This window comes from Erinaceus europaeus, chromosome 3 (genome assembly GCF_950295315.1).
Source record: "Erinaceus europaeus chromosome 3, mEriEur2.1, whole genome shotgun sequence".
NCBI classification, from domain to species: Eukaryota; Metazoa; Chordata; class Mammalia; order Eulipotyphla; family Erinaceidae; genus Erinaceus; species Erinaceus europaeus.
In genome coordinates, this window is record NC_080164.1 from 96,170,271 (window position 1) to 96,314,449 (window position 144,179).

At 39.9% G+C, this 144,179-nt stretch overlaps 1 protein-coding gene across 3 annotated transcripts; it reads right to left on the reverse strand.

Moving 5' to 3' along the window:
• Positions 1 to 14,443: 14,443 nt before the first annotated feature.
• FOXN2 (forkhead box N2) lies at positions 14,444 to 71,327 on the reverse strand. Of its 3 annotated transcripts, XR_009548980.1 has the most exons (7): positions 71,189 to 71,327; positions 51,385 to 51,933; positions 32,832 to 32,941; positions 28,126 to 28,190; positions 26,703 to 26,813; positions 20,834 to 20,902; positions 18,713 to 18,780 (listed from the first exon to the last, which is right to left on the reverse strand). XR_009548980.1 is itself a non-coding variant. In XM_007531605.3 (6 exons), the coding sequence occupies exons 2-6, from the start codon at positions 51,919 to 51,921 to the stop codon at positions 18,254 to 18,256; spliced, it is 1,308 nt and encodes a 435-aa protein (XP_007531667.1). In that variant the 5' UTR covers positions 51,922 to 51,933; positions 71,189 to 71,327; the 3' UTR covers positions 14,444 to 18,253. The 3 variants fall into 3 exon arrangements, 2 of the variants coding, with proteins under 2 accessions (XP_007531667.1, XP_060043685.1); XM_007531605.3 differs by lacking the exon at positions 26,703 to 26,813 and having other exon boundaries at positions 14,444 to 18,780; XM_060187702.1 differs by lacking the exons at positions 26,703 to 26,813; positions 71,189 to 71,327 and adding an exon at positions 70,989 to 71,114 and having other exon boundaries at positions 14,444 to 18,780.
• Positions 71,328 to 144,179: the final 72,852 nt, after the last annotated feature.

The following is a 144,179-nucleotide window of genomic DNA, read 5'->3' on the forward strand; positions in this document are numbered from 1 at the left end:
ACAAACAAACAAAAAAAAAAAAACAAGCAGAGATACCTCCTACAATTTAGATAACTGGATGACTTCTAAAATTTACACCACGTTTGCACTGCTTTAAAAATCAAGACTGCTAATGCTAAGTCTTTGATGTATAGTTTTGCCCTGACTTGAGTTGCATCTACACTCTTAAATTTTTAGCCATTGAAGATATTGGCTGTGTTATTAGAGTCTTGGCTGCAGAAGGTTTTGTTTGTTTTTTTGCCATATTAAATCATCCGCTAAATGCTTTCTTGGTAAATATTCAGTATACAGCATAGTCACAACTGGTGTAATTGAGTAATTGCTCTCAATTAGTGCTCTATTTCTAAAGCAGCAACTCATATAAAGCTTATAGTTGAGGGGTCCAGGCGGTGGCACATCAGGTTAACCGCACATAGTACGAAGTAAAGAGACCAAAGTGAAGAGACTGGTTCAAGGACTAATCGGTTAGAGACTCCACCCCCACTCTCTCCAACATCCCCTCCCTGTCTTTAGGGAGGTCACTTCACCAAAGGTGAAGCAGATTGTCAGGTGTCTCTTTCTTTCTCTCTCCCTCTATATATCCCCTTCTCTCTCAATTTCTCTCTGTCCTATCCAGTAAAATGGAAAAAATGAAGACACTGATTGTCAGAGAAATGCAAATAAAATACAACAATGAGACACCACTTCACTCCTGTGAGAATGTCATACATCAGAAAAGGTAGCAGCAACAAGTGCTGGAGAGGTTGTGGAATCAAAGGAACCCTCCTGCGCTGCTAGTGGGAATGTCAATTGGTCCAACCCCTGTGAAGAGCAGTCTGGAGAACTCTCAGAAGGCTAGAAATGGACCTACCCTATGATCCTGCAGTTCTTCTCCTGGGGATATATCCTAAGGAACCAAACTTACCTACCCAAAAAGATTTGTGTACACCTATATTAATAGCAGCACAATTTGTGATAGCCAAAACCTGGAAGCAAGCCAGGTGTCCAACAACAGATGAGTGGCTGAGCAATTTGTGGTCTATATACACAATGAAAGACTACTCAGCTGTTAAAATAGTGATTTCACTGTTTTCAGCCTGTCTTGAATGGAGCTTGAAGGAACATGTTAAGTGAGATAAGTCAGAAACGGATGGATATGGGATGATCTCACTCTCAGGCAGAAGTTGAAAAACAAGATCAGAAGAAAAAACACTAAACTAAGCAAAACTTGTACTGGAGTTGGTGTATTGCACCAAAGTCAAAGACTCTGGGGTGGGTGGGGGAGGGTTCAAGTCCTGAAACATGATGGCAGAGATTTAATGCTATAAACAAGATTTTAAGAGACTGTTTGAGCCAGGTCCCCCACTGCATTGAAGGAAGCTTCAGTGCTGTGTGGTCTCTCTCTCCCTCCCTCCCTCTCTTGGTTTAAATTATTTATGTATTTATGAGAGGGAAAAGATAGAGCTAGAGAGTGGTTCAGGAGGTGGTAGAGTGGGTAAAGCATTGGATTCTCAAGCATGAGGTCTGGAGTTAAATTCCCAGCAGCACATGTACAAGAGTTGTGTCTGGTTCTTTCTCTCTCCTATCTTCTTTATGAATAAATACATAAAATATTATAAAAAGAGACAGAGATAGAGCTAGAGACAGAGTCAGAGCTTCACTCCACCACATGATCGCAGGTATTGAACTTCTGTATAACCCTTGGGGCCACTCCCTGTTCACTATTCAAAATAGCATGGCTACCTGGTCTCTCTCTTTCTTACCTTATATTCCTCCAAAGTATGTATCACTTCTACCACTTAACGTCAGAACTTTTCCAGCTTTCTTCCACTAGATTGTAAACTCCATAAAGACTTCATGGAGTCTCTGTTTTGTTCATTGCCGTGATCAGCATATAATAAATGCTCACTAGAGATTTGATGACTATGAGCAATCAGACATTCTTGTGCCTGAACATCCCTATAACTCAAAGGCAACATTACCTGCCATTTATGATCCAAATATAAGAATCAGAATTGTTTTTACACTATTTACTAGCTAGTGGAAACATGGGTAATTTAAGTTCCTTAGGTGTCTCTTAGATTCGACAACATTTAGCTCACTAACCCCAGAGAGATGATATGGAGATTAAATGAAATAACAGACAATATCTAAGATCTTGCCATGATTAGCAAATACTCAAAGGGGCCAGGCAGTGACACACTTCATTAATTGCACTCTACAGTGTACAAGAATGCAAGTTCAAGTTCCTGAGGGAAAGCTTCATGAGTGGTGAAGCAAGTATGCAGGTATCTCTCTGTCTCTTTCCTTCTCTATCTCCCCTTCTCTTCTCAACTTGTCTCTATCCAGTAATACATAAAATAAAATTTAAAAATATGTAGAATAGCTGGGGAAGATAGCAGAAAGGTTCTGCAGGGGACTTTCATGCCTAAGGTTGCAAAAATATGTAGAATAAAAAATAGAAAATACTCAGAAGTTATAGCATTCGAGGTAATACCCACCACAGATGACTAAATCAGATTTTTAAAATTTCTTTATTGGGGAATTAATGTTTTACATTCAACAGTAAATACATGCATAACATTCCCCAGTTTCCCATATACCAATACAACCCCCACTAGGTCCTCTATCATCCTTCATGGACCTGTATTCTCCCCACCCACCCACCCCAGAGTCTTTTACTTTGGTGTGATACGTCAATTCCATTTCAGGTTCTACTTGTGTTTTCTTTTCTGATCTTGTTTTTCAACTTCTGCCTGAGAGTGAGATCATCCCATATTCATCCTTCTGTTTCTGACTTATTTCACTTAACATGAATTTTTCAAGGTCCATCCAAGATCAGCTGAAAATGGTGAAGTCACCACTTTTTACAGCTGAGTAGTATATATATATATACTATATATATATATATACTGAGTAGTATATATATATACTATATATGTATATATATATACATGTATATACATATGTATATACATGTATATATACCACAACTTGCTCAGCCACTTATCTGTTGTTGGACACCTGGGTTGCTTCCAGGTTTTGGCTATCACAAATTGTGCTGCCAAGAACATATGTGTACACAGATCTTTTTGGATGGATGTGTTGGGTTCCTTAGGATATATCCCCAGGAGGGTAATTGCAGGATCATAGGGTAGGTCCACTTCTAGCTTTCTGAGAGTTCTCCAGACTGTTCTCCACAGAGGTTGGACCAATTGACATTCCCACCAACAGTGCAAGAGTGTTCCTTTGACCCCACACCCTCTCCAGCATTTGCTGCTATTACCTTTTCTGATGTATGACATTCTCACAGGAGTGAAGTGGTATCTCATTGTTGTCTTTATTTGCATTTCTCTGACAATCAGAGACTTGGAGCATTTTTTCATGTGTTTCTCGGCCTGTTGGATCTCTTCTGTGGTGACTATTCTGTCCATGTCCTCCCCCCATTTTTGGATGGGGTTATTTGTTGTCTTGTTGTTGAGTTTGGCAAGCTCTTTATATATGTTGTTTATTAGCCTCTTGTCTGATGTATGGCATGTAAAGATCTTCTCCCATTCTGTGAGGGGTCTCTTGGTTTGGGTAGTGGTTTCTTTTGCTGTACAGAAGCTTTTTAATTTGATGTAGTCCCATGGGTTTATACTTGCCTTAGTCTTCTTTGTAATTGGATTCGTTTCATTGACGATGTCTTTAAAATTTATGTGGAAAAGAGTTCTGCCAATATTTTCCTCTAAGTATCTGATAGTTTGTGGTCTAACATCCAAGTCCTTGATCCACTTGGAATTTACTTTTGTATTTGATGAAATACAGTGGTTCAGTTTCACTCTTCTGCATGTTTCAACTGATTGTTTCCAACACCATTTGTTGAAGATACTCTGCTTTCCCCATTTAATAGTTTGGGCCCCTTTGTCAAAGATTAGATGTCCATAGGTGTGGGGGTCCCTCTTGTTTTCTTTCTTGCCACCAGAGTTATCTCTGGGGCTCAGTGCATGCACAAATAATACACTGCTACCAACAGTCCTTCTTTCCTTTCTCTCTCCTTCCCTTCTTCCTTCCTTTATTTATTTTTTATTAAGACAGACAGAAACTGGGGGAGGGGCAAATGGTGGCACACTTGATTGAGTGCACATGTTACATTGTGAGAGGACCTGGGTTTGAGCTCCCAGTCCCCATCTGTAGGGGAAAAGCTTCAGAGTGGTGAAGCATTACTACAGGTCTCTCTCTCTCTCTCTCTCTCTGTCCCCCCTTCCCTCTCAATTTCTGTCTGTCTCTATCAAGTAAATAAAGATAATAATCCAACAGTATCATAAGCCAGAGCTGAATAGTGATCTGGTAAAATAAATATTATCAATCGCCTTAATTTTATATATTCGATTTGATATGTAGTAGTACCTCATTGTGGTTTTTGTATGTATTTCTCTCTCTTTTCTTTATTTATTGGATACAGATAGCCAGAAATTGGGGGCCAGGGGGTAGTGCAGTGGGTTAAGCACACATGGCACAAAACGCAAGGACTGTGGTAAGGACCTTGGTTCCAGCTCCCAGCTCTCCACCAGTTTTACAGGTGTGTATCTTCCTCTCCCTCACTCTGTCTTCCCCTCCTCTCTCAATTTCTCTCTGTCCTATCCAACAACAATGACTACAACAAGGGTAACAACAACAACAACAAATGGGAAAAAGTGGCTTCCAGAAGCTGTGGATTTATAGTGCAGGTATCGAGCCCCAAGGATAACCCTGGAGGCAAAGGAAAAAAAAAAGAGAGAGAAAGAGAGAGATAGCCAGAAACTGAGAGGCAAGAGAGTGATAGAGAGAGGGTAAAAGACAGAGAGACACTTGTAACACTGCTTCACTACTCGCAAAGCTTCCCCCTGCAGCTGGGAACCAAGGACTTGAAGCCAGGTCCTTGCACTCAACCAGGTCTGTTACCACCAGACCTCTTCTATCTATCTCTCTCACTTTAAAGATTTTATTTATTTATTAGTGAGAAAGATTGGAGGAAAGAGAAAGAATCAGACATCACTCTGGTACATGTATTGCTGGGGACTGAACACAGGATCTCATGCTTGAGAGGTCTATGCTTTATCCACTCTGTCACCTCCGGGACCACTGTATTTCTTCATGATGTTGAGCATCTTTTCATGGTTTTATTATCTATTCATAGTCACTTTGGCTAGTGGGCAATTCAATTCAGATTTTACACCTGTTTACTGGACTTATTATCTCCTTAGTATCAGGTTGTAGACTCTCTAAGACTTTATGAGAACAATGGAGGCTATTTTAATGAGGGTGGGACACAGAACTTGGTGATGGATGTGCTGTGAAACTATATCTAACTTTATAATTTTTTTATTGACATCAGCATTATCACTGGGGCTCAATGCCTGCATGATGAATCCATCACTCCTGCAGGCCAGTTTTTCCTATTTATTTATTTATTTTGCCAGAGCACTGCTCAACTTTGGTGGTGTTGGGGATTGAATCTGGGACTTTGGAACCTCAGGCAGGAGAGTCTCTTTGCGTAACCATTATGCTAATTATCCCCACACTTTTGTTTTTCCTTTGATAGGATAGAGAGAAAGAGGGTAGAGGGAGTTAGAAAGACAGAGAGAGGCCTCCATAAGACCTTGCCCTCAACTTGGATCAACAATGGTAGAGAATGTTCCAAACTCAGAAGGGAGACTGGACAACATACCCTATGCTACACCTGAGGAAGATGGGTCCTGATATTGGGGCAGCTTGGAGCATTCCTACTTATGACCACAGAATATGAGCTAAGATTTACAGGGATGCAGAGGTCACATAGGCTCCTAAACTGAATATGGGCCCCAGATCAGATCAAATCGATGGGGTTTACAATCAACAATATACACCTTTCCCATATTTGGGAGCTACTCTCTTCCCTGATTCAGCTTTCTGGTCCTTTTTCCAGCCATGACATCATCTCCCCAGACAATAATTAGGATCCACCCGCATATCATATTTCAGGCTTAGGCAAAACAAATAAACAAAAAAACACTAGTATAGCCACAGGCCCTTTGGAATATAACTAAAATATGCCTACTAGCTATCTATAAAATGGAGACACCCCCCCCCCCCAACTCTTCATCTACACTATTCCAGCATTTAGGTTCATGATTGGTCAACAATTTGGCTTTGTATTTTAACTTTCTTTTCAAAAGCCAGGTTGCAGATGCTAGCAGGATGCTGAGTAGACTTCCTGGACAGACAACCCCATCAATGTGTCCTGGAGCCTCACTTCCCCATAGCCCTTCCCCACTAGGGAAAGAGACAGGCTGGGAGTATGGATCAACCTGTCAATGCCCATGTTCAGCAGGGAAGCAATTACAGAAGCCAGACCTTCAACCTTCTGCATTCCAAAATGACCTTGGGTCCATATTCCCAGAGGGTTAAAGAATAGGAAAGCTAGCAGGGGAGGGGATGGGATACAGAGTTCTGTTTGGTGGGAATTGTGTGGAGTTTATCCCTCTTATCCTATGGTTTAGCCAATGTTTCCTTTTTATAAATAAAAAATTAAAAGGAAAAAAAAAGAACAAGAAAGACAGAGAGACACCTTAAGTACTTGCTTCAATGCTCATGAAATTTCCCCCTCCCCCACATATGGGGGCAGGGATTTGAACTTGAGTCCTTATGCATGGTGACATGTGCATTAAACCAGGTGCTCTACTACCTGGCCCTCTAGTTTATAATTTTGTAAACCACTACTAAGTCACTAATAAAAACTAATAAAAAATGAAGCAATTCTGAGGAGGAGGAGCAGAAGAGTATATTGAGAGAATTTACTGCAGAAAACTTCCCACATTTGGATATTGGTCAAAAGATATAGTAGAAGCTGAAAGGAAGCCAAAGCTACCGAAGCCTAAAAAAAAAAAAAAAAAAAAAAAATCATAGTAACATTGTCTAAAAGTATGGAGAAGGAAGAAATATGGCAAGATGGAAGGGGAAAAAAAGAAGTTGAGATACAGAGGCAGAGTCATCAGGCTCTTGCTAGATTTCTCAACACTAACCTGGGAAGCAAGAAGGAAATGGAATGACATTTTTACAATATTAAGAGATAATAGTTATCAACCACATGTACTGTATCCTACCAAATTATCCTTAAGTCTGAGGAGAAATCAAAAGCTTCCCAAACATACTGAAACTGAAGAAATTCACCAACAACAACCCTACCTTGCAAGAACTATTGAAAGGAGTATTACAAGAAAATAAGTAAAGAAACTCTAGCTACAAATGAAGTAACTTGTGGTAGAATAAAAATGGAAACTCAAATAACAACCACAAAAGGAGCAAATATACAGAAAAAGGGAAGGCAGAAAGGACAGTGATATGATCAATGTTGGTGAACCAAGGCCAATCATCAAAAAAAAAAAAAAAAAGCAGCAGAACAGAAACTGTTTTCTCCAGGATTATCTCTGGGGTCTCCTGTAGTCATTTCCCCCCTCCCCATTGGAGAGAGATGAGTGAGAGGGGAGAAGTTGAAAGGGGAGGAGAAGATAAGAGAGGGGCAGAGAAAGATACCTGCAGACCTACTTCACTGTGAAGCAACCCGCAGGCAGGCAGGGAGCCCGGGGCTGGAACCTGAATTCTTGTGTGGGTCCTTGCCCTTAGTATATGTGTGCTTAACCCAGTGTGCCATCGCCTGACCCCCACAGAACAGAAACTCCTAAATCTCCATCTTTGCTTCACCTTTACTGGAAACAGAAGGAAAAGTGTTGGGTGGGATAAGCCAAGTAAGGAAGGATCAATACAGGATAACTTCATATGTATGTGGAACTTGGGAAACAGAGTTAGGAAGTGGGGAATATTGGAGATGAAACTTGTACAGGGGGAGGGGTATTACACCAAAGCAAGGAACTCTGGTAGGGTAAGGAATAGGAGCCTGGGGGAAGAAGGATTTGGGGGCGTTTGATGGGGAGCAGGTCTGAGGTAAAAGGATGCAGCAGACATCTGTTATGCACATGTGTAAACAGATGTACTATAATTCAAACAAAATTTTTAAAAATTGGGTAAGCCCTGGGTTCAATCCCTGGCATCAAAAAACAAACACTGAGTTGTAGGATTTTTTTTTTCTTTCCCCACCAGAGTTATCCCTGGGGTTTGTTACAGACACTACTAATCCACTGCTCCTGGTGGCCATTTTTTCCATTTTGTTGGGTAGGACAGAGAGAAATTGAGAGAGGAGGGGAGATAGAAAGGTAAAGAAAGAAGGTATTTCAGACCTACTGCACCGCTTGTGAAGCAAACCCCCCCTGCATGTGGGGAGCCGGGGGCTTGAACAGGGATCCTTGTGTGGGTCCTTGCGTTTCGTATATGTGCACTTAACCCGGTGCGCCATTGCCTGTCAACCCAGTGCACCATTGCCTGTGCCACCCCCGCCCCACAGAAATTATTTTTTTAGTCCAGATACAAGCTTGTCAGATATACAAAGTGTAAATATTTTCGCCCAGGGTATAGTTTTCCTTTTCATCTTACTAATGGTGTATTTTGGGCTTTTAGTTAATATTAAATTTATTTACTTATTTATAGGATAGAAACAGAAATCAAGAAGAAAGGGGGAGACAGAGAGGGAGAGAGAAAGAGAGACACCTGCAGCACTGCTTCACTGCTTGTGAAAATTTCCCCCTATATGTGGTGGCTGGGAATTTGAACCTGGGCCCTTGTGTATGGTAATATGTGCACTCTACTGAGTGAACCACCTAGCCCCTATAATAGTGTCTTTTGAAGTGCACTTTTTTTTTATGATGAAAACATTATACATTCTTTTTTTTTTCTCTTATGGTTTGTGTTTTCTGTATTCTAGCTCAGAAATCTTACCCTGATCTGAGATTAAAACAAACAAACAACAACAACAAAACAAGTGGGTTGAGTGGTGGCACATCTGGTTGAGCATCTGGTTGAACACACATGTTCCAGTGCTCAAGGACCCACTTGCAGGGTGGAAGATTTGTGAATGGTGAAGCAGGTCTGCAGGTGTCATTCTTTCTGCCTATTTCCACATACCCTCTCAATTTCTCTCTCCAATCAATCAGTCAAAGTTCTAATGCCTTTTTACAGACTCCTTAAGATTATTCAGATACACAACCATGTTATCTGTAAACAAAGGTGATTCAGGTGATGACCTTCCTTTCCAAGCAATATGCCCTTTAGTTATCTTCCTGATCTTTTATTTTCGTTTTCCTTACTGCACTGGCAAGAATGCTTAGTGCAATGCTGAATAGCAATGATGAATGTACATTTTTGGCTTCGTAATGGGGGGGGGTAAGTTTTGCACCATTCAGCATGATGTTAGCTATAGATTTTTCATAGATGCTTTTTATCAGGCAGAAGAAAGTCAAGAACTTTGAAGGCTGTGAGCTTTGGTAGTACTTTCATGTGAACACACTAGCTTCTTACACCGTCACTGATATTGTTAGGAAACATGAGATTCCTAATATGTCCTGATCTTCCCTCTTTCTCTCTACCTTCTTTATCTTTATCTGTAAGAATGCATATATCTGAAATAGTAGTACCATATGATACAGCAATTCTTCTAGGTATATACCCAACAGAAGTGAAAACAAGGACTCAGACAGAAACTTGTATGTTCATGTTTGTAACATTGTTAGTCACAAATGCTGAAAGATGGAAATAACACAAATGTTCATCAGCAGATGAATGGATAAACAAAATATGGTATATACATACAATATATGTATGCATGCTTAGTTATATTTATATATACACAAACATTTACACACATTTACAATATATTTTCAAACTTAAAAAGGAATGAATCTCAGAGCTGGGTGGTGGCTCACCTGGTTGAGCACACATGCAAGGACCCAGGTTCAAGCTCTCCCAGTCCTCCTCACCTAAACAGAGGAAGCAGTGCTACAGATCTCTGTCTCTCTCCCTCTCTGTCTCAACCCAATAAATAAATAAATAATTTATAAAAGAATGATATTTGCTTCAGATTCCTAAGTCTTGAATAAATTATTTTCTATAATCTTTCTATTTCAAAATTTCCTCTTTTATTAAAACTTCCACAAGAGACTGATGTACATATAAGTATTTATTTAAGTCAACATCTCAAGATTTCGGTAGTTTTATCCATTTACATTAAATATTTTTCTAAGAATCACTTTCACTTAAGGAAGGATTGTTGTGACCCGGGAAGTGGTGCAATGGATAAGAGAGCTGAACTTGCTAGCATGAAGCCCTGTGTTCAGTTCCTGCCATTACATATGCCAGAGTTATGATGTTTCTTTTTAATTTTTTATATTTATTTATTTTCTTTTTTGTCGACCTTGTTTTTTATTGTTGTAATTATTGTTGTCGTCTTTGTTAGATGATAGGACAGACAGAAATGGAGAGAGGAGGTGAAGACAGAAAGGGGGAGAGAAAGATAGACACCTGCAGACCTGCTTCACCGCTTATGAAACGACTCCCTTGCAGGTGGGGAGCCAGGTGCTCCAACCGAGATCCTTACGCCAGATCTTGCGCTTCGTGCCATGTCCAGTTAACCTGCTGCTCTACTGCCCAACTGCCATTTCTCTTTTAATAAATCTTAAAAAGAAAACACACACACACACACACACACACACACACACACACACACACACACACACACAGAGAGAGTGCACTGGGTGGTGGCGTTCCTGGTTAAGCGCACATAGTACTAAGTGCAAGGACCCATCTAAGGACCCAGGTGAGACCCCACTCCCCACTTGCAGAGGGGATGTTTCACAAGCATTGAAGCAGGTGGACAGGTGTCTCTCTCACTCCCTGTCTTCCCCTTCTCTCTCAATTTCTCTCTGTCCTATTTGGAAAAAAAAATATTACCGTCTATCTTGATACTATATTTAAAAAGGCTTTATGATCCACTGGAAAATACTTCTGCTTTGGGGCTTGGTGGTGGCACATACCATGGAGCACACACATTACCTTGCGAGGACCCTGGCTCAAGCTGCCTGACCCTACCTAATGGGAGGAAGCTTCATAATTGGTAAAGCAGTGTCTCTCTTGCTTCCTCTCTACCTTCCACTTCCCTCTCAATGTCTGAGTCTCCACCCAATAAATATGTAAAATAAATAAATAAATATTTTTTAAAAAGGAAATGCCCATTTTCCAACAAAATATTTGCAAACAAATTTTTGGAAACACACTTACTGTTAAGTATGTCATATTCTCTGAGTAGCATGTAGGTATTTAATTTTCATTTGAAAGCTTCTAAACATTTCTCTAAATTTTCACTTCATAATGATACTATCACAAGATTATCTTATTAAAAACTTCAGCACTCTTAAATTTAAATCACTGCAGTTTTTGTTAGTGTTATTAACAATAAACAACTATTAGCAAGGGATATATACACCAGATTTGCATGCTTGAGGTCTGGAAGCTCCAGGTTCAATCCCTAGCACCACCATAAAACAGATCTGAGTATACTCTGGATATATATTTCTTATTTTTAACTTAATCACTGATCCGCTCTGGGTTATGGTGGTTTGGGGAACTGAACCTGGGGCTTTGGAGCCTAGGCAAGAGAGTCTCTTTGCATAACCATTATGCTATCTACCCTGCCCAAAATAAATATTTTAAAAACAACATAGATGTCTCATATGACTTACTTTAAATACCTTATGTAGATAATACTATTTAAATTCCCAGCCCAGAACTTCAAAGGGAGATAAGGACTTAAAAAGCATGTTGTAGGTCTACGTTTCCATCTTGACCTCTCTAGGCAGATGACCTGGCCAATGTGTCCTGGAAGCTCACTTCTCCAGAGCCCTACCCCACTAGGGATAAAGACAGGCTAGGCAGGGTATGGATTGACCAGCCAATATCCATGTCCAGCTGAGAAGCAATTATGGAAGCTAGAATCCTTCCTTCTGCACCCCACAAGGAATTTTGGCCCATAGTCCCAGAGAGGGGAAATGTTAAGATGATCAGAGGACTCTGAACTCCAATTCTACTGGGACTTGGAATGTTTGTCACCAGGAATCTATTTTTATGCTATAAACTGAGCCAGTTTCTGGTGGATGGAGAAGTATGGGGGGGGGGGGCAGCAGAACTCTGGTGATGGAAAGTGTGCTATCTTATAATTTCATAAATCACTAATAAAACAAACAAAAAGATGCTGTAGTTGGTTTTATTTTATCATGGTGGTCCCCTTTTTTAATTTTTAAACTTTATTGCCACTAGAATTATTGCTAGGCTTCAGTGCAGCCACTATAAATCCACTACTCCTAGTGGCCATTTCTCCCTCTATTTTACTTGATAGGAACAAAGAGAAATTGGGGGTGGGGGCAAGGTGAGAGGCATCCCCCTTGTAGGGTGGAGCAGGGGGATCCAACCCAGACCCTTAAGCATAGTAGTACTATGTGTGCTTAACCAGGTGTACCATCACCTGACCCCCATTTATTTATTTACTTAATTTTTTGCCTCCAGGGTTATGGCTGGGGCTCTGTGCCTACACTGCTCCTGGCAGCCATTTTATTGAACAGAAATTGAGGGGGGTAAAGAGTGAGAAAGAAAGACACCTGCAGATCTGCTTTACAGCTTGTGAGGCGACCCCCTGCAGGTGGGAAGCCAGAGTCTCAAACCATGGCCTTTGCATGGGTCCTTGCGCTTAGTACTGTGTGCTTAACTCCACCCCTTATTTTTTGCCAGAACACTGCTCAGCTCTGGCTTATGGTAGTGTAGAGATTGAACCTGGTAATTTGGAGCCTCAGGCATGGGAGTTTCTTTACACAATCATTATGCTTTCTTTTTCAATGGATGCCCCAATTTTTTAAGATTTATTTTACTCATTATTTATTTTTAAGGGGGCGTTTTTTTTAAAACAAGATTTTATTAATGACAAAGATAGGAGAGAGAAAGAAGCAGACATCACTCTGGCACATGTGCTGCCGGGGACTGAACTCGGGATCTCATGCTTGAGAGTCCAGTGCCTTAGCCACTGTGCCACCTCCCAGAACACAAGGATGGCACAATTTTTAAGATGTTATTACCAATATTTTTGAATACTCTATCTAGAAAATCTTAAGTTTTATTTATTTTTTAAATAGCCTCCACTGATCCTGGAGGCTATTTTTTCCCTTTTAGTTGCTGTTGTGATTGTTTTTGTCATTGCTGTCATTGTTGCTGGACAGGACAGAAACAGAGAAGACTGAGAGGGGGAGAGAAAGACAGACATCTATAGACCTGCTTCACTGCTTTTGAAGCGACCCCTCTGCAGTGCGGAGCTGGGGGGGGGGGGCGCGCTCCAACTCGGATCCTTATGCCAGTCCTTAGACTTCCCGCCACCTGCTGCGCTACCACCCAGCCCCCAAGTCTTAAGTTTTATATCTTACTTTTCTTAGTTGTGTTTCAAAATATCTCAGATGCAATATTAACAGGGAAAATAACTAACCATATTATAGTTTTCAATGACTCACACGTAAATGCCAGTAAAAATAGTACTTAAAAAACACTTTTGAAGCTGGGGAGATGGCATAGTGGTTATGTTGAGGCCCATGGGGCAGGGAGATCCTGGAGAGCACAGTTACTTTGTGTTTACTGAGTTTGCACATGCGGAATTGGGGTACAAGGACGTTGCACAAGCACATGGGAAACGAGAAGCAGGGAATACAAGAAAGTTCTTTGCATTGCACATAGTGGGAGTTTTAAGCAAGGTAATCACACCTTTGGGCCACTAAAATACTGGCTCAGGTGTGATGTGTTTTAAGAGTCTGAGAAGGGGAATTTTGGATCCTTTCCAGGGCGATCAGGAAAATCTGTCCCCAATCTTTATCTTCTCTTAAATTTCATGTCTGCATGAATTCTGCCTCTCAGAACTTTAAAAAGGATGAAATCTCGTACCTATCATGATGTTCTCCTGTAATTATTTAGAGCAAATTTCTGTGTAGGACCCAAGGAAAGAAACTTAGCTCTTCCTTTACCTCTTACAGCAAAAAGACTTTCATGGCTGAGGCCCCCGAAGGTCCCAGGTTCAATCTCCAGCACCGCCATAAACCAGAGCTTAGCAATGCTCTGGTAAATAAATAAATAAATAATTCCATCCTTAAAAAAAAAAAAAAAAGGATGAGTTTTGGCTGGTCTCTCACCACAGTGGAGTAATCTTCAGTTGTCTTTTCCTTCCTCTGTCTCTTTCTGTCTGAAAAAAGTTACCCAAGAGCACTGAAGCTCCTTAGTCAAAAAGAAAGACTTTAAGGTGGCTCAGTAGGAGTGCCTGCCTGCTATGTATGTGGCCCTGGATTGAATCCAGGTATCACACAGTAAGACAAACTCTAAGAGCACCATAAATTGTTCTCTATCAGTGACAAATGTTCTGAAACTGAAACTATTTTTCACCTGTATAATTCCAACTGTCATACTGAATGGAGTATGCACATGTGTGTGTGTCTGTGTATGAAGAAGCCACCTACATCTATGTTGCCCACCACAACAGAATAGAGAAAACAGAACATGTTATAAAACAAAGTTTATTCTGCAATACTTCATCATAATGAACATCTCTTTGGTAAAAATAAATTTTATAACGTTTTAATAATTAGAGATTAGATACAAAAACTAAACATTTGTTAACTTTTTAAATTATTATTAGTAAAGACTGGCAACTGAGAAGTGGTTCACCTGTGACTGGTCATGTACTGGCAGTTATAACTCAAACTCAGGGCAACTTTTATGCTACATCGGAAAAGAAAATAAGGAAATGGTTAAAAGGAAACTCAAATTTCTTAAGTCAGAAATTATTCTTATACTTTCATTTAAAAATAAATAATAGGTACAATGACTTGGTAATTATACATTTTATACACCATGTGATGGCAACAATATTTTAAAATTAAGCACTTAGTTTAATAATAAATGTACAACAATTAAAAAAGTTGATAATGGCACTGGCAGTTAGATGCAAAAAATGTGCTTTAAGAAAAAAATGGCAAGAAAACATTAAGATAATCTACAGTCTTTCAATAAATATCTTTACTGCATTATTAGCATACTTAAGTGAACTTTGCTTCAATCAAATCTGACACATTAGCAAAAATAAAAAAGAAAAATATATGTAAACTAGAAAGCCTCAAAGTTTCATTAAATACTATGTTCTTCACAAAGGTCAATTTACTGTAGGATTTAAGACAATATAGTCTTTACAGCTTTGTGAAGTATTCATATCCAGTTACTTGCTGAGAAAAGCCTCCTACTCTACCAACACACATATATTCCCTCAACACTTCCTCTAGCTTTGAATTAGTGCTACCATAACTTTAACTGATCATCTAGCATGAATCCTTTATACTGATATAATGCCTCAGAACGTAGTGAAAAAAAATACATTATTTTAGACTTTGCTATAAACAAAGAAATCTAAGAGAAGTCATGCTGCCTATATAGACACTCCCCACCCACCCAAAAGGGCTCAAAGTTGGAAACAAGGAGGCAATCCACCAAAAAAAATCAGCATTCCCATGAATACAAATAACATTCTGTGTGAATTTTCAAAGCAAAATATTAAGTAATTTAGCAATATATTGCACAAATAACTTTCAAGAACACTGATTCTATTTGGGATATGAAAGATAAAGATTAATTGCACTGAGTCAAAACTTTCACTGTAGCTGTATTAAAATCTGGAATCAGTAAGTAACATGATTTTTATATTTTGATGTAACACAAATTATTATTAAGTTTAAACCAGTTTTAAAATTTGTTGGAAAATACAGTCTCTTTGGCACTGCCAAATTGCTTTATTATGGAAAAATGTTACTAACATATTGTTGAAAGTAAAATTTCTGTTTCTTAGGATGAGAAATTACTTTAGTTGGGTGATGATTAACCATGCTTTTATCTTAACACACTTGAGGAGGGGAATCATGGTATTATGGGATCAATAATGAGGGACCATAACTTAAAAAAGGTTCTTCCCCTTAAAAATAACTATTTTGTTCTACTAGCAAATGGAGAGTAACACTGAATTTGGTTCAATAACGATGTGTAAAATGTTGTCTAATTTATTTCTGTTATTTTTCAGTGCAAAAGTATTTATGGTTTTGCTAGAGATTCAGTTTTAAAGTTGTGGGAACAACAGAAGAGGAGGGAGAGAAAACTCAAGTTGAAAGAGGCTCTTGTTGCTTATATCAAGACAAGACTTTGAAGATTCCTGTTATAATTACAAACAATTCTACTACTACTTAGCTTGGATTATTTTCTTTTACTTACAAAGAGAACATTTGAGGTATTGAATTTCAGTGGGAAATACTAATTATAGCCAGATCACTGAGACACTATTGCCTAGGTCTATTCAGAATGGCACTGTATATAGCTTAGCAATACTATGTTATCAAAATGTTTTTCATAATCACTTTACTGTAGTCAAAGCCATCACACTTGGATAACTTGTCATTATCAACAGTGAGAAAAAAAAAATTAAAACAAAGCAACACCCCCCCACACACACACCTATTTTAAGAGCACCAGTTTAATGTGGCTACCCAGGTTCAATTACATTGCTAACATAACAACAGGACAGATAATAATAAATCATCCCTGGGTTATAGTACTGCCAAATGAAAAGATATTTTCATGATATTTTTGTCCAAATAAATTTGGAAATTAAAAAAGTATACATCTTAAAATATCCATATACAAATTATAGCCATAGAAACAGCTGAAAATAATAAGCAAAAATCATGGTTCTATGATTATGTATGCATATACAAGTATGGAATCATATAAAGTAAAAACAAAGTTTATGAACCAGAATTAGCATGAGCTAGAGATAGAACTGAAGTTTTGGAAAGCTGTGTCCATATTATTTAAAAATATATGACTAAATTTAGTTCTATTAATTTCCTCTGAATAATATAGTAAAACTATACACATGATAACAAAGTCTTCAAGTAGTTTTGTTGAAATACTTAAAATGTCTTCGTCAAGGAATGCCTGGGACTATAATAGAAAATATTTTCTCATGGAATAATGGCATACAATAGGTATTACACTGATTCTCCTAAAGGATGTGCTGTACAAGATCTAACTTAATATGAATTTTTAAATTAAAATCTTTTTAAATTTAATTAGATACACATACAAACAAAGTTCATGTAAAACCTGAACAGATATTTTTTCCTAAATTACCTACCTTCATTTATGGTGCTATAAGAGGTTTGTTAGTTTATTCTCCATTCCTATTACAAGATTCTCAGACTACAGTACATTTAACAAGCAAAGGAAAGATTCTTATTGCAAAAAATGTGTCAAAGTGAGTGTTTCCCCTAACACATTTTATGGCTATAGCATCCCATTGGATCTTTTCTTTTCTTTTTTTTTTCTTTCTTTTCTTTTAAAGAATTTACTTATTTATTCATGAGAATGATAGGAGAAAAAGAACCAGATATCACTCTGGTACATGTGCTGCCAGGGATTGAACTCAGGACCTCATGGTTGAGAATCCAATGCTTTATCCACTGTGTCACCTCCCAGACCACCCATTCAATATTTTCTACTCAATAAAAACAGAAACTAAAATTTAAACTGGCCATATGGTAAAGAAAAAAAAAAAAAAAAGGATAAAAACCTTGCAATATTCAAGAAGTGAAACAAAATTTAAAATATTGCAATAGGAATTGGAGTGTTCTTAGAAGAAATGATATCACAAATTACTTTCTCTAAACCTTAGAATTCTTTTTTGTATTCTCTCCCTATGAAATAAAAATGAACCTTCTGAGCATCTATACATTTCCCAACTTACCTTCAACTTTGTTCATGATTCAACAAAAAAGTAATTAAAAACAAAAATTAAGGCAAAAATAATAAAATCTCATATTGGATTATATGTCAGGAGAGTAGATAAATTAAGCATTTATCCAGTAATTGGCTGTATAGTTAATTACAGACTAGGAAGGAAAATTAAAAAAAAAATCAACAGCTGCTAATTCTTGCATTTTGCAATATTGATAAAATCTTTTCCTACAAATTTTAAAGACAGAAACTAGGTGTTTTTTCATATATATGTATATTTTTTTAAACAAATGTTGGAGCTACTTATGACAAAAATTACTCTCTTAGGACTTCGCATCATAGTATGGTTGGGCATGATGTTAACAGCAATTTTTAAAATAAAAATTAAAAAATGAATTGAAAGAAATAAGTAATTCGGACCCCACCTCTAACCCTGAAACAAAAGAAGTCCATTATGGCTTTGATATCCCCTGTAAAGAATTCATTAGAAGAGTATTGCCACATTTAAAAATGATTTTATACTAATTAAGTATTTCTATTTTTTTCGCTGCTTCTGACTTTGTGTCTTTGCAGTACTTATTAGGGAAGTTAGACATGTACGAATTCCAGCAAGGTGGAGCAGAGATCCAGCTGCCTCCTTAAGCTCATCATCTATTTCCTGACATAACTGTTTTTGAATCTTTTTGCCAGGCTGCACTTTTTCAGAGGTATTGTTTGCACAAGCTTGTGATGCATAGCCACTGTCTCCAAGAGGATCATCTTCAAAATCTCCATCTGTATCTTCTTCACTATGAAATCCTTCACTGCCATCACTTCCAACATGGCTGCTCTTTGGGATAAGCTCAAATACTTCATCCATAGAAGACAAGGAAGAGACACTAGACCTGAATGCACAGCGCTGTGCTGCTATGGTATTGGCACTGTAGTTGTGGTCTTCTTTTGGATCAATGCTGGTGGCTAAAGAATTACTCTCTTGTAACCGCACAGTATTGGTGTGATTAAATGCATTACTATAACTTCTTTTCTTCTGCATTGCTGATTTAAGAGGAAGGGTCTTCTCACCTATAGGAAATAAAACATCATTAGATCAAGTGTACTTGACTGCAAAAAACAGATCATTTAAAGCTGCTAAGTACTCCTCCTGTGTAAAAAGTGTTTTAGATCACCAGTGTTTTTTTTTGTTTGTTTTTTTTAAACCGGAGCACTGTTCAGCTCCGGTTTATGGTGGTGCGGGATTTAAGCTGGGACTTTAGGGCCTCAGGCATGAGAGTCTGTTTGCATAACCATTATGCTATCTACCCTCTGCCCTCACCAGTGTTTTTGTAAGAGTTTTCTTTATGCCACTATGCTAATAATCTGAAATATTTTAAGACACTAAATGAAATGACTTAGCCTTTCCATATATATCACTATTTTGAACTACTTGCATAGATTGTCTCAATACAAATATACCACTAGTTAACTAATTATTTCTTTGTTGATATTTAGGTTGTTTCACATTTTTCTTTTACTAGTACAAATAACATTACAATTAAAATCCTTCTAAATGTCACCTCTCACACAAATGCAAATATTTTTCTAGGTGAGATACCAAGAAATAGAAGTACATATTTAAAATTATAATAGCATTTATTATATTAACTTACAAACTATTTCTACAATAGTATTAGCTCTTAAGCTAATATATTAATAATAATTTATTTTTATATATAATATCATAGAAAAATGAATTGTCTCTTTACAGTGTTTCATTCTTCAATTTACTTGTTTCTGCAAAAGTTTCAGAGCTTTTCAAATGTGTGCACTGCATATGTATTTTCTTTTTAAAAATGTTCTTTTTTGTTGCCCTTGTTTTATTGTTATAGTTATTATTGTTGTTATTGATGTTGTTGGATAGGACAGAGAGAAATGGAGAGAGGAGGGGAAGACAGAGAGGGGGACAGAAAGATAGACACATGCAGACGCGCTTCACTGCTTGTGAAGGGACTCCTTTGCAGGTAGGGAACTGGGGCCTCGAACCTGTATCCTTATGCCGGTCCTTGCGCTTTGCGCCTCCTGCGCTTCTATTTTTAAATAAGACCTTTAAACTTAATTTCTAAGTATGCTATTTCCTAGTTGGTGTAAAAAGATCTAACAGAGAAATAACTTCAGGGAGCCCGCAATAGTGCAGCAGGTTAAGAGCACATGGCGCAAAGCGCAAGTACCAGCATAAGGATACCTGCAGGGAGGTCACTTCACAGGTGGTGAACCAGGTCTACAGGTGTCTGTCTTTCTCTCCCCCTCTGTCTTCCCCTCCTCTCTTGATTTCTCTTTGTCTTATCCAACAATGACAACAACAATAACAACAACAATAAACAATAAGGACAAGAAAAGGGGAAAGATAGCCTCCAGGAACAGTGGATTTGTAGTATAGGCACCGAGCCCCAGTAATAACCCTGGATACAATAAATAAATAAATAAATTTTAAAAAGTATCTTCAATCTCACAATTGCTAACAAAAATTAATGGAAATATGGGACTAAGCAGTGGTGCAACAGGTGGAGTGCACACATTACCATGTGAAAGGATCTGGGTGCAAACCCCAAGCCCAGAGAGGCAACCTGTAAAGGGTACTTTTTCTCTTTTTTCTTTTGTCTCTAGGTTTATTGCTGGGGCTCAGTGCCTGCACTATGAATCCACTGCTCCTGGTGGCCATTTTTTAGAACAGAGAGAAATTGAGAGGGGTGGGGAGGGTTAAGTGGGGGAGAGATAGTAGACACCTGCAGACCTGCTTCAGCGCTTGTGAAGTGACCCCGCCCCCTCCAGTGGGGAGCCAGGGGCTTGAACTGGGATCCCTGTGCAGACCCTTGCACGTACTGTATGCATTTAACCAGCACCTAGCCAGCCCCCTTTCTATCTCCCCTTTTCATCTCAATTTCTGTTTCTAACAACAACAACAAAAAATAGTTAAAAAAAAAACTAATGGAAATATAAAACAGAAACTAATTCATTCAGATAAAAACCTAATTTAGTTGGAAAGAAATAAATTTTTCTGTAACATTTAAATATTTCACATGATGTTACATTTGAATGGACATTCACAGAATTGTTTAATAAGGAAAACGTGATTGCTTACATTCTAAAATTTCTTGTTCTATAGAAGTGTTTAAAAGCATCATTGCAGTGGCAGCATCAATGTCAGACTCTGGAAAAGCAAAATCATGATATTATTATTATATATATTAACCAAAGTGAGGCTATTTGAGTACACACAAAGGTAAGTAAGCAACTTTAAGATTTCTGCATATACTTTTCAGTTAAAAATATACATGGAAGCACATAACAAAATGAAAAACAGATTATCTTGCAACAATCTTTAGTTCATTTAAAATTAGTCTTGAGATTTTCAAGATGGCACCAGGGAAGGCACTCCATAGGAACCACTACTGTGGCCACCTCTTCTAGTTTTTTCTTGGCAACGATAGGGCCAAAGTTAAAGAAAACAAGTAAATATATGACCTGCCATAAGCAGTACCAAATTAAAAAAAAAAAAAAAGTTTTGAGAGCATCACAGAAACTTGAGAAAAGTGGATTGAGGGTGCGTTGTGGTGCACCTGGCCTAGAGTGCACATAACAGCATGAAAACCTAGGTGCCCACCTTGTAAGGAAGAAGCCTCACAACCAGTGGAACAATGCTGCCTGCATCTAGCCTTCTCTCTCTCTCATCTTCTATCAACAACAAAAAAAAATAAGAAAGGAACACAGGTAAGAAATAACTGAGAAAAGCAGTTAAAAAAAAAAAAGGTGGACAAAATCTAGGAAAAAACCCAGGAGTTCCAAATGGTTCTCTTATTAAAGCTCTTCTTGGGGGGGGGGGGGTCAGGCAGTGCAGCTTGAGGTACAGGACATGTGTTACAGTGCTCAAGGACCTGGTTCAAGTTCCTGGTCCCCACTTGTAGAGAACCTTCATGAGCAGTGAAGCATCACTGCAGATGTCTCTCTTCTTCTCTATCTCTCCTTTCTGTCTCTATTAAATAAAATATTTAATATTTTCAAGAAGATATGTAAAACAAGAGGAAAGAAAGCTCTTCTTCAGGAAGCTGACTAAGGAAATGGGCTTGAACTAAAACTGTAATAGCTTGACAGGCAGAAGGGAAAGAAACCTTCACAGGAAACCTAGTATTAAGCCAATGCATGTGGAACTTCTGAAGGAAAAAGTAGGGCAAATAACTTAAGAACAAACTAAATCAGTCTAACAAAATCCAAAGAAGTCAAGAATTTTAAAAGGTGTCAATGCCAGAGACCCTCTACGTTGCAGGTATCCCCTGAGAGAAGAAGCCATTATCCAGGGTGGACAGAAAAAACTGGCAATTGCATTAAATAAACCAGATTTGGAGGCTGAGAACACAACAAAAACAGTAATTGCCGGAGGAGTCTCAAACAGATGAGCAACCTGCACAACCTACTGTCTTAGATAAAATGAGTGAAGAGGAGAAAGATGATGCTTATTATTTCAGTACATTCTATGTATATAAGAATGTGTCCTTTTTTTCCTTTATCAGAGCACTGCTCAGACTTTAGTCATTCTGACATGTGAAAATTTACTACATGACAAACTGTAAATTTTGTGAATACTGTGATACATTCACTTAGACAAAAATAAAGTGAGCAAAATGAAATAAAGTTAAAATTGACTGTTATTGTTATAAGACAATTGAGATGGAACTGAGGAAAAAAATTCTCCTTTAATGTCGTCCGGAAGGTGGTGCAGTGGTAAAGCTTTGGAGTATCAAGCATGAGGTCATGAGTTCGATCCACGGCAGCACATGTGCAAGAGTGATGTCTGGTTCTTTCTTTCTCCACCTATCTTTGTCATAAATAAATCAAATCTTAAAAAAAAAAAAAAACTCCTTTAATGATTAAAAATGTAAATAAAATCTTGAACTTCATTTCAATAAGGCTTTCTTTTCCTTTAAATTAGCTGAAGACCACACACTGAAGCACTAATACTTTCTAGCATTCAAAAATTTCCTTGCCATCTCTGGCAAGATAGCTCTTGGATAGTGCACTGCTTTGCCATGTCCATGACTCAGGTTCAGCTTGATTCCCACCACATGGGAGGAAGTTATGGTGCTGGGTTCTCTGGTACGCTCTCTCTGCCTCTTTATGATGATTTTAAAAAAGTAGGGATATATATATGTAGACTGTGCATATCTACATTAATGAAAAACTGTATTAATTATATTTTGGTTATAGGAGATAAAAATACATATAATCAGTCTAATCATGAATTTACAAAAACTAGTAATGTCTCTAGTCCTAATTATTTATAAACCTGTAAATACTACAAATCTATAGGGGCTGAGTGGTGGCATACCTGGTTGAGTACACATGTTACAAATTCATATAATACTGTTATTTACATAATTGTGAAGTCTATAAAAAAGATGTACTTCAAAAAGTTGATAAAGGGGCCAGGTGGTAGCACACCTGGTAAAACATACATAACTGTTCAAATCCTATTACCAGAGTCTAAGCCCCCAAGTTCCAATTGCAGGAGGGAAGCTTCACAAGCAGTAAAATAGCTCCTGTTTCTATCTAAATGAAACCAATAAATAAAATATTTTAAAAATAAAGTCAATAAAATCTGGGTTGGGGAAATAACATAATGATTGTGTTAAAAGGCATTTATGCCCAGGGTGCCAGGTTTAAGCCCCAGCACTGCTCTGGCTTAAAAAGAAGGAAGAGAAAGGTAAGGGGGAGAGAAAAGTTAATAAAATAAGATCATATGCTTTTATAAAAGTTCCTCTCCAGCTTAGTGATGTCTTAGTCCAAAAAAACTTACAGAATAAAAGTGAAATAAAAATGAAAATGATAAAACTAAGTGTGAAAGTAAAGTTAGAAAATATGTATATAAAAGTGAAAAAAACAAAATTAAAAGGTAACAACAAAATATGTATGTGTACACTTTATAAGTTTAAAATGACACATATGAAAAACTTCTCATTTTTATTTCAAAGCTATTTCTTGAAGTTTTTAAATTTTACATTCAATATCTAATTAAAGAGTTATTTACAGGACAGGGGAGATAGCATAATGATTATGCAAAAAGATTTTCATGCCAGAGGAACCACAGGTCCCCAGTTCAATCTCCAGCACCATCATAAGCTAGAGCTGAACAATGCTCTACTGTGGAAAGAAGGAAGGTAGGTAGATTGTTTACATAATACATTCATGAAAATATTTACTTGTTTTTCTCCACAACTTTACCATAAAACTGTGTGGAGGCAGAAAATGTTACTAACGCTAATAAAAAGTTTTAATTCAGTGAACAAGAGAAAGTTGCTGTCAGGAAGCACAGAGGTCAGGTGGTACGCCTCACTTGGTAGAGTACAGACACGTTAATATGCTTGAGCATACCAGGTTTAAGCTCTCAATTCCTGTCTGCAGGGGAGAAGCTTCACAAGCAGTGGGGCAGTGCTGTTGGTGCCTCTCCTCTATGTCTCTCCCTCTCTTTCTGTCTCTTACCCTCTATTAAAACACACACACACACACACACACACACACACGAAGTCTACATGAACATCTTCCCAATTTTATAATGTCAACTTATGTACAAATTATGCCTTATCCTCTACATTCCATTATCCCTAGAACAATTGATAAATTTTTAAGAATAATCTATTGTAGATGCTGGGTGATGGTGCACCTTGTTGAGCCCACATGTTACAGTGTGCAAGGACCTGGGCTTAAGCCCCTGGTCCCCACCTTTTGGGGGAAAGCTTCCCAAGTGGTGAAGCAGGGCTGCAGGTGTCTCTCTGCTTCTCTCCCCCATCTCCTCCCCTCCTCTAAATTTCTGGATGTCTCTATCCAATAAATCAATAAAGAAAAAAATTAAAAAACGGGGCTGGACGGTAGTGTAGTGGGTTAAGCACACATGGCACAAAGTGCAAGGATCCCAGTTTGAGCCCTGGGGGGGTTGCTTTGCAAGTGAAGCAGGTCTGCAGGTGTCTATCTTTCTCTCGCCCTCTGTCTTCCCCTCCTCTCTCCATTTCTCTCTGTCCTATACAACAACAACAACAAAGGCAACCAAAAAGGGGGAAGAAATGGCCTCCAGGAAGAGTAGATTTATAGTGCAGCCACTGAGCCCTAGTGATAAGCCTGGAGGCAAAAAAAAAAAAAGAAAAGAAAAAAAAAGAAAGATAGACAGTGGCATACCTACTTCACTGCTCATGAAGATTTCCTGCTGTAGGTGGGAAGTGGAGCTCAAACTAAGACCTTGTACATGGTAATGTGTGCTTAAACATGTATGCTACTGCCTGCCCCATTTACTTTCTTTTTTCTATTTTAATACCATTTTATTGAAGAAATTTTGAGCTACATGATTCTTAGTGTCATAGGGGTACAGTTCCATATTTTCCCAAGACAAATGTTAGTACATCATTCTTTCTCCACCACAGGGCATTAGATGTCAATTCTTTGAAAGAAATTTACAGATTCAATGCAGTACCTATCAAAATGCATTCATTAAAAAAAAAAAAAGGCATTCTTCAAGGAAACTGAGCAAACAATCCCAAAACTTGTGTGGAACCATAAAAGGCCACAAATAGCCAAAGCAATTCTTAGAGACAGGGAAAAAGGAAAAGGAAAAAAGAAAGAGAAAAAGAAGAAAGGAAGAAAGAAAGGCATCACATTCTCTGGCTTCAAAGTATACTTACTACAATATGACAGTGACCAAAACAGTGTGCTTTTAGAAGAAAAAGAGGAACCCAGACCAATGGAACAGAGCCCAGAAATACATACACATACACACACACACACACACACACACACACGAATATCTAATAAAAGACAAGAGTCAAGAATATCTAGTAAAAGAGTCAAAACTATTTAATGTGGGGAAAAAAATTTCAACAAATGGTGCGGGGGAAATATGTCAGTCACATACAAAAATGAAACTAAACATCACCTAACACCATATATCAAAATTAACACAAAATGGGTTAAAGACTTGGGTATTAGACCTGAAATTATAGAATATATATGAAAATAGGTACAACACTTCAGGACCATAAAACAACAGCTTCACCCCCATGGGCAAGGAAAATGAAGGCAGGAATAAACAAACTGACTATATCAGCTTAAAAAGTTTCTTCACACAATTAAGAGGTAAAAGACAGATACCAGATGGTCCCAGAACTCTGGTGGTGAGTGTGATGTAGTTTTATAATTTTTTATTTTATTTTATTTTTTTAGTTTTATAATTTTGTAAACCACTAATCCTATATGTTTTTGGGAAAAAACAAACAAACAAAAAACCCCTAAAAGAAACTTGATCCAAATACAAGTTTTATTAAACTTTGTGCAATCTTAAAACTCACGAGAATTTTATATTCTATTAGAGGAGACCTGTATTTGTTTTATCCTAGAACCTCACACCCAGTCAAATTAATTATTACTAGAGGAATTAGGCCTAAAATTCATTAGTACAAAGCTGGAGATAAGTAAACTGTTAATAGCATTAGAGAGATAATGCATAATCTGGGTAAGTCTTTAGATGGAGAAGTACTGAAGTTTGGCAGGGGGTAGATAGCATAATGGTTATGCAAAGTGACTCTCTTGCCTGAGGCTCCATAAAGTCCCAGGTTCAATCCCCGCATATAAACCACAGCTGATCAGTGTTCTGGTAAAATAATAATAATCAATGTTAAAAAGAGAAGTACTGATGTTCTAGTTATGAAAAAAAAAATGTGGCTGAAGCTAGCAGTCTATCCCTCTTTCCCCCAAAAAAGAATCTCAACAAAGAACAGTTTTTAAATAAACCCTTAAATTTATACTGAAAACTGTGCATATGAAGTGTGCTTAAAGGATTAAAGATACACATGTTTTGAGGTAATAGAAAGATAAAGGAAGTTTTAGCAGTCTCCCAAGAGAGACCACATGTACTCATGTAGGTGTGGCAGGAAAATGGAGTATTATTTGATTCTGACTCACAATCTGCTTACCTTCATGACAGTTTTCTTAAGCTTTTTTATTTCCTTCCCTATTTTTATAGATCATTATCACACTGCTTCCTAGGCTCTGGTTAGTATAATTCCAAACAGTAACATGTCTCTCTGTTAAACAGAAAGGATTTTAGTTTGAGAATTTCTATTAAAAAAAAAAAAAAAAAACCATAGAAACATCTCTAGATTGCAAGCAAAGATGTTAAAAACCTATGTGAATATATCAGTAATATATAAGTCTAATAATAAAAGAGTAAGGAAAAACACTAATTCAGAAGTTTGCTAGACTTTTAAAAAGTCTACAAATTCACTTAACTGACTTCTGAAAATTATTTACACTTAATACACAGAAAATATACTCAACTGTAGTCTAATCCAGGGGTTGGCAAACTTCTGTAAATACTTAAGGCTTTGAGGATAAAGGATTTTCATATGTCTCAGACATTTTTATTTTTCAATCATTTACAAATATAAAACTATTTCTAAATCACACAGCAAACAAAAACAGGTGACAGATCAGATATGGTCTATAAGCCATAGCTTGTCAACCTCTATTCTAGTCTAAGACCTATAATGACTCCACTGATGATATTAAGAAATAGTTTTCCTATCTATAAGGAAAGATAAATAAAATAGAACTTAAAAGGAATATAAAACAGTATACACAGTATGAGACCAGTATTTGGATATTGTGTATGTGTGTGTGTGTGTGTGCAAGCAAACATACCTATCTATTTATACATAGGGTATTTAAAGGGCTAAAGTAATTATATCAACTTGTCAATAATAGAATAAAGGGAATTTTTGGTTTCTTTCTTTCTTTTTTTTTTTGCCAGAGGACTGCTCAACTCTGGTTTATGGTGGTTGGGGGACTGAACCTGGAAACTTAGAGCCTCAGGCATGAGAGTCTCTTTGCATAACCATTTGCCTGGTTTCTTTTCTATAAATATTTTTATTTTCTGAGACTTTTACAATAAACAGAGATATTTTATAACTAGACATGAAAATACTGACTTTTAGCCTTGCATACAAGAGAGGTTCAAGGTTTGACTCTATCACCACCAATAGACAGAGCTGAGAGGCACTCTGGTTAAGCGCACACGTTACAATGTTCGAGGACCCAGGTTCAAACCCCGAGGCCCCACCTGCAGAGGGAAAGCTTCACAAGTGATGAAGTAGTGCTGCAGGTCTCTCTCTCTCTCTTACTCTCTTTATCTCCTCTTCCTCTCAACTTCTGGCTATCTCTATCCAATAAATAAATAAAGATAATAAAAAAAAGTATGTGGGGTGGGAAGGTGATACTAAGTACAATTTAAAACTACCGATCTTAAATTTAGGTGGTAGATATAGTGTGGAACTATATTTTGTTATCTTACAATCTTGTAAAGTACTACTAATAGCAAAATACTGGTCTTATACATACCTTTGAGGGTTCGCACCTGGCTCTGATTGAGTATAGAACTTAAGTAGTGAGGTGATAAAGAATCACTGAAAAATAAAGATAAACATGATTGCTTATAAATATTTGCTTTTTATACAACTTAGTTACAAAGTTTGTACAATTTAAAAAAAACAAAGTATTTTTACCTTGTTTTCTTTGCTAATACTATTCAGTTTAGGAAGAATCTGCCAAAGCAGAAAGATTAAATCACTACTATTTGGCAAAAACCCAAGGGGAAAAAAAAAAAAAAACCCACAAAACTTTTAGTTTCTTCATTGCTAAAGTAGGAACAATAATTATTTTTGTATAGCAATTATATTTATTTTATTTTTATTTAATATATTTATAAAATGAAAAAGAGAAAATATTGACAAATCCATAGGACAAGGGGGGTAAAATTCCATACATTTTCCAGGGTTCCATATCCCATCTTCTCCACTGGAAGCTTTCAGAATAGGAATAATTAAACCTTGCAGAGTTACTGGGATAATTAAATGAGAATAATCCACTGACTATTCTTAAAGCAATAGATAATATTTAATGCATAAGTCACTATTTGGTTTTGTATTGGATGCTTAAGTTTGATATGATATAAATACAGGTGTTATCATGTATATGATAGCACTTATAAAACAAACATCAATAACTATGGGAATGATACAAAACTGGTAGTTTTCTGATTTTTATCAATAAATATCAATGTCAAGTTAAACTCTATGTTCATGAAATCAGCAGGTTTTAAATTCTAAGAGTTAAAAAAAACATTTTTTTAGATGTGTTCAAAGTTTATTACTGTCTTACAGGAAAAGATTTAGCTTAATTGTTATTTCATATTAAGATGTTATGGTTGAATGACCAGAGTTGTTTGAATAATATCTATTCAAAATTAACCAGGACAGGAAAAATTGTTAACCTGGATAGTTCACCTGCTTTGCCTGAGGTTTAAGCCTGCCCCCTTCATATAGAAAGAAGTGGTACTGTGGTATGTATGTATGTATGTACCTACCTACCTACCTGAAAAAGTTGGCCCAGGCCCAGAATAGAGAAGCTCCAGTGATGACCAAGAATAAACAAATGAACAATCAACCAATAGCAAAAACACCTAACCTAACACGCATATGCAAACATAAAAAAATAATAAATGTATTATAAAGAAAAAAAAGGGGAGTCGGGCGGTAGCGCAGTGGGTTAAGCAATGTAGTGCAAAGTGCAAGCACCAGCATAAGGATCCCAGTTGGAGACCCTGGCTCCACACCTGAGTCACTTCACAGGCAGTGAAGCAGATCTGCAGGTGTCTTTCTCTCCCCCCTGTATTCCCTGCCTCTCTCCATTTCTCTCTGTCCTATCTAATGATGACATTAATAAATACAACAATAAGCAATAAGGGCAAAAAAGGGGAAAATAAATAAAATTAAATTTAAAAAAGATGTTAGCTGACAAAGAACCCAAAAGCGGCTAGAAATTTGAAATTGATTGGTTCCTTTTGTTTTTCAAAGTTCTTGGACTAGTTGTGTAACTCTTAATACTAGAACTCAATTTAGGAAATCCCTGTCCAACTGTTGTTGAAAGTAAAGTGAAAGAAAATTTGAACCTCTTATTCTTGACCCTTAGAACCATGCTCAAAGTTCCCATTATAATATGAAACAATTCTCTACGTGAATTGTTCTCATTGTTAGATGTTAAAACTTTTTTTTTTTTTACATTACTTCTGTTCTTTGGAGTTTGTGGTAGTATCAAAACTGCTTTTTTCTAAGTAAATTAAAAATCTATTTCCTATTGTTAGTTTTACATGGACTATTTTTCATTTGTTACTTCAGATTTTATGATATGAAAGGTATGTCTGATGGAGCTAAATGTACTTTTTGTAAACAATGAAAAAGAAAAAAATGTTTCTAAAGTGTTAATGTTTTACAGCCAAGGGTTAAACGAAACTTTGATGTTATCTACCTGTTTAAGCCATAAATAATCTTAACATACACATATGATGGAACTAAAAATATAAACATGAAAATGCAACATATGATTTGTTGGAACTGGTGTCAAGTCTACGATTCAGTCAATAAAAAATTAACACAGGGAGCCACGTGGGGGAGTGCCTGGTTAAGTGCACACATTACAGTGCACAAGGATGCAGGTTCAAGTCCCTGGTCCCTCCCTACCTGTAGGGGGAAGGCTTCACAAGGGGTGAAGCAGTACTGCAGGTATCTCACACACTCTATCTCCTCCTCCCCTCTCAATCTCTCTCTGTCTCTATCCAATAATAAACAAATAAAAATATTTCTGAAAAAAATTAACACAGTTAAATAAAACAATTTTTGCAGTAAAATGACAATTGGCAGTTTCCCATTAGCTTCTTAAAAAATGAGGGAGTCTGGGGCTCTTGCGGTAGCGCAGTGGGTTAAGCACACATGGCGCGAAGCGCAAAGACCAGCGCAATTATCCCGGTTCGAGCCCCTGACTCCCCACCTGCAGGGGAGTCGCTTCACAGGCGACTCTTCATTTCTCTCTGTCCTATCCAAAAACAACTACATAAATAGCAACGATAATAACCACAACAATGATAAAAACAACCAGGGTAACAAAAGAGAAAAAGTGGCCTCCAGGAGCAGTGGGTTCGTGCCGCACCGAGCCCCAGCAATAACCCTGGAGGCAAAAAAAAAAAAAAAAAGCGGGAGTCGAGTGGTAGCGCAGCGGGTTAAGCGCATTTGGCTCAAAGAGCAAGGACCAGTGTAAGAATCCCAGTTGGAGGCTCCGACACCCCACCTGCAGGAGAGTCGCTTCACAAGCGGTGAAGGAGGTCTGCAGGTGTCTTTGTGTGTCGTCATCCATCCTCCCCCCCCCCCCCCCCCCCGTCTTCCCTCCTCTCTCCATTTCTATCCAATAATGACAACAACAATAATAACTACAGCAATAAAAAGGATAACAAGGGCAACAAAAAGGAATAAATATTTTTAAAAAAATGCTATATGTGAAAGTTTCACATGAGACGGAGTAAGAGGGAAAGAAAGCAGAGCACCACTCTGGTACATGTGGCATGAGGGACTGAACTGGGAACCTCAAGTATGGAAGACTGATGTTCTGCCAGTTGACTCACTTCCCCAGCCCCCACTAATTTCTAAGTTTTTTTTTTTAAAACTAAAAAAGCACTGGATCTAAAAACAGGAGGCCCTGAGTTCTGATCCTAGCATTGCATATGCTGGAATGATGGCCTGGTGTGTTTTCTCTCCCTCAAAGAAATCTCTCAGTAGTCCTTACTACAATAATCCTTTTAAATATACCAATATGGCAAACAAGTTTAGAACCATATGTACACTGTAAACTATTAATTCCCCCAATAAAGAAATTAAAAATATCATACATACATATATGCACTTCAACTTTAAGGCAGGGGTAGATAGCCTAATGGTTATGCAAAGAGACTCATGCCTGAGGTTCCAACATCCCTGATTCAATTCCCCGTAACACCATAAACCAGAGCTGTTAGGTGCTCTGGTATTTATTTTTTTTTAATTACATCTATATAAAATGCTGACATTTTTTTGAAGCTGGGAGTTCATTGTAATCATGTCTACTTTCATGCATATTTGAAAACATCTTTATTATTTTATTAAAAGCTTCTATTTTTTAATAAAACAATAATATTTCCTTATAAGTATCTTGAAAAAATATGACATTTTAATTTTGGATGTACATAAAGGAAAAGCAAGCAAAACCTATTATTTTTTATATTTATTTATTTTTCCTTTTGTTGCCTTTGTTTTTTATTGTTGAAGTTATTATTGTTGTTGTTGATGTCATCGTTGTTGGATAGGACAGAGAGAAATGGAGAGAGGAGGGGGAAAACAGAGAGGGGAGAGAAAGGTAGACACCTGCAGACCTGCTTCACCGCCTATGAAATGAAGCCACTGCAGGCGGGTAGCTGGGGGCTCTAAGCAGGATCCTTATGCTCGTCCTTGGCGCTATGCGCCATGTGCGCTTAACCCGCTGTGCCTGACTCCCAAAATCTATTATTTTTTAAACTTGAACTAGGAAAGTGATAAGGCCAATGGGAGTCACTAGTTTGAAAATAAACATAGAGGAGGGAGTCAGGCGGTAGCGTAGCGGGTTAAGCGCACATGGCGCAAAGCACAAGGACTGCTTGGTTTGAGCACCTCGCACCCACCTGCAGGGGGGTCGCTTCACAAGCAGTGAAGCAGGTCTGCTGGTATCTATCTTTCTATCCCCCTCTGTCTTCCTCTCTTCTCTCCATTTCTCTGTCCTATCCAACAACAATGACATCAACAACAACAACTACAACAACAAAACAACAATGGCAACAAAAGGGAATAAATAAGTAAATAAACATTAAAACAGAGCTGAATAGTGCTCTGGTTAAAAAAGAAAACATATAAAAATGCAAAAACACCAAACAGAAAAAGTGTTTAGCCTTTCTATACCTGAAATATTATAATCTCATTTAGATTTTAATTTTAATTTAACTTTTCAGAATTTATGTTCTCACATATACAATTTCTTGCTTTGAAGTCAGACAAGTCATACTACAAACAAAAATATCTTCAGCTAATGTATAGTAAGAACACCAAAAAATACAAAGCCAATAAAAATCTCTATAACTATTAAAGAGTCCTCCTTCTAATACAATGAAATGTTATAAATCACCACTGACACTTATGTAGAAGATCCTGTACCTTTGTGGAGATGCAGGAGGGGTATAAAAATAAGACTGTTTCTTCAGTGCTTGCATGAGGTTGGGTTTATATTCTGGATCGACACACCATAAGGAACCTTTTCCATTAACCTAGAATAAAATACTATACAGTTAATAGCTTGGAATTTTAAAGCATACATAATTAGTCTTTGAATATTTTAAATAAATGAATAAATAAATAGAGAAAACACCCTATATTGAGTACCCAAAAAAGGGTATACACTTGTGATCCCTGCACTATTAGATTAAAAGCTCTATAAGAATATTGAATGGGGGTTCAGGTGGTAGTGCAGTGGGTTAAGTGCACATGGTGTGAAGCCAAGAACTGGAGCGTAGATCCTGGTTCAAGCCCCGGCTCCCACCTGCAGGGGGCTAGAGGGGTGGTGATGTCGCTTTCCAAAAGGTGAAGCAGGTCTGCAGGTGTCTTTCTCCCCCTCTCTATCCCACTTCTCTCCATTTCTCTCTGTCCTATCCAACAACAACGATATGAATAATAACAACATTAAAAACAACAAGGGCAACAAAAGGGGAAAAAAATAGCCTCCTGGAGCAGCGGATTTGTGGTGGTGCATGCACTGAGCCCCAGAAATAACCCTGGAAGCAAAGAAAAAAAAAATGTATGGGGGGAGGCAGGCAGTAGTGAACCTGGTTAAACGCACACATTACAGTGCACAAGGACCCAGGTTCAAGCTCCTGGTCTCCACCAGCAGATGAAAAGTTTCACGAGTGGTGAAGCAGGTCTGCTGAGTCTGTCTCTTTCCTTTCCATCTTTTATTATTTGAGACAGAGAGAAACTGAGAGGGGGTGGAGATAGAGAGGAAGAGAGACAGACAGAGAGACACCTGCAGCCTTGCTTTACCACTTGTGAAGCTTTCTCCCTGCAGGTGGGGTCCAGGGGCTTGAGCAGAATAATGAGTGCATTCAAGCAGGTGCACCACTGTACAGCCCCTTCTCTATTTCTCTATCTCTGCCTCCCCTCTCAATTTCTGTCTCAATCCAATAATAAATATATGTATTTTAAAAAAGGGCAGGGGTAGATAGCACAATGGTTATGCAAAGAGACTCTCTTGTCTGAGGCTCTTAAGTCCCAGACTCAATCCCCAGCATCACCAAAAAACAGAGCAGAGTTGAGCAGCACTCTGGTAAAAAACAAACAAACAAACAAACAAACAAAAAACACACTGTGGGCAAAGGGTAGATAGCACCAGGTTCAAGCTCTGGCACCACTATAAGCCAGAGCTGAAGAGTGCTCTGGGTAAAAAACAAAAGAAAACTGTATGGGTTCATATTTATAGCTTTTGCACTTATCTGTCACGTGACCTAAGGAAAGTTAATCTCTATTCTCTTTGGGATATTATTACTCATTTGCAAGGTAGAGATAATAACAGTACCTATTTCATGGATGATTATGTGGATTAAATTATGCATACTCTGTACAGATCCTGGCACACAGGGTCATCAAATGACTGTATAACTCGAGGACATGACCTTTATGTAGTATGTAAGAAAGGTACAATCCCACGTTTACTGATGTGATCCACCACATCAATAAAAGACCAAAAACCACATGGTCATATCAACAGATACAGAGAAAGCCTTTGACAAAATCCAACATCCCTTTATGATCAAAACACTACAAAAAATGGGAATACATGGAAAATTCCTCAGTATAGTGGAGTCTCTGTACAGCAAACCTACAGCCAACATCATACCTAATGGTGAAAAACTGGAAGCTTTTCCCCTCAGATCAGGTACTAGACAGGGCTGCCCACTATCACCATTACTAGTCAACATAGTGTTGGAAGTTCTTGCCATAGCAATCAGGCAGGAGCAAGGAATAAAGGGGATACAGATTGGAAGAGAAGAAGTCAAACTCTCCTTATTGGCAGATGACACGATAGTTAGTAAACATAGAAAAACCTAAGGAATCCAGCAAGAAGCTTTTGGAAATCATCAGGAAATACAGTAAGGTGTCAGGCTACAAAATTAACATTCAAAAGTCAGTGGCATTCCTCTATGCAACACTAAGTTAGAAGAAGTTACAGATCCAAGAAAGATGACAGAGGACCTAGTGGGTCCTAGTGGGTTGTAATGTTATATGGAAAACTGGGAAAAACTGGGAAATGTTATGCATGTACAAACTATTGTATTTACTGTCGAACACATTAATTCCCCAATAAAGAAATTAAAAAAACAACAACTTCAAATGGATAAAGGACCTGGATGTCAGACCAGAAACTCTCAAATACTTAGAGGAAAACATTGGTGGAACACTTTCCCATCTAAACCTCAAGGATATCTTTGATGATACAAACCCAACTAAAATCAAAACTAAAGCAGAAACAAACCAATGAGACTACACCAAATTGAAAAGTATTATGGAATTCCACAGGTTGTAGAACAATGCACTGGTCTCACCCCATGGCAAAGGAATAATAATAATAATAACAACAACAATAATAATAATAAATGTGGTGGGCTAGAGAAATAGCATAACGGTTATACAAAAGACTTGCATGCTTAAGGCACTGGGGTCCCAGGCTCAACTCCCAGCACCATCATAAGCCAGAGCTGAGCAGTGTTCTGGTCTCTGACTCTATCACTAAACAAACAAACAAACTAAAACCATTAATATTCAAGCCCCCAGTTCCCATCTGTGGGCAAAGCTTTATGAGCAGTGAAGCAGGACTGTAGCCCTCTCTTGTTTTCTCTCCTCTTGCCTTTCCCTATCCATTTTTTTCTCTACTGCTATCCAATAAATACATGAGTAAATTTAAAAAAATTAATGAGAAACTGCTTTAAATTATCATGTGTAAGTAAAGCCTTTAGTTCACTGTTTGGAATCAAACAGAAACAAAAAAAATGAGGGGCAGAAAAATAGCTCACCAGCAGAATTTACACTTAAAAAATTATTTTTATTTGTTTTCACTTTATTTTACTTGATAAGACAGTGAGAAATTTAGAGGGAAGTGGGAAATTGGGATGGAGAGAGGGCTTAAACCCAGGTCCTTTCACACTGTGATGTGTGCTCTTAACCAGGTGTGCCACCACCCGACCTCTGTAGAAATGCACACATTACCACTCATGAGGACATGGGTTTAAGCTTCTAACCACCTGCACACAGGGAAGCTTCAGAAGCAGTGGAGCAGTGCCATGGTATTTTTTTTTTTCTTCTCTGACTCTCCCTCTATTTGAGGGAAAAATAGTTTGCTGGAAGTGGTGAAAATATGCAGGTAAATTCTTGGTGCATAAAGAAAAAAAGTAAAAAGAAATAAAATCCTAGTGGGTGGTGCCTGAAAAGAAAATATGATCCATAGTCCCCTGCTACACAGGAAAGCTTATCAAGAAGGTAAGTATACAGAATAACTGAAGACACTCACTCATATTATCTAACATGCAGAGCAAAAGCCAGGCTAGAAGCAAACGTTTTCAAAGAGATTTGAAAAGTGCTGGATATTTTACTTCTGTCTTCTAGATGTCAGTAAATTTAGGGATCTAAAGAATTTTGCTATGTGGTCCAGGAGGTGGTACAGGGGGTAAAGTGTTGGACTCTCAAGCATGAGGTCCCTAGTTCTATTCCCGGCAGCACATGTGCCAGAGTGATGTCTGGTTCTTTCTTTCCTCCTATCCCTCTCATTAATAAATACATAAAATATTTAAAAAAGGGAGAATTTTGCTATTATTCCACCTATTCAACTGGATTCCCATATTCAATTGACACAAAATCAGGTAGCATTCAAGAGTCACTGTTTTATGGAAAAGGATAAGAAAAACATATCATCAATTAATTCACACAGAAAACTATTAATGGAAAAAATGTAAATATTGATTGGATCATGGTGGGCTGTCGAGAAAACATAGTAGTTATGCAAAAGATGTTCATGCCTGAGGATTCAAAATCCCAAATTCAATCCCCAGCACCACCGTAAGTCAGAGCTGAGTAGTGTTCTGGTAGATTAAAAAGAATGAAAGGGAGAGGGAGAGGGAGAGGGAGAGGGGGAAGGAAAAGGGGAAGGGGAGGGGGGAGAAAAGGGGAGGGGGAGGGGGAGAGGAAAAAAGAAAAAGAGAGAAAAGGAAAGAATAGAAAAGGCTCCTTTTAAAGATCGCAATTTTCAACAAGGGCAACAAAAAGGAAAAAAATGACCTTCAGGAGCAGGCGCCAAGCCCCAGCAATAACCCTGGAGGCAAAATAAGTAAATAATCACAATTTTAAATTGTGGTATAAAAAGAAAAAAGTCAGCAACAATATTCTTTGACCATTTGGAAATTTAAAAATACTTAAGAGATTAAGATATCCAAACTACAACTACAATCTAATGAGTAGAGGACATACAGAAGCAGAGTTCTATCAAAAAGTAAAGTGTGGCTCAAGTTCTAATTAAAGGCAAGTTTACAGTCTTTTTTTTTTTTTTTCAATTGAGAGAGACACCAGAGCACCAATACACTATTTATAATGTATAAATAGCACTTTTCATTCTGTCATTTGTCTGTTACACTGTTTGTGTGTGTGGGATTAAGCTCAAGGCTTCACATGTGTAAGATATATACTCTACCACTGCATCACCCTCTGGGGCCCTCACCTTCATTCTTTTTTTTTTTTTTTAAGATCTTATTTATTTATTGATAACAAAGATAGGAGGAGAGAGAGAAAGAACCAGACATCAATCTGGTACATGTCACCTTTGTTCTTTCATGAGAATCTGAAATAATCTTTTATCATCCCTTAGAAGAAAAAAAGAATATCAAGCTATTGTACAACATAAATACAGCATATTAAATTATATAAAAGTAAAATGAGTATAGCAATCACTCAGAGATGAGGGAAAATGGAACTGATAAATAAATGTAATGTTCTAAAAGAAAGATATATGACAGACACTAGTTGAACAAGTTGAATGAAACATCTGGGGGCAGAATAGCTCTAGGAGCTATGATACCTACCAACTCTTCCTTCAGGGATTTTCTTCCCTCCCTTGGGTAAACATATCTAGCTGCATATTCTGAACAGTTCTGTTCTGTAAGCATATCCATACAACAGCCACTCACAAAATTCCAGTGATACACAGAGAAGGTCCAACTGCACTATCACCTCGCTTCTCCATGACTAACTAATACACACACAATAGTTTAAGAGTGACCTTGGGGCCAGGTTGGCACTTGGTTGAGGGCTCACATTATAGTGCACAAGGGCCTGGGTTCAAGCCCTCAGTCCTCACCTGCAGAGGAAAAACTTCATGAGTTAAGAAACAGGTGTGAAGGGAGTTGTTCGGTAGCACAGTGGGTTCCTACGCCTACACTGAACTTCTCTGTTCCAGACTCTTGGAAACAGAGTTGGCAGTCAGCTGAGGTAAAGAACAAACACCTCATCACAGACCCCTGCAAGCAGTCAACCCAGCTCGTTATGATTGGGCCCTTCTCAATCGCTATCGAACAGGCCATGGCCGGTGCGCCGCTATGTTCCATCGCTGGGGAGCCAGAGACGACCCGAACTGCCCCTGCAGCTACAGACAGACTATGACCCACATAGTCAACGACTGCCACCTCTCCAGATTCAAAGGAAGTCTCGAAACTTTACATCAGGCTCAACCTGACGCTGCTGACTGGCTACGGAAGAAGGGCAAACGCTAGAAGAAGAAGAAGAAGAAGAAGAAGAAGAAGAAGAAGAAGAAGAAGAAGAAGAAGAAGAAGAAGAAGAGTGGGTTAAGCACATGTGGCGTGAAGTGCAAGGACTGGCATGAAGCACAAGAACCAGCGTAAGGATCCCAGTTCAAGCGAAGCAGGTCTGCAGGTGTCTTTCTCTCCCCCTCTGCCCTCCCCTCCTCTCTCCATTTCTCTCTGTCCTACACAACAATAATAGTAACTACAACAACAATTAAAAACTAGGGCAACAAAAGGGAAAATAAAAAAATTAAAAAAAAAGACTTTCGTTTTTTAAATTTATTTTATTTATTTATTCCCTTTTGTTGCCCTTGTTGTTTTTTATTGTTATAGTTATTATTATTATTATTGTTGTTGTCGTTGTTGGATAGGACAGAGAGAAATGGAGAGAGGAGGGGAAGACAGAGAGGAGGAGAGAAAGATAGATACCTGCAGACCTGCTTCACCGCCTGTGAAGCGACTCCCCTGCAGGTGGGGAGCCGGGGTTCGAACCGGGATCCTTATGCCGGTCCTTGTGCTTTGCGCCACATGCGCTTAACCCGCTGCGCTACAGCCCGACTCCCCCCCAAAAAAAAGACTTTCATGAATACTTCTACGTCCCAGGTTCAATATACCACTTCCGTGCACATACACACCACCATAAACTACAGATAAGCAGTGCTCTGGTAAAACACAGATACAATTTTTGTGTTTTCTGACCCCTTGATCTCTTCTGCAACTATAAATGTAGTCCTCTATGATGCAAATTGTGATGGCAAGAAACTTAGTTTCATGAATCCCAGAGTAGCATTTCCCAAATTCTTCCCAAGGCACTTATTTGTCTATTATTGAGGCTCTTTAATTTCTATCATGTCATAATTATTATACCAGAATGATATAAGGAAAGAACACAGTTTCATAGATTTAAATACTGCTACTGAGTGGCTATAATATTGGACAAAGCAATTAATCTAAAAGTCAGACCTCTTATTTATATTTTATCTATAAAATAAATATGGGTGGGGGTAGACAGCATAATGATTATGCAAAGAGACTCTCAGGCCTGAGGATCCAAAGTCCCAGGTTCAGTCCACAGAGATGATCAGTGCTCTGGTAATTAAAATAAAATAAAATAAATGCCACTTCAACTTGTGATAAATTTCAAATAAGGCAATTCACATGGAAGTGGGAAAGAGCTGCAAAATAAGTGAAAACTAAGGGGTTACTCTGACACAAGCATAATATGAAAGTTTCTATGTCTTAATTAAAGCATATTCTTACTACTTCTGAAGCAACTCTTTAAAAAGCAACAATAAGTCTCCTCTCCAGGGTCAACTAGGAATACCAAAGGAAACTACCTGGGACCACAACAAGACAAGACTGGAACAACTTCAGGAACCCACCAAATCACCAGTGAGTGCAAACACTTGTGGCTTGTGGACAGAGGAGCCTAAGAGAGATTAAGTGGCTGATAACAGTCTAGCAGTTTACTATTTGGGACACCACTTCCAGTCTGTTTCACCAACAAGAAGACGGCTGAAGGGAGGAGAGGACTCCCCTAAGTCTCACCAAATGCAACTGTGAGTCTCCATTGCTACTGCCCTCAGATTCTGGAGCAGTGGGGGGGTGGTGGTGGTGGTGGTGGAAAGAGGCCCTGTGATGACAGGGGACAGAGAACTAACAAGGAAATTCAGGAGAAGATCTATACCCTCAGTGACCTAGCGATGGGGCTGTGAGAGTCTCTTTGCATAACCAGTGGATTATCTCTGCCACACCCTGCTTTATCTCTTGGTCAGGAGTCAGTGATTAAGCTAAGAAGCCTACTTATAGTTTAAAAGCCCTCAGGCTCCCATAGCCTACAGGGAAGAAAAAGAACAAAATAGGCTTTTAAGGTACTGTGCTCCAACTCAGGGATTAAAATAATATTGAAACTATCGATTTCCACAACTGTGAACTCTTTCAGTATCTTACTTAGACACAAGTCAATCAAGGCAAGAGTGATCAGTAATTTGAAAAGTACTGAGAGAGGGACCTCATAACATAATATATAAAATGGTTAAACCAGCAAGAAGAAATATTGGAGAAATGGACCAGGACAAGAGTCCAGAAAAAAGCCACCCAAAGGGTGAAGCACAAAATAATGAGGTCAACATCCAAATACTAGTTTAGGAAATAATCACAGGAGTGAGTAAAGATTTTGAAAGAATTACCACCAGAAATGCAAAAACAACAAATGAGACTCTGGAAGAAAACACTAATTATCTCAAGGTTATTAGAGAGCTGAAAGCTGAAATAGCTGAGTTAAGAACACAGCTAGCTGAAGAAGCTAGAACAGTATCAGAATAGGGTAACAAAATAGATGAACTCCAGAAAACAGTAGAGGGGAGAGAGAATAGAATACATGAGACTGAAGACAGAATTAGAAAGATCGAAGATGAATTAGAGATAACTAAAAAGAAGAGATTTCAAGAAGAGATTAAGAGATGCTGAAAACAACAACAGAGACTTATGGGATGACTTCAAAAGAAATAATATATGCATTATTGGCTTACCAGAGGAAGAAATAGAGGGAGGGGAAGAAAGCATTCTTCAGGCAATTATAGCTGAAAACTTCTCTAGTCTAGACAACATCAAAGACAAAAAGGTTCAAGAAGCCCAGAGGTCCCAAACAGAATTAACCCAGACTAAAAGACACCAAGACACATCCTATTTAGAATGGAAAGGAATAAGGATACTGAAGGCTGCAAGAGAAAAACAAAGAGTCACCTACAGAGGAAAACCTGTAAGGTTAGCAGCCGATTTCTCCACACAAACACTACAGACCAGAAGAGAATGGTAAGAGTGCTCAATGAGAAAGGCTTTCAACCAAGACCACTGTATCCTGCTACACTGTCATTCAGACTAGATGGAGGCATAAAAACCTTATTAAACAAGCAACAGTTGAAAGAATCTATGCACCCAAAGAGAAGCCATCTAAATACATCAAACTTCTACTGAAAGAGCTACAGCAATATATTAACAGCAACACACTCATAGTAGGGGACTTCAACACCCCACTCTCTCAACTTGACAGATCATCCAGGCAGAAAATCGATAAAAACATGAGGGAGTTAAATGAGATAGATAAACTAGAACTACTGGACATTTTCAGAGTCACTCATCCCAAAAAACTGGCATACACAATGTACTCAAGTCCACATGGGTCATTCTCAAGGAAAGACCATATGTTAGGCCACAAAGACAACATCAGCAAATTCAAGAGCATTGAAATCATCCCAAGCATCTTCTCAGACCACAGTGGAATTAAACTAACACTTAACAATCAACAAAAGATTATTAATAGTCTCAAAATGTGGAAGCTCAATAGTACACTTCTTAACAACTACTGGGTCAAAGGAAATAAAGGAAGAAATCAAAATGTTTCGAGGGTTCAATGAAAATGAAGACATGTGGTCTGGAAGGTGGCGCAGTGGATAAGGCATTGGATTCTCAAGCATGGTGTCCTGGTTTCAATCCCCGGCAGCACATGTACCAGAGTGATGTCTGGTTCTCTCTCTCTATCATTTCTCATGAATCAACAAATAAAATCTTAAAAAAAAAAAAAATGAAGACACAAGCTATCAAAATATTTGGGACACAACTAAGGCATTACTGAGAGGAAGTTCATAGCCATACAAGCACACACAAGGAAACAAGAAAAAGCACAAATAAACAACCTGATTGCACATGTTAAAGACCTAGAAGAATAACAACAAAGGAACCCTAAAGCAACCAGAAGGACAGAAATAACTAAAGTGAGGGCAGAAACAAATAACATTGAAAATAAGAAAACCATACAAAAGATCAACGAAAGTACATGTTGGTTCTTCGAAAGAGTGAACAAAATCGACATTTACCCAGACTCACAAAACAAAAAATAGAAAAGACCCAAATAAATGGGATCATAAATGAAAGAAGAGATATCACAACTGACACTGCAGAAATTTAGCATACCATATGAGACTTCTATGAACAACTATATGCCACCAAGCTAGAGAACCTGGAAGAAATGGATAATTTCCTAGATACCTACGAACTTCCAAAACTAAGTAAAGAGGAACTAGGTAACATGAACAGGCCCATCACAGCTAATGAAATTGAAAGTTATAAAAACCTTCCCAAAAATAAAAGTCCTGGACTAGATGGTTTTACAAATGAATTCTACAAACCCTTCAAAGAAGAACTAATACCTCTACTTTTAAAAGTCTTCCAGAAGATTGAAGACCTTGGAATACTCCCTCCAGCTTCTATGAAGCCAACATCACTTTGATACCAAAAGCAGACAGGGACACAACCAAAAAAGAAAACTACACACCAATATCTCTGATGAACATAGATGCTAAAATATTGAACAAAATTCTAGCCAATAAAATACAGTAGTATATTAAAAAGATTATTCATTATGACCAAGTGCGGTTTATCCCAGGCATGCAAGGTTGGTTTAATATAGGTAAATCAATCAACATGATCCACCACATCAATAAAAGCAAGACCAAAAACCACATGGTCATATCAATAGATGTAGAGAAAACCTTTGACAAAATCCAACATCCCTTTATGATCAAAACACTACAAAAAATGGGAATACATGGAAAATTCCTCAGGATAGTGGAGTCTCTATATAGCAAACCTACAGCCAACATCATACTCAATGGTGAAAAACTGGAAGCTTTCTCCCTCAGATCAGGTACTAGACAGTGCTTCCCACTCATCACCATTACTAGTCAACATAGTGTTGGAGGTTCTTGCCATAGCAATCAGGCAGGAGCAAGGAATTACAGGGATACAGACGGGAAGAGAAGAAATCAAACTCTCCCTATTTGCAGATGACATGATAGTATACATAGAAAAATCTAAGGAATCCAGCAAAAAGCTTTTGGAAATCATCAGGAAATACAGTAAGGTGTCAGGCTATAAAATTAACATTCAAAAGTCAGTGGCATTCCTCTATGCAAACACTAAGCTAGAAGAAACTGAAATCCAGAAATTAATTCTTTTTACTATAGCAACAAAAACAAAAATATCTAGGAATAAACCTAACCAAAGAAGTGAAAGACTTGTATACTGAAAATTATGAGTCACTACTCACGGAAATTGAAAAAAGACATAAAGAAGTGGAAAGATATTCCATGTTTACGGGTTGGAAGAATTAACATCATCAGAATGAATATACTACCCAGAGCCACCTACAAATTTAATGCTATCCCCATCAAGATCCCAACCACATTTTTTAGGAGAATAGAACACATACTACAAATATTTATTTGGAACCAGAAACGACCTAGAATTGCCAAAACAATCTTGAGAAAAAAGAACCAAACTGGAGGCATCACACTCCCAGATCTTAAACTGTATTATAGGACCATTTGTCGTCAAAATTGCTTGGTACTAAAACATGAATAGACAAACTGATCAGTGGAATAAAATTGAGAGCCCAGAAGTAAGCCCCCACACATATATACACCTATTTGACAAAGGGGCTCAGACTATTAAATGGGGAATCAGAGTTTCTGCAACAAATGGTATTGGAAAAAATGAGTTGAAACATGTAGAAGAACGAAACATATATTTCACCAAGTACAAAAGTAAATTCCAAGTGGATCAATAATTTGAATGTTAGAACAGAAACTATCAGATACTTAGAGAAAAATATTGGCAGAACTCTTTTCCACATACATTTTAAAGGCATCTTCAATGAAACAAATCCAATTACAAAGAAGACTAAGGCAAGCATAATTCTATGGGACTACATCAAATTAAAATGTTTCTGCACAGCTAAAGAAACTACTACCCAAACCAAGAGACCCCTCACAGAATGGGAGATCTTTACATGCCATACATCAGACAAGAGGCTAATGACCAGAATATATAAAGATCTTGCAAATCTCAACAATAAGAAAACAAATAACCCCATCCAAAAATGGGGAGAGGACATGGACAGAATATTCATCAGAGAAGAGATCCAACAGGCCGAGAAACACATGAAAAAATGCTCTAAGTCTCTGATTGTCAGAGAAATGCAAATCAAGACAACAATGAGATATCACTTCACTCCTGTGAGAATGTCATACGTCAGAAAAGGTAACAGCAGCAAATGCTGGAAAGGGTGTGGGGTCAAAGGAACCCTCCTGCACTGCTGGTGGGAATGTCAATTGGTCCAACCTCTGTGGAGAACAGTCTGGAGAACTCTCAGAAGGCTAGAAATGGACCTACCCTATGACCCTGCAATTCCTCTCCTGGGGATATATCCTAAGGAACCCAACACATCCATCCAAAAAGATCTGTGTACACATATGTTCTTGGCAGCACAATTTGTAATAGCCAAAGCCTGGAAGCAACCCAGGTGTCCAATAACTGATGAGTGGCTGAGCAAGTTGTGGTATATATATACAATGGAATACTACTCAGCTATAAAAAATGGTGACTTCACCGTTTTCAGCCAATCTTGGATGGACCTTGAAAAAATCATGTTGAGTGAAATAAGTCAGAAACAGAAGGATGAATATGGGATGATCTCACTCTTAGGCCGAAGTTGAAAAACAAGACCAGAAAAGAAAACACAAGTCGAACCTGAAATGGAATTGGAGTATTACACTAAAGTAAAAGACTCTGGGGTGGGTGGGTGGGGAGAATACAGGACCATGAAAAATGATGAATGAAATAGTGGGGGTTGTATTGTATTGTTAAATGGGAATCTGGGGGATGTTATGCATGTTCAAACTATTGTATTTACTGTTGAATGTAAAGCATTAATTCCCCAATAAAGAAATAAATTATTTAAAAAAAAAAAAAAAGAAAAGAAAACACAAGTCGAACCTGAAATGGAATTGGAGTATTACACCAAAATAAAAGACTCTGGGGTGGGTGGGTGGGTGGGGAGAATACAGGTCCATGAAAGATAATGAATGACATAGTGGGGGTTGTATTGTTAAATGGGAATCTGGGGAATGTTATGCATGTACAAACTATTGTATTTACTGTTGAATGTTAAAACATTAATTCCCCAATAAAGAAATAAATTATAAAAAAAAATGCTCTAAGTATTTGATTGTCAGAGAAATGCAAATAAAGACACAATGAGATACCACTTCACTCCTGTGAGAATGTCATACATCAGAAAAGGTAGCAGCAACAAATGCTGGAGAGGTTGTGGGGTCAAAAGAACCTTCCTACACTGCTGGTGGGAATGTCAATTGGTCCAACCTCTGTGGAGAGTAGTTTGGAGAACTCTTGGCAGGCTAGAAATGGACCTACCCTATGATCCTGCAGTTCCTCTCCTGGGGATTTATCCTAAGGAACCCAATACACCCATCCAAAAAGACCTGTGTACACATGTTCTTGGCAGCAAATTTGTGATAGCCAAAACCTGGAAGCAACACAGGTGTCCAACAACAGATGAGTGGCTGAGCAATTTGTGGTATATATATACAATGAATACTACTCAGCTACAAAAAAATGGTGACTTCATTGTTTGTAGCTGATCTTGGATGGAATGAAAAATTCATGTTAAGTGAAATAAGTCAGAAACAGAAGGATGAATATAGGATGATTTCATTCTCAGGCAGAAGTTGAAAAACAAGATCAGAAAAGAAAATACAAGTAGAACCTGAACTGGAATTGGCATACTGCACCAAAGTAAAAGACTCTGGATTGGGTGGGTAGGTGGGGAGAATACAGATCCAAGAAGGATGACAGAGGGCCTAGTGGGGATTGTATTGTTATATGGAAAACTGGGAAATGTTACACATGTAAAAACTATTGTATTTACTGTAGAATGTAAAGCATTAATTCCCCAATAAAGCTAAAAAAAAAGCAATAATAAAATACTAGTTCTGAATAAGAAACATAAATTAATATTATCGAACAAGCAATAGGCTAAATTTAGAAGGAATAAACCTTTAATCTCAGGAAATAGTATGGTCATTGAACACAAGGCAGTTTTTAACATTATAACAGCTGAAATATAAAATAAAACACTGTGAATCACAATATAATGTAGAAAGAAACATACCATATATTCAGTAACTTTTTTTTTTCTGGCCTTTAGTAGCAAGATGTCACATAAACTACCATAACAAGTATTTGAAATTATGATTTTTTTCTCCAAAAAGAAGTTACTATAGGAGACAAGTGGTGACACACCTAATTAAGCACACACATTAAGTGCACAAAGATCCAGGTTCAAGCCCCTGGTCCCCACCTGCAGGGAAAGGTTTATGAGTGGTGATACAGGTCTGTCTTTCCCTCTCTATCTTCCCTTCCTCTCTCAATTACTCTCTGTCTTTGTCTAGTAACAAACATCAAATAGCAAGTTACTATATACTTTTTGATTAAGTGATTAAATTTACTGAATTAGGTATATATTAAGTTTCTTGGTCCAAACAGTAAATTTTTTAATGACAGAGAAATGAAATTTGAAAATGTCTACATCAGGGACTGGGTGGTGGTACACCCAGATGAATGCACACAATACAGTGCTCAAGGACTGGGGTTCAAACCCTTGGTCCCCACCTGCAGGTAGAAGTTTCATGATCAGTAAAGCAGTACTGCAAATCTCAATCTCTCGCTCTCTTCTCTCTCTCTATCAAAAAGGAAAAAACGAAGAGAAAAGGAAAGATAAGAAAAGAAAACAAAAAGAATAGGCCACCAACAGTGGTGGATCTGTTGTGCTGACACTTAGCCCCAGCAATAACCCTGGTGGTCAATAAATAAATAAATAAATAAATAAATAAATAAATGGCAATATTCAAGTATGAGGACTTGGGTTCAAACCCAGGTCCCCTCCCCACCTGCAGAAGGAAAGCTCTATTGAGACATGGAGCTGCAGGTGTCTCTCTTTCTCCTTCTCTCTGCCCCTCACTTTCTCTCTCATGAAGAAATAAAAAAGGGGAAAGGGGATGACCACTGGGAAAGGTAGACTCATAGTGTAGGTACCTAATCCCAGAAATAACCCTGGTGGTGAAAAGGAAAAACAAAAACAAAAAAGGGAAAAAGAAAAGCATAAATTATTTTTCATATTTTGATTATGGTAATTGTTTAAATTTTTCTAGACCTATTCTGTCTTGGTATATTCAAGATTACACATATAGAAACTGTATCATTCAAGTCTACTCTTTATATTCAGTTGTGAAAAAACTGGAAACTGTAGTAGATCATAGTAGAGTTGCTATTTTAGCAAATTGGAAAAAACGAGTACTGAAAATGTAGTTTGGGGGCAGTTATGTGTCTTAAGTAAGGTCTCCAAATAACAGTCTGGTTTATGTTACCATGGCAGCACTTCCTCTCACTGGGTCTGCTCACAAACTATCCCTAACAAGAGATAAAACAATGTATTTGCTAATCTGCATTTAGAGTCTGTAGCAAAAAGGAACTTATTTAATTCTCACTTAAAACTTTGCCTTTTTTTTGTACTTAGATGACAGGACACACAAAAAGTCTTAAGAGATTCAGTATTATTTTAAACTAAAATTTGATAATAATAAGATAAATCTTTTGTGTAGTGAAAAAAGGTTGGTAATGTTCATTCTCTCCAGTTATTTTGCACTTTGGAATACTAAGGTTTCTGGATTTATTTAGTAGAGAACTACTGAAGGTTTTGAACAAGTAAGAAATATACTAAGAACTGATACTCAAAAAGATCTATCTTAATGAAAGCTGAAGAAAACACAAACTGGGGGGCCAGGTGGTGGCACACCTGGTTGAGTGCACCTGTTACAGTGCACAAGGACCTAGGTTTGAGCCTAGGTCCCCACCTGTAGGGGGGAAACTCTGCGAGTGGTGAAACAGTGTTCTAGGTGTCTCTCTGTCTCTCTCCTCTATCACCCCCTTCCCTCTCAATTTCTGGCTGTCTCTATCCAATAAATAAATAAATAAAGATAATACAGAAAAGTAGACTGGGAAAGGTGGTAACAATAATATTCCTGAAATATTTCTATGTACTTACAGTGTACATTTTAATAGTTTTCCCCCTTATGTACTTTTTCAAGCAAGGGTCTTGAAAAAAGTAATAATTAGAGAGGGAAAAAAAAAAAAAAAGGAAGTTTCACTGTGATATATGCTGTGCTGGGTGTGTCAAACTCAGGAGTTTCTGAATCCTGCACTGCATTGCAATGTCACCTCCCCAGCCACTTGACATTTTTAGTATCACTGAATTAAAAGAATTAAGTAGTTTTAAAAGACAGCCAAGGGGGCAAGGTGGAGGCACACCTGGCATGTGTTACAACACTCAAGGTTAAAGCCTCTGTTCCCTCCTGTAGGTGGGTGGTTCAAACAGGGCTGCAGGTGTCTCTTGCTCTTCTCTAACCCTCCCCCTCATTTCTCCCTCTTTCCAGTAAACATATAGATTTAGTTGAGTACACGTTACAACGTGCAAGGACCTGGGTTCAAGCTCCCCAGCTGCAGGGGGAGTTTTGCGAGTAGAGAACAGTGCTGGAGGTGTCTCTGTTTCTCTCCCTCTCTACCTCCCCGTTACCTCTTGATTTCTGACTGTCTCTGTCCAACAAATAAAGGTAATTGAAAAAAAAGCAATTCATTTAAAAATAAATCAATAAATAAGGACATAAATAAGGACATCCATCTTTCATGCTTATAGTATAAATTTTTGCAGTAGTTAATATGACTTCTTTTTCTACTAGTTAGCTACTGAAGCAAATCATTACTATATAAATGTGCAAACTAAAACTATACTTTTCAAAGCAAAAATTCAAACTTTATTGGGCTGTTGAAAGGTCATCATATATTTTTGTTTTTCTATGCAAAGATGAGTAATGACTTTTCCAACACAAAGTTTCCTAGCTAAAATCTCACAGTATAATGCTTTAGTTTAACTTTATTTATTTATTCATTTTTTTATTTATTTATTACCAGAGCACTGCTCAGCTCTGGCTTATGGTGATGCAGGGAATTGAACCTGGGACTTCGGAGCCTCAGGCATGAGTCTGTTTGCATAACCATTATGCTATCTACCCCTGCTAGTTTAACTTTATAAAAATCTAGAAATGTGGACTTGGAGGCATGAGGTTTTAAATTTGGTCTGCAGCATCACATATGCCAGAGTGATGCTCTAGCTCTCTAAGTATCTTTTAAATAGTCCGAAAAGTAGTATATGAGTAGCTAATTTTTTTTTTCTTCTAGGGTTATCACTGGGGCTTGATGCCAGCACTACAAATCCACAGCTCCTGGTGGCCATTTTTTCCATTTTACTGGACAGGACAGAGAGAAACTGAGAGAGGAGGGGGAGATAGAGAGGGAGAAAGAAAGATAGACACCTGAAGACCTGTTTCGTTGCTTATTAAGCTTACTCCCTGCAGGTGAAGAGTGGAGGCTTGAGCCTGGATCCTGGTGCTTCATACTATGTGCATTTAACCAGGTGTGCCACCGCCTGGGTCCCAGTAGCTAATGTTTAAACCATTAAAGAAAAAAAAAAAAAAAAGGCAGACAGAAAACTCACTGTGCCCAATTTTAGTTTCATTTATTTTTTAATTTTATGTGGTTCAAGGGATAGAGCACAAGACCTCAAGCATGTGTAATGTATATGCTCCACTGCTAAACCTCCTGCCTTTTGCAATTTCTGAATCCTGAGCCAGATACACCAAGCTAAGATTCTGGGTCCTATTTTTGAAAATAGGTATGACATGGATAATAGGAAAATAGCTATACCAACTGTTTGAGTGTCATTACCACTTTGTAGTTTGAGCTCGCCATCTTGCCTTCTATTAATTAATACTGATAAACTCTAAATTAAACCTTTAATCCCATCACAGCCATCTCTATACTACACTTCTAAATACCAAGTTGACAAGTTCCCCTTTTATGTCCCACCATAAGTCTATACGGTAGAAAGGAAAAAAAACCTATTATCTCTTGGAAAGCATATATCCCAAATCTCTTAACACTTTCTGGTCACTATGAGGAAAGTTTGATGGGGGTTCATTTGCTTTTTAAGACTGTTTACTGATATGGCTAGTAACAAGAATATTATATTGAGACCTTGACAGGAACAATACAGACAACTAAAAATGTAACATTAAATAAAATGTGCTGTCAGAAGCTCAACTGGATAGTTTGCTGCTTTGCCTTGTGCGCCAGCCAGGTTCAAGCATGGTCCCCACTGCAGTGAAGGAAGCTTCAGCTCTCTGTCTTTCACTTTCTCTCTGTCTTTCTGTCTCTTAGTCCCCGGTAAATAGATAGATAGATAGATAGATAGATAGATAGATAGATAGATAGATAGATAGGAAGAATATCTACAGGTGACTAAACATAATTCTGCTAGATTTATTATCAATAAGAAATTTTAGAAGCAGGCAAGGGTAGACAGCATAATAGTGATGCAAAGAGACTTTCATGCCTCAGGCTTCAAAGCCCCAGGTTCAATCCCCTGCACTACTATAAGCTACAGCTGAGCAGTGCTCTGGTTAAATAAAATAAAAAATAAATAAATTTGTGGGGTCCGATAGGTGGCACATTGGATAAATCATTGGATTCTCAACCGTGAGGTCCCGAGTTCAACCCCTGGCAGCACATGTTCCAGAGTGGTGTCTGGTTATTTCTCTCTCTCTCTCTCTCTTCCTTTCTCATGAATTAATAAATTCTTTAAAAAAAAAATTAGAAGCTGGAGTTGTAGCTCAGCTACTTGTATAGTGTATTATTTGAGTGTGGTTTGGTTCTGAGACCAAATACAAAATACAAATAGAAGACACATTAAACTATGGAGTGGTGGTCAAGACAAGTGATGAATATCAAGTTATTTTATTTATTTATTTATTTATTTTTGGTTTTTGATTCCTCTATAGTTGAAGGTCTCCACACTGATTCCTTCCTACCTCTCCCCAAAAAAAGCAATGTTCATAAGCACTGACCTTGCCATGGCTTCGTTCTACTTTCTGAAAACATTTATTCAGGGACAGATTATGTCGAACAGAATTCTTCCAGCCTGTCGGTGCAGTGGCAAAATATGGGAATCGGTCCAATATCCAGCTATAAATTTCTTTGACAGGCAAGCATTTATTTGGAGAGTGTTCAATAGCCATATATATGAGAAGACTAAAGGAAAATGGGGGCTTTGAAGTTGCTGATTTTTTTTCTGTTGTCTGGTAGCAAGATGGTCCAAAGGACGGAGCATCATCTCCCTCTATGTCATACAGTGGGCTAACAAATGGAAGGCCCTCGTTTCCAAAGCTGAAATTTGTTAGAAGGTTAGTATTTTCATGAAGCCAGTTCAAGTTTGTAAGCTCATCATCTGCTGATTCACTGTCCACTAGAGTGGCCTTAGGTCTGGCAGCATCAACAGCTTCAGGCAAGCTTCCCATTTTGTAAATCTGGCTTAATCCTGCAACTTTTTCAGCTCCTGGAGTTTCAGCTCTCTTTTCTGGAGTCATTCCAATTACTGGACCCATTTACTCAAAATTCTGCAACAAAACAAACAATTATTAGTCAATAAAAGCTGGGGAAGATAGCATAATGGTTATACAAAAAGACTCTTATGTCCGAGGCTCCACAGTCCCAGGTTCAAGACCCCACACCACTATAAACCAGAGCTGAGCAGTGTCTGGTAAAAAAGAAATACATACAAATACCCTCATACTAGAGAACTTTTGCTGTCAACTATTCCACATAATATTGGAGCACAGTATTTGTATAGTAAAGACAACAAAAATTGCAAGAAATAGAACTTATTTCATATTATTTGACAATGGCTGTACAGAAGATGCAATACTACAGTACCACATGGAGGAGACACTAACAAAATTGTAAAAGTTCTTAGCCCAGTACCTGAGTGATAAGTAATGGATACCATTATTAAAAACAGAAGACTACTTTTTGGATTGCAAGGTTACAACCTACATACCTTAAAGGTCTATGACTTTGCTATAAGCTAGGTATATGGTTATTTGAAATATTGCTTAAACAATAGTTCCAAATAAATCTTGGAATGACAAACCACTTGTACTGTTTCATATCACATCATACTAAGAAGACACATTTATCATTTTCTATCAACAGTTACTTAATGAATTTATTATTTCTTACCACCAGTGACATTGAAAGGACATAATCTCTTTTTAAAATATTTATATTTATTTACTACTGGGTAGAGACAGAAATTGAGCGGGGAGGAACAGATAGAGAGGGATAGAAACAAATAGATACTGCAGCCCTTCATGAAGCTTTTCATGAAGCCATTCATGAAGCTTTTCCCCTATAGGTAGGAACCAGTGGCTTTGAACCTGACTCTTTATGAGCTGTAATGTGTGCACTTAACCAGGTGTGCTACCACCTGGCCCTGACAACAATCTCTTTGAAGTTTCAATTATCAATGTATTCTCAAGGCAAAGGGTAAAACAGTTTCTATGATACCCTCTTTAGCTCTATTTTCTTAGATAACTTTAATTTTAAAATACACTTCAACTTAAAAGTTTTAAAAATATGGGAGCCAGGACTTAGTTCAATGAGTAAAGCATTGGATTCTCAAGCATGAAGCACCAAATTTGATGACCAGTATCTCATGTGCCAGAGTGATATTCTGGTTCTCCCCACTCTCAAATAAATAAATATAAAAATTAAAAATACATTTAAAAAATTAATAAAGTTTAGAAAACTTTTCATAGGAGAATAACTGGCCCAAAAATAAAGCAACAGAATTCATGTGCTGACAATAATACGCAATACAAGCATATCACTTACAAATACCAAGGACCAAACCCTATCTATCACTTAAAATCTTACCAGTGCTCTCTCTGTATCTGGTTCCTATCTCTCTCACAGGCACTTGACACACCAAAAAAGGAAAAGATGAAACTAACAAATTTGGTTTCTATTTCTATCAACTATGAAACTTGCATATACATAAACATGTGCACAATATATTTCAAAGATGATAGCCTGCCCTGTGCAGTAGATCAGATCACTCGATTTATGACCAAAGTTCTCTCTACCCACAAATAATTTTTAATGTGATAAATGAGAATCAGATGAGGAAAGCCCTGCTTTTAAAAAAAAAAAAAATTCTTGGGGTGCGGGGCTGGGAGAGAGCCTCCCCAGTAGAACACTTTACAGTGCAAGAGGGCTGGGTGTTTTTTTTTTTTTTCCTTTAATGGGGGATCAATGGCTTACAGTCAACAGTAAAGTACAACAGTTTGTACATGTATAACATTTTCACACAACAATACAACTCCCACTAGGTCCTCCTCTGTCATCATGTTCCAAGAACTGAACCCTGCCCCACTACCCCAGAGTTCTTTACTTTGTGGCAGTATACCAGATCCAATCCAAGTTCTGTTTCATGTTTATTGTTCAACTTTTTTTTTTTTTTTGGTAACTGGATTTTTTTCATTGAAGATGCCTTCAAAATTTAGATGAAAAAGAGTTCTGCCAATATTTTCCTCTAAGTATTTGATAGTTTCTGGTCCAAGAGGTGTTGAAATCCCCTAGTAATTACTGTGTTGCTTTTAATATACTGCTGTAGCCCCTTTCCATAGATGTTTGGTGTATTTAGATGGCCTCTCATTGGGTGCATATCAGTTTTAAGTACCTCCTCACCCCTCCACCCGCAAACACACACATCTCACATGGGAAGCTTCACCAGCAGGAATGCCATACTGAGGTTATTATCTCTCCTCCCTCCTCCTTCTGCCCCTTGCCCTAGTAGGAATCCTGGTGTGTATCAGCAGGGCTCTGATTTGTTTAAAGTTAAAAGAAAAAAAAAAAAAAGGTTGGGTTCCATGACTTGTTTCAACTTGATGACAGAAATCAAACTCTATACTGGTAAATGTATTAAGAGAAGCAGCCCATTATGTCTAGAATCCCTCACCGTATGAATTTGCACTTACTATACGGAGAAAAAAAAATACAGTCTAACCTGGTCCTATCTGGGGAGTCCTGGAATTCCCACACAGACATGATGGGCCCAGACCTCGAATATATCCCTCTCTCCAATGTTACTGTCATCTCCATCAGGAACAACACAATGGACCCCTCTGTGGGTCCCCATAAGACCTTGCTCTCAGTGTAGATCACCAATGGTAGAGACTGTTCCATCTTCCAAAGGGAGGTTGAATAGCATACTCTACCTACCACCTGAGGGTCCTGAAAGTAGTGCAACCTGGAACGTTCCTACTCATGATCACATAATGGAAGCTCAGAACTACAGAGATGCATAGGTTACATAGGATCCTATGCTAAATATGGGCCCCAGATCAAATAGATGGGGTTTATAGTTAACAATATTTATATACTTTTCCCATATGTGGGAGCTACTCTCTCCCCTGATCCAGCTTTCTAGCCTTTTTCCAGTCATGACATCATCTTCCCCAGACAGTAACTTGGATCTACCTGCATACCAGATGTCAGGCTCAGGCAAAAACCAGTGAAGTCATGGGCCTCTTAGAATATACTTAAAATAGACCTACTAGCTTTTTCCAAAACAGAGACCCCAAATCTTCATCTGTAATATTCCAGCCTTTAGGTTCATGATTAGTCAACAGTTTGTTGACTAACTCTTTTTTAGCCACCAGGTTCCAGAGACTATCATGATGCCAACCTGATTTCCCTGGGCAGACAACCCCACCAATGTGTCCTGGAGCCCCCCTTCCCCAAAGCCCCACCCCACTAGGGAAAGAGAGACAGGCTGGGAGTACGAATTGACCTGTCAACACCATGGTCTGAGGGAAGCAATTACAGAAGCCAGACCTTCCATCTTCTGCACTCCATAATGACCCTGGGTTCAGATAAAGAATAGGAAAGCTATCAGGGAAGGGGATGGGATACAGAGTTCTGGTGGTGTGGAATTGTTTGGAATTGTACCTCTCTTACCCATTTTATAAATAAAAATTATAAAAAAAAAAAAATACAGCCTAACACATACACACACAACTTCAAGGAATACTGAAAAGTACTAAGCAAAATAGAAGGGAAAATATCACCTTCAAAGTGATGCAAAGTGCTAATACTTAGTTTCTTCTTCCTGACTGATTTTCTTAAAGAGTTCTTTTACTTTTGTGTTTTTAGTGAATAATAATAAAGGATTAGGGATAAATAGTCACTCAAATCATAGTCATTTAAAAAGATTTAGTGATACCAGAGAACCCATAAGAACAAGCAGTGCTGGGGAATGACTAACCTATGCAAGCCCTGCACTCCACTTGCTGAATAACATTCTGCCATTCAAGTCATAATTATTGCAAACTTACATAATTTCTTATTTTACTGATTCCTTTATTGTGATATTTCCCTAATGGTTTGTAAACTTACAAAAAAATCCACTAATTTCTATTAAGAAAAGTGGCCAATTTGCAAAAAAGAAATCACATATTTAATCCAGGCACCACATATTCCAGATTGATAATTGATTCTCTCCCTCATTCTCATCAATAAATACTTTTTAAGAAATCACAATTTCAAGGGGGGCTGGGTGGTGGCATACCTAGTTAAAGCTACACATTACAGTGCACTAGTACTGGGGCTCACACCCGACCCCTACCTGCAGTAGGAAAGCTTTACATGTGGTGAAATAGGGCTACAGGTATCTCCTTCTGTATCTCCTCCCCTCTCAATTTCTCTGTCTCTATCAAAATAATAAAGATAAAAAAGAATAAGAAAATTATAGGGGGAGGGGGTGGGATATGGAGATTGGGCGGTGGGAATTGTGTGGAGTTGTACCCCTCCTACCCTATGGTTTTGTTAATTAATCCTTTCTTTAATAAAAAAAAAATTAAAAAAAAAAAAAGAAAATTATAATTTGAAGTATCAATGACACCCACTGGCAGCCAGCTGAAATTAGGACTTTCTCAGAAAAGTGTTGCAAGAGTAGTTTCATCATTTTCTTTGTTCTGCATTTACTTCCTTACACTATTTGTTCTTATGCATTTACTTATGATATGCCAATAATTTGCTAATCATGCTGCATGACAGAAGAGTTCTTCAAATCTATAGTTTAAATAATCTAAAAGAACTTTGAAGTAAACTTTCAGAATATTTTAGTATTTTACTATTAATAATCCCCCCCAGTCTAAGTCACTTTGTAAACAGCTGTGCCTCCTCCCAATATTCTCATTAAAACAAAACAAAACAAAACAAAACAAAACAAAAAAAACATAAGAAAACAACAGCCGGAAAGATGGCACAGTGGATACACTGTCCTGAGTTCAATCCTGGGCATCACATATGCCAGAAGAGTGCTCTGGTGTTCTGTTTCCCTCTCATAAACAAATAAATCTTGGGGCCAGGCAGTGGTACACCTGGTCAAGCACACATGCTACAATGTTCAAGGACCTAGGTTCAAGCCCCTACTCCCCAACTGTAGGAGGGGAGCCTCACAAACAGTGAAACAAGTACTGCAGGTGTCTTTTTGTCTCTCCCTATCTATCTCCCCCTTTATTTCTCTCTGTTGTATCAAATAAATTAAATAGTGTTAAAAATAAATCTTAAGGAAAAAATAATCATACTACTCAGAAATAAAAGACAGTGAGTATTATTAGCAATGAAATCCTCAAGAACAAAAAGACATAGTAGGAAAGTACGTTATAATTGAAATAGGACAGGCCTATAAAAATCTACATATAGGGTGGGAGATAGCACAGTGGTCATGCAAAAGACTTTTAGGTTTGAGGCTCCAAGGTCCCAGGTTAATCTCTGGCACCATCATGAGCCATAATTGAATAGTAGTCTATATTTATCTCAGAATCTACTATCCTATTACAGAATTCTTATCAAGTTAAAATCTTTCTAAAAAAGATTTTTATTATGAGCAGGAGAGATATCAAACCAACATATGACTATAGTACATGTAGTGTCAGGTACAGAACTAGAACCTAAAGCATGTACATTTTAGTACATGTAATTTGAAATAATTGCAATTAACTCAGTTCTATCTCATTTTGTGTTTAGTACTTTTAGATGACCCAGAACCTTGTATATGTGTGATTTCACCATTCCCAGGTCACCTTTCAAAGAAAAGAAAGACCCAGAGCTGCCTCCAACACCATAGCATCTCTCATGTGGTACTGAAGCTTGCAGCTGGGTTGTGTGCATGCCAAGGCACACCCTCTACTTGATGAGCTATCTCTCAACCCTATTTAATACTTCTAAGAGTGGTCTGGGAGGTGGCACAGTAGATAAAGCATCGGACTCTCAAGCATGAGGTCCCCAGCAACACATGTACCAGGGTGATGCCTGGTTCTTTCTCTCTCCTCCTGTGCTTCTCATTAATAAATAAATATTTTTAAAAAATACTCGTAAGAAATGCTTTCAAATTCTCTTACTTCCTCCGTGCTACATTTATTTCAATTTTTAATTAAGTTTTTATTTTCCTTATACTGCTTAAAGCCCTATGTCTCTGTCAATCTCCCTCTCTCCCTCCTCCTCCCCTCTCAACTTCTCACTGTCTGTCCAATAATAAATAAATAGAAAGAAAATCTGTTTTGTTGCTTTTTCATCCATTAATTTTTACTATGTGTGCTCAACTAGGTGTGCCACCACCCAGCCACCATCATCCATTAATTTTTAAACTAAAAAAAAAAAACAAAAAAAAAACCAACCCTGATTTGCCAGGCTAGCTTTGCAGGAGAGAGACCAGGAACTGGTGGTGGCCTGGTCATACAATTCTTTATTCGTGTGGGAGCTCCAGAGTAGGGTGTGAGCACAGCAGGTTAAGCTACATGGTACCAAACCACAATGGCCCGCCTCCCACTCTGTGCACCAGGCCTTCTCCAGGTTGGGATGCGGGAGAGAAAAGAGGAAAACCAGAAACAGAAGTGGGCTTTACAGGGTAAAAGCGGAAGTGGAAAGTCTAAACGGAGATGGTGTAAAGGGGGTGGAGAAAAAGAGCAGGAAGGTAGAAAGCTTCCGTAGCAACGGTTGCTAGGGTTTAAACTGGCGGAATTAATGTACCCTGCAGGCAGGGCAGGTCTGGAGGTAGAAAGAAGATAGATCAAAGGTGGGATCTTTCAGGCAAAACAATGATTATGTAAATAGACCATAGTATCAGCAATGGAGGATGAAGCAGAGCAGGGGGGAGGGGCTGGCTTAAGGCCCCACACTGATTTAGGCTAAGACAACCCTGGCAGAGGGAAACAGGCATTCACTTAATTCAGATCATCAGACAGTGCTTTTCAGTGGGCAAGCTAACACAGCACAAAGATCTAAGCTTCTGCACATTTTATTAGTTGTTTGGCAAGTACTTTATTTTTATTATTATTTTTTGCCTCCAGGGTTATCGCTGGGGCTAGGTGCCTCCACTAGGAATCCATTGCTCCTGGAGACTATTTCCCCCCCTTTGTTGCCCTTGTTGTTTATCGTTGTTATTATTATTGCTGTCAGATAGGACAAAGAGAAATCGAGCGGAGGGAAAGATACAGTGGGGAAGAGAAAGATAGACACCTGCAGACCTGCTTTACCACTCATGAGGCGACCCCCCCTGCAGGCGAAGAGCCGGAGGCTCTAACTGGGATCTGTAGGCCAGTCCTTGAGCATTGTGCCATGTGCACTTAACCCACTGCACTACTGCCCAGCCCCCAGTATCTTAATTCATTTTTTAAATATTTTAATTTTATTGGGGATTAATGTTTTACAGTCGACAGTAAATACAACAGTTCGTACATTACATTTCTCGGTTTTCCACATAACAATACAGCCTCCACTAGGCCCTCTGTCATCCTTTTTGGACCTATACTCTGCCCCCACCCACCCCATAGTCTTTTACTTTGCCACAATACACCAAAGTACCTTAATTCTTGACAACAATTTAAGCTTTTTCTCTGATTATGATGCACTGTTAATCCATGAAAATTTCTTCTTTTCATCATATCCATTTCCTTGCAAAAGAATCATTTTATTAGTTATAGCAAGACAGCCATAATACTACATTTCCCAGCTTTATTCAGTAGCTTAAAGCAAGCTTGACATAAATGTTTTTTTAAGTTTATAGATACCAATTGCTTTATAAGTTTTAAGTACCCCATTAAGCAAAAAGAAAAGAAAAGAAAAAGAGCCACAACAATAGTGGCCCAGGAAATGGCACAGCAAGAAGGATAATGGACTTTAGTGAATAAGGTCTCAATTTCAATTCCTGGCATGGCATACACAAGATGATACTCTGGTTCTCCCCCTCATGTTATTAAATAAATCTTTAAAATGCAAAACAATTTTTCTTGCATGTGACTAAAATAAAATCTAACATTTACTGAACACAAACTATTTGAAAGTCACTCTGAACACATCTAACTGAAGCCAGAACTTTAAAGAATATTCCATTAAAACATACCTACAAACTTTGGCAAGACATAGGAAGGAAATCATAACCTTCCCTATTAACAATGCATCTTTGTTTTGAACAAAACTCTACTACAAGGACTAGGAGATGGCAAAGTGGTTTGATTTGTACACCAAGACTTTCATGTCTGAGGCCCCAGGTTCAACCCCCAGCACCAGAGTAATGCTCTGGTCTCTCACTCTTTCTCATTAAAACAAAAAAACTTAAAAAATTCATTATAAATACTATTCACCCCATAAAAATAAACCTTGAGATGAGGGTAGATTCAAATCCCAAAATGTATTGCAAAAGATGCATCTTTGGTTATAATGCTACATGATGTTATATATCCAGGACAACTGAAGCATTATGGTCTCTTAGGGATAAAACTGCCTCTTGGTCATAATTTAGGTGACACAGCATGTGAGCCATTGTCTTTAAACAAAAAATGTGTGCAGCTGTGTTTCCTGGTCTGGGGGGATGGGTGGGTGGGGTGCTATGAATACAAAAGGGTCAAAGATTTGTCTCATAGGGAAACAGCTTCTCAAATAGGGGTTAAAATAATTGAGCCATGAAAATCTCCAGCTCCAGCAAAAGCTGAAAATAATAAAAAGTGGGTGGTGGTGGTGGGGAAAGGACTCTTCTGGCAACCTTCCCTCCTCTGGCAAGCTTCCACATAATTCACTTTCTCCTATCCTAACTTACCTAGATACAATATAAACAATGCCATTTCTATCAAAATAACTTTGTTATTTCAACACAGTACATAGTTTCTCTATATACTGTGTTGCAACATTTGTTTCAAAAAAAAAATTGTTCATCAATTTCTTGAGGAAGTTGTTCATCAATTTCTTGAGGAAGTGCAAAGAAGCAATGTCATTATAAATTTTTTTTTTTAAAGCAACCTGACAGTTTTGTAATACATGTGCTCAACCAGGTGCAGCACCACCTGGCCCCCAACCTGACAGTTTTGTAAGCTTTTTACAATGAATCCCTGTCACATACAATCATGCCTTTCACATAGAGATACACTGTTTCCAGGAAGCCATACCACAAAATATCTAAATTAAGTGAAAACTGTTTCTAAGGAAAATTACTATTTCTAGTGTTGAAACTGATGATGGTGGTCCGACAGGTGGTGCAGTGGATAAAGCATTGGACTCTCAAGCATGAGGTCCTGAGTTCAATCCCCTGCAGCACATGTACCAGAGTGATATCTGGTTCTTTCTCTCTCCTCCTATCTTTCTCATGAATAAATAAAATATTTTTAAAAAACCAAACTGATGACAAAGTAATGCATAGACCCCTATTATCTAAAATATAGCATTAACTTGTAAGTTGTTAATTGTAATAGCAAAGAAGCTTTACTAGCTCAGTCAATCTAGCTTTTTTTTTTTTTTTAGTTGTTACTGTTTTGTCATAGATGTTGTTAGATAGGACAGAGAGAAATCGAGAAAGGAGGGGAAGACAGAAAGGGGGAGAGAAAGACACCTGCAGACCTGCTTCACTGGTTGCGAAGCGACACCCTGCAAGTGGGGAGCTGGGGGCTCCAACAGGGACCCTTACTCTGATCCTTGCACTTTTCGCCTTGTGCGCTTAACCCGCTGCACTACCACCCAGCTCCTTAAATCTAGCTTTTAAAAGTCTATCTTCTCAACCTTTGGAAGTGTAATAGATATTATATTCAAACAAAAATATGTTAAAAGATTGGAAAAAAAATAAAACATAACACCTGACAGTAGTGAAATCAATAACAACAGCCACTACTGAAGGAAAATACCCTTACCATCTAGAGTTAAAAGTAACATTAGCAATGTTGTAAGTCATACAGTAAGTAACCAGTTAAGTAACTAACAATTTATTTTGACAGCCTTGTACTTGAAAAGTAACCTTGAGGGAGCTGGGTGGTAGTGCAGAGGGTTAAGCACACATGGCGCAAAGCACAAGGGTTGGAGTAAGGATCCCGGTTCGAGCCACCAACTCCCTACCTGCGCGGGGGGAGGGTCGCTTCACAGGTGGTGAAGTAGGTTTGCAGGTGTCTTTCTCTCCCCCCCTGTCTTCCCCTCTCTTGATTTCTCTCTATTCTGTCCAACAACAACAACAACTACAACAAGCACAACAAACAATAACAACTACAACAAGTGTAACGAGGGCAACAAAATGGGGAAAATGGCCTCCAGGAGCAGTGGATTCATAGTGGAGGCACCAAGCCCCAGTGATAACCCTGGAGGCAAAAAAAATTAAAAAATAAAATAAATAAATAAAACTTTTAAAAAAGTAACCTTGAAAGGAACAAAGAGATAGAAACCTCAAGGTCAATAGAATTAATGTTCAAGGGCAAAGGTATATGGGCAAATTCTACTTGCATGAGATACAAACAGGTGGTGCTTTTTTCTCATCAAATTTTATTTTATTTATTTTGATAAGACTGAGAAATCGAGAAGGAAGGAGATTAGAGAGGAAGAGATGCCTGTATACCTGTTTCACTGCTTGTGAAGCTTCCCCCTAGAGATGGGGGGTTTGGGGGCTTAAATCCAAGTACTTATGCATGGTAACATGAACACTTAATCAGGTGTGCCACTGCCCAGCCCCAAAATTTATTTTTGAAATATTTTCAGTGATTTAAATATAACAAACCATAGTCAGTAAGCCATGCAGTAAATTTCCTAGTTAAGTGATCACTGAAAATAAGCATCTTTTAAAAGTACACTCAGGATCATAAGCAAGTTTAATAAAGGCAACAATCAACATTTCACAATTACCACTTGGTGTCAAATTTGTAACACAAAAGTAAAACTTAGCACTCTGTAATGGAGGATTTAGTACACTTATTTTTGTATGTATTTTTCTTTCCCCATTTCTTTCTTCTTTTTTAAAAATTTATTTTATTTAAAAGGACAAAGACATTGAGAGGGGAAGGGGAGATGAGAGAAAGACACCAGCAGCACTGCCTCACCACTTCTGAAGCTTCCTGTCTGCAGGTGGCAGTTGGGGACTTAAAACCTGGTCCTTAAGCATGGCAGCATGTGGCTCAATGTGGGGACCAATGCCCCACCTCCCTCTACTTTCCTTTTCTCTCTTCCTAAGATGAGGGAGGTGAGGAGAGAGGGGGAAGAGGAAAGAATGAGGTAGGGGGAGAGAGAGAAGGAGGGGGAGGGAGAGAGTGAAGAAGTAAGGGGGGAGAGGGAGAGGGAGAGGGAGAGGGAAAGAAAGGGAGAGAGGAGAGGGGGAGGGTATGTGATGTACACCCAGTGCCTCCCATATACCAGGCAAGTACCTCCTCCATTCAGTCACCTGGCTGGTCCTAATGGAATATCCAGAAAGGAGTACTCTTTTGCTGTTGTATGTTTTAAATGTCTGTGAGATATAACCAAGTAGGCCAGGCATGTGGGATACACACAATCTATAGTTGAGGAGGTAAGTATAATTTACAGATAAGATTTTGGAGCCATTAATTCTGAAGTATCTCTGAGTTGTGGCCATCTCTCTCCATCTCTGTTGTCACCACTATAGTGCAGGTGAACCTCACAAGCTCTCACCTCAGTCACTCCAGTGGCCACCTGCAAAGTATCTCTCTCATTGTGCTCTGCACAACAAACCAGCGGCTCTGACAATATTTTCCCAATAGTAGGGTAATGCTAGTATTTTCCACGTGTATATGTATAAATTATGTAGACACATTCACATGGAGTAACACACCTTGTGCTTTCTTTTTTCAAAAAAAAATTACTTATGATAGAGAATCAGAGCATCACTCTGGCACATGCGATGTGAGACTGAACTTAGTGCCCCATGCTTGTGAATCTGCTGCTCTAGCCACTGTGCTACTTCCTGGACCACAGCTAGTGCTTTCTTCTTCTTATTTTTTTTTTTTAAATCAATACCAGGTATCTTGAAAGTGCTTTAGTAGTATGGCTCACATGTTTCACCCTTAAACTAGTTGTTGTTCTGTCTAGATCACTTCAAAAGTACAAAAGAATGAAAATAAAAAACATACGCTCATCAATGTGTGTGACACAGTATCTGCATTTTCAAGCTAATGTGCTTCTAATGCAACTTCATTAACATACATATTAAGTCTAGTACAATACTCCTGTGTATTTTCTTTTTTAAAAAAATTTATTTATTAATGAGAAAGATAGGAGGAGAGAAAGAACCAGGCATCACGCTGGTACATGTGCCGTTAGGGATCGAACTTGGGACCTGCTGCTTGAGAGTCCAATGCTTTATTCACTGCACCAAATCCTGGACCACTTCCTGTGTATTTTCTTTCTATCTGCTTGCTCCCACTATCTGCATTGCCTACATCCTCTACCACTGTTCAGCCTAAGCTGTAATATTTAAGGCCTAATTTAATGACAACTTCTCCACTTAATTCCCACCTGAACATTTTACATAGTTTTTAAATCCCCTACCACATTCTATTTATGTTTATTTGTACTCTCTTTTGCTGTACTAATTTACATCAATAATTCAAAAGAAGTAGACACAAAATTATTTCATAAACACTTTATCTTTTGAGACTAGTGGACAGCTCAACCAGTAGAGTGTACATTTGGCTAAGTGCAGGGGCCCAGCCCCAAGCTTTCAGCTACCACATGGGAGTTGCCATCAAAAAAGAAGTTTCATGGGGCCAAGCCAAGGATACAGAGAACATGTCGCAATGCACTAAGACAGTGGTGCAAGGCCCAGTCCCCATCTGCAGGGTGGGGAGGAACTTAAGGAGCATGAAGCAATGCTGCATCTCACTTTCTTTCCCTATCTTCCCCATCTCTCTTGATTTCTCTGTCTCTATTCAATAAATAAATAAAGTATTTGAAAAAAGGTGTAGGGAAAATCTTCACCATTGATGGAGTGATGGTGTGGAGTCTTCTCTGTCTCTCTCCTTCTATCTTCCATACTGGAAAGGATGGAGAGGGAGCAGTCTACCAGGAACAGTGCAACTGTATAGCCATGAAGCCCCAGCAAAAGAAGCCTTGGAGGTAAAAATTTTATACATTGTAAAGTTAATTAATCAGACTAAATAAAAAACATTAAAAAACAATTGGCACAGGACTCTTAAAGACAAGTACTTTATTTTAAAAAAAAAAATTAATGTCATTCTTACTGATCTTTTTTTTTTTTTAAGATTTTATTTATTTGTTAATGAGAAACACATAAGAGAAAGAACCAGATATCACTCTGGTACATGGCTACCGGGAATTGAACTTGGGACCTCATGCTTGAGAGTCTAATGTTTTATTCACTGTGTCATCTCCCAGAATACCCTACTGATATTTTATAAGACCAAATATATATTTTTTTCTATTTTATTTGATAGACATAAGTTAAGAGGTGGGAGGGAGGGAGGGAGAGAGAAAGAGAGACACCTACAGACCTGCTTCACTGCTAGTGAAGGTCCCCACCTTATAGGTGGGGAGTGAGGGCTGAAACCTGGGTCCTTGTGCATGGTAAATGGTGGGTGTGCTCAGCCAGTGCACCACTGCCCAGCCCTCTAAAGACAAGTACCACATGGGGGTGTGATGGCATTTTGGACAGCTCTAGTGCTGACACTTCTCGCCATCTCTCTATATCTTTTTGAATGAGAAAGCAACCTGGGAGTGGTGAAATTGTGTATGTGTGAGGTCCAGTTATTTTTAAAAAGGAGAAAAATATTAGTATTTTAATACTAAAGTAGTAATTGAAAATCCTTTTGTATGAAGTACTACTAATAAAAAAAAGAATCACAAAATAGGTAAGTTTAGTTTTGAAAGTATTGATGTGCCAGTAATAAAAACCCCCAATAAAATGTCAAAAAATATCAAGAGAACTTATTGCCTTTTTTGATTCTTTTGTATTTCTAAATTATTATCTTAGTGTAAGTGGAATTCTACAATCATGTCCTCAAATCTCTAACAAATCAATATTAAGTTCTTAAGCCCAATTTTTCTTAATTTAAAAATAGTGCTAAGTGAATATAATGCAGGTTAACTTTCAAATATTGGAAAAAATTAAAGGGGGCCAGGATGTGGGACACTTGGTTAAGTGCACGTGTTAACATATGAAAGGGCCTGGACTTGAGCCCCCGGTCCCCATCTGCAAGGGGAAAGCTTTGCGAGTGGTGAAGCAGTGCTGCAGGTGTTTCTCTCCCAATCAGCCCCTTCCATTTCTATTTCTGGCTGTCTCTAACATATATATATATATTTTTTTCTTTTGCCTCCAGGGTTATCACTGGGGCTCGGTACCTGCACTACAAATCCACTGCTCCTGGAGGCCATTTTTCCCATTTTGTTGCTTGTTGTAGCTATTACTGTTATGGTTGTCATAGCTGTTATTGTTGGACAGGACAGAGAGAAATGGAGAGAGGAGGGGAAGACAGAGAGGAGGAAAGATAGATACCTACAGACCTGCTTCACCGCTTGTGAAGCAACCCCCCACACACAGGTGGGAAGCTGGGGGCTTGAAGTGGGATCCTTACGCCAGCCCTGGTGCTTTGCGCCATGTGTGCTTAACCCATTACTGCCCAGCTCCCTATATATTTTAATAAGGAAAGAGTTAGAGATTAAAATGCAAGGGGACTCTCATGCCTGAGGCTTCAAAATCTCAGGTTCAATCACTGAACTACCAAAAGCTAGAGCTGAGCAGTGCTTTGGTTATAAAAAAGATGTCAAGTGCACTGACACTTGTGTATTTGCAAAAGAAACATAATCCCATGACCCTTTTACAATTCCCCCAAGGATCTTTAATAGATTCTTAAATGTTCTCTCAATTAAGTAGAAATAATCATTATGGGATGATCTCACTCTCAGGCCGAAGTTGAAAAACAAGATTAGAAAAGAAAACACAAGTCGAACCTGAAATGGAATTGGAGTATTACACGAAAGTAAAAGACTCTGGGGTGGGTGGGTGGGTGGGTGGGGAGAATACAGGTCCATGAAAGATGATGAATGACATAGTGGGGGTTGTATTGTTAAATGGGAATCTGGGGAATGTTATGCATGTACAAACTATTGTATTTACAGTTGAATGTACAACATTAATTCCCCAATAAAGAAATAAATTATTTTTAAAAAAAAGAAATAATCAGGATAAAACAGGCTCAGAGCTGTGTCAAAACCGGTAGACAACATTAAGTGGCAATAATTTCAGAGAAATGAAAGATTTTTAAAGAGAAATCTGGGGGAACCAGAGAGCCTACTGGGTACAGCACATGCCTTGCCATACATGAGGTCCAGGTTAGATTCCAGTAAAGTTTTGCTTCTTCACGAATCTTCATGTTGCAAGAGTATAAGCTTTAAGACAATCATTATAATACACATTTTCTGTGGTTTTCTGCACCTACAATTTATTTCACATTAAATTCCTTTAAAAAGGAATTTAAGGGTGGGAGAGATACTATATGGTTATGCAAACTCTCATGCCTAAGGCCAAACACTCTTACCACCATAAGCCAGAGATGAGCAGTGCTCTGGAAAAATAAAAACAGAAGCTAAATGCAAAAAAGGACTATAGGCTTAGAAGGAAAAAAAAAGGAGGTGGGGGAAGAGGCTGGCAAAATCAGTCACTTGGATGATGCACTGCTTTGACCCAGGGTTGAAGCTGGTACCTATCATATTGAAAGAAGGTTGGGTACTATGATTCTTCCCTACCACCACCACATCTCTATCTTTATCTGAATAATAATAATAAAGTCAGCCTGGAGTGATAAAGACTTAGAAACTTCAAGGGGAAGAAAATGAGATGTCTCAACAAAAATCAATGAAAATTCCTCTACTACATTAAAGCAGTAAATAATGGACAATTCCTTTAGCTTACTGAAGACCAGATGGAAGACTACAAGCAAAAATTTTGAGAAGAAACTGGTATGCTTCTTTGATATACAGGTTTTAGCCACTAGTGATATTAAGCACAGAAAGACTACCAGGAGTAAGGGTTTAAAAAGCAAGAACCTTGGGCCGGGTAAATAACATAAAGGTTATGCAAACAGACTTTCATGCCTGAGGCTCCAAAGTCCCAGATTCAATCCCCACCACACCACCATAAACCAGAGCTGAGCAGAGCTCTGGTGTTTCTCTCTCTCTGCATCAAGCCTTCCAGAAGTCTTCCTTCTTTACTCAAATCCTGTTTCCGTCTCCTCTCAACTGCATCATACAACTTAACTAGTAACTAGCTCAGACACTGTAAACTTTTTTTATGTGTGTTAGCCTAGCTGCTTCAGATTCAAATAGATTCAACCCTCTTCCCTAAGTAATCAATAAAACATTGAGCCATACCACTTTATAGCTGGAGGTACATTTTGCATTTCTGCATAACCCAGTTAATAGAATGAGAACCATGTGATCCAGAGAAACAGCTTAGTGGGTAAGGTGTGCACCCTGCCATGTGTGAGCCCAGGCTGGAGTCTCAGCACCATATGGGTAGTAGTCTTTGGAGGAAACTCCAGTACTGTCATGTCTGTCTTCCATCTCTGCCTTTCTGTGTATCTGAATGCAAAGGCTGTGGGGTTGTGAAATCACACATGGGTGTGGCCCTGGCTATGCTAAATAAATAAATTTGGGGAAATGTGGAAATGTACCCTTGTAACAACAATCCTGTAAATCAACATTTCAACAAAGTGATGCTGGAGTTGGCAAGTAAATAAATAAAACACAATGAGATGCAAAGCTACCAGAACAATGCGAAGTCCTTCTTGGATAGCACTTTCTAAAGTTTCATTTGATAGTAGGAGCTCCTAACTAAGGAATGTACATGTCATGTACAGCAAATGGTTTCAGTGCATTGTCTTGTAAGTATGCCTTCACCTCATTTACTTAACTGAGCATTGTTCTCAGTAGTCAGCGGCACACACACACACACACACACACACACACACACACACACACACACAATTCTCAATGCCTTCTCCACACTTGAGTCTTTCCAATCTTTTTAATCTATTAATTTCACTTAGTAAGAATTACTGTGGGTGGGGGAGATAGCATAATAGTTATGCAAACAGACTCTCATGTCTGAGGTTCCTAAATACCAGGTTCAATCCCCCGTACCACCATAAGCCAGAGCTGAGCAGTGCTCTGGTGTTTCTCTGTGTGTGTGTGTCTCTCTGCATTTCTCTCAGAAATAAAATAAATAAAATATTAAAAAAAAAGAATTACTGTTATGGCATAATTCAAATCCTAATAAAGGATGCAGCTATAATGTTCTCTACACAATTATTTTACACATGATAAATGTTTCCTGTGGTTTAGTACTCTTCAAGTAAAACTGATTCAAACACGAACAAATGTTACAGAAAATAATTCAAATCCACAAAAGTATTCACAAATTGAAAAAGATGATGCATTAGTCAAACAGGAATTGTACTTTAAAGTCTTCAATTTCCAAACTTTTTAAAAGCTTAGACTTCTTTTTTATCTGCAATACTTTGGTCCAATGAGAGAGAATGGGGGGGGGGTATAGAGAGACAGATACTAATGATAGGGATAATGGGAACCAGAACCTATTATTTTTCAGGGACAGAGCACAGGATTTGCTTGCCTGAGGGGCACAAGTTCAATTCCTAGCACCACCATAAGTCAGAGAAGAGCAGTGGTCTGGACTCATATAAAAATAAGCAAGGCTTTTTTTTATCCTCCCCCCCTTCCCTCTTCAACCAGCTTTGGGTTCTGGTAGTGCCTGGGCAGGCTAAATTTGGACCTTAGGCCAAATAATCTCTCTGCATAACCACTGGCTAATCTCCAGGTCCAAAAAAGTTTCAGAAAGTATTTTTACTGATAACATATTTACATCTTAGTTCACAATTCTTATGTAAAAGAGTAAGGGGAAAAAAGGGGGTAGGACTTTAAATAGAATTACCATAATAAACTTCAGAATGTGACCATTTCAAGTTACATTCAAACCTCTCATTCATGTTTTCGACATCCAGCTGAACCTCCCCCCCAACCCGGAAAACTTCATCATGTACTATTTTGTTTTCCATTACTCCATAGGGTACTTGATTCGGGTGAGAATTTGGAAATGAATCATGAAAGGCAGGAAGACCAATGCCAAGGACTGTCAGGAAACAGAGATCAGTCATAAAAGGATGGAGCTGTTCGAACGCGCCGGCTCAGCTTTTTGGGCTCCCTCCTGGCAGAAAACAGCGCGGCTGGTTACAAAGCTAAGGGCGGGCGGCCCCTCAACACACTCGGCCGGCCACGTGGCTGTCACAGTCAGCAGACGGACAGACTGGACACCCTGCCACGAGCAACTTGGACAGCAATAACTGCCCTCCCCCACCCCCACCTCGGAGGCCGGGTACAATAAAGTCTGAGGGGCGGGGAGATAGCTTAATGGTTATGCAGAGAGACTCATGCCTAAGGCGCCAAAGTCCCAGGCTCAGTCTCCTGCACCACCGTCTGCCAGAGCTGAGCAGTGCTCTGGTTTAAAAAAAAAAAAAAAAAGTCTGGGGCGGTGGGAGAGCATAATGGTTCTGCAAAGAGACTCTCATACCTGAGGCTGAAGTCCTAGGTTCAGTCCCCTGCATCACCAGTCAGAACTAAGCAGTGCTCTGGTTTAAATCAAAAAAGAAAAAGAGGGAGTCCGGCGGTAGCAGAGCCGGTTAAGCGCAGGTGGCAAAAAGAAAAAAGAAAGTCTGTCATTTTTTTTCATGCCAAGACTTAAAAAAAAAAAATTCCTGGAAGATGACACGGAAGCGCAGGGGCCATCAGAAAGAGCTCTGAAAGCAGAAACCATGCCCAGGAAGACCCTGAGAGTGCGCTCCCCCAAAGAATGAGCCGAGGGCGTGGGGCCCAGGCGGAGGCCGAGGAGCATGGCCGCCCCCGCGCAGCCGCGCTGCCCGGCCCGACCCGGCCCGGCCCGGCCCGGAGAGACTGCCGACAGGAAGTGTCCATATTGCAGCCCAGAGACGCCACGGCCCGTCCCGCCGTGACTGCGACCAGCGCCGAGGGAGGGGCCGCCTCCCCCACCTCGGGGCCCCACCCGGCCCGGCCTGGCCCGGGACTTCACGCGATGCACGTCGCGCTCCGCTCCAGGCGGGGGAGGGGCGCCGCGCATTCGGGGCTCTGCGCTGCCCGTCGCCCGGAATCAGCTTCCCCTAAGTGTCTGCGGAGCCGTCCCGGGCAGCCCACAGTCGTCGCCCAGCTGCCGGCCGCAAGACAGCCGCTCCCGGGGCGGCCACTGCCCCTCAAGAGAAACTCCCAAGTCCTCCGGCGCCCCCGCGCACAGCGAGCGCCCACTCACGCCCTGAGCCGCGGCGGCGTCCAGTCCTCGCCAGACAGGTGTCCCGGCGCGTCACGGGACGGCTGCCCTCGCGCCGCCGGGGCTCCGCCGCACGCGCTGCCTCTGTTCCGGGAGCGGCCCCGCCGACTACCCGGCCGGGGAACCCCGCGCACACAGCGGCAGCGCCAGCCCGGGACGACGCCGCTCTGCCCGGGACTCACCGTCAGCTCGGCCGCTGCAACGGGGAGGCGAGGGACCGACTGAAGAAGACACAATATGGCAGAGCCCCCAGCTGCTCTCGGCGGCTTCCAGCAGCCGCCTCCGGGAAGACGCGGCAACGAGCAGGCAGCAGCAGCTGCGGTGGCGGCCGCGGCAGCGCCACATCCTCCCCCCTCTTCCTCCCCCCCTGCTGCCATGGCAACGAGGCGCCAGCGCTTGGCCCTGCCCCTCGCTCCCGGCCCCGCCCCCTAGGCCCCTGAGGAGGGGCCGGACGCGCCCCTCGGCGCTCGCTTCCACCTAGTAGCCGGGGGGGGGGCGGGGGGCCGGGCCCAACGCAGCGGCGGCGGGGAACGGTGGGTGTGTGGAAGCGGTTGGCGGCGGGGAAATGCGGGGTCCGGAAGGGCGGGGCGCGCACGGAAGGCGGGAAAATGCACCCGCCTGGCCGCCCCGGGAAGAGCCAGAGGAGCGCGGGCGGCCGGGGGGGGGAGCCCCGGGGCTCCCCCCCCCGACGCCCCTCACCCTGCACATACAGGGGCCCGGCCCCCTTGGGGGCTTTAAGATGGAGCCGAAGCTGGGTTCCCTGCTCCTCAGGGGGACTTGGTATGGAAACAGCCCCGGGGGGCTGAGGAGATAACACAATGGCCATGCAAAAAGGCTTCCGTGCCAGGTTCAGTTCCCAGCACCACCATAAGCCCAGCACCACCAGAGCTAAGCAGAGCTCTGGTAAATTGAAGAGAGAGAGAGGGAGGGGAAGTGGGAAGGGGAGGGGGGAGAGAGAGAGAGAGAGGAAAGAGAAGAAAAGAAAAAAACTGATGGTGTATGGCACCAAAGTAAAAGATTCGGGGGTGGATGGGAGGGGGGGAGAGTACAGGTCCTGGAAAAGGATGACAGAAGACCTAGTGGGGGTTGTATTGTTATGTGGAAAACTGAGAAATGTTATGCATGCGCAAACTGTTGTATTTACTGGCAATTGTAAAATATTAATCCTCCAATAAAATTTTTTTAAAAACTGAGCTCCCACACAGTAACGGTAAAATAAGGGGGGGGAGGGTGTAGAGTACACAGGTTATTACTCTGCCAAAGGACCCAGGTTCAAGCCTCCCCCCCCCCAGTTGCCACCTGCACGGAAGAAGCTGAATAGTGGAGCAGTGCTGCAGATGTCACCTTGTCTGTCAGGGAGACCACCATGGAGGGTGGAGTCAGGGTCAGGCAGGCTGCAAAGCCCAATGGCAGCCTTTGTGGATATATAGATAGATCAGCCTTCAGATTTAATAAATGTGGGGTGATGGGTTACACCTTTACAGGCTTTGTCATAGCCATATTGCAAAAATAGGTTTACGGGTCGGGGAGTGAGTGGCACAGTGAATAAAGCAATGGACTCTCAAGCCTGAAGTCCTGAGTTCAATCCCCAGCAGCACATGTGCCAGAGTGATGTCTGGGTCTTTCCTTTGGCTCGCTTCCTATCTTCTTCATGAATAAATTAAATCTGTGAAAAAAAAAAGGTTTGCCAGGGGCAGGGGTGGATAGCATAATGGTTAGGCAGAGACTTTCATGCCTGAGGCTCCAAAGCCCCAGGTTCAATCCCCTGCACCACTATAAACCAGAGCTGAGCTGTGCTCTGATTAAAAAAAAAAGAAGGGGGGGTTGCCAAATAAAATCCAGAAGAGCCCAATTAAATCAATTCCAGATAAGTGTAAACTATTTTTTTAATAATTTCTTTATTTTTTTATAGTGACAGAGAAATTGAGAGGGGAAGGGAAGTAGGGAAAGAGACAGACACCTGCAGTCTTTATCATTCCTGAAGCATTCCCCCTACAGGTGGGGAGCAGGGGCTTAAACCCGGATCCTCTCACACTATAGTGTGTGTGCTTAATCAGGTACACCACTGCCTGACCCCCTTGTAAACTAATTTTAACTTAAAAAAAAAAAACTCGAGGGGTTAATGGATTACAGTTCTGTTGGACACATGGGCGCAATTTCTTATCTCCCCATGATAGCTGTCTACAAACACACTCCACACTCTGCCCTAGGTCCTTTTCCATTATCATGAACCAGGACCCCACACACACCTCAACCCCACTCCATTCTTCCCAGAGACCTTTGCTTTAGTGTAATATTAACAGTTTTTAACATATTTATTTTAGACCAAGAGCAGAGAGACTGCTTCAAAATGGCACAGGCAGTGCTGGGGACTGAACCCAGGGGCTTCATATATACTAGTCCTGCACTCTACCGTCTATCCATCTCCCTGTCCCATAACCTACTTTTTATGTAAGTACAGTATCTCTGTCCCCCTCCCCCTCCCCCTGTCATCCTCTTCCCCTTCCCTTCCTCTTTCACCCTCTCCATTAAACAAATATATTTTTCAAAATAAATAATTCCAGGAGATGACTTAGTGGGTAGAGCATAGGGCTTGCATGTGTATGGTCAGGCATTTGATCCCTGGCAAACTATATGTTGTAGAGTAATACTCTGGTTCTCTTTTTTTTAGTCGGTAAACTAAAAAAACCCTTTTACAGATGTTCCATTTGGGATGCAGTGACTGGCTTGTTTTACTTGTCAAGCCTGACAAATCTATGATAATTCATGATTTCCCACTTTACAAGAAAGGAAAATGAGGCTTGGGGGAAAAAATCCTGTCAAATATAAGGTAAATGAGAGAACTAAATTTCTATTTTTACTGTCTTTGCTATCTGATTTAAGTCTGAATCTCTATATCCACATCTTCTAACACTGGAATAGGGATACCTATTTCACAGATGTGTTCATGGATTAAAATAAAAGATGAGTGAAAGAGACCTGGACAGTGACTGATAAATATTACATGCATATAGATATACATTTGCTTCATGAATATGAATATTAGCAGGGTATTCAGAATACTACAGAATGTGAGTATAAAATGAGCTGAGTAAAAAGCAAAATGCTTACTGCTGTCTGGAGGTAATACAGTGCATAAATCATTGAACATGAGGTCAATGAGGTCCTGAGTTTGATCCCCAGTATGCATATACCAGAGTGACATTCTGGTTCTTTCCTATTCTCTCTCACATAAATTAATAAATAAACGTTAAAGAAAATGGGGGGCTGGGCGGTGGCACATTTGGTTAAGCACAAGGACCTCAATCTAAACCCCCATTCCCCACCTGCCTGTTCGATAGCGATTGAGGAGGGCCCAATCATAACGTGCTAGGTCAAAGCCGGGTTGACGCTTGCAGGGGTCTGTGATGAGGTGTTTGTTCTTTACCTCAGCTGACTGCCAACTCTGTTTCCAAGAGTCTGGAACAGAGAAGTTCAGTGTAGGCGTAGGAGACCAGATTGGATGACGAGATGTCAAGCGTTGGACAGGGTGGGCGAAGATATCCGCGTATATTGGCAGGTCCGGTCGAGCGTAGACGTGGGAAATGAACTTCAATGATGCCGCATCCCAACGAATATTTGGCAGGGCGATGTTGCTAAGAACTGGCAGCCATGGAACCGGGGTGGAATGGATGGTTCCAGAAATTATCCTCATGGAGGAATATAATTTGGAATCGACCAAGTGGACATGGGGGCTACGGAACCATACTGGGGCACAGTATTCTGCAGTGGAATAGCATAATGTCAGGGCCTGTACTGAGCCACATCGATACCCCTGGAGGCAAAAGATAAGAAAAAAAAAAAGAACAAGAAAAAAAATAATAAGTTACTAATAAAACAAGTCAGCCTTAGAGGACAACAGAGATACAGAAAAATTACAGACAACAGAATACATAAAAAAAGAAGTGAAAGTATCTGATCCTCATTCCACAGATGAGAAGGTTGCATAAAACACTATTTGTTCTTCATTATCATTCCTAAAAAGGCCTCATAGCTACATTTAGAATAAGATACCATAAGATAAATGTACTATGAACTTCAGTTGAAGTAAAAATTTCTCCCTTCAAAGCAACTACTAGGCTGGGGAGAAAGTTCAGTGGTAGAATATGGAACTTTCTAGGGAGTAGGACACTTGGTAAAATATGCACACACTATTGTACATGAGAACCCAGGTTCAAGCACTTGGTCTCTACCTGCAGGAGGAAAACTTCATAAGTAGTGAAGCAATTCTGTAGCTTTCTCTTCTGCTTGGTCTCACCTTGTTTCTGTCTCTCTCAGCATCAGAAAGAAAAAAAAAGAGACTGAGAATACTGTAGGCACAATAAACACTAGTGGGGGGAGGGGGAGAAAAAGAAAAATGAAGAGGGAAAGAATGGAAAAAAAGGGGGAGTGGTTGGAGAGAGAGCATAATGGTTATATAAAAGACTTTCATGCCCGAGCCTTTGAAGTCCCAGGTTCAATCTCCAGTACTACTGTAAACCAGAGCTGAACAGGGCTCTGATAAAGAGGAAGAATTAAAAAATTAAATAAATTAGGGCAGGGGTAGATAGCGTAATGGTTACGCAAAAAGACTTTCATGCCTGAGGCTCCAAAGTCCCAGGTTCACTTCCCCGTATCACCACAAGCCAGAGCTGAGAAGTGTTCTGGTAAAAAAAAAAAAAAAAAAATTAAATTAATTGAACTTGCATGCATAATGTTCCTGGTTTGGTTTTCAGCATAGAAGTGTTTTGTCTGTCTCTCTCTTTCTTTCTCATAAAAATGAAACAGTAACAACAAAGGAACCCTTGTTGCCTTCTCCTGTGGACAAACTTAAGGAAGTTGGAGGAAGGGTGTGGTAGCAGTGGAGCAGAGGAGGGGCCCAGACAGTGGCAGATGATCCAAGGATGAGGGTTGGAGCCCTCACTCCCCATCTGCAGGTGTGTGTGGTGGGGGGTGTGTGCTTCACGAATGGTGAAGCAGGTCTGCAGGTGGCTGTCATTCTCTTCCCCTCTCAGACTCCCCTCCCTTCTCAATTTCTCTGCCCTATCAAATAAAATAGGAAAAAGTAGCTGGTTATGAGAGGGTGAGAGTCATAGTGCTGGCAGTGGGCCCCAGGAATAACCCTGGTAGGGAAAAAAAAAAAAAAAAAGGAAGAAAGGGAAAGGAAAGAAAAAAGATAGAAAGAAAGTGGCTTCTGGAGATCCATAGTTTTCTCACAGTTAAGTCTTGTTTAATCTCTGCTGATAATTGTCAGGGTTAGCAACTTACATAATAAAGGCCTTCAGCTCTTTACAGGTTATTGTACTCATATTTTATTTGATGTATTATACTATACATTCTATTTTTTTCTTTCTTTTTTAAAGTATTTATTTATTCATGAGAAAGATAGGAGGAGAGAAAGAACCAGCCATCACTCTGGTACATGTGCTGCCGGGGATCGAACTCAGGACCTCATAGTTGAGAATCTAATGTTTTATCCACTGCACCACCTCCCGGACCACCTATTTTTCTTTTTTAAATATTTGTTTATTTCCTTTTGTTGCCCTTTTTTATTGTTGTAGTTATTATTGTTGTTGCTATTAATGTCGTTGTTGTTAGATAGGACAGAGAGAAATGAAGAGAGGAGGGGAAGACAGAGGGGGGTGAGAAAGAGAGACACCTGCAGACCTGCTTTACTGCCTGTGAAGCGACTCCCCTGCAGGTGGGGATCCTTACTCCAGTCCTTGTGCTTTGCACCACCTGTGCTTAACCCGCTGTGCTACCGCCTGACTCCCCATTCTGTTTTTCTTAACTATTTTAAAGTCAGATGCACAAACAGAAGAATCACAGAATATGACAGCTGGGGATTGTATATTCTTTCTTTCTTTATGTATATTCTTTCTTAAGGATTGACTTACTTATTAGTTATTGAGTTTCATGGGGAAAGGAGGCCCAGTAATCTTTCTCCCATAGTATCTGGGTCGTCACAGGCTGCTCCTCAATGCATTCTGAACACCGTGGTCTTAAGCATTATAAATTTTATTCAGGAAGATGAAAGCACATGTATAGAGAAATATGAGTGGGAGCAGGTGGTGATTCACCTGGTTTGATGTACATAGTACTATGTGCAAGGATACACACAAGGACCTTGATTTGAGCCCCAGCTCCCCCCCTGCAGTGGGGAGGCTTCATGAGTGGTGAGACAGGTCTGCTGTAGGTGCATTTCTTTCTCTTCTCTCCCTCTGTCTCCTCCCTTTTCAATTTCTCTCTGTCCTATCGAATGAAGATTTTTTAAAAAAAAGGTCACCAGAAGCAGTAGATTTTGAAGGGCTAGCATCAAGCCCCAGCAACAGGAAGCAAAAAAAAAAAGAAAAGAAAAAAGAAAAAGGAAAGAAAAAGAGGGCAGGGGTAGATAGTGTAATGGTTATGCAAAGAGACTCTCATGTCTGAGGCTCCAAAGTCCCAGGTTCAATCCCTTGCACCACCATAAACCAGAGCTGAGCAATGCTCTGGTAAACAAAATAAAATAAATAAAACATATTAAAAAGGGAGAGAGAGAAACATGACTCATTCAGACAAAGTGGCATGTGTTGACTCTAGTATACATTATTATTTTTTTCTTTTAAATAAGACAGAAATTGAGAGGGGAGGGGGAGATAGAGAGGGAGAATTGTATGCACTTTCTTTTTTCTTTTTTAAATTTTTTATTTATAAAAAGGAAACATTGACTAAGCCATAGGATAAGAGGAGTACAACTTCACACAGTTCCCACCACCAGAACTCTGTATCCCATCCCCTCCCCTGATAGCTTTTCTATTCTTTAACCCTTTGGGAGTATGGACCTAAGGTCATTGTGAGATGCAGAAAGAAGGTGGAAGGTCTGACTTCTGTAATTGCATTTCCACTGAACACAGGCATTGGCAGGTGGATCCATACCCCTAGCCTATTTCTATCTTTCCCTTGTGGGGAAAGGCTCTGGGAAAGCGGAGCTCCAGGACACATTGGTGGGGTTGTCTGTCTAGGGAAGTCTGGTTGGCACTGTGCTAGCATCTGGAATCTGGTGGTTGAAAAGAGAGTTAACATACGAAGCCAAACAAATTGTTGACCAATCATGGACCTAAGGCTGAAATAGTGCAGAAGAAGAGTTGGGGGAGTCTCTGTTTTGTAGATGGCTAGTAGGCATATTTTAGTTATATTCCAAAGGGCCTGTGGCTATACTAGTGTTTTGTTTGCCTGAGCCTGAAATCTAATATGCAGGTGGATCCTAATTATTGTCTGGGGAGATGATGTCATGGCTGGCAAAAGGACCAGAAAGCTGGATCAGGGTTGTATGAACTTTTTTTTTTTTAATTTCTTTATTGGGGAATTAATGTTTCACATTCAACAGTAAATACAATAGTTTGTACATGCATAACATTCCCCAGTTTCCCATATAACAATACAAGCCCCACTAGGTCCTCTGTCATCCTTCTTGCCCCCACCCACCCACCCCCACCCCAGAGTCTTTTACTTTGGTGCAATACGCCAATTCCAGTTCAGGTTCTACTTCTGTGTGTGTGTTTTTTTCTGGTCTTGTTTTTCAACTTCTGCCTGTGAGTGAGGTAATGCCATATTCATCCTTCTGTTTCTGACTTATTTCACTTAACATGAATTTTTTAAGGTCCATCCAAGATTGGCTGAAAATGGTGAAGTCACCATTTTTTACAGCTGAGTAGTATTCCATTGTGTATATATACCACAGCTTGCTCAGCCACTCATCTGTTATTGGACACCTGGGTTGTTTCCAGGTTTTGGCTATTACAAATTGTGCTGCCAAGAACATATGTGTACACAGATCTTTTTGGATGGATATGTTGGGTTCCTTAGGATATATCCACAGGAGAGGAATTCCAGGATCATAGGGCAGGTCCATTTCTAGCCTTCTGAGAGTTCTCCAGACTGTTCTCCACAGAAGTTGGACCAATTGACATTCCCACCAGCAGTTCAGGAGGGTTCCTTTGACCCCACACCCTCTCCAGCATTTGCTGCTGTTACCTTTTCTGATGTAGGACATTCTCACAGGAGTGAAGTGATATCTCGTTGTTGTCTTTATTTGCATTTGTCTGACAATCAGAGACTTGGAGCATTTTTTCATGTGTTTCTCGGCTTTTTGTATCTCTTCTGTGGTGAATATTCTGTCCATGTCCTCCCCCCATTTTTGAATGGGGTTATTTGTTGTCTTGTTGTTGAGTTTGGCAAGCTCTTTATATATGTTATTAGCCTCTTGTCTGATGTATGGCATGTAAAGATCTCCCATTCTGTGAGGGGTCTCTTGGTTTGGGTAGTGGTTTCTTTTGCTGTGAAGAAGCTTTTCAATTTGATGTAGTCCCATAGGTTTATACTTGCCTTAGTCTTCTTTGTAATTTGATTTGTTTCATTGAAGATGTCTTTAAAATTTATGTGGAAAAGAGTTCTGCCAATATTTTCCTCTAAGTATCTGATAGTTTGTGGTCTAACATCCAAGTCCTTGATCCACTTGGAATTTACTTTTGTGTTTTGTTAAATCTAGTGGTTCAGTTTCATTCTTCTGCATGTTTCAACCCATTGTTTCCAATACCATTTGTTGTAGAGACTCTGCTTTCCCCATTTAATAGTTTGGGCCCCTTTGTCAAAGATTAGATGTCCATAGGTGTGGGGGCTGTATGCACTTTCTAAGGTCTCATCTTCTCTTCCTTTCTAAGCCAAACCTTAGAATATTACGACTTAAGGTGTTCTTCCCTTACCTCTAGGTAAGGGAAACAAAGACCAAGACTTCCTGCTAAGATGTTTTCTTTTTTTAAAATATGTTTTATTTATTTTATTTTGTTTACCAGAGCACTGCTCAGCTCTGGTTTATGGTGGTGCAGGAGATTGAACCTGGGATTTTGGAGCCTCAGGCATGAGAGATTCTTTACATAACCACTATACTATCTACCCCTGCCCCTGAGATGTTTCTAAATTATCTTCCCTCTCAGTGATAGAGCTAAAAACAAAGGATCTTGGTCACAAAAGTCCTGGGTCCTTATCTTCCCCTAACAGAGTGACAGAGGGAGAGAGAAAACCAGAGCTTCAGTTTGGCACTTGTGATGCTAGAGTTTGAACTCATGACCTCATACTTGAACATTCAATATCTTATATACAATGCCACCTACAAGGATGTAGGAAGTTATATATATGCAACATATCATCTAAAAGCCAAATTTATCATGGATGAGGAAACATACCCAGAACAGTTATGTAACATATACAATTAATAAAGTATGTACTGCATCTTTCTTCATTGAGTCTTCTTTGCTGGTCTTCTATATTACTAATTGACCCCAGTGAGTCTGTATGCATCTAAATAACCTCTGTGGATATGGATCAGGCTGTGCAGAGGGAACCTGGTAAACTCTTAGTTTAGAGCCTTTGTATAGTTACACAATACACTTAGAGGCTTTTTATTTATTTATTTATTTTTATATAGTTGGTTGATTGGTTTCTCTTTTTTTTTTAAATTATTATCTTTATTTATTGATAGAGACAGCCAGGAATCAAGAGGGAAGGGGGTTGTAGAGAGGGAAAGAGACAGAGAGACACCTGTAGCCCTGCTTTACCACTTGTAAAGCTTTCCCCCTGCAGGTGGAGACTGGGGGCTTGAACCCAGGTCCTTGAACATTGTAGTAGGTGTGCTCAACCAGGTGCACCACCACCTGGACCCTCTCTTTCTTTCATTCTTATTTTTTTTTTTTTTAAAGAATTTATTTATTCATGAAAAAGAGAAAGAACCAGTCATCACTCTGGTACATGTGCTATTGGGAATTGAACTCAGGACCTCATGGTTGAGAGTGCAATGCCTTATCCACTGCTTCACTTCCTGGACCACATCTCTCTTCTCTTTTTTTTTTTTAACATTAAGTATTTATTTATTTTCCCTTTTGTTGCCCTTGTTGTCTTTTTAAAATTTTTTATTGTTGTTGTAGTTGTTGTTGTTACTGATGTCGTCGTTGTTAGGACAGAGAGAAATGGAGAGAGGAGAGGAAGACAGGGGGAGAGAAAGATAGACACCTGCAGACCTGCCTCACCGCCTGTGAAGCAACTCCCTTGCAGGTGGGGAGCCTGGGGCTTGAACCAGGATCCTTACGCTGGTCCTTGTGTTTTGTGCCACATGTGCTTAACCCGCTGCACTACCGCCCGACTCCCCCTCTCTTCTCTTTTTAATTTTTTTTTCCCCAGAGCACTGTGCAGCTATGGTTTATGGTGATATTAGGGATTGAACCTAGGAGTTCAGAATCTTAGGCATGAAAATCATTTTATGTGACCATTATGCTGTCTCCCCAACCCTTTATTTGGTTTTAAAAATATTCATTTCTTTATGTATTTATTTATTTATGACACAGTCTAGTGAACTGCTCAGATCTGGCATTTAGTGGTGCTGGGAAATGAACGTGGGACCTCTGGAGTCTTAGACATATTAAGGCCAATGTACAACCTGTGGTTAATGGTAATACTAGTGAACAGCTTTTCCCAAGACATTGCAAAAGTAAAAAGACTTAGAAACCAGAACTTTGGTGGGGGGGTGGGGGTGGGGAAGGATTCTGGCATTTAACATCTTTTATGAAGCTTGTATTCTTTCTTCAAAATAAAGGAACATAGGTTGAGTGTACATAGTACAAAATAAAGGAACATAGCCAATAACAAATTTTACTAGGAGCAAGGATAGATAGTATAATGGTTATGCAAAGAGACTCTCATGCTGAGGCTCCAAAGTCCTAGGTTCAATCCACTGCACCACCATAAACTGAACAGTGTTCTGGTTGGAATAAACAAATAAACAACAAACAAACAAACAAATAAACATTACTGGAAAACAATTACATTAGTATTCCATCAAGTATATGTTCCATAACTTCTTTAAACAAATATTTTATGCATCAGGTGGTGGCGCACCTGGTTAAGCACACACATTACAGTGTACAAGGACCCAGGTTCAAGCCCCTGGTCCCCACCTGCAGGGGGAAAGCTTCATGATTGGTAAAGCAGTGTTGTAGGTGTCTCTCTGTTTCTTTCCTTCTCTATCTCCCCTCTCCTCTCAATTTCTCTCTGTCTCTACCCAATAATAAGTAAATAAATATTTTTAAAAATTATATTATTTACTTTAAGAGAGAAGTACAAAGAGAAAGATGCATACATAGAATAGAAGAACTGCTCAGCTCTGGCTTGTGGAGGTGGTAGGGGTTGAAACTGGGACCTTAGAACTTCAGGCATCAAAGTTTTTGCATGACCATTATGCTATCACTCCAACCCCGTAGCTTTTTTTTAAACCCTGTCATCTGCCAATATACTTCTAGGTTGCTGCCATGTTTTGGCTACTTTGGATAATGCTGCTATGAACATGAGGGTGCATATGTCCCTTTGAATTAGTGTTTTCATGTCTTTTGAATAAATGTCTCAGAGTGGAATTGCTGGGTCATAAGGTATTTCCATTTGTATTTGCTTAAGGATTTTCCAAACTATTCTCCATAATGATTGTATCAGTTTACGTTCCCACCAGCAGTGTAACAGAGTTCTCCTTTTTTCACATTTTCTCCAGCCCAGCACTTACTCTTTCCTGTTTTGTTGATGGCCATACTCACAGGTGTGAGGTTGAATCTCAATGTGGTTATAGATTGTATTTTCTCTAATGATGAGTGAATTGAACATGTCCTCATAGGTTTATGGGCCATGTGTATCGCTTCTTTAGAAAATTGTCTGTTCTTTTATTTATTTTTATTTTTAAAAATATTTTATTTATTTATTAATGAGGAAGATAGGAGGAGAGAGAAAGAACCAGACATCACTCTGGCACATGTGCTGCTGGGGATCGAACTTAGGACCTCATGCTTGAGTGTCCAAAGCCTTATCACTGCACCATCTCCCAGACCACTGTTCTTTTTTCATTTTTTTAAAAATTTTATTTATAAAAGGAAACACTAAAAAAAAAAAAAAGGAAACACTGACAAAAATCATAGGCTAAGAGGGCTATTCTTCTATCCACTTTTTTATTGAGCTGTTCTTTTTCTTGTTGTTGAAGTATACAAGTTTGTTTTTTATAAATGTTTGATATCAACCACTTGTCAAATGTGTCATGTGCAAATACCTTTTTCCAGTTACTGAGTTGTCTATTTATCCTTGTATATATATAGAAATTTTGAAATTTGGTGTAGTCGCATTTATTTAGTTTCCTCTGCCTATGGGTTTGAGTCTCCAAATACATCTTTGATGTTAAGGTCCTGAAAAGTTGTATGTATTTTATAATTTTATGTTTAATATCCAGATCTTTGAAGTAATTTTGGTGCATAGTGTTGACTGGTATTCTAGTTTTCTTTTTCTTTTTTTTTTAAAAAAAAACTCTTTAAAATTATCTTTATTTATTTGATAGAGACAGCCAGAAATTAAGAGGAAGGGGAGAAAGAAGGAGAGAGAGACACTTACAGTCCTGCTTCACCACTTATGAAGCTTTCCCCCTACAGGTGGAGACCAGGGGCTTAAACTTGGTTCCTTGCACACTGTCCCATGTGCACTCAACCAGGTCTGCCACCACCTGGCCTCCTAATTTAATTTTTCTGTATCTGACTGTCCAGTTATCTCAGCACAATTTATTGAAGAGACTCCCCCCCACATTGTACAATTTTGGCCCCTTTGTCCTATATTAGGTCTATACATGTGTAGGTTTAGTTCTGAGATCTCTAACCTGTCCTATTGGTCCAACTGTTCATTTTTGTTCCAATACCCCACACTGTTTTAATTTTTATTGCTTTCTGGTGAAAACTGAACCCAAGTATTGTGATGTCTCCATTTTTCTTCTTTTTTTCTTCAAGAGTGCTTTGAATATTCATTTTTTTATGGTTTCACATTAATTTTTTGATAAATGGGATTTACCCTTGGGAAACAGGGATGGTACAACATCAACAAATCAATCAGTATAATGTACCACATCCAAAAAAAGAAGTAATAAAATCCCATAATCATATCAATTAATACAGAAAAAGTTTATGACAAGATCCAACACTCATTTATGATTAAAAACCTCAAGAAATTGGGAGTGGAAGGAAAATTCCTCAGCATAATAAAGGTTATATGTGACAAGCCCATGGTGAACATCATACTCAATGGGGAATTCCCAAGCTTAAAAAACTTCCCCTTAAAATTAAGACTAGACAAGGGTGTCCATTCTCACCATTCCTATTCAACACAGTCCTAGAAGTTCTTGCCATCAATCAGGCAAGAAAGAGAAACCAAAGGAATTAATATTGGAAAAGAAGAAATTAAATTATCATTGTTTGCAGATAACATAATATTACCTTAGAGGACCCCAAAAGTTATACCAAAAAAAAAAAAAAAAACTGAAAATGATTTCTATCTATCAACAGAGAGAAAATTAGTGCTTATAAATCTGTGGCATTTCTATGTACAAATGGTGAGTCAGAGGAAAGGGAATTGAAGAAAGTAACCCCGTTTACAGTTGAACCCCAAAAGATAAAATATATGAGAATAAGCCCAATGAATCAGGTCAAAGATCTTTACAATGAAAACGATAAGACATTATTAAAAGAAATAGAGGGTAGCATAAGGAAATGGAAGAACATCCCGTTCATGGATTAGAAGGATAAATATAAAAATGACTGTCCTGCCCAAAGCAATTTGTAGATTCCATGCAATCCCTATCAAAATCCTAATGACATATTTGAAGGAAATTGAACAACTTATCCAGTCTTTCATTCCTGAAACCCCAACCAGGTTCAGTCCCCAGCCCTACTGTAAGCTAGAGTTGAGCAGTACTCTCATATCTCTCTTATTAAGATAAGTAAATCTTTTTATTTTATTATTTTTTTCATTACCTTTATTTACTTTTTGAGAGGGATAGAAAGGGAGAGAGACAGAGAGACACCTGCAACACTGCTTTACTACTTGTGAAACTTTCCCCCTGCAAGTGGTGACGAGGGGCTTCTTTGAGGGGCTTGAATCTGGGTCCTTGAGCTCTGTAGCATGTGCACTCAACCAGGAGCGTCACCACCTGGCCCCAGATAAGTAAATCTTTAAAAATAAAAAAGCAACTATCTACATGTCTGTAAGTTCTTTCTTGAAACTAATTTGAACCAGTCCTCCTAAGACCAACACAGAGAAACTCACAAAATTGTTAAATAATATCAACTGTGTGGCCTTGGAGGTGGTGCAGTGACTAGAATGCTGGACTTATAAGCATGAGGTCCTGTGTATGATCCACAGTATCAGATGTGCCAGAAAATAAATAAATAAATAAAAAGGAAAGTTAAAGAAAAGACAGAAAAAGAAAGGAAAACTGGCCACCAAGAGCAGTGGATTTGTAGTGCTAGCACTGAGCCCCAATTGTAACCCTGGTAGCAAAAAAAAAATTACTCCCATTTTATTATTTCAGGTCAGGAATTTGAATATCATAAAAAAAACAAAGATTCATCTTATCAGTATATGGTATTTAATATGACTGAAATATTCTAGATAGCCCCCTCCCCTTTTTAAAAGACTCTCCTGCCTGAGATTCCAATCTCAGGTTCAGTCCCAGTCACCACCATAAACCAGAGCTGATCAGTGCTCTTGTAAAATAACAACAACAAAGACTATGGGAGGGCCAGGGAGATAGCATAATGGTCATGTAAATAATTTTAATGTGTGAAGCTCTGAGTTCCTAGGTTCAGTCCCTAGCACCACCATAAACCAGAGCTGAGCAGTGCTCCAGTCTCTTTCTGTATCTCTCTCTCATTAAAATAATAAAAAAGTATTTTTTAAGAAATAATATGGAGTAGAAGTGACATTGTAGAAGTGAGGACTGAAACCTCATCTAGCAGTTTAAACAGAAAGCTGATGAAAGCATGACTGTTCCGGTCAGAGAACTGCCAGTCACTTGGAATGTCAAAGCATAAAAAGTTGCTTGAGTTAGGTATTATCTGGTTGAAAGTAGAGAAACAGATGCCAGTTGGCTAAAGTAAAGGAGAAACAAGTATAAAAATAGGCAGGGATTATGTGAGCCAGAGTTGTGAGAAGCACAGTTAACACGACAAGAACTCTTTCCCTCTTTCATTATCTGGTCTCTAGTCTTAGCTTTTCTTATTGTATCTGGTACATTTTTCCTTTTTTTTTAAACAAAGACTATTTAATTTTATTTCTTTTTTTTTACCGGAGCACTGCTCAGCTCTGGCTTATGGTGGTGTGGGGGATTGAACCTGGGACTTGAGAGCCTCAGGCATGAAAGTCTCTTTGCATAACCATTATGCTATACCCCCACCCTTATTTATTTATTATTGGATAGAGACAGATAAATTGAGAAGGGATGAGGACACATAGATAGGGAAAGAGAGGGGATGGGTGGTGGTGTACCTGGTTGAGTGCACATTGTAAGACACAAGGACATGGGTTTCAACCCCTGTCCCCACCTGCAGGAGGAAAGCTTCGAAAGTGGTGAAGCAAGGCTGCAGGTGTCTCTCTGTCTCTCTTCCTCTCTACCTCCCCCTTCTTCTCAATTTCTGGCTATCCAATAAATAAATAAAAATAAAGATAATTTAAAAAATTAGACAGAGAAAGAAAGAGATAGACAATAGACATTTGCAACCCTGCTTCACCACTCGTGAAGCTTTCCCCCTGCAGGTGGGGACCAGGGCCTTGAACCTGGGTCCTTATGCACTGTAAATATGTGTGCTTAATCAGTTGCATTACTTCCTGGTATCCTCTGATTCATTCTTTCTACAGCCTGGCTTCTCTGATCAATTATCTGCTTGCATGGGGAAAATTCTGGCTGTACCATATACTGATTCTGCCTGGCTCTGCTTCTGCCCTCCACCCAGTTTACCCAATGTTCCTGTTTAGCAACCTACACTTACTACTTAATTCAGTCTCAGGATTCCTATTCCAAATTCCCAGGAGCTGTAATCTGACTGGTCCTGTTTCAACATGCATGTAGATCAAGGGTCAACAAACTTGGGTGGAATAAATGTGACCTGTTTTTGCTTTTTAAAAGAAAATAGTTTTTTTGTTCCATTGGATAGTGTTTGTTTGTTTAGATAGAAATAGGCAGAGAGAGAAAGAGTAAAAGAGACGCTTCCTTCAGTGTGATAGAGACCAGTCTCAAACCTGGGTCATGCCAGTGACAAAACAAAATACTATCCAAGTGAGTAAAATAAAGTTTTAATGGACCAAATACATACAGATTCATTTACATATTGATTATGCTGCTTTGGCACTCACTACAAGATTGAGTTGTCACAACATAGAACTTATGTACCAGAAAGAAAGGAATATTTACTTCTCTAATTTGCTGGAGACAGAGCTAAATAGAAGCTAAGGAATGATCAGTTTTGATAACAGAAACTGTGGGAATAGGTAACCCCTACTACCCCTTACAGGAAAAAAAAAATGATAGTGAGGGAGAAAAGGCAGCTATGAAAATATTTTGAGAAAGGAAATGTTTGAAGGCTCTAACACAGGAAAGAAAAGAACTGGTCTCAAGTATGCACTAATTTTTTTGTTGTTGTTTTACACAAAGGGTGGAAGAGTGCAAGACTGTTGCTCCCTAATCTGGAGAAGTTCATTATACTACTAAATTTAGGAGAGCTTGTCACTGTTACTATCTTTAAACATCTCACTAGTGGCAGATTTCCCAGACTCTCCATAGTTAGTTCTTGCTGAGCTGAACTGAATAATGCACAATGTTCAATGTACATATAAAGATTTACAAATTCATGTCCAGAAGCTTAAATATTTACATTCTAAGAAACGGAGAAAGAGAGAGAGAGAGAGAGAGAGAGAGAGTAAGAGGTACTGAGAGAATGAGACAGATGGAAAGATAGAAGTAAACAGACCAAGACTTGGGGAACTGAAATCTGGAATTACCATTTTGGTTAACTTAGATTATTGTGGGGAAATTTTTCAAAAGCAGTAGAAAAACTTTCAGACTTAAAAAAAAAAACTTAGATATCATTCTAGTCCTGGTTATTCAAAATGTGATTTGAACACATTCTGCCCCATCTCCAAGGAGGTTATCAGAAATGCACACACAAAATGAGAATCTGCGTTTTGGACAGGAAAAACGGCTCTTGTGAATAGTGTGCTGCTTTCCTATGTGTGCAACCCTGTTCTGAGCCTGGCCTTTACCACCTTAAAGGGAGGTTACTTCTGTGATTTATTCCCCCCCCCCCATCTCCCAGTCTCTATCTGAAAAAGTCACTCTAGAGAAATGAACTAAAATGAAATAAAAAAAGGTATAAGAAGCACTGAATTAGAAGAGTAATTTCCAGCTATTCAAAGTAGAACAGTTGGGTGTGGTAGGCATAATGGTTATACAAAAAGACTTTGATGCCTGGGGCCCCACAAGTTCAGGTTCAATTCCCCCTACCACTTTAACACTATAAACCAGAGCTGAGCAGTGATCTCTCTCTCTTTCTCTCTCTCCCTCTCTCTCTCTCTCTCTTTCCTCTCTACCAGAGTACTGATCAGCTCTGGTTAATGGTGATGCAGGTGCAGAGGGGAGGATTAAACCTGAGACTTCAGAGCCTCAGGCATGAGAGTCTTTTTGCATAACCATTACGCTCTCTTGCTCTCTGCCCCACCCTTCTGGTCTCTCTCTTCCTCTCTCCCTCTTTCTTTCTCTCCCTTTTCCCCTCTCTCTGGCTCTCTTGATCTTGCTGTGTATGTCATTAAAAAAAATCTCGCATATATTGAAAATAGACTAGTAGTAGGAGTTGGAGGGGCAGGAAATGAAGTGTAATGCTTAATGAGCATGTTTATTTTTGTGGGGAGTGGCTGTGATGGTGATGTTATGGAATTGTTTATTGTGTGCATTTTATGCAAAATGGATATATAAAATATTTTCTTTGTATTTACTTCTGTAATTGTTGCTCTGCTCGACATGGGCATTATGTAGCAATAAAAAGGGATAATATTGTGTCTTTTGGGGGAAAAAAATCACACACACACACATAGAACAATTGTGGTTCTGTTTTGCTTGAAGAAACTTTACATGAAATTCATCTTTAAAGCAAGTCAAAGTGGACCTGCTCTGGCTGAAGGTGGGCAGATACTGAAAAGTAGAGGACTGGGAATCTGCAGATATTTCTACTCAGTGTTCTTCAGGAACACAGTTTGAAAAACACTGACTTAACAGAATGAGCAGAAATAACATTAGAAACTTCAGGACTAGGCTGTCAGATTTTCAGACCCTCTTTAACTTCTACCTCATTGAGAACTTCTACTACTATAAATCCCTGTTAGTGATGGACTATGTCCTGCCTCAAGAGTTGAAGGTTGTTTGTATATTTGTCATCACTGATACTTTATTGCTTTAGGCAATTATTGGATAGAGACAGCTGGGGATGGGTGGTGGCACACCTGGTTGAGCACACATGTTGCAATGCACAAGAACCTGGGTTTGAGCCTCTGGTTCCCACCTGCAGGAGGAAAGCTTTGCAAATGGTGAAGCAGAATGGCATGTGTCTTTCTCTTTGTTTCCCTATCTCCCCTTTCCTCTCGATTTCTGACTGTCTTTATCCAATAAATAAATAAAGATAATAAAGAAATAAAAAAAGAGAAATTGAGAAGGGATAGGGGAGTTAGGAAGGGAAAGTGACAGATAGCTGCAGTTCTGCCTCACCACTTCCACTTGTGAAGCTTCTCCCACTGCAAAAGGGGACCAGGGGTTTAAATCCAGATCCTTGCACATAGTAACGTGTGCTCAACCAGGTGTGCCACTGCCTCCCCCCCCTTTTTTTGTTTACCAGAGCATTGCTCAGCTCTGGCTTATGGTGATGCTGGGGATTGAACCTAGGACTTTGGAGCATCAGGCATGAGAGTCTCTTTGCACAACCATTATGCTATCTTATCTACCCCTGCCCCTTTATGAATTTTTTAAAACTTATTTTATTAGGGAAGTAACATTTTTTTTAAATGTTTTTTTTTAATATTTTATTTTATTTATTTATTCCCTTTTGTTGCCCTTGTTGTTTTATTGTTGTAGTTATTATTGTTGTTGTCATCGTTGTTGGATAGGACAGAGAGAAATGGAGAGAGGAGGGGAAGACAGAGAGGAGGAGAGAAAGATAGACACCTGCAGACCTGCTTCACCGCCTGTGAAGCGACTCCCCTGCAGGTGGGGAGCCGGGGTTCGAACCGGGATCCTTATGCCAGTCGTTGTGCTTTGCGCCACCTGCGCTTAACCCGCTGCACTACAGCCCGACTCCCCTGGGAAGTAACATTTTAAAAGGCAGTTCTTGTCATGTGAGTAAAGTTTCTTTAATTTTTTTTTTTTTCTTTTGACTGAGAGAGAGAGGCACAGGGGGAAAGATATACACAGACAGAGACCAGGACCCTGCTCAACTCTGGCTTATGGTGGTGCTGGGTATTGAACCTGAGACCTCAGAGCCTCAAGCATGAAAAAAATTTTTTTTGAAGAATTATTTTACTGTCATCTCACCACAGAAAGTGTCTGCACACCACTGGTACGTCAAACTTCAGTCAGTTCCCCTCTGTTGAAGTGCACCGGGTCTCTAATGTCCCCCTACCCCTTTGCTGCAACAGACCATACCTAGTTCGGTTCATCCTGTGTTCTTTCTTTCTTTCCTTGTTTTTTCAGTTACATCTTATAAGTGGGGGTCTTCTCCATCTAGAGTATCTCCTTACTATTTCCTCAAGTTCCAGCCAAGATATGGCAAACCTCTTCATGAAGAATTTACTAGATAGGTATAACTGATCTCACTGGTCATTGACTGCTGAGCTCAACCTCTACAGACAATTCCCTTCCATGAAATCTGGACACAGGATTGAAAATCCCACCCTTTATTCACTCCTTCACCCCCCCATCACTGCTCAACTCATTTATGGTGGTGCTGGGGATTAAACTGAGTCCTTGGAGTTTTAGGCCTGAACATCTTCTACACAGCCATTATGCTATCTTTGCAACCCTGTAAATAACTTTACAATTATATTTTTAAAATATTTTATTTATTTTAATGAGAGAGATGCAGGGGAGAAGAGAAAAAGAGAGGAAAAGATCAAAGCACTGCTCAGTTCTGGCTTATGGTGATATTGGGAATTGAATCTGAGACCTCAGACATTATGCTATCTCCTCAGCCCTATAATTAGATATTAAAAATAAATTAGAAAACTTTGGGATGTAAATGTTCAGCTTTGAAATAAATATGGGAAGTTTTTCATTTTTGAGTCATTTAAAATATACCCATTATAACCTATTTATCTATCCATCTGTCTATCTTTCTAATTTTTCTCCCACACTTTGACTTTATCACTTCAATTTTATTCTGTTACAGTTTTTTGACTAATAGGTCACCAATATGGAGAGGAAGTTTGAGTGTAAAAGTAGATATGAGGAGTCAGTATAATGGTTCTGCAAAAGACTTTCATAGCTGAGGCTCTACTAGTCCCAAGTTCAATTTCTAGCAACACCATAAACCAAAGCTGAGCAGTACTCTGGTCTCTTCCTCTCTGTATCTATCTCATTAAAATAAATAAAATGTTTTTTTTTAAAGTAGATATGGATTTTTAAAACTGATTTTTTAAACTTTTCTTCTCCCTTCTCATGTCCCCCCCCACCTTTTTTTTTTACATGAGAGTAGGGCTGGGGATTGAACCTTGTACCTAGATGCCTCAGGCATGAAAGTCTTTTTGCATAACCATTATATTATCTCCCCAGCCCTCACATTAATCTCCATTATGACAACCCACCCATCAGGTAAATTTTCTGTAGGTCACATTCATTAAGATAACAAGAGATGTCCTTATCACTTACTAACAATACTCCAGTACTTTTGTAAGTTGTAAACCAGAAACTTTAAAGCAATGCCAAATACATATGGGAAATGTGTATTTTGGTCATCTGAATAACTAAAAATGCATCTCTTTCTATCTTTTTTTTTCTTTCTCTCCCACCAGGGTTATCATTAGGGCTTTGTGCCTGCACAGCTCTATCATCCCCAATAGTCACTACTTTTTTGTTTTCTTTTTTAAATAGACGTATGAGAAAGAAATAGGTAGGGTGAGAGAGGTAGAGAGGAGAGATATCTGCAGTACTGCTCCAACACTCCTGAAGCTTCCTTTCTGTATTTTCTGAACATGGACTCAGGTCTTTCTTTTTTTTTTAAATTTATTTCTTTATTGGGGAATTAATGTTTTACATTCAACAGTAAATACAATAGTTTGTACATGCATAACATTCCCCAGTTTCCCATTTAACAATACAACCCCCACTATGTCATTTATCATCCTTCATGGACCTGTATTCTCCCCACCCACCCACCTCAGAGTCTTTTACTTTGGTGCAATACACCAATTCCATTTCAGGTTCTACTTGTGTTTTCTCTTCTTCTTCTTTTTTTTTTTCCTTTTTTTTTTTTTATTTAAGAAAGGATTAATTAACAAAACCATAGGGTAGGAGGGGTACAACTCCACACAATTCCCACCGCCCAATCTCCATATCCCACCCCTCCCCCGATAGCTTTCCCATTCTCTATCCCTCTGGGAGCATGGACCCAGGGTCATTGTGGGTTGCAGAAGGTAGAAGGTCTGGCTTCTGTAATTGCTTCCCCGCTGAACATGGGCGTTGACTGGTCGGTCCATACTCCCAGTCTGCCTCTCTCTTTCCCTAGTAGGGTGGGTCTCTGGGGAAGCTGAGCTCCAGGACATATTGGTGGGGTCTTCAATCCAGGGAAATCTGGCCGGCATCCTGATGACACCTGGAACCTGGTGACTGAAAAGAGAGTTAACATACAAAGCCAAACAAATTGTTGAACAATCATGGACCCAAAGCTTGGAAAAGTGGAGAGGAAGTATTAGGGAGGTACTCACTGCAAACTCTAGTGTACTTCTGCTTTCTTACTTTGGTGCCATACTCCAAACTCAGTCAATTTCTGCTTTGCGTTTCTACTTTTTTTTTTTTTTCATGCATAACATTCCCCAGATTCCCATTTAACAATACAACCCCCACTATTTCATTCATCATTTTTCATGGACCTGTATTCTCCCCACACACCCACCCACCCCAGAGTCTTTTACTTTGGTGTAATACTCCAATTCCATTTCAGGTTTGACTTGTGTTTTCTCTTCTGATCTTGTTTTTCAACTTCTGCCAGACTCAGGTCTTTCTACATGGTAAGGAGTACGTTCTCCCAGGCGAGCCACGACCCTGCTCCTAAATGTATTTCTATTTTTATTTTATTTTATTTTTTGCCAGAGCACTGCTCAGCTCTGGCTTATGGTGGTGCATGGATTGGACCTGGGACTTTGGAACCTCAGCTATGTTTACATAACCACTATGTAATCTTCCCTCATTACCCTCTCCTCGTCCTTTACTTTCCAGAAAAGATTTTGCACGCATTTAAACAAATTTTTAATAGCAAGGACTACTAGGAAGTAGGTCTCATATTCAATTCTGGGCACTACAATAAGCCAGAGCTGAACAGTGGCCTGGTTAAAATAAAATAGTAAGAGAGAAAATAAATAAATTTGGGGAGGGAGTAGACAGCATAATGGTTATGCAAACAGACTCTCATGTCTGTTCAATCTTTTACACTGCCATAAGCCAGAGTTGATCAGTGCTCTTGTAAAAAAAAAAGAAAAAGAAAAAGAAATTTGTAGGTGTATATTGAAACATTTGTGCATATCATTGTAAATTTTTCATCAAAAGAAAAAATATGTTGAATTCTGAGTAGTGATGGTCAAGCTGACATATCCTTTTTAAAAAAATGTTTATTTGGGAGTCGGGCTGTAGCGCAGCGGGTTAAGCGCAGGTGGCGCAAAGCACAAGGACCGGCATAAGGATCCCGGTTCGAACCCCGGCTCCCCACCTGCAGGGGAGTCGCTTCACAGGCGGTGAAGCAGGTCTGCAGGTGTCTATCTTTCTCTCCCCCTCTCTGTCTTCCCCTCCTCTCTCCATTTCTCTCTGTCCTATCCAACAATGACAACAACAATAATAACTACAACAATAAAACAACAAGGGCAACAAAAGGGAATAAAAAAAAAAAATGTTTATTTATTCCCTTTTGTTGCCCTTGTTGTTTTTTATTGTTGTGGTTATTATTGTTGTTGTTATTGATGTTGTCATTGTTGGATAGGACAGAGAGAAATGGAGAGAGGAGGGGAAGACAGAGAGTGGGAGAAAGATAGACACCTGCAGACCTGCTTCACCGCCTGTGAAGAGATTGCCCTGCAGATGGGGAGCCAGGGGCTTGAACCGGGATCCCTACGCCGGTCCTTATACTTTGTGCTACATGCGCTTAACCCGCTGTGCTACCGCCCGACTCCTTGACATATCCTTAATATGAGAGTATTGGTTCTAGAACCCCGACACTCTCCACAAAAATCTGTGAAAGTTCAACTTTCTTATATTAAATGAGATAGTATTTGCATACAACACACACACTTAAAACCCAGACACTTTATATCTTTTTTTTTTTTAAAAAAGATTTATTTTACTTATGAATGTGAGACAGAGTTTGACATGAGACTGAGATTATGTGAAAGAGAAATCAGAGTACAGTTGGTACCTGTGGTGCTGGGGGTTGATCCAGGAACTAAAGGCATACAATCATCTACCTGTTGAGCTGTTTTCCCAGCCCAGCCATACACTGTTAATAATCTGTAGATTAATTTTAATATGTAGTGCAATGCCAATATAAATGCTATGTTATACTGTGTTACACAAAACAAGAAAATGGGCCAGGCGGTGGCGTACCTGGTTGAGTGCTCATATTACAGTGCAGAAGGACCCAAGTTCAAGCTCCTGGTCCCTACCTGCAAGGGGGAAAACTTCACAAGTGGTGAAGCACGGCTACGGGTGTCTCTCTGTCTCTTCCTCTCTCTATCTCCCCTCCTCTCAATTTCTGTCTCATCCAATAATTAAAATAAATTAAAAAATTAAAACAACAAACAAGAAAACATGTGCAACTTCCTTAGACCTAACTATGTATTTTCCATCCTGAGTTGGTTGAATCTGCAAATGTGGAACCTACACACGTGGAGGACCAACTATATAGGAGTAAGTGTGATGACATTTTATTTTGAAATGTGTAATGTTTGGGGCAGGAGGATTATTACTGGGACTTGAGTGCCTGCATGATGACTCCACCACTCCTGGTGGTCATTGTTTTTCTTTTTTCTTATAGAGGAAAAAAGAAGGGGAGAGAAGGAAAGAGTAAGAGAGACACCTGTAACCACCCACATTCTGACACTGCCTAGGGTAGTTACCAGGCTGTGGGAAGTTTGAAGATGTTGCTTATGCCACCACCTTCTCTACCTTAGCAAGGATCTGGGGATATAGTAGAGAGAATTGGTATTTGATTTATGCAACCTGCAGCACCTTGGAGCAGGTCATAGAGGCAGCCATTCCTGCCCTGGGCTGGCAGCTCCACACTGGGTTTGATGGGCATCTTGGCAGGGGGTAGGTTTCAGTCACTCTGGTGTACTTGTCAAGTAATTTTGTGCATGGAATCTTCAGTCTTCTATGGTTTAAGTGTAGCAGGCCCTGGGCATGGGAAGGGGAAGTGAACTCTTTCTCTGGCTAGGGCATAGTCCATCAGTCCTGCTGCAGCTGACAAGAGGTAACCCTGGCACCTATCTAGTGGATGCTGAGCAAATAGTGTACAAAGGTACCCAGGGATATTTGTGAGCAGTGGCAGTAGCCCTGACAGTATCCCCATAGGAGGGAGAAAGATATTAAGTAGCAAATAAAAGGTAACATAGTGTATTGAGAGAGAAGAAATATGCCTTGTATTTTAGTTGTCTTTAACATAAAAATACATATAAACTTTTCTTTTCCTTTTTTTTTTTTTTTGAGCAAGGCATCTTAAAATTTTTTTTTTTATTAGGGGAGCTGGGCAGTAGTACAGCAGGGTAGGTGCACATGGCGCAAAATGCAAGGACCAGTGTAAGGATTCTGGTTCGAGCCCCTGGAGCTCCCCATATGCAGGGGGGTCTGCTTCACAAGCAGTGAAGCAGGTCTGCAGGTGAAAAAAAAAAAGAAAAAAAAAGTGATTTAAAAAATGATTAACAAGATTGTAAGATTACGGGGGTACAATTCCATACAATTCCCACCACCAGAGATCTGTGTCCCATCCTTTCCCCTGATAGCTTCCCTATTCTTTATCCCTCTGGGATTATGGACCAAAGATCTTTATGGGGTGCAGAAGGTGGGAGGTCTGGCTTCTGTAATTGCTTTCCCACTGAACACAGGCATTGGCAGGTGGATCCATACCCCTAACCTATTTCTATCTTTCACTAGTGGGGAAGGGCTCTGGAGAGGTGAGTTTTCAGGACACATTGGTGAGGTCATCTGCCCAGGGAAGTCAGGTTGGCATCATGGTAGCATCTGCAACGTGGTGACTGAAAAGCACTAATATATAAAGAGGGACAAATGTTTTAATGAACAGGAACCCAAAGGTAGGAATAGAGCAGATGAAATTAGGGGTCTTCGTGTAAGAAGAAGCTAGGAAGTCTGGTTTAGGTATTAAACAAGACATCTTACTTTAATGTTTCCTATCTGGTCCTGAAAATCATATGGCCAGTTCTGTGTGTAGACATTCTACTTCCTTTTTCTTTCTACGTAACACGATGTAACATCCATAGTGGTAATATATCTTGTCTTTTCCTTTTTTTTTTTCTGTAATAGATCTTTTCTTTTTTTAAATTTTATTTATTTATTATTGAATAGAGACAGAAATCGAGAGGGCAAAGGGAGACAGGGAGACAGACAGACACCTGCAGCTCTCTTCTTGGGAGGCTTTCCTCCTGGGGGTGGGGGAATGGGACAAGGGGCTTGAACTGGGGGGTCTGTGAGCATTGTAATGTGAGTGCTTAACCAGGTGAGTCACTGCCTGGCCCTGTGATATATCTTCTATTAGTGAAAATAAGCCAATTTTTGTAACACATAGTATTGTAATCTTCAATTACCTTTGATGGGCTTAGGAAATGGAAAGCATTTTTTCCCCATACCCATAAGACTTGCTGCTGTAGATTAAATTCACATTATTATTTGATTTTAAATTAATCAGGAAGGAAGAAAATCTAGTAGTTGTCAGTAAAATTCCATTTTAAATTACAATTTCTTTCCTGGATATTCTTGCTATCCAGTAATCATGTTGTAATATGTTGCTCATATATATTAGACATTATGATATACAGGGAATTTGATTTCATTTCTGAGACAGGAAAATATTCTAAGAATAAAAGAAATGTATTAAATCTTTGAAATATATATTTCTTGCTGGTGTGACTTCTATCGCTTCCTTGGTTTGAGATGTGGTGTAGCTTGGTAGAAGAACCTAGCATTTTGGTTAGAAGTAAAATGTGTGTGTTATATAACTTTTGCCGGGATAACCTGAGGGTGCTTCTTCCTGAGCAAGTGCTCGCTGGGTTGGAGAGAACTCAACTGGAGCCAATAAAGGCTGTCGCGTGGGAGAGGGATCAGGAACTCATGCTGAGCTAATGTTGCAGGAGATACACTCTGGAATTCACGGAGCCGGAAAGCAATTCCAAGTGTTTTTTACTCAGAAAAGCAGCTTGTATATATACTTGCCAAGTAGGGTGTAAACAGGGTGTGATATAGAGAAGGTGGAGTGAAAAAAGAGATTGGTGAAAATCAGGGTGTGACAAGGAGAGGGGGTGGAGCAGACGAGAATTCTATCACTGAACCACCAATGCCCTGGAGGGAGGGTGGTGCTTAGTTAAGCAGGATTAGAGACAGAAGCTTTAAGCTGGGGGAGCTGGCATACTACCCAACATCTCCCCCTTTCTTTTTAACTAATGGCGATAGTATCAAGAGTGTGGGGCACTTTGTGAGGCAGGGAGACTGATAAGAGGCACATCTTTTGGGGTTCTACTGTCCCTTCTTGCTCAACCTCTCGGTAGAGAGAGAGAGTAACAGGATTGACACACCCCTCAGGCTCAAGCCCTTCCAAGATCAACCACATCCTCACAATTCCCCAACATCTCCATCTTACTTAATGGCCATATATAACTGGGTCAATGTCTGTAAAAGGCTTCATCTCTGTCAGGGGAATAGCAGTGTAGGGATGAACAGAAACCTGTTAAGAAGAAACCAGAATGATAGCGTGTAAGTGTCTTCAAAAAGAACTAGCACAAGACAGGGAGGGATAAGTAAGAGTAGCAAGGGACAGAGTGAGACTGAAAAGAGGTCTGGTAGGCAGAGAGGAGGGCTGCCTGATGGGTGGAGGAGTGGGGGCCTGTTGTTAAAATTCGTAGGCTCCAGCCGGCCGGGCTAGCTTCACGGGCGGGTAACAGAGACGCAGAGACAACGGCTGGGCAGGGAAGCTGTATTTCTTTATTCAGGAACAATGATTCATTAACTAAACCAAACTAATCACCAAACAGAACTCTGCTGTCTCTTTGCTGTGGCACAAGCACTCTCTCTTACTCTGGAACTCTGGAACCCTCTTTTACTCTCGAACTCTGAAACTCTGGCGGGGTTCCTTCGGGGCAGGGCCAAGCAGGCCCGCGAAATTAGCAGGACTGATCCAATTCTCTTGGCGGGGGAGAAGTAGAACCCAATGTAAAGCATACAACAGGGGCCTGTTAAGCCGAGGAGCTAGAGGGGTGATCTGGTGTTGCAAAGTCCTGAGTCAGCTGGCAGAAAGTTCCATGGACTGCTACAGTCAGTCCTTGAGAAATCCAGCAGTATAAAGGGAGTGTCCATAGGTGTACCAGCAAGTCTGATAGAAGCATCAGTCCAATGTCAACAGCCAGGAAAAAATGCCACACATCTATCTTGATGGAGGACAGCCACTGGAACTTTTCTTCTCTGTAGAGAGTGACCTGGAACTGCAAAAACATGACAGGCGAAGCAGAAGCAGGAAGAGCAGACAGCGATGGGTGAGAGAAAGGCAGTAGCAAAGTCTTGTCCTTTGGAGTCCATGAATCAGGTTCTCCAGATCATGTCAAGTCACATCATGGGTTTTGGGGGAATGGCTATAATTTTGGGTGATGTCAGAGGTCAGGGGTCCAAGATGGATTTCTGGGGATTCCATATGAACAGATGCTTCTTCATGCAAAGGCTTAACATAGCTGTAGTCAATTACTTATGAAAAAACTTTGTAACAAATTATAAGTTTACTATAATTGATAATTCAATTATCATAATTGATTTAGGTATCTTTATAATTTCATTTAAAGGTCTTATGTGACCTCATGTAGCAGTCTCTGTACAGCAAAATTTTCAAACCAAATTTAAATAAAATACATATATATTGATTCTTAACTATTTTTACATTGGACTTTTTAGCAAACTCAGGTTACTAGAGAGTTAACACATTTTATTGACAATTTTTTTTTTTAACATTTACAATGTCAGATTGATGCCAGACTTGTTGTGGATTAATTTCCACAAGATAGCTTACAGGACATTTTTGGGGGCCCTCCAAAAATGTCCTGTATAGAGAATTTGTATTTTAACTTAGGAGATGATGAATTGTCACATTGAATATTTAGACTTTTACCTTAAACACTCAGTTACTTTAGCAAATTAATTTTACCTCTCCTGGTAAGAATGTAGCTTCAAAGTTACACTTTAACTGTTACGTTAATGTTTACCAAACTTGAAACACACATATTAAACATGTAGTTTATAACACACAGGAGGAGAAAAACTTTTGTAACTAAGACATATCATTTCAAATGCGAATTTAGATCTACAGTCATAGTTGAACCATCTTTACTCACACAGTTTAAGACTAAACATTTCATATTTATACCAAGACTTAAAAAAAGAAATCAAAAAGAGGAAAAAACTATTCTTGGACTGTTTCTGGATGTTTCCAGAAACCATGGCTGCGTCCAGCCATTTTATATAAAGTCAATTAAATTTCAGAGGACTCTGAGCACAATGGGTCGTACAAAAAATTTTAGTTATTCAACTCACTAAATGTTTTTTTTTCAACTCACTCACTCACAAAACACAACTGGCCAGTCATAGCATAAGACATTTGGGGGTGGTGGTGGTGGTGGAAGAAGGGTTCTGTGAATCAGATTTTTTAGATTCTGCCGTGTTGTATTATGGATCCTGGGGTGCGTCCTACAGCCAGTCCTCTTGCAGTGTTTCTTGTTCCTCAGGGATATCAGCGCCATCATGTGGATATTGCCGGACATGGCGGGCAGTAACCCAAACAGGTTTGGAGTAATTTTGTGGAAAAATGCATGTAAAACCCCTCCCCATAGTCAACAGGGGGTCAGGTCCTTTCCAAATTTTATCAAGTGGGTCTTTCCATTTGACTTTAATAGCTGGGAGGGTGGGTGGTGTTTGCCAATTAAGAATAATAGGAGGTTGGTCCGAGTTATTGTAAATATTAAAGAGATTTAATGTAGTTAAGGCTTTTGCCAGCTGGATATTGGGGGAGGGGGTTACATCTTTATTTAATTGAGCCTTAAGAGTTTGATGGGCCCTCTTGACAATGCCTTGTCCCTGTGGATTATATGGAATGCCTGTAGTATGAGTAATGTTCCAGAGGGAACAAAAATCTTTAAATTGTTTGCTGGTAAATGCAGGTCAATTGTCAGTTTTAAGTTGAAGATGTACCCCATCATGGCAAAACAGGAGAGCATATGGCTTATAAGCTTTTTTGAGTTTTCTCCCATCTGAGCTGTAGCCCACATAAACTTAGAGAAGGTATCAATTGAGATGAACACATATTTTTGTTTGCCAAAGTTGGGTATGTGGGTAACATCAATTTGCCAAAGAGCGTTGGCTTTTAAACCTCGAGGATTAACCCCCAGAGTTTGAATAGCAGGTGTTTTGATTAGACCTGCACAGGAGGAACATGTAGCAAGAATATGTTTTAACTGTGCCAGAGGAATATCAAGAAATCAAGCTCGAAGTACTTTAAGATTAACATGGGTTAGGGAATGAAAGTCAGCAGGATTAGAGACAGAGGCTAGGAGAATTCCCGTGGAGGTGAGGTGGTCAGCTGCAGCATTCCCTTCAGACAGGCGACCAGGAAGAGGGCTGTGGGGACGTAGGTGCTGAACATACAGTGGTTGGGTTTGAGAACAGAGCATAGAGGTAATTTGAATTAACAGAGGAGAAAGTGAGTTGTCATCAATTCTCACATAAGATTGAGCAAGCCATGGAAGTAAGTTAACAGTATACACACTGTCAGAAAAAAGGTTGAAGGCTTATAGTACAACTTTTAATGCAAAGAAAACAGCATAAAGTTCTTTGTACTGAAGGGAATTATCAGGAAGCTGAGTAAAGAGAGGTTGAGGGTATTGCTGGTCTGGATAATATATAAGGGCAGAAGCTCCCTTTTTTCCACCATCAGTGAACACTGTAGGAGCAGAGGGGATGGGATCTCAAGAGAAAAGTTTAGGTACTAGTAGAGGCAAAAGAGGTAGAGAAGCTATCAAATTATTAGAGGGAAAATGATTATCTAATTATCCTGGAAAACCCATTAAACTTATGGCAAAATGAGAATGGTGGCGTATGAACCATTCTGTATCTGTGAGAGAAAAGGTAAGGATGATTGAATCCGGTTCCCTTCCTAAGACCTGAACTGATCTGTTTCTTCCTTGGTGAACCATGAATACTAAGGCATCAATCTCGGCAAGGAGTTTTGGAGCTCTGCCTACTGGCATATGAAGCCATTGGAGAATGCCATGCTTCTGCCACAGTGCCCCCACTACCATGGGGGTGGAGTTGAAGATTAGAAGATTTACTGGAGAGGAGGGGGAGAACCTAACGAGGTGCATGTCCTAGAGAGCCTGGTTAACTTTTTCCAGTGCCAAGGAGGCTTTGGGGGTTAACATACACTTTGAGGAGGGCTGTTTTTTTCCTTTTAACAGATCAAATAGTGGTTGCAGGCAGCTAGTAGGCAGATAAAGATACTGCCTAAGCCAATTCAAGTTTCCAAGAAAACTTTGTAAAGAAGGAAGAGTGAGATTAGAATGAAAAGTAACACAAGGTTTTCAAGGACGAATCTGTGTTAGGGAAATATCTGAGCCTAAGAAAGACATTGGAGGAATTAGCTGTATCTTCTCAGGAGCTACATTAAGTCCACTTCTCTTTAAGGCAGGGATTAGAAAATCACGTAGGGCGGAGAGATCTGTATCTAATTCTCCCCATATTAACACATCATCCATATAATGAAAAACCTTAAGGCCCTTATGAATATATGGAAAAAGGCCAGATTTAACAGCCTCTTGACAAATAGTAGGACTATTGGCCATGCCCTGGGGAAGTACCACCCATTCATATCTATCGGCAGGGCTGGCATTATTAATAGAAGGAACAGAGAAGACAAAACGTTTACAATCTTGTGGGTGTAAGGGAATAGAGAAAAAACAATCCTGTATATCAATAGCTGTTGCTATGCTTCTAAAACCCCCTTCTGTTTCATTAGTTTAATCCCCCCTGCTTAACACTATTCTATTTACATAACCACTTCATTCTATTTACATAACCGCTGTTAACAAGCACCACCCTCCCTCCAGGGCATTGGTTGTTCAGTGATGGAATTCTTGCCTGATCCACCCCCTCTCCTTGTCATACCCTGATTTTCACCAGTCACTTTTCTCTCCACCCTCTGCGTCGCATCCTGTTCCCACCCTACTGGGCTAGTATATTTCTAAGGACAAGATTGTTTGTAGTTTTAGTTTAGCTTAGCTCGGCTTAGATTGTGCTGTGTCCTGCATGAATAAAGAGATACTGCCTACAGCTCAACCATGAGTCCCTGGTCTTCTGTTACCCACCCGTGAAGCCAGCCCCGTGGAAACAACATAATGGTGCCTACAACGTTGGACTAGACCTGCGCAACTCCCAGATAAGTGAAGACTTTGCCTATCTATGCACTATGGTCTTCTCTTCTACTTATGAAGAGGTTTGCCAAAGCCTCTACTGTTTAATCATGAGACAGTTAGTCTGTCTCTGGAACATTTTGCTCTGGGTCACACTTTGTTTCCCTGACCGGGAACTTTCGTTTCTTGTGACCCTAATCATAGATCTTGGGAGATGCATGGAGATTTCTCCTTGGACTTTCTGGATTCCCTCTCCCACGTTTCCTGAGGAAAAGGGCTACATTTTGCTCCAGGCCACAGTTTGGTTCTTTATGACCATCGTAGACCTTGGGATATGCTCGGAGATTTCCCCTGGGACTTTTTGGACTTCTCGAATGTTTAACATGGAGAAGTTCAACTCTAATTTGAGGAGCATTCTCCAGTACCGTGGCAGTCCCCAAGAATGGAGACACGTGGTTAGTTCTACTCTCCTGATTGGATTCTTTCTTCCATGGGAAGACACTTTTAAAAATGGGTGCCTGAAGCATTCCAGCAGGAACAGTCAGAAGCACCCTAAATGGAATTTCGAAGAGCTTTTTGGACTAGGACACCCTCCGGGGACTCATAATGCTACATGGCGAGATCTGTTTCATAAGAGAGTGATTTAAATGACTGAATTTTTGTATGACATTGACTTAAAAAAATGCTAGACACAGCCATGATTTCTAGAGACATCCAGAAACAATCCAAAAAAATGTTTTTTCCCTCCTTTGATTTCTTTTTTTACGTTTTGGCATAAATCTGAAATGTTTAATCCTGAAACGGTATGAGTTATGGGCGGGGCAGATAGTGCAATGATTATGTTAATTATTCTCATGCCTGAGGCTTCTACTGTGGTTCTTCCGTTTACCTTTCCACATTTTATTGAGTTTAAACTGTTTAAACAACCTTAAAATCATACTAGAAAGGACTTCCAATTATAATGGAGTTATCAATTATAGTAAACTTCTAATCTGCTACAAGTTTTGTTTGACAAGTAAGTGAATTTCAGCTGTCAAGTCTTCACATGAAAAAGCATCTACTCAAATGGAATTCCCGGAAATCCATTTGGAACCCTGTTCTCTGACATTGCCCACAAGATGGAATGACTACAACACACCCCCAGAAACCAATGATGTGACCTGGCACGACCTGAAGAAATAGACTCCAAAGCTCACTTTCTACAAAAAAGTGGAATTCTGGTGTCGACATTCCCCATCAAGATAGATGTGCAGCGTTTCATCCTCTGGCATTTTCTTCCGTGGTCATCTACTTTGGACTGACTTTACTGGTACACGCTGCTGTGTTTCTCAAAGACTAACTTCAGCCAATTGCCTTGAGACTTTATAGACCATGTTCCCTCGCCTGCAGGCTCTGTCCCCAGAGTCAGAAAACTCCCCCTCCTTATTAGGTTATGCCCACAGAGGCAGGAAACGCCCTTTGAGGCAAGAGATGCCCCCAGAGGCATGAAGCGCTCCCAGAGGCAAGAAATGCCCTTTTGCCTACTAGGCCTTGCCCTTTGAGGCAAGGAACGTTCCCTTTGGCATCACACTGGTTATTGCTGCTCGAGTATTTTGTTTTCCATGTCTTATGCCAGTTCTTTTGAAAACGCCTGTACGATATAGGTTTCTGTTCACCCCACAATCCTGATACTATGGCCATTAGTTAAAAAGAAAGGGGGAATTGTTGGTATGCTTCTAAAAACCCCTTCTGTTTCATTAGTTCAATCCCCCCTGCTTAACACTATTCTATTTACATAACCACTTCATTTTATTTACATAACTGCTGTTAACAAGCACCACCCTCCCTCCAGGGAATTGGTAGTTCAGTGATGGAATTCTTGCCTGCTCCGCCCCCTCTCCTTGTCATACTTGATTTTCACCAGTCACTTTTCTCTCCACCCTCTCTGCGTCGCATCCTGTTCCCACCCTACTGGGCTAGTATATTTATAAGGACAAGATTGTTTGTAGTTTTAGTTTAGCTTAGCTTGGTATAGATTGCGCTGCATCCTGCATGAATAAAGAGATACTGCCTACAGCTCAACCATGAGTCCCTGGTCGTCTGTTACCCACCTGTGAAGCCAGCCTGTCGAAAACAACAAGTAGCTATGACTGGAATTCCTGTGAGGATCACAGAAGCAAGAGGCAAACGGGGGAAGCCCCAAACCTGCATGGTTTTATTAACTGCACAAAGATCTTGGAGGAGGCGCCATTTTCCTGAGCACTTTTTAATCACAAAGCCCGGAATATTCCATGGGCTCTGAGAAAGACGAATGTGTCCCAAAGACAACTGCTCTTGGATGAGTTCTTTTAAAATTTCTAGCTTCTCCCTAGGCAAAGGCCACTGTTCCACTCAGACAGGCTCATTAGAAAGCCAATCTAAATGGGGAGTTCTGTTATGAACAGTGGCTGTGGATCGCAGGAGGAGAAAACGAACATCAGGATTAAAAATCTTCCTTTCCAAACTCGATTGGACCCTGGCAATGAATTTAGCCAGGGATTCATCAGGTTCTTGTTGAAGGGAGAGAATGGGGGCTGAGGCTGCTCCCATGGGTGGTGTTAATTGCTCCCATGCTCTTAATGCGCAGAGGCGTACCTGATCAAAATACCTGGGTGGAAACTTGGCTTGTGCCTGTTGAATCCCTGTTTCTAATTGGCCCGTTCCAAACAATGCATCAAAATTCCCCTCTGGCTGATTTTGACTATTTTTCCGTGATTGCTGTAAACATTTGTCACAAAAAAAATGCCTCCCATTGCAGGAAGAGGGGGTCTGGGAGCGTAGCATGAGTTACGTCCCTCCAATCTTGGGGGGTATTAAGGTTCTGAAGCAGGCCTTGTAAAATGGACCTGGTCCATTGGGCATGGATACCATCATCCTTAATAGCCTGGCATAGTACTTTCAGGTCTGTGGCAGAATACGGGTACCAGGCCTGAAGTTTTTGTCTACTGGGGGCAACATTGACCGGAAATGTGTGGACTTTCTCTGATAACTGTGTAGCAGCAGGGGGAGGAGTCACAGAAGTGGAAGCTTCTGGATAAGTGGTGGCCGAAGAAGTGGTTTTGGAGGCCACAGGAGAATTCAGACACGTTTCTGCCAAAATGGGGGCCTCAGGACAAGATGCAGAGGGCTTAGGGTGGGTCAGGATCAGGACAGGCTTTTGCTTCTTCTTGTTTTTAAGGTGCTGGTTAAGTTCTATGATCACTTCCTTTATCTCTTGGACCTCTGCCTCTAGGTCCCTTAGCCTTTTGAGAGTTTGCCCTATATATCCCATAAAATCTGCGATGAGGATCAACAGGATATATGGTGTGGCCCTGAGAAAAGTGTCCCAGATATATAAAAATTGTATACAGAAAAAAAATACAGAATTTGGAAAAGATCTTCCATGGTGGAGAGGTCTCAGGAAAATAATAAGAAAGAAAAGAGAAAAAAAAAAATCACAGTGCCTTAACACAAGGTTGCAGATACCCAAATGGTGTATACTTATCTAGGATGTCTTCTTGTAAATCTGCTGCTTCTTCCTGAGCAAGTGCTCTCTGGGTTGGAGAGAACTCAACTGGAGCCAATCTAGGCTGCTGCGTAGGAGAGGGATCAGGAGCTCGTGCTGAGCTAATGTCGCAAGAGATACACTCTGGAACTTGCAGAGCCAGAAAGCAATTCCAAGTGTTTTTACTCAGAAAAGCTTGTATATATACTAGCCAAGTAGGGTGTAAACAGGGTGTGACATAGAGAGGGTGGAGCGAAAAAAGAGATTGGTGAAAATCAAGGTGTGACAAGGAGAGGGGGCGGAGCAGATGAGAATTCTACCACTGAGCCACCAATGCTCTGGAGGGAGGGTGGTGCTTAGTTAAGCAGGATTAGAGACAGAAGCTTTAAGCCGGGGGAGCTGGCATACTACCCAACAAACTTTACCTCTTTTAAATGAAGATTTTGAGTGAGCAAGAATTTGGGTTGTAAATCCAGGTTTCTTCCAATCCTGTAATTCAATCAAATTTGAATAGCATGCTTTAAACACACACACACACACACACACACACACACACACACACACACACACACACACACACACTTTATTTAAATAAATACCTCTACTATTAATTCATTTCTAGTAACTATAAATCTTCTTTATCCAATTTTAATATGTGATTAATAGTAGATTACATGATTGTGAGATTACAGTGTATAGTTTTAAACCACACACACCATCAAATTTCTGTGTCCCCATCCTTCCACATGCCAGAGATAACCACCATAATTCACACAAGTCTTCTTTTTTTATTACCTTTATTTATTTATTTATTTATTTATTTATTTATTTATTGTATAGAGACAGTCAGAAATCAAGAAGGGATGGGGAGATAGAGAGGAATAATGACAGAGAGATACCTGCAGCACTGCTTCACCACTAGCAAAGGTTTCCCCTGTAGGTGGGGACTGGGGGCTCGATCCTAGGTCCTTGAACATTGTAACATATGTACTCAACCAAGTATGCTACCACCTGGTCCCCATTCATACAAATCTTAGAAGCAGTTTATTTGCTTCTGTTTAAGTTCATGTGTATTATATCTCTAGATTCCACATATGAGTGAAACTATCCAGTGCTTGTCTTTCATCTCTTTACTTGTTTTGCTAAGCATAATCACCTCCAGTTCCAAGAGGTGGTGCAGTGGGTAAAGCATTAGACTTTCAAGCATGAGTTACTGAGTTCAATCCCTAGCAGGACATATACCACAGTGATGTCTCTCTCTCTCTCTCTTTCCTCCTATCTTTATCATTAATAAACAAATGAAATCTAAAAAAAGAACTTGTGGAATATATATTACATGGAATGCTACTCTACAATAAAAAACATTGTGAATAATGCATCTATGAGCACAGGGGTTCATATGTCCCTTTGAATTAGTGTTTGAGAGTCCATTGGATAAATGTCTAAGAGTGTTACTGCTGGACAATAAGGTAATTTCATTTTATTTATTTATTTACAAATAAATAAATTAATTAAAAAAATATTTAAAAATATTTTTCCCCTTTTTGTTGCCTTGTTATTTCATTGTTGTTGTGGTTATGATTATTATTGTTATTGGATAGGACAGAGAGAAATGGAGAGGGGAGGGAAAAACATTGAGAGGGAGGGAGAGATAGACACCAACAGACCTGCCTCACTGCTCCTGATGCGACCCCCCTGCCGGGGGCTCTAATCGGTATCCTTACAGGGTCCTTGTGCTTCGTGACATGTGTGCTTAACCTGCTGGTTACTGCCCGACCCCCTATTTTATTTTATTTTATTTTATTTTATTTTATTTTATTTTATTTTTTACCAGAGCACTGCTCAGCTCTGGCTCATGGAGGTGCAGGGATTGTACCTGGGACATTGGAGCCTCAGACATGAGTCTGTCTTTTTTTTTTTTTTTTTTTTTTTTTTTACCAGAGCACTGCTCAGCTCTGGTTTATGGTAGTGCAGGGGATTGAACCTGGGACTATGGAGCCTCAAGCATGAAAGTCTGTTTTCATAACTGTTTTGCTATCTAGCCCCTCCCATTCCATTTATTTTATTTTATTTTATTTTAATTTAATTTATAAAATGGAAATATTGTCAAGACTATAGGATAAAAGGGGTATGATTCCAATCCATTCCCACCACCAGAACTCCGTATCCCCACCCCTCCCCTGATAGTTTTCCTATTCTTTAACTCTCTGGGAGCATGAACCCAGGCTCATTATGAGGTGCAGAAGGTGGAAGGTCTGGCTTCTGTAATTGCTTCTCTTCTGAACATGGGAATTTGTAGGTCAGTCCATACTCTCAGCCTGTCTCTCTCTTTCCCTTGTGGGGCAGGGATCTGAGGAGGCTGGGTTCCAGGACACAATGGTGGGGTTGTCTGCCCAGGGAAGTCAGGCTAGCATCATGGTTGCGTCTGGAACCTGGTGGCTGAAAAAGAAGATATAAAGCAGAACACATTGTTGAACATAAAGGCAAAAATATTGCAGATGAAGATTTGGTGGTCTCTATTTTGGAAAAAGCTAGTAGGTCTATTTTAGGCATATTCCAAGGAGCCCATGACTTTACAAGTTTTTTCCTGAGCCTGACAGCTAACATGCCGGTGGATCCAAGGTATTGTCTGAGAAGATGGTGTCATAGTTGGAAAAAGGACCAGAAAGCTGGATCAGGGAAAAGAGAAGCTCCCAAATATGGGAAAGGTGTATAAATGTTGTTGACTGTAAACCCCATCGATTTGATCTGATCTGGGGCCCATATTCAGCACAGAAGCCTGTGTTGTAACCTCTGCATCCCTGTAGGTCTGAGCTCAAATTCTGTGGTCATGGCTAGGAACATTCCAGGACCCTGAAATTAGTGAATTCCTTTATTTATTTATTTATTTATTTATTTATTTATTTATTTATGAAAGGAGCCATTAACAAAACTGTAGGATAGGAGGGGTACAACTCCACACGATTCCCGCCACTGATCTACATATCCCATCCCCTCCCCTGATAGCTTTCCCATTCTCTATCCCTCTGGGAGTATGGACCCAGGGTTGTTGTGGGTGCATTCCATTTTTTAAAAAAGAACTTATTTATTCATGAGAAATATAGGAGGAGAGAAAGAAAGAACCAGACATCACTCTGGTATGTATACTGCTGAGGAATGAACTTGGGACCTCATGGTTGAGAATCCAGTGCTTTATCTACTGCACTACCTCCTAGACCACACATTCCATTTTTTTTAATGTACTCTTCATACAATCTTCCAAAGAGACCACCAGTTTGCCTTCCCACCAGCAATGTAGCTGGGTCACCTCCCTTTTTTTTTCCCCCACAACCTCTCCAACACCTGTCATTTTTTAGTTTGTTGATGTAAGTCATTCTCTCAGATGTGAGCTGGTACCTCAGTGTAGTTTTAATTTGTATTTTTCTAATGATAAGTGAAGTGGAACATTTCTTCATGTGTCTGCGACCCATGTGTATCACTTCTCTCCCCCTTCCTCCTCCTCCCTTTATCTTTATTTATTGGATAGAGATAGCCAGCAGTTGAGAGAGTAGGGGAAGATAGAGAGAGGTAGAGAGACAAAGAGATACCTGCAGCCCTGCTTCACCACTTGTGAAGCTTCCCTCCTGCAGGTGGGGACCAGGGGCTTGAACCTGCATCCTTGTGCACTGTGATTACTTAACCAGGTACACCACCGCCTGGTTCACCATGTTTCTCTTTTTTAGAAACTGTTTACTTCTTTGGCCCAATTTTTTTTATTGAGTTATTCTTACTTCTATTGTGGATTTGTACCAATTACGTATAAATGATATCAATTGCTTATCAGATAACTACAAATCTTGAAACCTGCTTACATGAAAGGATAGAAACCTACTGAAATTTGCTCCCATAAAAATTATTTAATTTGTGTGTATTGCACCAAAGTAAGACTCCAGGGTGGGAGTGGGGGCCTCAGATCCTGGGACATGATAGCAGAGGAGGACCTAGTGAGGGTTGAAATGTTAAGTGAGAAACTGCAAAATGTTACATATGTACAAACTTATATTTTACTGTTACTTGCAAACCATTAATTTCCTGATAAATAAATTTTAAAAATTATTTATTTTCTGGGACTGGGGAGATAGCAAATGGCTATAAAAATATATTCATGCCTAAGGTTCCAAGGTCCCAGGTTCAACCTTAAGCCAGAGATGAACAGTTTTGTGGTCTATGTGTATGTGTGAACTCTCTGAAAATCAGTAAGTAAATCATTAAGTTATTTTTTGAAAGAAATAATGTGACAAACAAGTATGTATGAAATATGCATGTACAAATACTAAAAGTATCAGTATAAAGTAATCACCACTCAAACTGCAGAACACTGTTAAATCTTTGAAACTCCTTCTCTAAAAATATTTCTCTACCTCATACAGAGTTAACTTACCTGGCAGAAGTCAGTGATTGGGTGCTTGAGATTCCAGATCTGATTCCTGGAACTGCAAGTATCAGGCAGGAAACGCCCTTTGAGGCAAGAGATGCCCCCAGAGGCATGAAGCGCTCCCAGAGGCAAGAAATGCCCTTTCGCCTGCTTGCCCTTTGAGGTAAGAAACGTTCCCCTTGGCATCACACTGGTTATTGCTGCTTGCTTATTTTGTTTTCCATGTCTTATGCCAGTACTTTTGAAAATGCCTGTATGATATAGGTTTCTGTTCACCCCACAATCCTGATACTATGGCCATTAGTTAAAAAGAAAGGGGGAATTGTTGGTATGCTTCTAAAAACTCTAATGGGAAATGAATAAAACAATTAAATTTTTTAAGACAGAGACAGAAAGGCAAAGGAGCAAAGAGGAAAAGAGATAGAGCAACAGAGAGACACCACATCATTGAAGCTTCCTTTAGTACAGTGGGGGCTGGGCTCAAACCCAGGTCATATCCATGTCTAAGCAGCACACCATCCAAGTGAGTGATTTCACTGGTCCAATAAATAAACCTTCAGATAAGTAAGTGCATAAGTAAGTAAGTAAATAAATAAAAGCATCTCCCTCTGGAGATTCCAGAGGTAATCATACTATTGCTTTTTCTTTCTTTTTCCTTTTTTTTTTTAGATAATCATTTTTTAAAAAATAATTTATTTCTTTATTGGGGAATTAATGTTTTACATTCAACAGTAAATAAAAAAGTTTGTACATGCATAACATTCCCCAGATTCCCATTTAACAATACAACCCCCACTATGTCATTCATCATCTTTCATGGACCTGTATTCTCCCCACCCCAGAGTCTTTTACTTTGGTATAATAATACAATTCCATTTCAGGTTCGACTTGTGTTTTCTTTTCTAATCTTGTTTTTCAACTTTGGCCTGAGAGTGAGATCATCCTATATTCATCCTTCTGTTTCTGACTTATTTCACTCAACATGATTTTTTCAAGTTCCATCCAAGATCGGCTGAAAACGGTGAAGTCACCATTTTTTATAGCTGAGTAGTATTCCATTGTATATATATACCACGACTTGCTCAGCCACTCATCTGTTGTTGGACACCTGGGTTGCTTCCAGGTTTTGGCTATTACAAATTGTGCTGCCAAGAACATATGTGTACACAGATCTTTTTGGATGGATGTGTTGGGTTCCTTAGGATATATCCCCAGGAGGGGAATTGCAGGGTCATATGGTAGGTCCATTTCTAGCCTTCTGAGAGTTCTCCAGACTGTTCTCCATAGAGGTTGGACCAATTGACATTCCCACCAGCAGTTCAGGAGGGTTCCTTTGACCCCACACCCTTTCCAGCATTTGCTGCTGTTACCTTTTCTGATGTATGACATTCTCACAGGAGTGAAGTGATATGTCATTGTTGTCTTTATTTGCATTTCTCTGACAATCAGAGACTTGGAGCATTTTTTCATGTGTTTCTCGGCCTGTTGGATCTCTTCTGTGGTGAATATTCTGTCCAAGTCCTCCCCCCACTTTTGGATGGGGTTATTTGTTTTCTTGTTGTTGAGTCTGGCAAGCTCTTTATATATGTTGGTCATTAAACTCTTATCTGATGTATGGCATGTAAAGATCTTCTCCCATTCTGTGAGGGGTCTCTTGGTTTGGGTAGTGGTTTCTTTTGCTGTGAAGAAGCTTTTTAATTTGATGTAGTCCCATAGGTTTATACTTGCCTTAGTCTTCCTTGTAATTGGATTCGTTTCATTGAAAATGTCTTTAAAAGTTATGCGGAAAAAAGTTCTGCCAATATTTTCCTCTAAGTATCTGATAGTTTGTGGTCTAACATCCAAGTCCTTGATCCACTTGGAATTTACTTTTGTATTTGGTGAAATACAGTGATTCAGTTTCATTCTTCTGCATGTTTCAACCCATTGTTTCCAATACCATTTGTTGAAGAGACTCTGCTTTCCCCATGTAATATTTTGGGCCCCTTTCTCAAAGATTAGATGTCCATACGTGTGGGGCCTCATTTCTGGGCTCTCAATTCTATTCCACTGGTCAGTGTGTCTATTCATGTTCCAGTACCAAGCAGTTTTGATGACAATGGCCCTATAATACAGTTTGAAGATCTGGGAGTGTGATGCCTCCAGTTCTGTTCTTTTTTCTCAAGATTGTTTTGGCAATTCTAGGTTTTTTCTGGTTCCAGATAAACATTTGTAACATTTTTTCTATTCTCCTAAAAAATGTGCTTGGCATATTAATGGGGATAGCATTAAATTTGTAGATGGCTCTGGGTAATATATTCATTTTGATGATGAATCTTCCAACCCATGAACATGGAATATCTTTCCACTTCTTTGTGTCTTTTTCAATTTCTTTGAGTAGTGACTCATAATTTTCAGTATACAAGTCTTTCACTTCTTTGGTTAGGTTTAATCCTAGATATTTTATTGTTTTTGTTGCTATAGAAAAAGGAACTGATTTCTGGATTTCAATTTCTTCTAACTTAGTGTTTGCATAGAGGAATGCCACTGACTTTTGAATGTTAATTTTATAGCCTGACACCTTACTGTATTGCCTGATGATTTCCAAAAGCTTCTTGCTGGATTCCTTAGGTTTTTCCATGTCATCTGCAAATAAGGAGAGTTTGACTTCTTCTCTTCCAATCTGTATGCCTTTAATTCCTTGCTCCTGCCTGATTGCTATGGCAAGAACTTCCAACACTATGTTGAATAGTAATGGTGATAGTGGGCAGCCCTGTCTAGTACCTGATATGAGGGGAAATGCTTCCAGTTTTTCACCATTGAGTATGATGTTGGCTGTAGGTTTGCTATATATAGACTCCAGTATCTTCAGGAATTTTCCATGTATTCCCATTTTTTGTAGTGTTTTGATCATAAAGGGATGTTGTATTTTGTCAAAGGCTTTCTCTGCATCTATTGATATGACCATGTGGTTTTTGGTCTTTCTTTTGTTGATGTGGTGGATCACATTAATTGATTTATGTATATTAAACCAACCTTGCATGTCTGGGATAAACCCCACTTGGTCATGATGAACAATCTTTTTGATATACTGCTGTATCCGTTAGGCTAGATTTTTGTTCAATATTTTCGCATCTACGTTCATCAGAGATATTGGTCTGTAGTTTTCTTTTTTGGTTGTGTCCCTGTCTGCTTTTGGTATCAGGGTGATGTTGGCTTCATAGAAGCTGGCAGGGAGTATTCCAGTGTCTTCAATCATCTGGAAGACTTTTAAAAGTAGAGGTATTAGTTCTTCTTTGAAAGTTTTATAGAATTCATTTGTAAAACCATCTGGTCCAGGACTTTTATTTTTGGGAAGACTTTTGATAACTGTTTCAATTTCATTAGCTATGATGGGCCTGTTCATGTTATCCACTTCCTCTTTACTTAGTTTTGGAAGTTGGTAGGTATCTAGGAAATCATTCATTTCTTCCAGGTTCTCTAGCTTGGTGGTATATAGTTGTTCATAGAAGCCTCACATGATATGTTGAATTTCTGCAGTGTCTGTTGTGATATCTCCTCTTTCATTTACTATCCGATTTATTTGGGTCTTCTCCCTTTTCTGTTTGTGAGTCTGGCTAAAGGTTTGTTGATTTTGTTTACTCTTTCGAAGAACCAACATTTACCTTCATTGATCTTTTGTATGGTTTTCCTATTCTCAATGTTATTTATTTCTGCCCTAACTTTAGTGATTTCTGTCCTTCTGGTTGCTTTAGGATTCGTTTGTTGTTCTTCTTCTAGGTCTTTAAGATGTGCAATCAGGCTGTTTATTTGTGCCTTTTCTTGTTTCCTAATGTGTGCTTGTATAGCTATGAACTTCCCTCTTAGTTCTGCTTTAGCTGTGTCCCAAATATTTTGATAGCTTGTGTCTTCATTTTCATTGAACTCTTGAAACATTTTGATTTCTTCCTTGATTTCCTCTTTGACCCAGAAGTTGTTAAGAAGTGTACTGTTGAGCTTCCACATTTTGGCACTGTTTCTAATCTTTAGTTGATTGTTAAGTGTTAGTTTAATTCCACTGTGGTCTGAGATGATGCTTGGGATGATTTCAGTGCTCTTGAATTGGCTGATGCTGTCTTTGTGGCCTAACATATGGTCTATCCTTGAGAATGATCCATGTGGATTTGAGTAAAATTTGTATTCCAGTTTCTTGGGATGAATGACTCTGAAAATGTCCAATAGTTCTAGTTTATCTATCTCTTCATTTAGCTCCCTTATGTCTTTACTGATTTTCTTCCTGGATGATCTGTCAAGTTGAGATAGTGGGGTGTTGAAGTCCCCTACTATGATTGTGTTACTGTTAATATATTGCTGTAGCTCTTTCAGTAGAAGTTTGATGTATTTAGATGGCTTCTCATTGGGTGCATAGATATTAATAATTGTTAAGTCCTCTTGATTGACTGATCCTCTGAGCATTAAGTAGTGTCCATTCCTATCTTTTTTAATCTTATCTATTTTAAAGTCTATCATGTCAGATATGAGAATAGCTGCTCCTGCCCTTTTTTGTGGGCCATTGGCTTGTGTGATAGTTTTCCATCCTTTCACTTTAAGTCTGTGTTTGTTTTGTTGAGTTAGGTGAGTTTCCTGTAGACAACATATTGTTGGGTTGTGTTTTCTGATCCATCTTCCTACTCTGTGTCTTTTAATAGGTGAATTCAGGCCATTGACATTTACTGATATCAAAGATTGAAGATATTTTAACGCCATTCTTGTAGAGTTTTAGAGTGTTTTGATATATGTCCTATTTGTGGTGGTCTGGTTGTTTCTAGGAGACCTTTCAGAACTTCTTTCAGGGCAGGCTTGGTGATGGTTGCTTCCTTCAACTGTTGCTTGTCTGAGAAGGTTTTGATGCTTCCATCTAGTCTGAATGACAGACTAGCAGGATATAGTATTCTTGGCTGAAAGCCTTTCTCATTGAGCACTCGATAGATATCTTGCCATTCTCTTCTGGCCTGTAGTGTTTGTATGGAGAAGTCTGCTGCTATTCTTATGGTTTTCCTTTGTAGGTGACTCTTTGTTTTTCTCTTGCAGCCTTGAGGATCCTTTCTTTATCCTTATTCCTTTCCATTCTAAGTATGACATGTCTTGGTGTCTTTAGGTCTGGGTTAATTCTGTTTGGGACCCTCTGGGCTTCTTGAATCTTTATTTCTTTGGTGTTGTCTAGACTAGAGAAATTTTCAGCTATTATGGCCTGGAGAATGCTTTCTTCCTCCCCTTCTCTTTCTTCCTCTGGTAAGCCAATAATGCGTATATTGTTTCTTTTGAAGTCATCCCATAGGACTCTGTTGTTGTTTTCAGCATCTCTTAATCTCTTTTTGAGATCTTTTACTTCTTTTTTAGTTGTCTCTAATTCATCCTCAATCTTGCTAATCTGTCTTTAGCCTCATCATCCATGTAATGAAAAACATTAAGGCCCTTGTGGATATATGGATAAAGGGCAGATTTAACAGCCTCTTGACAAATTGTAGGACTATTTGCCCTGCCCTGGGGCAGCACTACCTATTCAAATCTATCGGCAGGCCTGGCATTATTAATAGAAGAAACAGAGAAGGCAAAACATTTACAATCTTGCGGATGCAGTGGGATAGAGAGAAAATAATCTTGTATATCAGTAGCTTTGATTGGAATCTCCGTGGGAATTGCAGAAGCAAGAGGTAAACCCCTTTGGGGGGAGCCCCAGACCTGCATGGTTTTATTAACTGCATGGAGATCTTGGAGGAGGCGCCATTTTCCTGAGCGCTTTTTAATCACAAAGACAGGAGTATTCCATGGCTTCAAGAATGATGAATTTGTCCCACGGACAACTGCTCTCGGACGAGCTCCTTTAAAATTTCTAGTTTATCCCTAGGTAAAAGCCACTGTTCCATCCAGACAGGCTCATTAGAAATCCAGCCTAAGTGGGGAGTCTGCATACGAACAGTGGCAGTTCGTATGGGGGTGCTGGTTAGATCTGGTCTCGCAGGAGCGGGTGTTACGCTCTGCAGAGGCATCTGTGGATATCCTAACATCAAGACATTCTAGAAGATCCCTGCCCAATAGGTTGGTGCTAGTATCAGCTACCAATGGGTGGAAGTGTCCAGTAGAACCTTCCGGGTCTTCCCACATGAGTGAATCTTGTGTGAAAAAGGATTCGGTCACCCCTCCAGCCCCATGTATACTGGGTCCCGGGAGGAGTTCCCAATTTTGGGGAACCTCTGCTTGCCTTAAAATAGTCTTTTCTGCCCCCATGTCAATCAAAAATTTAAAAGGAATATTGTCAATCTTTTTTTAAAAAAATTTGTATTTAAGAAAGGATTAATGAACAAAAACATAAGGTAGGAGGGGTACAACTCCACACAATTCCCACCACCCAATCTCCATAACCCACCCCCTCCCATGATAGCTTTCCCATTCTCTAGCCCTCTGGGAGCATGGACCCAGGGTCGTTGAGGGTTGCAGAAGGTAAAAGGTCTGGCTTCTGTAATTGCTTCCCCGCTGAACATGGGCGTTGACTGGTCAGTCCATACTCCCAGTCTGCCTCTCTCTTTCCCTAGTAAGGTGTGTCTCTGGGGAAGCTGGGCTCCAGGACACATTGGTGGGGTCTTCAATCCAGGGAAGCCTGGCCAGCATCCTGGTGTCATCTGGAACCTGGTGATTGAAAAGAGAGTTAACATATGAAGCCAAACAATTTGTTGAGCAATCATGGATCCCAAGCTTGGAATAGTGGAGAGGAAGTATTAGGGAGGTACTCACTGAAAACTCTAGTGTACTTCTGCTTTCAGGTATATATTTTGCAGTAGTTTATGGATACATGTGAACATAAGCTCTCTCTCACAGAAACTGGTGTATATCTAGGTTATGGGACTTTGTTAGAAAGTGAACTACCTGAGATGAAATTAGAGTGTACTATAAAAGGAAAGGTCTCACCCGAGTAATGAAGCTGAAGGTTTGTCATTCCACACGTGAAGTCTCTGGACACAGTCTGAGGTGAAGCATGTTGAGGTGGCAATCGTTGCGTTGGTTAGGTTGTGATCGGCGGATGCAATATTATTTGGTTTGGATTGGGAGATGCATACGGGAAAGTGGGCCCTATCCAAGGGTTCCAGGACTGGGGGAAGTAGGGGCTCTATAGTGGAGATGTGAGGTTCCTGCTGTCTTAGGGTTCAAAAAGACAATCGATAGTTAATGTTATAATCACATTATTTGTTAATTGGGTTAACTTTGATGTCAATCTTTACTGTCATAGTAGGGTGACTTCATTCTAAAACAGGAGTGGTCCACTAAATCTCAGGCCCCGAATTTGTACCATTCATGGGCATGCCATCTTTATGAAATTTGGACCAACAATCTCTCTTCCAATGAAACCTTCTACGGCATCTGGGACACACCATATGTGGCTTCTGGCTCCCTGGCTGAAGGTGGGGTTGTCCTGATTGGAGGCGGGGTTGCCCTGACTAGAGGCAGGATTTCCCTGACTGGAGTCGTGGTAGCTCTAACTGGAGGCAGGGTTGCCTTGAGTGGAGGCGTGGTTGCTCTAATTGGAGGCATGGTCGCAGCTTATCAGGACATTGGTTACGCCAATGCCCTTGGCGACCGCACTGAAAGCAGGTCCCGTTTTGATTACATGGGGTAATATATAAACCTGTGTCATAGCGGGTGCTCCATAATTGCCTGATGTAAGTTCCTGTGTCACTAAAATCCAATTATCTGGGTGTAGGTGTTTAAGACTAAGGCATGCCTGACGGAATTGTGGTAGCATGCCACCCCAGACAATAGAACGCAGGAGGAAAGAGAGGATTTCAGGATTATAAACCTTTCTCTCTAAGGTTTGCCTCACCCTTGAGATGAAGTTCACTAATGATTCATCAGTGCCTTGGTGAAGAAAGTTAATGGGAACTAAAGAATCTACATTGGTTGGGGTCACCCTTTCCCATGCTTGTGTTGCGCAGATGCGTACCTGTTCAAAATAACCAGTTGGAAACTTAGCTTCTGCCTGCTGAGTTCCAGATTCAAATGCTCCTGTTCCAAACAAAGCATCAAAATTCCATTCTTCCTGTTTATTACTATTTTCCTGCGATTGTCTAGAGCATTCATCATGGAAGCATGCCTTCCATTGTAGGTAGAGGGGGTCTGGGAGTGCAGCACAAGCCAGGTCTTTCCAGTCCTGGGGGGTCTTAAGGTGCTGGTAAAAACTCCTTAAAATGGACTTGGTCCATGGAGCATGAATACTGTCCTCCTTCACGGCTTTTCTGAGTTCTCTGAGCTCTTTGGAGGAGTATGGGTGCCACACCTGAGGGTTTTGTCTATTGGGGGCCACATTTACCGGGCAGGTGTGGACTTGGTCTGATGATGTGGGGGAAAGAGTTACAGAAGTAGAAGCTGCTGTAGTGGCCGCAGGGGAAACTGAGCACGTATCTATGGGGACGGAGCTCTTGGGGTGGACTGCAAAAGGTTTAAGGTCTCTAAACCCTGAAAACATATCCTTTAACTCCTGTATCTCAGCCACCAGGTCTCTTAATGATGAGGTATCAGCGGGGGAAGGGGTTATGGAAGCCGCAGAAGGAACCAAACATGTGTCTGCAGGGACAGCGGGTGAAGGGGTCATTGAAGTCGCAGAAGGAACTGAACACATGTCTGCCACAGAAGGAACCGAACATGTGTCTGCAGAAGGAGCTGAACACGTGTCTGCAGGGATAGCGGGTGAAGGGCTCATGGACGCCGCAGAAGGAACTGAACACGTGTCTGCAGGGACAGAAGTTTGGGTGCTGACTGCAAATCGCTTAGGGTGTTTAGGTTGTAAGCACATATCTCTTAACTCTTGTATCTCAGCCTCAAGGTCACTTATCCTCATGGCAGACCACGTTGTACATATCTTGTAAGTGGTGATTATAGCTATGAGAACCCACAGTGTAGCGAAAATTAAAGTGTCTCTGAGAGCGAGAACCTGTCCCAGGAGAGAAGGAGATAATGTCTGGGACACCTCCTCATAAAATGAAAAAAATCCCATGGCGGGGGAAACGCGGGGCCGCAGAGTCAGGCGGCTGCCACTTACCTGTGTCTGGGCGGCTTTTCTGGACCTCAGGCCGGGCGTGAGTGCGGGACACATCGGGCGCCAGATGTCATTTTGTGGGCCACGGAGAAGAGAGAGAGGAGGTCCAGAGCGAAGAGGGAACACAAATCTTTATTTGCACTGGCACCTCAGAGTTGGGTGCTAGAGAAACAGGTTGGGCCACGTGGAAGTAGTGAAAACGGCCACCTCACGCAGTAATCTTTCCTGCGTCTGAAAACCAAAGTGAAGCGCTGGCAAGAGAGCGAGGTGCAGAAGAAGAAGGGATTTTATAGGAGCAGCTTTTGTGAGAATGGGAAGGGGGAGGAGTAACCATAGCACTCCAGGATAGGATAATAACTCTCGTGAGAATGGGAAGGGGGAAGAGTGACCAAAGCACTCCAAATATCGTGGGGAAATAGACAATGCCCTGAGGGCACAACATGGTGAAACAGGCACTCTGAGAACGTCCCAACTCTCGAGGGAACTAGCAGTAGCCTGAGGGGACAACATGGCAGATGTGACTGCATCTGCACAATTTCCCAGCACCTGACTCCCCAAATTATCATTTTTTTAACTTGTTGTTGCACTAATAATTCAGTTCTCTGGGAACAACTTCTTCAAACAGAGTGATATAAAGTCTCAGCTTTAAAACTTCCCACAGTGCAGTGGGGCCTGGGATCAAATCTAGACCACTCAATGATAAAGCAGATGCTTTCACAGGTGATCTATCTTGCCACACCTTTGTAAGGAATGAGACAAATCTCGGAGTGGATAGCTGAGTCACTTACACAGGGGAACCTCAGATTGCCCTATTTCCACCCTACCTTTTCCTTGTAGTCTGTATGATTAGCTCATTTATTGATTTATTTTTATTTTTGATAGTATGGAAGAGAGGGTAGAGAAGGAGAGAGACTTTCAGCACAGCTCTAATGCTTGTGAAACTTCTTCACTGTAGGTGGGGACTGGGGATTTAAACCTCTGTCTTGGCACATGGTAATGCATGTGCTTTACTGAATCAGCCACCTCCTGGCTGATAAATATTCTTAATGGTTTACTTATTAGAGGATGGGGTAGATAGCATAATGGTTATGCAAAAAAACTCTCATACCTGAGCCCCAAAGTCCCAGATTTAACCCTCACAACGCCATGAACATAGCTAAGTAGTGCTCTGGTTTAAAAAAAAAAGGTTTATTTATTTATTAGAGGGACAGGGAGAGAGAAAAGGAGAGACAAAGAACCAGAGTATTACTCTTTTGTGTGGTGCCCAGGGTCTAACTCAGGACTGAATGATCGAGAGTCCAATGCTTTAGATACTTTACCATCTCCTGGGTTGCTGATCAATATTCTTATGGTATAGATAAAAAATATAACAAGGGGGTTGGGCAGTGGTGCAGTGGGTTAAATGCAAGTGGCACAGAGCGCAGGGACAGGCGTAAGGATCCCGGTTCGAGCCCCGGCTCCCCACCTGCAGGGGATTCGCTTCACAGGTGGTGAAGCAGGTCTGCAGGTGTCTGTCTTTCTCCCCCTTCTCTGTCTTCCCCTCCTCTCTCCATTTCTCTCTGTCTTATCCAACAATGAACAACATCAATGATGGCAATAATAATAACCACAACGAGGCTACAACAACAAGGGCAACAAAAAGGGGGAAAAATGGCCTCTAGGAGTGGTGGATTCATGGTGCAGTCACCAAGCCCAGCAATAACCCTGGAGGAAAAAAAAATATAACTAATACTTGAATTAGTTTGAATAGGTTACTTAAAATAAAACTTTCTCAGGCTGGCAAAACAGCTCACTTGGATCGTAAACTGCTTTGCCATATGTGTAACCCAGATTTGAAACCAGCCTTTAATGCATTTATGTTGAGCTGTGCCTTGTAGAAGAGAGGGAGGAGATCCAGAGTGAAGAGAGAACACAAATCTTTATTTGCACTGGCACCTCAGAGTTGGGTGAGAGAGAAGCAGGTTGGGCCACGTGGAGGTAGCAAAAATGACCGCCTCACACAGCAACCTTTCCTGTGTCTAAACACTGAAGTGAAGGGCTGGCAAGAGAGAGAGGTACGGAAGAAGAAGGGATTTTATGGGAGTAGCTCTCGCGAAAATGGGAAGGGGGAGGAGTAACCATAGCACTCCAGAGTAGGATAATAACTCTCGTGAGAATGGGAAGGGGGAGGAGTAACCGTAGCACTGCAACTATTTCGGGGAAGAGACAATGCCCTCAGGGCACAACATGGTGGAACAGGCGCTCTGAGAATGTCCCAACTCTCGCTGGAACTAGCCATAGCCTGAGGGGACAACATGGCAGATGTGACTGCATCTGCACAATTTCCCAGCACATTTAAAGAAGCTTCAGTGTATGGTCTCTGTCTCTGTCTCTCTCTCCCTCCCTCTCTGCCTTCTCTGTCTGTATCTTTAAAAAGAGAAAGAAAGAAAAATAAAACTTTCTCTAGGAATTGGTGCAGTGCCTAGTGTGTTGAAATTAAGAACATGAGGTCTCAAGTTTGATATCTGGTACTGCATGTGCCAGAGTGATGCTCTGGTATTCTCTCTTGTTGGAGAGTGGGCCCACTGCCCAGAAAGTTCCGGCCATTGTTTCCATGAGGTCTGAGTGGGTTGACCCAAGGCTCTCCCTGCTCTGGATTGAGACAATGGCATGTTCTCCTGCCCTTGTGAACTAATGATGGAAGGCTTCTCCAGATGGGGGCTACCTTTCTGTACATGCCCCTCTTCTCCCCTTAAAACAAAGTCCATGAATTACTGTATATTGTGTTTGACTAAACTTGAAAACCAACGCAAATTCCTGTTACTCAACTGCTCTCCTCCTATGAAGTGCTTGTAATTTAACCCCTGGGGAAAATTGCATTGTGAGCTTGTGATCAAACCTTGTATGGAAACTCTCCACTTGTGATCAAATAGTTTGCAGGTCAAAATGTGACTATGTGGGAGTCAGGAGGTAACACAGCAGGTTAAGCTCAGGTGGTGCAAGGACCAGCGGAAGGATCCCAGTTCTAGCCCCCAGCTGCTCACCTGCAGGGAAGTCGCTTCATAAGCAGTGAAGCAGGTCTACAGGTTTCTTTCTCTCTGTCTTCCCCTCCTCTCTCCATTTCTCTGTCCTATCCAACAATGACAACAATAATAACTACAACAATAAAACAACAAGGGCAACAAAAGGGAATAAATTTAAAAAATGTGACTATGCATTGTGTTGCTTTGTGTTTGGGTTAATGATTACCTTAACCTTCTCCCTGTGCAGTGGGTATATCTGCTTGCTTTCTCTCTCAATAAATGAGTTGCCCCACTGAGGCTCTCCCAGAGCTGACTGCTTGTCTCTCCAAGCACTTGCCCTCGACACATGGAGCTACCCCAGGACTCCAAGGGGGCCACTCTGACTTTCACCTCCAGTGGCCAGCGGGGTGGGGCAGCCTACACTCTCTGATGTAAAATAAATAAGTAAACATTTATATTTATTATCTTTATTTATTTATTGGATAGAGACAGCCAGATATCAAGAGGGAGGGGGAAAAGAAGAGAGACGGGGAAAAGAAGAGAGACAGAGAGACACCTGCAGCACTGCTTCAGTATTCACAAAGCTTTCCCCCAGCAGTTGGGGACTGGGGGCTTGAACCCGGGTCCTTGTGCATTGTAACATGCACTCAACTAGGTGAGCCATCACCCAGCTCCCAATAAGAAGCATTTCTAAAAAGATAAAAACAAAACAAACAAACAAACAAAAAACAGGCTAGTGGTCCAGGAGGTGGCACAGTAGATAAAGCACTGGCCCTCAAGCATGGGTTCCTGAGTTTGATACCCGGCAGCACCTGTACTAGAGTGATGTCTGGTTCTTTCTCTCTCTCTCTCTCCTCCTACCTTTAAAACAAACAAACAAATAAACAATCTTTTAAAAAACAGGTTAATAAAGGTTACAAACTAAAAATCAAGTCAGGAACTCTCAGGGCAACCAGTGGAGAAGATTTCTACAAGACAAAAGATTTTCCTGGGTTGTATGGTGGGCTAGCGTAATGCCCAACAGTTGTAGTCTTTCTGAGAAACAGTAGTGGTGGTGCACCTGGCTGAGTGCACATGTTACAGTACACAAGGACCTGGGTTCGAGCCCTTGGTCTTCACCTGCAGGGGGAAAACTTTGTGAGTGGTGAAGCAGCGTCGCAGTTGTCTCTCTGTTTCTCTTCCTCTCTATCATCCCCTTCCCTTTCAAATTCTGGCTGTTTCTAACCAATATGTAAATAAAGATTATAGAAAAATAAATCAGTAGACAATCATGAAGGTTGTCTAATCGCTGTTCCATCTCCCAGGTCAGCTTTTAATCAATTCAAGTAAAAGAAAAAACATGTAAACATTAGTCTATGAAGTCATAGTCAGATAGTAAAAACTTCAGGGTCTGTTTTCAGCAATAGGCAGATATAAATGGAAAGAGGGAAACATGAATAGAAAACTCCAGGGTTGTTCATGTCTGCAACCTCAGGAGAACTGCGGTGGTTTGTAATGAAGGGACTTGGGATTCAGAACTCTGGTGTTGGGAACGGTGTGGAATTATGCCCCTGTTGACATGTAATTTTATTAATTGCTAATTAAAAAATCAATCATGTTATCATTAAAAAAAAAAAAGAAAAGAAAACTCCAGAGGTGGCTGTACTCAGCAGCAGCAACCCTGCCCCAGAACCATCAACAGAATGCCCCCAAGACTTGCATACCTGGCCAGATAAGGGACCTTGTAGCTAAGAAGTATACTGGTATGGAGCAACATAAGGGTAAAGGAGCTTTTGATCTTTCATGTGCACAAACAGGGCTTATCAGCTCAACAAGAGTATTTGTGCAAGATGGCCACCAAATACATATGCATAAAGGGCCAGGTTGTGGCACATCTGGTTGAGCTCACATGTCAAATGCATATCCATGAGGTGAGAAGAGACCCTGGAAAATCATGCACCCAGGGGCTGGGCACCTGGTTGAGTGCGCACATTACCATGTGCAAGGACCTTGATTCAAGCCCCTGGCCTCCATTTACAAGATGAAGCAGATCTGTAAGTGTCTCTTTCTCCCTCTATATCTCCCCTCCCTCTCTATAATTTCTCTCTGCCCTATCAATAAAATTAAATAAAATAAATTCATGTACCCATATGTTTGGCAGAGCTGCCTCCCATCTTGGTATAGACTCACCACTTTTGAACATATTCTTTTCTACTGGCTAATCAACCCTTGAGGACTGTTGGCTTCACATTTCTTTGGGAGAAACTATCTTTAATAAAGAAACATATCTATAGTTTCAACTTGGCAATACATCTTTCTGATTTGCAGCCTCTTTTTGTCATATCTATATAGATATACAGATATATATATTCCTTTATTGGGAAGATTAATGGTTTATAGGTAACAGTAAAATACAGTAGTGGGTACATGTGTGACATTTGTCAGTTTTCCACATAACACTCTTAACTTCCCACCTACCTCCTCCTCCACCATCATGTTCCAGGACCTGAACACTCACTCCAACCCCAGAGTCCTTTACTTTAGTGCAGTACACAAAATCCAGTCCAAGTTTTGACATACAGCTTTCTATTTCTCAGCTCAATTCTTTCTTCTGAGAAGACAAAAAGCACTATACTTTCTGAAAACAGAGTCATCTATTTCAGTTTGCAGGTATAAAGCAAGAATTTAAAATTGATTAAGAGGACTACAATTTGTCCACCAAGGGGGATGGGGAAAAAAAGTTTGTTCACCAACAGATTAAAGCATTTTTCTCAACCTTCAGCTCTTTTCTGTCAAATAACTTCAGTAAAAATAATTTACTTGCAAATTAAGCCTAATTCTAATACACTGAATCCATGCTTTTTGCATAAGTGTAGTAAGAACAAAGTTAACTTGGCCTGAGAGGTTGCATAGCGAATAAAATGTTGGATCCTCAGACATGAGGCCCCAAATTTGAGCCCCAGCATCTCCTTCTCTCTCTCAATTAAAGAAGATTTATTTAATTTTTTTGCATTATTTTGTTTTTCTTATGTTTGATAAGACAGAAATAGAGAAGGGTGATATATATATATATATATATATATATATATATATATATAGAGAGAGAGAGAGAGAGAGAGAGAGAGAGAGTAGGGAGAGAGAGAGAGAATGAGAGAGAGAACTGCAGCACTGCTTCACTGCTTATGAAATTTGCTCTCTGTATATGGGCACTGGGGGCTTGAACCTGAGTCATTATGTTTGGTAACTTGTGTGATTGAGTGTGCCATTGCCCACCTCCTATTTCCTCTCACTAAAACCAACCAAACAGAAAACAAAAACAGAAGTAATCTTAATTCTTTCTTTTAAAGATGACCACATGACCACAGAGTGTGGGATTGGATCTTCAGGGATGCAGAGGTTGCGTGGGCTTCTGGGATGAATATGGGCCCCAGATCAGATCAATGGGGTTTGCAGTCAATTGTATTTGTGCACCTTTCCCATGTTTGGGGGCTGCTCTCTTCCCTGATCCAGCTTTCTGGCCCTTTTCTGGCCATGACATCATCTCCCCAGAAGGTAGCTTGGATCTACTTGCATATCAGATGTCAGGTTCAGGGGAAAAAAAAAAAGACTGGTATAGTCATGGGCCCTTTGGAATATAGCTAGAATGGGCCTACTAGCTATCTACATAGTGGAGATCACAGATCTTCATCTACAATATTCCAGCCTTTGGGTTCATGATTGGTCAGCAATTTGTTTGGCTTTGTATGTTAACTCTTCTTTTGGCCACTGGGTTCCAGATGCTAACATGAAGCCAGCTGGATTTCCCTGGGCAGATGACCACTAATGTGTCCTGGAGGCCTGCTTTCCCGCCCCACTAGGGAAAGAGAGAGGCAGGCTGGGAGTATGGATCGACCTGTCAACACCCATGTTCAGCAGGGAAGCAATTACAGAATCCAGACCTTCCACCTTCTTCACCTCATAATGATCCTGGGTCCATACTCCCAGAGGGTTAAAGAATAGGAAAGCTATCAGGGGAAAGGATGGGATACAGAGTTCTGGTGGTGGGAATTGTGTGGAGTTGTACCCCTCTTATCCTATGTTTTTTGTGGGTGTTTCCTTTTTATAAATAAAAAATAAAAATAAATAAAAGATTTTAGGGCTGGAGAAATAGCATAATGGTTATGTAAAACTTTCATGCCACCACCCAGCCCCCTGATTTTTTAATTTAATTTTTTAAAAATTTATTTATGTTAGTGAGAGAGATATAAAGAGAAAGGCACACACAGAGAGAAACTAGAACACTGCTCAGCTCAGGCTTATGTTGGTGCTGGGGATTGAACCTGGTGTCTCTGAGCCTCAGGCAAGAGAATCTTTTGTATAACCATTTTACTGTCTCTCCAGCCTTTAAATATTTTATTTTTTTGAGAGAGAGGTAGAAAGAGAGAAAAAGATATATATAGAGAGACCAGAGCATTGCTCAGCTCTGACTTGTGTTGGTGGCAGAATTAAACTTGACACCTTATAGCTTCAAGCATTAAAGTCTTTTGGGTTTTCTCTTTGTCTCTCTGTATCTCTCTGCATCTCTCTCTCTGTCAAATAAAAAAGTATTTTGTACAACCACTATACTGTTTCCCTGACCCCACTATTTCTCTTTTCTTTTTAAAAAATTTTTTATTTATTATGTAATGTCCCCCCTTTTGTTGCCCTTGTTGTTTATCGTCATTGTTATTATTATTGTTATTACTGTCATTGTTGTTGGGTAGGAAAGAGAGAAATGGAGAGATGAGGGGAAGACAGAGAGGAGAGAATGATAGACACCTGCAGACCTGCTTCACCACCTGTGAAGGGGCCCCCTGCAGGTGGGGAAACGGGCTCCTTACGCCAGTCTTTCTCTTTGCTTATTTATTTATTTATTTATTTATAAAATGAAAGTATTGGCAAGACCATAGGATAAGAGTGGTACAATTCCATATAATTTCCACCACCAGAACTCCATATGCAATCCTCTCCCTTGAAAGCTTTCCTATTCTTTGTCCCTTTGGGAGCATGGACCCAGGGTCATTATGGGGTGCAGAGGTAGAAGGTCTAGCTTCTGTAATTGCTTCACTGCTGAACATGGGCATTGACAGGTGGATCCTCCCAGCCTGTCTCTCTCTTTCCTTAGTGGGGTAGGGATCTGATCCCACTATTTCTATTTTTAAAATATTTATTATTTATTTATTTATAAAAAGGAAACACTGACAACACCATAGGATACGAGGGGTACAACTCCACACAATTCCCACCAGCAGAACTCCATATCCCATTCCCCCCACCCCCCTTGATAGCTTTCCTATTCTTTAACTTTCTGGGAGTATGGACCCAAGGTCATTGTGGGATGCAGAAGGTGGAAGGTCTGGCTTCTGTAACTGCTTCCCTGCTGAACATGGGCATTGACAGGTTGATCCATACTTTCAGCCTGTCTCTCTCTTTCCCTACTGGGGTGGGGTTCTGGGAAATCAGAGCTCTAGGACACAGTGGTGGGGTTATCTGTCCAGGGAAGTCTTGGTGGCATCCTGGTAGCATCTGGAACCTAGTGGCTGAAAAGAGAGTTAACATATAAAGCCAAACAAGTTGTTGACTAATCATGAACCTGAAGGCTGGAGTAGTGCAGATTAAGAGCTTGGGGGGTGGGGGAAGGGTCTCCATTCTGTACATAGCTAGTAGGCATATTTTAGTTATATTCCAGAGGGCCTGCGGCTATACTATATTTCTTTTTCCCCTGAGCCTGAAATCTGATATGCAGGTGGATCAAAGTTATTGTCTGGGGAGATGATGTCATGGCTAGAAAAAGGACCAGAAAGCTGGATCAGGGAAGAGAGTAGCTCCCAAATATGGGAAAGGTGTATAAATATTGTTGATTGTAAACCCCATTGATTTGATCTGGTCTGGGGCCCATATTCAGCTTAAGAGCCTATGTGACCTCTGCATCCCTGTAGATCTGAGCTTACATTCTGTGGTCATCAGTAGGAACATTCCAAGCTGCCCCAATATCAGGACCCATCTTCCTCAGGTGTAGCATAGATTATGTTGTCCAGCCTCCTTCAGAGGATGAAACATTCTCTACTGTTGTTGATCCAAGTTGAGGGCAAGGTCCTATGGGGGCCCACAAAAGTGACCCCACTATTTCTTTCCTTTGTTGTTCCTCCTTACATTTCCTTCAACTAGATAAAACAGGCCTACATTTTAAATTGCAAAATAAGAAATTTCAAACATTTCATTCTAAATAGAATAATTAGTGATTTCTTTAAGCCATGTTTCTCAATAACTATAAATTTGTTAGAAAGAATTATGTCTGATTTTAGTTTAGTATCATCTATTTATATTTCATACTGTTGAGCTGGTAGTATTCAGGTAATAAAACTTTAATGGTTGTTGCTCCTAGCTTTCTGAAACATTGAGAAATAAGTCTCTAAGTGCTATTTAGACAGAATAAAGGGAAATTTGACCCACAGTTCATCACATGGTTCATTAGCATACTAATATATTACAATTTGCATTTGTCTAGGGGGTTGTTCTTTCATCCCAGTAATTCTGCCAATCCCAGTTGGCAGAATCTCACAGTTTGGGGGGATATTTTGTTTTATTTATTTTAATATATATATTTATTAGTGTTTTACAAGATTATAAGATAATAAGGTTATAATTCCACAATATCAAAATTCTGTGCCCCACTGCCCTCCAACAGTAACCACTACATTTCTTATAAGGGCACAGATATGGGTTGAATATATATACATATATATATATATACATATATATATATATAAACCAGAACACTGCTTAATTCTAGTTTATGGTAGTGCTGGGGATTGAACCTGCACCTCAGGCATCAGAGTCTGTTTGCATAACCATTATGTTGTCACCTCTACCCCTGTTTCAATTCTCTATATTATACATATGAGTGAAATCCCCTAGTTGTCTTTCAATTCCTTCCTTCCTTCCTTCCTTCCTTCCTTCCTTCCTTCCTTCCTTCCTTCCTTCCTTTCTTCCTACCTTCCCTAAGCATAATCACTGCAAATTCCATCTGTTTAGTCTCAAACACACATTATAGTCTTTTTTAAACTGTCGAATAGTACTCTATTGAGTATGTCCCATGACTACTTCTTCTTTTATTTATAAGACTCAAATTACTGATTTTTATTCCATTGATTAAGACCCCACTCCACCTTATTCCTCCTAGCCCCCTGCTGCTCCCCTCTCCATATTTTAAACTTTTAATCAGGAAAGTAAAAAAGTGTGAACCAAATTAGCACATGGACCATTTGGGCAAAGACAGCTGATCCCATGTAGAAGTTGATGCCCATTTTTATTCACTTCTAAAGCCTCACCTTCATTTCTGTTTTATGCCACACCTATACTTTTTAAAAAAATTTCTTTATTGGGGAATTAATGTTTTACATTCAACAGTAAATATAATAGTTTGTACATGCATAACATTTCCCAGTTGTCCATATAACAATACAACCCCCACTAGGTCCTCTGTCATCCTTCTTGTATCTGTATTCTCCCCACCCAACCACCCCAGAGTCTTTTACTTTGGTGCCAATTCCAGTTCAGGTTCTACTTGTGTTTTCTTTTCTTATCACACCTATACTTTTTGCAATGTTCATTTGCCCTTCCATTTTCTTCTTTCCTCTTAGGTAAGGGAAATAGAGCCTGGCTTCAGGTGTTCTCCAGATCAGATCCTCTCCCCTCTCAGAGATGGTGCAAAAAAAAAAAAGTTCTTGGTCACGAAAGTTCCAAGTCCTGGTGGTACTGGGATTCTGGTCTGGTCATCTGTATGTAACATTTCATTTTTGGTTTGGTTTTTAAAACAAATTGTCTGTCTTTAGAGAAATGAGGTAGTGTTGATACAAGAAGTATGCAAGTGAATTCATTGCTCTGAAACAATCCCATGTTAGTTTAGACCCTTAGGTGGCATTACTTGAACAGCCCTCAGAAATTCTAGTGATCAGTTTATATTGGCATGTAAACAAAATTAACCCTAAGCCATTTATTACATTAACTAGTGGTTGATTTATTCTTTTTAGTAATTTCAAGTTAGCTAGGTCCTGCAGTGCTACAGGATAATTCCACTATGGCAAGTGAAAGCTTTACAATAGCCTTTTTGGACAATTAATTTAAAATGAACTAGCTTTTTTTTTTTTTTTCTGACAGTTTGCAGTTGACATCATTTAATTTGATATGATTACATTTAGAAAAAAATTAGCTGGGCCATGTGATGCTAATATTACTGGTAATTCAGAGTTTTTAATTTTATTTTTTCCATTTATTATTTAATTATTATTAGATACACAGAGAAATGAGAAAGGGGGAGATAGAAAAGGGAGAGAGACAGAGAAACACCTCTAGCCATGCTTCATGACTTGTGAAGCTTTCCGCCTGCAGGTGAGGACCAGGGACTTGAACCTGGGTCCCTGCACACTATTATGTGAACCTGGGTCCCTGCACACTTAACCAGATGTGTCACCACCTGGCCCCATAATTCAGAGTTTTTATGATTAAAAAATGTATTTTAATAGTTTAAGTTATAACATGTTATTCTAAAGTATGGAAGTATAATAATGCCATTACTTTGTGTGGGCTATAGATTAAATTAATATGTTGTAGTTTAATTCCAAATGGGATGCTAACTGAATCTATAGATCCATGCAGAGCATTGCTCAGCTCTGGCCTATATTGGTGGCAGGACTGAATGTGGGACCTTGGCACCTCAGATATGAAAGATTTTTTCTTTTTTGGGCATAACCATTATGCTGCTGCTTTCCTAGCCAGAGATAATGATGATAGGGTTTTTTTTTTCTTTCTGTGATGAAGGTCTTTCTATCATCCAGGTGAGTTGCTATACCTTGTACCAGACCATATTAGAAGTATTTGACAGTCATTTAAGGAGAGGAAGGAAAATAAGAGTAGTAATAGTTACTAGTGAAAGACAAGCTGAGATTAATTAATTTTTTTTGTTTTGTTTTTAGTTTATTTGTGCAACAAATCCACTTAAATCGGGTAGCACTAAAATGGAAGCAGTTCAGAGCACTCCACCAATAGGAGTGCAGAGAGACACTTTATTGAGGAAAACTGAAAATTAAGAAAATTATTGATTAGCTACAGTTTTAAAATATATTTACTTATTAATGAAAGAGAAAGAGAGAGAGAGAGAAAGAGATATCTTATTATCCTGGTGTATGCAGTGCCTGGGAATTGAACTCAGGATCTGGCACTCTTCTAGGTCTAACACTAACTGTTGGAAAGTGAACCCACTGTCCGGGAAGTCTAGGCCGTTGTTGTTTCCATTAGGTACGAGTGGGTCGACCCCAGGCTCTCTCCTCTCTGGGTCGAGACAATGGCAGGCTCTGACCTCCGGATGGGGGCTACCTTTCTACACATGCTCCTCCTCTCCCCTTAAAACAAAGGTCATGAATTACTGTATATTGTGTTTGGCCAAATTTGAAAACCACTAAAATTCTGTTATTCAACTGCCCCCCTTCCTCCCCCTCCTCTGAAGTGCCTATAATTTACCCCCCCCGGGGGGGGAAAATCACATTGTGAGCTTGTGATCAAATAGTTTGTAGGTCAAAATGTGATTATGCATTGTGTTGCTTTGTGTTTGGGTTAATGATTACTTTAGCCTTCTCCCTGTGCAATAGTTACATATGCTTGCTTTCTCTTTCAATAAACAAGTTACCCACTTCTCTGAGGCCTCTCCTGGAGCTGGATGAGTCTAGGTGATTCTTGCATCTCTGCACACGTTGCCCCTGACACCAGAGCCATCCCAGAACTCACAGGGGGTCGCTTTGACCTCTGTCATCCAACTGCCAGGGAGGCGGGGACCCAGAGGGACAGCCCACAACTAGCCACTATACTACCTCTTAGGACACTATCTTACAGTTTAGTTGACTGTGAATTGTTGTTTGATTTAATGATCTTGAGGCATTTGTAGGCTTGGATTTTAATTTGCTTATGTAGGCTGCCAAGGCATTAAAATCACCTTAGTTTAACATCTCCAAGTTTGTACTCTATGACTATCAGATGAAGTCTGTTATCCTATGTAGCTCTCTTAGCTATCATAAGAGAGTTATTGATTACCTGACAAGTTATTGATTACTTGTGAAAACAGTAAAGTGTTAAAAATAGAGATTCATTCTTAACAGAAGTGAAGTGGTATCTCATTGTTGTCTTTATTTGCATTTTTCTGACAATGACTTGAGGCATTCTTTTTTTTAATCTGTTGGCCTTTTGGATCTCCTCTTTGGATATATTTTGAGTATTCTGTCATAGTTACCCCATTTTTGGGTGGGGTAACTTTTTTGTTGTTGTTGGTGAGCTCATTATATTTTTGTTACTAGCCTTTTGTATGATGTGTGGCATATAAAGATCTCCCATTTTGCAAGAAGTCTGTTTAGGTGTTGGTTTCTTTTGCTGTGCAGAAGCTTTTCAATCTGATGTAGTCTCATTCGTTTATTAGACCTAATATGCTTGGCAGGTGTGAAAGGCATAAGAAGGCACCATAAATTGTCTAATAAAATATTTACTACTTAGGCCTAGGCACCCTTCTCTCCTACCACCCCCCCCCACCACTTCACTTCCCTCAATCACTCTAACTACTCAAATAACTACACAAAAGAAAGTAAGATACATCTCTTCTGACAGCATCAGCATTATTATCACCCCTTGATAATCTTTAAAAGAAACACTGTATATAATTGGCTGAGAGATATACTGGTGCATATATATCAACTAAAGAACAACTATTGTCCCCATGACAACCTTTATTAAAATCATCAAACAAGTAAATGCAGTAAAACTTAAGGTTAACTTAGACCCCACTAAAACCCTACATCTATTTCCTTCCTAACTTGAGGCCAGACCCCATAAACATAATGCCATTTGGATAAAACAAATGACAATGCTTTAACAACTGGGAGAAAGTATAACCTTGCCAGATAAAGAAAGGACTGTAACAGCTGGATAAGGGCAAGAGAATGGTTCACTTAATGATAATCTTTTTGGTTAATACCAGATCACTCCATCATCTGGAGCCCTAGTCAGGGAATCCTGGGATTCCCACATAGATATGATGGGCTTAGACCTCTAATAGATCCCTCTCCCCACCATCACTGGTCACTTCCATCAGGAACATCATCAGAAGCCCTCCTGTGGGTGTGATGGAGCCAGAGATTAAACCTGAGATCTCATAGTCTCGGTTACAAGAGTCTTTTGCATAATAAATGTGCCATCTCTTACCCATGCCCTGACCAACGTTACAGAAAGCTAGAGCCGAGGCACCACATGTAGATCATATATCAGTGATATGTGGGCTGGGGAGATAGCCTAATGGTTATGCAGATTCAATGACATGTTCTTTAAATGAGTTCATTTTGTAATTTTACCTGTGTCCTTACACTTTCAAGCAGAATTCTTCATCACTTGTTAAGATTCTGCTTTATTAAACTGACTTAAGGTAATTCTTTGAGTTTAAGCGATTTGAAGAAGACACAACAAGAATCTGCACAGAAAATAGCAGTAATTTTCTAACTATAGCCAAGTCAATTGTATCTGTTGTGCACTAACAGAAAAACTCCTGGGTTTTAGTAGATGGCTCACTATGTAATCATCTTGGCTGAATAGGCTCAGACACTTTGTTTTGAAGGGAGTGCAGAAATCCTGAAGGTTTAATTGCCAATAAATCGGCATGACCTCCACTCCCTGGCAGTCCTTTTCTACAATGATCTTTTCAACCAGAAAATGAAGAGATGGATTTTAGAATGTGTGCAATACTACCTATGGTACGATAACAGGATATATTCACTGTTCTCTTCATTAAGGCTGTGTGAGATAATGAAGGACTTTATTAGTGACATATTTGGGATGGATTGGATCGACCTTCCCATGGTGCATCTCGTGAGTACCCATTCATTGGGGAAACTGACGATCCTCCCTAGCCTACTGAATCCACATGGATCCCAGTCACTTTCAAAGCCAGCAACAAGCAGCTCCTGACAGCTTTCAAGCTGTTGGTCCTGCTCTTCGAATCCTCCAACTTAATGTTGAGGGGCTGTCCTTTGCCAAACGTGTCCTTATTGGTCAATTGGCGATGCAGCATCAGGCAGATGTTATCTGCCTACAAGAAACACATATAGCAGTCGATGAAGCTGCTCGATTCACCATCAGTGGATTCGATTTAATATGCCATAATCTCCATCCTAAACACGGCCGAGCCATCTACACCAAATCGTGTCTTGTGGACGTTTACCATACGGCCTCTTCGACCTTCTATGACTCCATTACTATTGGAACTATTCAGCTCGTCAACGTATATAAGCCTCCCAGTGCCTTATGGGATAATGAGGTCCTGCCTAGCCCGAATCACCCAGCCGTTTACGTTGGAGACTTTAATAGTCATCACCAAGACTGGGGATATTCCTCCACTCATGCTGATGGCTCTATCTTAGCTGACTGGGCTTCAGCGAATGACCTCTCCCTATTATACGATCCCAAACAGCCAGGCTCTTTTCATAGTGCTAGATGGAATAAAGACTCGTCACCCGACCTGTGCTGGATTAGCACAGTCAACAGCCAAGCCTTTCCTGCTATGAGACAAGTTCTCAAGATCTTCCCGCACAGTCATCACCGCCCAGCTATCATCCACATTGGTCTCCAGCTCCCACTGATTCTGTGCTCGGAGAAACTAAGAAGGAACTTTCGGAAAGCAAACTGGAGTCTGTTCAGTGATCTTACCAACAAATATATTCCTGCAATTTCAATTAACTCTATCCCCTCTGAAGATTCCTACAGGCGCTTCCGCCAAGCCATCTTCAAAGCAGCTTCCCAAGCCATTCCTTGTGGGAGACGTGCTAACTATACGCCTTGTCTTGATGCTGAATGCGAGCAACTACTAAAGCAGTATGATGAGTCGGGTGACCCAGATGTGGCTGACCATCTCATTGCCTCCCTGGATGCAGCACGCCAAGCTCGTTGGCAACAACTCACGGAAAGTCTGAACTTCACCCACTCAAGTAGGAAGGCCTGGAAGCTTCTTCACAGACTGGGTGCTGGTAGCCAACCCCCTCCCGTCTCCCATCCTCCTGTATCTCCAAACTCAGTGGCCAGTCACCTAACTCAAGTTGGACGTGCTAAGATCGACCCAGTCTGGAAAAGAGAAATTTCCCATGAGTGGTCATCCCACTTCCGGTTATCTTGTCCATCTCCAAAACTCTCTCCCTTTACACTGTCTGAACTGGAAGACGCTTTGAAGAGGGTTAAACCGGGAACAGCTGCTGGCTATGATAACATCACCCCAGAACTCATTCTTAACCTGGGTCCCGCGGCAAAGAAGTGGCTCACTTCATTCCTGTCCCACATCTTGGAATCTGAGTCTATGCCCAAAGTTTGGCGTCGTGCGAAGATTATAGCGGTTTTGAAACCAAAGAAAGACCCAACACTGGCCGCCAGCTATAGACCAATTTCTCTCCTCTCCGTGTGTTACAAACTCCTTGAGAGGCTGCTTCTGTCACATATTTCTCATTTTATAGAGAAATTCCTATCACCTGCCCAAGCTGGTTTCCGCCCAGGAAGATCTACCTGCGAACAAGCCCTGGCCCTCTCAACTTACATTGAAAATGTAAATGAAGAATTTAAAGACGGGTGCTGTCTTTGTTGATCTCACAGCAGCCTATGACACGGTCTGGCACCGTGGTCTCCTAGTCAAGATCTCAAGATGTCTGCCTCCATGGGTGGCCAACACTATATCGTTTCTTCTCCAAAACAGAAGATTCTGGGTGCATCTGGGTGACAAGTCTAGCAGATGGAGACTTGTCTCAAGTGGCCTCCCCCAGGGCACTGTTCTGGCTCCTACGCTATTTAATATTTACATCAATGACCTCCCAGAAACTTCTTCAAGGAAGTTCATCTACGCCAATGACATCTGCTGTGCAACTCAGGCATCCAAGTTCGACATCCTTGAGGAAACACTCACGAAAGACATGTCTCTGATATCTGATTACTGTAAAAAATGGCGACTAATCCCTAGCACTGCAAAAATGGTATCATCTGTTTTCCATCTACACCATGCGTAGGCCTCGCGTGAGCTTAATGTGCAGCTTGGCGATACGAGAATCTGGCATGAAGCCCAGCCAGTCTATCTTGGCGTTACTCTTGATCGCACTCAGTCATTTCACGAACAGCTCATAAAAACTGCAGCAAAGGTGGGCGCGAGGAATAACATCATTGCAAGACTGGCCAGCTCCTCATGGGGCGTGAGCGCTTCCACACTACGATCATCATTTCTGGCATTATGCTATTCCACTGCAGAATACTGTGCCCCAGTATGGTTCCATAGCCCCCATGTCCACTTGGTCGATTCCAAATTATATTCCTCCATGAGGATAATTTCTGGAACCATCCGTTCCACCCCGGTTCCATGGCTGCCAGTTCTTAGCAACATCGCCCCGCCAGATATTCGTCGGGATGCGGCATCATCTAAGTTCATTTCCCACGTCTACGCTCGACCGGGCCTGCCAATATACGCAGATATCTTCGCCCACCCTGTCCAACGCTTGACATCTCGTCACCCAATCTGGTCCCCTATGCCTACACTGAACTTCTCTGTTCCAGTCTCTTGGAAACAGAGTTGGCAGTCAGCTGAGGTAAAGAACAAACACCTCATCACAGACCCCTGCAAGCGTCAACCTAGCATGTTATGATTGGGCCCTCCTCAATCGCTATCGAACAGGCCATGGCTGGTGCGTCGCTATGTTCCATCGCTGGGGAGCTAGAGACAACTGAACTGCCCCTGTGGCTACAGACAGACTATGACCCACATAGTCAACGACTGCCATCTCTCCAGATTCAAAGGAGGTCTCAAAACTTTACATCAGGCTCAACCTGATGCTGTTGACTGGCTACGGAAGAAGGGCAAACGCTGGAAGAAGAAGTGATATATTCTATTTGCTTTTAGGTTATTTTCATCTTGTATGATCATTATTTCTTTTCATTATCATGGAGAGTTTTCTTTCTTTTGTTTTAATCTTGTTAGTTTAATATTTTACTATCTTTAGAAATTTTTCTAAGGTCTATAATTCAAGGGGTCTGGGTGGTGGCACACACAGTTGAACACACATGTTGCCATGTACAAGGGCCCAAGTTCCCTGCTCCCCAGGTAGGAAGAGATAGGAAGAAAGCTTCCTATCTCTTCCTATCTCCCCTCCTTTGTCAATTTCTCTCTGTCTCTATCAAAAAATAAATTTTAAAAAGTATGGGTGCGTGTGTTTAAAAGAACCTTAGAAGGACTTGTGCTATGTCATTATTTTCTTTCAGGACATTTGTCAGTATGTTCTAAAAGTCCTAGTTTATCCCTGTTTTTCTAGTAAATTCAGAAATGCCTGTTGTGTGTGTGTGGGGGGGGATAAGACAGAACCACTCATTTCTGTTTGCATCCTGGCTTAAGGATGGGGTCTGAAGAAAAGAATGAGGCGTTAGCAAAATAAAAGTGTTTTGCCAACTGAAAATACTCCTGTAAAAAAGTAATAATTAGCAAATGTAAGGAATGCCTGGTAGCATGAGTATGGTGGTATTACAAGACCTTTCTGAGAAGCTACAGTATCTCTTGTGCTCCGTTTTTTTTCTTTTTGTATTAGTTATTTAAGTGTTTTACAAAATTATAAGACTTCCAGAGTGCATTTTCACACACACACATTTAGTATAAGTTACCACACCCTCCACCAAAGTTCACTACAGTATCTCTTGCTGTCTATTCAATTGAAAACTTCATTCCATTTAAATTAGTTGAGTAAAGTGACTTTTATCCATTTGACTCATTGAATTTTTTGGCTTTAAGTTAAAATAGCTACCTGAAGATTAATTTGCAATGCTTGCTCCAACATACGAGTTTTACTTTTGTGTCCTCATCTGCTTATAAGACACCAAAAGCTAGCAATTATGTCTTGTATTTCCATATAGAAAACACTCAGTGTATTGCACCAAAGCGAAGGACTGTGGGGCAAGAGGAGGAGGGAGGGGGTAGAGAGTGGGTTGGGAACCAGATGCCTGTGCACAAGGGCAAAGAAAGGCCCAAACTGGGGATGGGAGTAGTGTGCAGAAAGTAATGGGGAATGAGAAGTTGTGTCCCTATGTCATTGACAGAAAGAGAGATTAGTGAGATGAATACATTTGCTCTAGGTGAACTGCACCAGTTTTATAATGTACCAATGATAAAACATTGGCCTTAGAAGGTCATTTATTTTAATGTGAATTGACACAGTATTGCAGATAATGATGGATATGAATTAACTGATAGATATATAGGTACATTTACCTTCTGAATGTGGTAAAGGTGGCATGCATCTCTACTTAGTGAATATAAAATGAACTTTGCATCCCAGTGATGCTTCCAGGCCAACAAATAGTAAGTACAATAATACTTGAAGGGATGGATTTATTTATTTTAATTTATTTCATTTGTCATTTATTTCATAAAGTCAACATTTACTAAACACCATTGCCTGGCACTAATTAAAGTGCCTAACCTACATTCGGTTATTTAAGTTCTGAAAAGTTCCATTCGTAGGTACTATTATTCCCATCTTACAGATTGGACACAGGTACAATGATGTTAAGTTCTCTTCCAAAATCATTAGCAATTAGTGGAGTAAGATTTGTTCCTCAGCAAAGTGGTTCAAATGAACAAAATAATAAAGCTGGATGGTGAATTTAATTAATTTATCCAACACTACCAAACTCCTAATATTTAAAAAGTGGAAGAATGAAGATAAGGAAACTGTTTTATGAATATACATAATAATATACATAATAGGATCATAACAAATCACTTATTTTATTTAAAATTTTTTACACTGCCACCAGGGTTATTGCTGGAGCTTTATGCTTGTATAAGGAATCCACCATTCCCAGTGACTTTTTTTTTCTCCTTTCTTTTTATTTGATTATACAGAGAGAAATTGAGAAAGGAGGGGAAAATGGAGAAGGAGAGAGAAAGAGAGAGACTTGCTGTGCTGCTTGTCAGTTTATGACAAGCTTCTCTCCTGCAGGTGGAAACTGGAGGCTTGAACCTGGGTCCTTGTGCATGGCAATGTGTGTGCTCCACCTGGTGTACCACCACCCAGGCCCTCATGTATCATTTTAAATCAATATCGTCAAGGTAAGAAGTTTGTGTTTTAACCAGGGCTCATGAAAAATAATTATGCAGCCACTCTTTGTGTATTTGAGTAATCTGGTTACAGACAGATTGAAAGAGAAAAGTAATCTTGAGCCTTTTTAATGTTGACATGCACACACACTCTAAATACTTCCAAGATTTACTCTAGCTGACTCATTTTTGATAACTGAAGAACTGCTGTCAGAGATGTTACTGCTCTAAGGCAGCACTTGGAGTGTTGAAAAGGACATGGATTAATGAGTTATCCTGTGTAATGATTGTTTATGTTTATCCAAATGAAAGGGAAGTGGGAAACAGATGTCTGTTATTTGATACAGAATAGCTCCATATGACTACACTGTTCCCAAGTTCATTTCTGAGGAAGCTCCAGTGAAGTTGGCTTTGGACAATTGGTGGGCAACTTGAAAGTATTTTGATTTATTTATTTTTAATTGGAATAACATTGGTTCGCAAGAATGTATTTTAGAAGTACAGTTCCAGGATTCGACTTCTGGAGGTGGAGCTGTGAGCAGCAGATCGCTTTCCTCCTCTCCTCTCCTCTCCTCTCCAGGATCAACTAGGAATACCAAAGGAGACCACCCGGACCGAAACAAGACAGGACTAGAATGACCACAGGAACCCAGTAAATCACCTGTGAGTACAAACACGCGTGGCTGGTGACAGAGAGGAGAGAGGGGCCTAAGGAGAGATTAAGTGACTGCTAACAGTTCAACAGTTTATCAGTGGAGACACCACCTCCAGTCTGCTCCACCAACAAGGGGACAGCTGAAGGGAGGAAAGGACTCCCCAGAGACTCACCAAGTGCAACTCTGAGTCTCCATTGCTACTACCCTCAGAATCTGGAGCAGCAACAGGGAGGGAAACCAGGGGACAGAGATCTAACTGGGAAACTCAGGAGAAGACCTATACCTCGGTGGCATTGCTGAGGGGCTGTGAAAGTCTCTTTGCATAACCACTGGATTATCTCTGCCACACCCTGCTTTATCTCTTGGTCAGGAGTCAGTGATTAAGCCAAGAAGCCTATTGATAGTTTAAAAGCTCTCAGGCTCCCATAGCCTACAGGGAAGAAAAAAAAAAGAGGCTTTTACACCACTGAGCTCCAACTCAGGGATTGAAAAAACTGTTAACTTCCACCACGGTAAAACCTTTAATTAAATTACTTAGACACAAGTCAATCCGGGCAATAGTGATCAATAATTTGAAAAGTACTGATAAAGGGAACTCATAACATAATATATAAAATGGTTTAAACAACAAGAAAAAATATTGGAGACTCGAACCAGGACAAGAGTCCAGCTAAAAGTCCTCCAGAGGATGAAGCACAAAACAACGAGTTCAACATCCAAACATTAGCTAAGGAAATAATAATAGGAGTGAGTAAAGAATTTGAAAAAATTGTAATCAGAAATGCAGGAACAACAAATGAGAATATGGAAGAAAATTCTAATTATCTCATGGTTAATAGAGAGCTGAAAGCTGAAATCGCTGAGCTAAGAAGGCAACTAGCTGAACAAGCTAAAACAATATCAGAGAAGGGCAACAAAATAGATGAACTCCAGAAATCAGTAGAAGGCAGAGAGAATAGAATCCATGAGGGTGAAGACAGAATTAGCAAGATTGAGGATGAATTAGAGACAACGAAAAAAGAAGTAAGAGATCTCAAAAAGAGTTTAAGAGATGCTGAAAACAACAACAGAGTCCTATGGGATGACTTCAAAAGAAACAACATACGCATTATTGGCTTACCAGAGGAAGAAAGAGAAGGAGAGGAAGAAAGCATTCTCCAGGCCATAATAGCTGAAAATTTCTCTAGTCTAGACAACACCAAAGAAATAAAGATTCAAGAAGCCCAGAGGGTCCCAAACAGAATTAACCCAGACCTAAGGACACCAAGACATGTCATACTTAGAATGGAAAGGAATAAGGATAAAGAAAGGATCCTCAAGGCTGCAAGAGAAAAACAAAGAGTCACCTACAAAGGAAAACCCATAAGATTAGCAGCAGACTTCTCCATACAAACACTACAGGCCAGAAGAGAATGGCAAGATATCTATCGAGTGCTCAATGAGAAAGGCTTTCAGCCAAGAATACTATATCCTGCTAGACTGTCATTCAGACTAGATGGAAACATCAAAACCTTCTCAGACAAGCAACAGTTGAAGGAAGCAACCATCACCAAGCCTGCCCTGAAAGAAGTTCTGAAAGGTCTCCTAGAAACAACCAGACCACCACAAATAGGACATATATCAAAACACTCTAAAACTCTACAAGAATGGCGTTAAAATATCTTCAGTCTTTGATATCAGTAAATGTCAATGGCCTGAATTCACCTATTAAAAGACACAGAGTAGGAAGATGGATCAGAAAACACAACCCAACAATATGTTGTCTACAGGAAACTCACCTAACTCAACAAGACAAACACAGACTTAAACTGAAAGGATGGGAAGCTATCATACAAGCCAATGGCCCACAAAAAAGGACAGGAACAGCTATTCTCATATCTGACATGATAGACTTTAAAATAGATAAGATTAAAAAAGATAGGAATGGACACTACTTAATGCTCAGAGGATCAGTCACTACTTAATGCTCAGAGGACTTAACAATTATTAATATCTATGCACACAATGAGAAACCATCTAAATACATCAAACTTCTACTGAAAGAGCTACAGCAATATATTAACAGTAACACAATCATAGTAGGGGACTTCAACACCCCACTATCTCAACTTGGCAGATCATCCAGGAAGAAAATCAGTAAAGACATAAGGGAGCTAAATGAAGAGATAGATAAACTAGAACTATTGGACATTTTCAGAGTCATTCATCCCAAGAAGCTGGAATACACATTTTACTCACATCCACATGGATCATTCTCAAGGATAGACCATATTTTAGGCCACAAAGACAGCATCAGCCAATTCAAGAGCACTGAAATCATCCCAAGCATCTTCTCAGACCAAAGTGGAATTAAACTAACACTTAATAATCAACTAAAGATTAGTAACAGTGCCAAAATGTGGAAGCTCAACAGTACACTTCTTAACAACTTCTGGGTCAAAGAGGAAAGTAAGGAAGAAATCAAAATGTTTCGAGAGTTCAATGAAAATGAAGACACAAGCTATCAAAATATTTGGGACACAGCTAAAGCAGTCCTAAGAGGGAAGTTCATAGCTATACAAGCACACATTAGGAAACAAGAAAAGGCACAAATAAACAGCCTGATTGCACATCTTAAAGACCTAGAAGAAGAACAACAAAGGAATCCTAAAGCAACCAGAAGGACAGAAATAATTAAAGTTAGGGCAGAAATAAATAACATTGAGAATAGGAAAACCATACAAAAGATCAATGAAAGTAAATGTTGGTTCTTTGAAAGAGTAAACAAAATCGACAAGCCTTTAGCCAGACTCACAAAACAAAAAAGGGAGAAGACCCAAATAAATCGGATAGTAAATGAAAGAAGAGATATTACAACGGACACTGCAGAAATTCAACATATCATGCGAGGCTTCTATGAACAACTATATGCCACCAAGCTAGAGAACCTGGAAGAAATGAATGATTTCCTAGATACCTACCAACTTCCAAAACTAATTAAAGAGGAAGTGGATAACATGAACAGGCCCATCACAGCTAATGAAATTGAAACAGTTATCAAAAATCTTCCTAAAAATAAAAGTCCTGGACCAGATGGTTTTACAAATGAATTCTATAAAACTTTCAAAGAAGAACTAATACCTCTACTTTTAAAAGTCTTCCAGAAGATTGAAGACACTGGAATACTCCCTGCCAGCTTCTATGAGGCCAACATCACCCTGATACCAAAAGCAGACAGGGACACAACCAAAAAAGAAAACTACAGACCAATATCTCTGATGAACATAGATGCGAAAATATTGAACAAAATTCTAGCCAACCGGATACAGCAGTATATCAAAAAGATTGTTCATCATGACCAAGTGGGGTTTATCCCAGACATGCAAGGTTGGTTTAATATACGTAAATCAATCAATGTGATCCACCACATCAACAAAAGCAAGACCAAAAACCACATGGTCATATCAATAGATGTAGAGAAAGCCTTTGACAAAATACAACATCCCTTTATGATCAAAACACTACAAAAAATGGGAATAGATCGAAAATTCCTGAAGATACTGGAGTCTCTATATAGCAAACCTACAGCCAACATCATACTCAATGGTGAAAAACTGGAAGCATTTCC

Excerpts from the sequence above, each read along its gene's own strand:
- FOXN2 (XM_007531605.3), bottom strand. The coding sequence starts at position 51,921 with ATGGGTCCAGTAATTGGAATGACTCCAGAAAAGAGAGCTGAAACTCCA. Across the intron at positions 32,942-51,384 it reads TAGAACGAAGCCATGGCAAG|GTTAATGGAAAAGGTTCCTT; the intron begins GTCAGTGCTTAT and ends ATTTTATTCTAG. Across the intron at positions 20,903-28,125 it reads CCAGGTGCGAACCCTCAAAG|AGTCTGACATTGATGCTGCC; the intron begins GTATGTATAAGA and ends TTGCTTTTCCAG.